General features: G+C 35.4%; 4 protein-coding genes and 1 long non-coding RNA gene across 5 annotated transcripts; 3 read left to right on the top strand and 2 right to left on the bottom strand.

Moving 5' to 3' along the window:
* Positions 1 to 24,362: 24,362 nt before the first annotated feature.
* On the bottom strand, positions 24,363 to 34,424 carry LOC135157118 (uncharacterized). The gene is made up of 3 exons (XR_010296155.1): positions 34,343 to 34,424; positions 28,857 to 28,967; positions 24,363 to 24,403 (listed from the first exon to the last, which is right to left on the bottom strand). It is a non-coding gene; the product is annotated as an uncharacterized LOC135157118 (long non-coding RNA).
* Positions 34,425 to 37,683: 3,259 nt separating this feature from the next.
* LOC129278994 (fibropellin-3-like) lies at positions 37,684 to 65,500 on the bottom strand. The gene is made up of 10 exons (XM_064111575.1): positions 65,420 to 65,500; positions 64,122 to 64,179; positions 62,769 to 62,951; positions 60,225 to 60,335; positions 57,851 to 57,961; positions 51,391 to 51,501; positions 47,153 to 47,263; positions 43,915 to 44,025; positions 38,438 to 38,548; positions 37,684 to 37,712 (listed from the first exon to the last, which is right to left on the bottom strand). Exons 1-10 carry the CDS (start codon positions 65,420 to 65,422, stop codon positions 37,684 to 37,686), a joined length of 939 nt encoding a protein of 312 aa, XP_063967645.1. The 5' UTR covers positions 65,423 to 65,500.
* A 10,685-nt stretch (positions 65,501 to 76,185) lies between these two features.
* LOC135157082 (uncharacterized protein K02A2.6-like) lies at positions 76,186 to 78,258 on the top strand. Its single transcript, XM_064111574.1, has one exon. The coding sequence runs from the start codon at positions 76,186 to 76,188 to the stop codon at positions 78,256 to 78,258; it is 2,073 nt and encodes a 690-aa protein (XP_063967644.1).
* Positions 78,259 to 78,458: 200 nt separating this feature from the next.
* LOC129278995 (uncharacterized) lies at positions 78,459 to 79,136 on the top strand. Its single transcript, XM_054915111.2, has one exon. The coding sequence runs from the start codon at positions 78,459 to 78,461 to the stop codon at positions 79,134 to 79,136; it is 678 nt and encodes a 225-aa protein (XP_054771086.2).
* Positions 79,137 to 83,047: 3,911 nt separating this feature from the next.
* On the top strand, positions 83,048 to 130,349 carry LOC135156988 (ATP-binding cassette sub-family C member 5-like). Its single transcript, XM_064111241.1, has 29 exons — positions 83,048 to 83,438; positions 84,023 to 84,251; positions 86,665 to 86,803; positions 92,024 to 92,240; positions 100,601 to 100,759; positions 101,408 to 101,558; positions 102,724 to 102,957; positions 103,949 to 104,125; positions 105,847 to 105,994; positions 106,875 to 107,023; positions 109,130 to 109,237; positions 109,926 to 110,130; positions 110,510 to 110,664; positions 112,775 to 113,044; positions 113,647 to 113,850; positions 114,658 to 114,866; positions 115,210 to 115,388; positions 116,203 to 116,393; positions 117,726 to 117,860; positions 118,421 to 118,550; positions 119,042 to 119,324; positions 119,941 to 120,127; positions 120,749 to 120,838; positions 121,490 to 121,679; positions 123,229 to 123,391; positions 124,000 to 124,078; positions 124,486 to 124,599; positions 125,087 to 125,251; positions 126,064 to 130,349. Exons 3-29 carry the CDS (start codon positions 86,725 to 86,727, stop codon positions 126,160 to 126,162), a joined length of 4,470 nt encoding a protein of 1,489 aa, XP_063967311.1. The 5' UTR covers positions 83,048 to 83,438; positions 84,023 to 84,251; positions 86,665 to 86,724; the 3' UTR covers positions 126,163 to 130,349.
* Positions 130,350 to 144,179: the final 13,830 nt, after the last annotated feature.

Here is a 144,179-nt window from a genome sequence, read left to right as displayed (position 1 = left end):
TCAGATGAAAGAGGAGATTCTAAGCTTTACGATGGTAGGTCATTTGTCTATTGTATTTGTGATTAAGTTATGATAAATCATCGATAAATCTCGGTTTCTTTTTTTTGTGGGACGCACTGTATATATAAATGTGTGAAGTTATACATGTATACAACAGCTTTGGCAACTCTTTTATTTAAATATTGTGTGAAAGAAATGGATGAAGAGAACAATGGTAGGCGTAGCTTAAATTGTGATAGTATAAAGCAAAATACAAGATGAAAAAAACAACCGTAGAGAGAAAAGTTGATCAAATTTTCGCCCATAGGGCTTCATCAGGAAATGATGAATATATTAGTCTACAGCACCAAGAAACGCAGTGCGCAGAACGCAAAGCGTAAAAATCAACGCGCTAAAAGGTAAAACGCGAAGCGCAACAGTACAAAAGAAAAGAGAGAGAGCAAGAGAGAAAAAAAGAAAGGGGAAGGGGAAAAAAAGAAGAAGAAAGAATAAGAAGAAAAAGCCGGGAAGACAAAAGGAAGAGAGAAGGCGGCCATCAACGCCCTTCGCCACAAGGAGGATTTTGTCATCAAACCAGCCGATAAGGGAGGTGCTATATCGTTCTATGGAAACGTGATTTATACGTCGAAGAAGGACTTAGGCAAATCAGCGACACTACTTTCTATGAAGAGGTAAATCACGATCCAACAGATGACCATCAGCTAGATGTGAAGGAAACTGTTACATCTCTCATTGACAGCCAGAAGCTACCCAAGGAAGCCAGGCATCTCCTTCAGAGGAATCCCAAATCATCCGCCATTTTCATGTGCTTCCTAAAATACATAAGGTGGGAAATCCTGGGCGCCCGATTGTTTCTACGATAAACTGTCCCACTGAGCTCATCAGTGAATATTTGGATAGTATCTTCTCTCCTATTGTGAAGGGTCTTCCGACCTACGTAAGAGACCCGTCAGAGATGATCCGGACTCTTGAGACTATCACACTCCCAGAGCATGGAGAGAAGTTTCTTTTCACTTAAGATGTCAAGTCTCTCTACAGTGCGTATAAAAAAAAAACGGGACAGATTTGAAAAGTCTAAAAAAATTTGTTTCAAATAATGTTGTCTATATTTTGGTGTTAATAGATGCTCTAAGGTCTTATCTTTGAAATGCAATTTAAAAAAATAAATTTTATTCATGCTTGAGCGAACACGGGACGTTTTTGTTGGGGGTTCAAAAAGACGCTTGCGCCAGAATTGCAGAATATGTGTAATACAATGATCAGACTTCTTGCTAATCAGGAGACTTCCTCTTGACCTTTTCATTATCTGTGCCATAATTTTCGAATTATGCTGTCAAATTTCATTTACTAAGTTATTTATTTAATTGAATTCTTTTGTTTTTTCATTTAAACTTCTCTTACCTTTTAATTTTCCTTCATAAGTAGCTGAGAAAAGAAGATTTTTTTTTGTCAACCCAAGCAAGAAGATTTGAATTATTAATTGGGAAAACTTGTGATTATTCAAATCGTTTTTTTATGTGAAACAAATTATGTTATGTACCTTTAAAAGACATGAATCTATTTTTCAATGGGTCATTAATTCCTTGACCAAGTTTAATTGCTTGACAGGAAACACAGGAAGGGATTCATGTCTTTCAATGACAATGGTGTATTGAGTCAATTTTGAAGGAGCTAGATATGGCAGATCGGGTAAAATGTATTAAAAAGTTGTGAGCGAGCGAAGTGAGCACGCAAATATTCCCACTTTTTTTAATTACAATATCAAATTTTGTGATAGATTTTGACATAATATTTAGAAAATAATATCATATTTTACTTTCTATCTTTCCTTTTATTTCCTGTCCACTTTTTTTCTTGGTCATGATTTTTTTTAATTGAGGGGGGGGGGGGGGGGAGCAACCCGAGCGCCCGCCCATCTGTGTGGCTTTGTTCAAAAGGCACCATATCCTTTGTAGCACATAATGAAAGGATTTGAATTAAAAATCCATGCTCTCCCATAATTAGGTTGAAAAAAATAATTTTAGCTGGAAGAAGGAATATTCAAAGCTAACAGAGAGCATATTAAAAAGAAATAACAGAATAATTCAAGCAAATAAATAGATCTGATAATGAATTTTGACCGCATGATTTGAAAATTATGGCAAAGATAATGAAAAGGTTAAGAGGAAGTCTGCAAATTAGCAAGAAGTCTGATCATCATATTACTCATATTCTGCAATTCTGGCGCAAGCCTCTTTTTGAACCCCCAACAAAAACGTCCCGTGTTCGCTCAAGCATGAACAAAACTAAAAAATTTTAATAACATTTGAAAGACAAGACCTTAGAGCACCTATTAACACAAAAATATAGACATAATAACTTGAAACTAAAATTTTATAGACTTTTCAAATCTGTCCCGTTTTTTTTTATACGCACTGTATACCATCATCCCCCGATCAGATGGCCTCAATGCTATTCGTTTCTTTCTACGGAGTCATCAATCAGCTAACAGACCTGACGAGGACACTATAGTGCGCTTGACTGACCTCGTTCTCACACGTTCAGCATTCAGCTTCAATGGTAAATACTACAAACAGAAGAAGGGCGTGAAGATGGGTACTAAGATGGGACCTTCTTATGCTTGCCTGTTCATGGGATACATCGAAAGCAGGTTCTTGTCCAATAACGAAGGGCCCAAACCTCTGCTTCTACGAAGATATATTGATGATTATCTTGGAATCGCAGTGTCATCCAAGGATCAAGTTATGGAATTCATTGACAGACTTGGCAACATGCATCCTTCAGTTCAACTTACCTACGAAGTGTCAGACGCCAGTGTGGCTTTCTTGGACCTCAAAGTCACAATCGAAGGCTCGGGTATCACCACGTCAGTGCATTACAAGCCTACTGATTCCCATGCTTACCTGAACTACGCATCTTCACATCCTCCTGCTTGCAAGAATTCCATTTCCTTCTCCCAACTTTCTCGCATCCGTCGTATTTGTTCAGAGGAAGATGACTACAACCAACGAGCAGATGAAATGCAACATTTCTTCAAGCAACGAGGATACCCGGATGAGATCCTGGCTATGGCAGCTAAGAGGGTTGAGACATCAACACGTGCGGATTTCCTTCTGCCCAAGCAGCAGAAGCACGTTTCAGGAAGAATTCCGTTAGTCGTCACTTACCATCCCACTAGTGAACGTCTTGCCAAGTCCGTGAGGGATAACTTTCACATCTTAACCGAGCATCCTGCCACTACGGAAATTTTATCCGACTTCGTTCCGGAAGGACAAGAACCTACGCCAGCTCCTCGTGTAATCCGAGCTCACTCCGATCAATGCTACATGTTGTATCGGAAGCAAACCATGTAGAACACCTCGATGCAACACGTGTGGGGTCATTTCACCAGTGACAGAGATATCCGGACCAAAGGGTACCTGGCATATCCACGGCTCTTTCACATGTGTCACCAAAGATTGTATATATTGCATCTACTGCTCCAAGTGCAAGGCGATCTACATCGGAGAAACGAAGAGGAGGCTTGCTGACAGAGTGACGGAACATCTTCGCTCCATCAGGATCAAGTCAGCAGGGTTGCCGGTAGCTCATCATTTTACCCAACCGGACCATAACATCGGGTACTTCTGACTGGTTTCCCGTTCAGATGGGGCAAGGAAAGAGAAGGAGGAACGCCTCATCCACTCACTCGGCTCTCTCCAACCTGATGGAATGAATGTGTCTTTTCACTCCTTTCCCGTGGTTTGATTTCTTTTCTCCCCCCTCTCTCTCCCTTGCTTCCCTTTCTTGTTTTCTTCCTTTCTTTCTGTTGTCCTTCCCTTTTTTTTTTTTTTCTCTTACTTCTTTCTCCCCAGCTGTCCTCTATTTCTGCCCCCTTCTCTCCCTCTCTCTTTTTTCTTCTAGTCGTTTTCCTTTTCCCTTTTCTCTCTTCCTTTTGTCTTCCCGGCTTTTTCTTCTTATTCTTTCTTCTTCTTTTTTCCCCTTCCCCTTTCTTTTTTTTCTTTCTTGCTCTCTATCTTTTTTGTACTGTTGCGCTTCGCGTTTTACCTTTAAGCGCGTTGTTTTTTACGCTTTGCGTTCTGCGCACTGCGTTTCTTGGTGCTGTTGACGAATAAATTCATCATTTCCTGATGAAGCCCTATGGGCGAAAATTTGATCAACTTTTCTCTCTACGGTTGTTTTATTCATCTTGTATTTTATTATATATATATATAAATATGTATATATATATCGTGGTAGAAATTTTACTTCAACCAGGCGCTATTCAGATGAGATCTTTACATACATACTCATAGCCGTACGCAGTTTTAGTAGATTAGATCTGTTATATGAAGTAGGGAGTATATTCTAACACCCCCAATACCTCCCTGATCATGATAACCAGTTTCTGTGCATCTCGAACATTTTGAAAGCTTAATCTTTTTTATTTTGCACGTTCGTATTTCAAAATAAATATTGATCAATTTTTGAATCATTTTGTTTAAATTAAAATATGCATATACGGGGGATTAAATTAACATTATCATTTCATTCTTCTATAGCTTATTATTTTTCACACATCTTTACAATTCAATTAATTTCCGAGCAATGTGACTGACAACAAGATTGTTTCGATTTGATCTCGTCACAAAGTTATTTAATATGTAAGGTTTTATTGAAATGACAGAAAATGCCCTGATAAAATATAAGTGGTAAAAGGACAGTTTCTTGGAAGCCTTCACTAAGTGCTGCATGTTATGATATTTGTGTTGTTTATTGCCTTGTATTGATGCGTTTTAGTGCATGACTGTATCAGTGCACGCGCTTGACGCATTCAGGACATAGTTGCGACATGTTTCCGCATTGAATGTGCATGATTATGTTGCACTCAACCAAAGTGAGGTAAATGGCATTTCCGTCCGCCCGGACGTAAAAAAAACGCTTTGCCCTCTGAAAATGTCCGTGTTTTCCGGAGATTACGCCCGCATATTTTTTATCAGCGACTGGAGTACAGGCTACGATTTTTTCGGCGAATTGATCGCAAGCTACAATTTTTTAGGGTGTCTGAATCACAGGCTATCTGACAATGGTGTCCGTGTAGTGCTTGCGAAAAAGCAAGTCAATTATATTATTTTCAGATAATTCGCTACTATGTTTGTAAATTACAATCCACTGTTTCTCGTAAGCGTTCTCTCCATTGTGAAATTTTACATGAGTTTGTTTTTATACTAGATTAATATGCAAGTACCTTGTGTTACTGTAACTTGTTGCGTGTGAATCAACAAAATTAGCAGGCTTTTGGTCCCACTTATACATTTTTATGTGGCTATAGAATCGTTGAATGGGGGGGGGGGACAAATAGTGCATATAGGTATTAAGAACAAAAGATAGATAACCACTTTTGTGCATGTAAATAAACGTTATGAAATTACATAGACAATTTGTGCGTGCAGTGTATATTTTAAAGGGGGAAGTTCACCGTGAAGAAAAATTTGTTGTAAAGATAGCTAATTAAATAATACAAAATACTAATGAAGGTTTGAGGAAAAGCTCTTAAGTTATTGGATATTAAGTTTGGGATTTTGATGTCATAAACGAGCAGCTGGACCATTATGTATTAGAAAATGCACTGAAATTTCACTTTTTTGATGGTTTGTAATGAGCTATTTTTGTTTTCGTTTGTAGGAACGGGTGTAAAATAATTTGTCTATTGGTGTACTGGTGGTACAATAAAAACCGAATTCAATTTTCTGAGAAAATGACATTTCATTGCTTTCTTACCATTCGATTATGTAGGAAAGCTGCTCGCATATGACGTCACAAATCAAATAATAAAAATTCTAATAACTTTTTTCGTTGATGCATTTTTTTCTTAAACCTTTGAAAATATTGACAATATTGTTTTATTATTTTTAATATTGTTTTATTAACTTTTTTCTTTGATAATTTTGTTTCTTAAACCTTTGACAATATTGTTTTATTATATATTTTTTTTATTTTTACAACATTTTTTGCCAGGGTGAACTTCCCCTTCATTTGTGTGTTTACTTGCTATCCCAGATTATTGATGTGATTGACCGATTATGAATACTCCACCCCCCTACTCACAAAAAAAGGGAATTCGTGTCTATTTCGTAGTCTAGGGTATTATTTGCAATTATTATAAATTGACCAGGGAGATGTCTAAAACTCTAATGCCTCGAAAAATTCGGTGCACTCGTGCCCGTGCGTTACGTTGCTGCAGCGTGATAGTATATAACATCCAGCTGAGTTACAATACATTATGACCTTTAATGCAAAGTTTGTTGTGTATCTAGAATGTCCCAAACGACTGAATCATCCTAACACTAGCACCGCATTTATAAAATATACATGACGATCGCCTTCTTGCCTGATAATCAAGCCATCCCTAACCCCCATTAAAGGTCAAGTCCGACCCAAGAAAATGCTGACTTGAAAAAATAGAGAAAAATCAAACTAGCTGAAAATTGTGTTGAAAATTTCATCAAAATCGGATGTAAAATAAGAAAGTTATGACATTTTGAAGTTTCGCTTATTTTTCCTGGTACGCTAATATGCGGCTGACATGATGTGCAAAACATGAAGCCTTATGTGTTATGACGACTGAAAAACAAATACTTCGCACGGAGAAAACGTCCGCCCCTCGGCGGAGAATTTCTCCACTCAACACGGTGTTTTTGCTCGAGGACAAAAAAACCCTCAAATACTCTAGGATTTTTCGTCCGCGCAGACGGATTAAACTGGCCGGACGTTTTCGCTCCGACACCGACAGGAAGTAATACCTCAACAAGCTGAGCGCACCGAAATCGGTAGACTAGCTTAGCCGGGGTAATATAGGAGCGCCTTGAGCACCTAGCAAGGTGCATACGTGCGCTATTCACGCAATATTCAAGCATTGTCCCGACATGATTTCAGCAAAATAATATTCTCGAAGCCCAAATATGTGAAATATCTAGTGCAAATTCAATGTTCTGGTGTTCACGACCTCTGCGTTCGTTGATCAGAACCACTTACACTGATCACGTGGTTTACGCAGGCATCCATTGTGTCTATCATTCGCGAACTTTGCGTGAAGTTACCTCGGGTGATGGTTTTGCGTACTCTCCACTCCACTTTACTACTGCTACATAAACCTACACGTATCATCAGAGTTAATTCATAGTTAATATATAAACGATGCTTCCTTTCATACCCGCTTCTATATGGGAAATTTTCGGTCATCTTGACCTATCAAAAATGAATTCATGATGGAATTATAATATATCATTATTTATGATATTAAAGGGTCGCTGATACTTATGATTCCTTGCATCTTTAAGATTTCATAAGACTTTATGTATACAACTTGGCCTATTTTACAACTCCAAGGCCCGGGTGAGAAAGAAGGAGAAGAGGAAGAAGAAGAAGAGAAAGAAGAAGAGGAGGAGGACATGAAGGAAGAAGAATAAGAAAAAAAGAGGAAGCAGCAAGAGGAGATAATGACTAATAAGGACGAGAGCTAAAACTATGAAATGACGCAAAATGCATCATTGCAATAAACCTACTTAAATTTTCTTCGCAATGTGTCCCACCGTATCCTTGGACACACGAGCAGCTATATCCAACTAGTTCCTCCGTACACGTTCCTCCGTACACGTTCCTCCGTTAAGGCACGGGTTTGAGTTACAAGCTTTAAAAAAAAAAAGAACATGAAGAAAGGAACGTAAAACAGCATTAAGGGGCACGAAATTGTATACCAACGGTGTGTAGTCTCACACTAACTGTGTTAAAAACACATTATTGACATAAACCTTTTGATATAATAAAGAGAATACAATTAGCGTATAATTTCGTTATCAGAGACCAACTAATAATAATTATCAACCAACATCTTTCAGCAACCACCCCTTTTCCAACAAATAGTCTTGAATTAAGGCTGTTTGAAAATAGCCAAAATAGTAATTTGAATTGCCAAAAACGAACGCAAAATGTCAGGTTATTTGAAAGAGTAATTGTCCTTAATTCTGGCAAAGTTTACCGTTGAGTTGACTAGAAAACGTCAAGATAGTTTCTTTGACACAATATATTTTTTTTGCAGATTGCTTGGAAGTTTCATGAGATGTGCACAGTGTGCAAATCTTCTGCCTAAGTAAGCCCTTAACTTAAAACTTAGTTTTCTCCTTTAAGCTCTGGCTCGGCTTCTTTTGCATTTAATCAAGAACTCGTTTATAGGTTATTCTAGGTCTATCAATTAAGTATCGCTGATCTATTTTGACATATGTATATATATATAGTGTGATGATAAGTTTACTTCTACCAATCGCTGTTGAGTTGTGAATATTAAACATAATGAGATGAGATAAAAAGACATACCTTTTCATTTATATCATTATTATTTTAATTTAATTAATTATTTATTATTCATTAATTTATTGATCTGTTCATTCATTAATTTGTCACTATGGATTATATTCAACTTGGTGATAATTCATTGATGTGCAAAACAAACTTGGATGTTGTATCTCCTTATATTTTTCAGACGCTTCTGACGAAGTCTCAATTAAAAGACGAAAGCTAAAGCAAAAAATGGTGTCCTGCGTCATCTGTTGAGTTGGCCTCGCCTCATCTCATTATATATATATATATATATATTACGGCTAAGAATGTGCTTTATTCAAAATCAATTCAAAGAGAACATGAAGATAGAAATGTGAACCAGCCACTCAAAAACCAACAAAAGGTCATCTGGTAAGGTTATTTGAAAATAGCCAACATAGTCATTTAGATTGCCCCACAAATGTATAAAATCATGCTAGTTTATGCAAAAGAGTGATATTGTCCTTCATTTTGTCAAAATTTCACATCAATAAGTTGACAAGAAAACAAGATACGAGACTTTCTTTGACACAATCATTGAGATATGAACATTGTGCAAATCGTATGCCCCAGTTAGCTCCGAACTTCAAACCTAGTTTTAATCTTTAAGCTCTACAGTAGATAAGCTTCTATTACAGACAAGTACTTCATATACTTGTTTAGGTTATTCTTGATCTATCTTTACAATATTACTAATGTATTTTGAAAAGTTATATATTTAAGCGCTTAGAATGTGCTTTTCAAACTCAATGCAAATCTAAAAAATATATATTTTGGGCGTCTTATATTGGTTTCAAATGCCAAAGGCAGACAAACACGTTCAATGGCAACTACACTTTGTGACACTGGAATGTTAAGATGGTACTCGATAATAATTCAATCAAGGTGCTTTTAGATAATTCGTTTTTCTGATTTCCAAAGGAAAAAAAAACCAAAAACTAAATATTGAGTGAAAATTGATTCTATTTTCGAGATCTAAAACAGAAAAACAGTAATTTTTCAATATTTTGATTCAAGAATGAAATATGTAAAAACAGAAAAAACATAAAAACGCGTTCATTTTTCAATTTGACTGTTTTTGCATATTATAATTGAATTGAAAATGTCGTTTTCTTTTTCTGTTTCGCCTGCATGAAACAAAAAATTGAGCGCACCTTCTTCTTTCCCTTTTCGGTTTCGAAATCAGAAACACGATTTTTCTGATCGCACCGCCGTCAAGGTACGATTAGATAATTTCTTTTTCGTTGGCCAAACGGAATATTGAAGACCGAACCTTTTTGCGAAAGAGGCGGAGCCAGAACTCGCATACATTTGTAATTCCGACGCTTCCTCATTCCGAAGTTTCGAATATTCCGAAGGTTTGTTTTTCCAAAGGTTCGTAATTCCAAAGGTTCGCCATTTCGAAGGTTCGTTATTCCGAAAACGAAATAAGGTTCGTTAATCCGAAAATGAAATAAGGTTCGTTTGAAGCACTTATTCTATGCATGTATTCCGTGTAATTCTAAAATATTCCTTTTCAGGTCTGATCATAAAAAAATATAAGCTGGCGCTGCGTGATCGCATTATTTCCATTAGTATGTATAAGCCTACTTTTATATGAATTCGAACAAATTGCTTAAAATCCCTCTTTATGACAGTTTATCAAAAATATCAGCTTGCACTTCGAGCTCAAAGAAATTAGTTAGTTCCATATGCGTCTTGTTCATAACATTGGTCAGAATGTTCAATTGTTAGGACCAAATTCCTAAAATTTCTTTAAAATTTTGCTCGCTTCTCGCGTTCGAATTATTCAATCTTGTTTATAAGAATAAAGCTAAGAGATCACTGTTCGGACTAACCCTTAAAAGAAAAAAAAATCAGCATTGAGCAGCCGATCGGGGAAAATGTGAATGAAATCACCCACCCTCCTTATTGGAGAAAGCTCAATCGACATCAGTATGCATACAAATATGAATTTAATGTAAAATAAGTGCCCCCCATATTCCAAAAAAACTGGCTCGATAGCTGTGGATGGCTTTTTTTTGCCCCGCCCCAGCCATGAAAGGGGGTCTTTATCACCTTTTGTTGGTCCAAACAATTAATCACCCCAGCGCAGATATATATAGTGTGATGATAAGTTTACTTCTACCAATAGCTGTTGAGTTGTGAATATTAAACATAATGTGTTGAGGCGAGGCCAACTCAACAGATGACCACTTTCACTTTTTGACTTTTTTCTAAAGAACGAGATAGGATACGGTCATACTTAACTATCACAATAGTCTGTAATTACATGTATTTCTTTTTCATTTATATCATTATTATTTTAATTGAATCAATTATTTATTATTCATTAATTGATTCATCTGTTCATTCATTAATTTGTCATTATGGAATATATTTAACTTAGTGATAATTCATTGATGTGCAAAACAAACTTGGATGTTGTATCTCCTTATATTTTTCAGACGCTTCTGACGAAGCCTCAATTAAAAGACGAAAGCTAAAGCAAATAACGGTGTCCTGCGTCATCTGTTAAGTTGGCCTCGCCTCATCACATTATATATATATATATATATATATATATTGTTCAGGTTTATAAGTGGTGAACATTTAATCAAGACTATATTTTTTACTAGACATTTAGAACTTTGACAAAACAGTTTCAAAATGCCTCAACACGCCCCTATCGATATTCAATCTGATAACTTATAAGATAACAATTCTGCTCTTATACTGGTTTTCGTTAAAAACGTTAATAGTAGTTCTCTCATTGAATGCATTTATATTTTACTTGCTTGATTTTCAGTAAGTTTTACTTATTGTAAGCATGGTCAGTATGGTCCTTGTACATTTGTATCATGTACATTTATTCATGTTTAAACCGAATAAAAGAATGAATAATAAGATAAATATTTCCAGGTCAAGCAATAACAGAAAATAATAACAATAATAATAATAATAATAATAGGTTTCATAAGACTTTATGTATATAACTTGGCCTTTTTTACAATTCCAAGGCCCAGGGGACAAAGAAGAAGAAGATGAAGAAGAAGAGAAAGAAGAAGAGGAGGAGGACACGGAGGAAGAAGAAGAAAAAAAGAGGAGGCAGCAAGAGGAGATAATGACTAATAAGGACGAGAGCTAAAACTATGAAATGACGCAAAATGCATCATTGCAATAAACCTACGGAAATTTTCTTCGCAATGTGTCCCACCGTATCCTTGGACACACGAGCAGTTATATCCAACTAGTTCCTCCGTACACGTTCCTCCGTTAAGGCACGGGTTTGAGTTACAAGCTTTCAAAAAAAGAACATGAAGAAAGGAACGTAAAACAGCATTAAGGGGCACGAAATTGTATACCAACGGTGTGTAGTCTCACACTGACTGTGTTAAAAAACAGTATTGACATAAACCTTTTGATATAATACAGAGAATACAATTAGCGTCTAATTTCGTTATCAGAGACCAACTAATAATAATTATTAACCAACATCTTTCAGCAACCACCCCTTTTCCAACAAATAGTCTTGAATTAAGGCTGTTTGAAAATAGCCAAAATAGTAATTTGAATCGCCAAAAACGAACGCAAAATGTCAGGTTATTTGAAAGAGTAATTGTCTTTAATTCTGGCAAAGTTTACCGTTGAGTTGACTAGAAAACGTCAAGATAGTTTCTTTGACACAATATATTTTTTTGCAGATTGCTTGGAAGTTTCATGAGATGTGCACAGTGTGCAAATCTTCTGCCTAAGTAAGCCCTTAACTTAAAACTTAGTTTTCTCCTTTAAGCTCTGACTCTGCTTCTTTTGCATTTAATCAAGAACTCGTTTATAGGTTATTCTAGGTCTATCAAATAAGTATCGCTGATCTATTTTGACATATGTATATATATATAGTGTGACGATAAGTTTACTTCTACCAATAGCTGTTGAGTTGTGAATATTAAACATAATGTGTTGAGGCGAGGCCAACTCAACAGATGACCACTTTCACTTTTTTACTTTTTCCTAAAGAACGAGATAGGATACGGTCATACTTAACTATCACAATAGTCTGTAATTACTGGTATGTCTTTTTCATTTATATCATTATTATTTTAATTGAATCAATTATTTATTATTCATTAATTTATTTATCTGTTCATTCATTAATTTGTCATTATGGAATATATTCAACTTGGTGATAATTCATTGATGTGCAAAACAAACTTGGATGTTGTATCTCCTTATATTTTTCAGACGCTTCTGACGAAGTCTCAATTAAAAGACGAAAGCTAAAGCAAATAATGGTGTCCTGCGTCATCTGTTGAGTTGGCCTCACCTCATCACATTATATATATATATTGTTCAGGTTTATAAGTGGTGAACATTTAATCAAGACTATATTTTTTACTAGACATTTAGAACTTTTGACAAAACAGTTTCAAAATGCCTCAACACGCCCCTATCAATATTCAATCCGATAACTTATATGATAACTATTCTGCTCTTATACTGGTTTTCGTTAAAAACGTTAATAGTAGTTCTCTCATTGAATGCATTTATATTTTACTTGCTTGATTTTCAGTAAGTTTTACTTATTGTAAGCATGGTCAGTATGGTCCTTGTACATTTATTCATGTTTAAACCGAATAAAAGAATGAATAATAAGATAAATATTTGCAGGTCAAGCAATAACAGAAAATAATAACAATAATAATAATAATAATGATAGGTTTCATAAGACTTTATGTATATAACTTGGCCTTTTTTACAATTCCAAGGCCCAGGGGACAAAGAAGAAGAAGATGAAGAAGAAGAGAAAGAAGAAGAGGAGGATGACACGGAGGAAGAAGAAGAAAAAAAGAGGAAGCAGCAAGAGGAGATAATGACTAATAAGGACGAGAGCTAAAACTATGAAATGACGCAAAATGCATCATTGCAATAAACCTACGGAAATTTTCTTCGCAATGTGTCCCACCGTATCCTTGGACACACGAGCAGTTATATCCAACTAGTTCCTCCGTACACGTTCCTCCGTTAAGGCACGGGTTTGAGTTACAAGCTTTCAAAAAAAGGACATGAAGAAAGGAACGTAAAACAGCATTAAGGGGCACGAAATTGTATACCAACGGTGTGAAGTCTCACACTGACTGTGTTAAAAAACAGTATTGGCATAAAGAGAATACAATTAGCGTCTAATTTCGTTATCAGAGACCAACTAATAATAATCATTAACCAACATCTTTTAGCAACCACCCCATTCCCAACAAATAGTCTTGAGTTAAGGCTGTTTGAAAATAGCCAAAATAGTAATTTGAATTGCAAAAAACGGACGCAAAATGTCAGGTTATTTGAAAGAGTAACTGTCCTTAATTCTGTCAAAGTTTACCGTTGAGTTGACTAGAACACGTCAAGATAGTTTCTTTGACACAATTTTATTTTGCAGATTGCTTGGAAGTTTCATGAGATGTGCACAATGTGCAAATCTTCTGCCTAAGTAAGCCCTTAACTTAAAACTTAGTTTTCTCCTTTGAGCTCTGGCTCGGCTTCTTTTGCATTTAATCAAGAACTCGTTTATAGGTTATTCTAGGTCTATCTATTAACTATCGCTGATCTATTTTGATATATGTATATATATTTATTACGGCTTAGAATGTGCTTTATTGAAAATCAATTCAAAGAGAACATGAAGATAGAAATGTGAACCAGCCACTCAAAAACCAACAAAAGGTCATCTGGTAAGGTTTTTTGAAAATAGCCAATATAATCATTTAGATTGCCCAAAAAATATATAAAATCATGCTAGGTTATGCAAAAGAGTGATATTGTCCTTCATTCTGTCAAATTTTCACATCAAGAAGTTGACAAGAAAACAAGATACGAGAGTTTCTTTGACACAATCATTGAGATATGAACATTGTGCAAATCTTATGCCCCAGTTAGCTCCGAACTTCAAACCTAGTTTTATTCCTTAAGCTCTACAGTAGATTAGCTTCTATTACAGACAAGTACTTCATGTACTTGTTTAGGTTATTCTTGATCTATCTTTACAATATTATTGATGTATTTTGAAAAGTTATATATTTAAGCGCTTAGAATGTGCTTTTCAAACTCAATGGAAATCTAAAAAAATATATGTTTGGGCGTTTTATATTGGTTTCAAATGCCAAAGGCAGAGAAACACCTCCAATGTCAACTACACTTTGTGACACTAGAATGTTAAGATGGTACTCGATAATAATTCAATCAAGGTACTTTTAGATAATTCGTTTTTCTGATTTCCAAAGAAAAAAAAACCGAAATATTGAATGAAAATTGATTCTATTTTCGAGATCTAAAACAGAAAAACGGCAAAATTTCAATATTTTGATTCAAAAATGAAATATGTAAAAACGGGAAAAACATAAAAACGCGTTCATTATTCCGTTTGACTGTTTTTGCATATTCTAATTGAATTTAAAATGTCGTTTTCTTTTTTTGTTTCGCCTGCATGAAACAGAAAATTGAACGCACCTTCTCCTTTCCCTTTTCGGTTTCGAAATCAGAAACACGATTTTTCTGATCGCACCGCCGTCAAGGTACGATTAGATAATTCCTTTTTCGTTGGCCAAACGGAATATTGAAGACCGAACCTTTTGCGAAAGAGGCGGAGCCAGAACTCGCATACATATGTAATTCCGACGCTTCCTTATTCGGAAGTTTAGAATATTCCGAAGGTTTGTTTTTCAAAGGTTCGTAATTCCAAAGGTTCGCCATTTCGAAGGTTCGTTATTCCGAAAACAAAATAAGGTTCATAATTCCGAAGGTTCGTTAGTCCGAAAACGAAATAAGGTTTGTACTTCCGAAGGTTCGTTAGTCCGAAAACGAAATGAGGTTCGTAATTCTGAAGGTTCGTTAGTCCGAAAACGAAATAAGGGTGGTAATTCCGAAGGTTCCTAAGTCAGAAAACGAAATAAGGTTCGTTAATCTGAAAATGAAATAAGGTTCGTTTGAAGCACTTATTCTATGCATGTATTCCGTGTAATTCTAAAATATTCTTTTTTCAGGTCTGATCATCAAAATTATCAGCTGGCGCTGCGTGCTCGCATTATTTCCATTAGTATGTATAAGCCTACATTTATATGAATTCGAAGAAACTGCTTAAAATCCCTCTTTATGACAGTTTATCAAAAATATCAGCTTGCACTTCGAGCTCAAAGAAATTAGTTAGTTCCATATGCGTCTTGTTCATAACATTGGTCAGAATGTTCAATTTTTAGGACCAAATTCCTGAAATTTCTATAAAAGTTTGCTCGCTTCTCGCGTTCGAATGATTTAATCTTGTTTATAAGAATAAAGCTAAGAGATCACTGTTCGGACTAACCCTTAAAAGAAAAAAAAATCAGCATTGAGCAGCCGATCGGGGAAAATGTGAATAAAAAATCACCCACCCTCCTTATTGAAGAAAGCTCAATCCACATCAGTATGCATACAAATATGAATTTAATGTAAAATAAGTGCCCCCCCGTATTAAAACAAGTTGAATGCCTCTGGCGGTCTCACCTGCATCACGCGATTCAATATAGCAGCAGTGCTGACTTTGAAAACTACTATAACTCGCACAAGATGTTCAGTGATACTTGGTTACTCTTATGTCCACGTTTTATGAACTAGACCAATACACTTACAGAGATATGGTGGTAATTCAACAAATAGTCCCAACATGGCCAAAGTTCATTGACCTTACATGACCTTTGACCTTGATCATGTGACCTGAAACTCGCACAGGATGTTCAGTGATACTTGATCACTCTTATGTCAAAGTTTCATGAATCAGATCAATAAACATTCAAAGTTATGATGGTAATTCAACAGATACCCCCATTCGGCCAATGTTCATTGACCTGTGACCTTGGTCATGTGACCTGAAATGCGCACAGGTCGTTCAGGGATACTTGATTACTCTTATGTCCAAGTTTAATGAACTAGACCAAGATACTTTCAAAGTTATGATGGTAATTCAACAAATACCCCCAATTTTGCCAAAGTTCATTGACCCTAAATGACTTTTGACCTTAATCATGTGACCTGACACTTGCACAGGATGTTCAGTGATACTTGATTACTATTATGTCTAAGTTTCATGAATGAGATCTATAAACTTTCAAAGTTATGATAGTAATTCAACAGATACCCCCATTCGGCCAATGTTCATTGACCTGTGACCTTGGTCATGTGACCTGAAATGCGCACAGGTCGTTCAGTGATACTTGATTACTATTATGTCTAAGTTTCATGAATGAGATCTATAAACTTTCAAAGTTATGATAGTAATTCAACAGATACCCCCAATTCGGCCAAAGTTCAATGACCCTAAATGACCTTTGACCTTGATCAGACGTGAAACTCATGCAGAATGTTCAGTGAAACTTTATTAACCTTATGTTCAAGTTTCATGAACCAGGTTCATATATTTTCTAAGTTATGATGACATTTCAAAAACTTAACCTTAGGTTAAGATTTTGATGTTGATTCCCCCAACATGGTCTAAGTTCATTGACCCCAAATGACCTTTGACCTTGGTCATATGACATGAAACTCAGGCAGAATGTTTAGTAATACTTGATCAACCTTATTGCCAAAGTTTCATGAACTAGGTCCATATACATTTTAAGTTATGCTGTCATTTCAAAAACTTAACCTTCGGTTAAGATTTGGTGTTGACGCCGCCGCCGCCGTCGGAAAAGCAGCGCCTATAGTCTCACACTGCTATGCAGGTGAGACAAAAAAACTGGCTCGATAGCTGCGGATGGCTTTTTTTGCCCTGCCCTAGCCCAAAAGGCGGTCTTTATCACCATTTTTTTGGTCCAAACAATTAACCACCCCACACAGATATATATATACAGTGCGTATCAAAAAAAAGTTTACACTTAGCAAAAATCCTGTAAAATTTCATATTTGTAATATCCTAAAGATTTTTCCACATTTTAACATTGGTACAGATCCATTTAAGCAAATGACGATATAACTGTCGAAAAATATTTCCGCTTGAGTGAGCACCACTTACTTTTGAAAAGTTGGTGAAAAATGATTTGCGCAGAACTTAGAAATAGTTTTGCGAATAAAAGTAGACCTTAATCATGAAGAACACGTCGGATTAGATAGTAGAATTGATTTGATGATATCTTTTACCTTTTTTAACTTGTTTCCTTGCCCAAAACACTTCGAAGAGTGCATTGCGCCCCACCCCACTCCCCCACACACCGAGACCACCGTGACGATATCTGCTTTACGTTGAGCTGTGATTTACATGAAATGGCTTAGGCTTCATTTTCATTTTGTTAATCACTGTCAAGCTTGGAAAAAGTGTAGAGAAAAAAGTATTAAATGAAAAATGAAATGTAAACCCACTTTAAATGATACAAACTTAGTGAAAAATGCTGGAGCTGTCTCAAATAAACTTTTGTTTAGATTCAGTTATGTCATTAGATCCAGCTGGCACAAAAAAGGGTAAAGGCTGTGCTTACTAAGTGTTGAAATTTCAATTTGGGTGGCAAAATTGTTACAAAATGCTTGAATGTATCCGTTTTACTTCAATATACTAAAAGTGCAATGGAAATGTATGAGAAATGTTTTGCAGGGTAAGGTTGATTTCGCCCTTTCCCCTTTACACAGCGTGAAAACGAGCATTTCTGCGCAAACAGATTTCTGCGAGCTTTACAAAAATGGACAGTGCTCACTCAAGTGTAACATTCTGTCAAATCTGTAACTTTCATTGGATAGATGAGACCCAAACCCAAGATTGTATGTCAAAAAATTACCCACATGTTGGATATTTTTTAATTCCCAGGGCTTTTTCAAAGTGTAAACTTTTTATGATGCGCACTGTATATATATATATATTGTTCAGGTTTATAAGTGGTGAGCATTTAATCAAGACTAGATTTTTTACTACACATTTAGAACTTTGACAAAACAGTTTCAAAATGCCTCAACACGCCCCTATCGATATTCAATCTGATAACTTCTATGATAACAATTCTGCTCTTATACTGGTTTTCGTTAAAAACGTTAATAGTACTTCTCTCATTGAATGCATTTATATTTTACTTGCTTGATTTTCAGTAAGTTTTACTTATTGTAAGCATGATCAGTTTGGTCCTTGTACATCTGTATCATGTACATTTATTTATGTTTAAACCGAATAAAAAAATGAATAATAAGATAAATATTTCCAGGTCAAGCAATAACAGAAAATAATAACAATAACAATAATAATAATAATAAAAGGTTTCATAAGACTTTATGTATATAACTTGGCCTTTTTTACAACTCGAAGGCCCAAGGGGAGAAAGAAGGAGACGAGGAAGAAGAAGAGAAAGAAGAAAAGGAGGAGGACATGGAGTAAGAAGAAGAAAAACAAAAGAGGAAGCAGCAAGAGGAGATAATGACTAATAAGTACGAGAGCTAAAACTATGAAATGACGCAAAATGTATCATTGCAATAAACCTACTTAAATTTTTTTCGCAATGTGTCCCACCGTATCCTTGGACACACGAGCAGTTATATCCAACTAGTTCCTCCGTACACGTTCCTCCGTTAAGGCACGGGTTTGAGTTACAAGCTTTCAAAAAAAGAACATGAAGAAAGGAACGTATTAAAAACAGCATTTAGGGGCACGAAATTGTATACCAATGGTGTGTAGTCTCACACTGACTGTGTTAAAAAAACAATATTGACATAAACCTTTTGATATAATACAGAGAATACAATTAGCGTATAATATCATTATCAGAGACCAACTAATAATGATTATTAACCAACATCTTTCAGCAACCACCCCATTTCCAACAAATAGTCTTGAGTTAAGGCTGTTTGAAAATAGCCAAAATAGTAATTTGAATCGCAAAAAACGAACGCAAAATGTCAGGTTATTTGAAAAAGTAATTGTCCTTAATTCTGTCAAAGTTTAGCGTTGACTTGACTAGAACACAAGATAGTTTCTTTGACACAATTTTTTTTGCAGATTGCTTGGAAGTTTCATGAGATGTGCACAATGTGCAAATCTTCTGCCTAAGTAAGCCCTTAACTTAAAACTTAGTTTTCTCCTTTAAGCTCTGGCTTGGCTTCTTTTGCATTTAATCAAGAACTCTTTTATAGGTTATTCTAGGTCTATCTATTAAGTATCGCTGATCTATTTTGACAATTATATATATATATATATATATATATATACAATTTATGTCTCCTTACGGCGTTTTTATTAAGTCTTTTTTGGTTTCTACATTATGACACCGACGCAGAACTCTTTGATTTATATATATATATTACGGCTTAGAATGTGCTTTTTTTCAAAATCAATTCAAAGAGAACATGAAGATAGAAATGCGAACCAGCCACTCAAAAACCAACAAAAGGTCATCTGGTAAGGTTTTTTGAAAATAGCCAATATAGTCATTTAGATTGCCCCAAAAATATATAAAATCATGCTAGCTTATGCAAAAGAGTGATATTGTCCTTTATTCTGTCAAATTTTCACATCAAGAAGTTGACAAGAAAATAAGATACGAGAGTTTCTTTGACACAATTATTGAGATATGAACATTGTGCAAATCTTAAGCCCCAGTTAGCTCCGAACTTCAAACCTAGTTTCATTCCTTAAGCTCTACAGTAGATTAGCTTCTCTTACAGACAAGTACTTCATGTACTTGTTTAGGTTATTCTTGATCTATCTTTACAATATTACTGATGTATTTAGAAAAAATATATATTTAAGCGCTTAGAATGTGCTTTTCAAACTCAATGCAAATCTAAAAAAATATATGTTTGAGCGTCTTATATTGGTTTCAAATGCCAAAGGCAGAGAAACACCTTCAATGGCAACTACACTTTGTGACACTGGAATGTTAAGATGGTACTCGATAATAATTCAATCAAGGTACTTTTAGATAATTCGTTTTTCTGATTTCCAAAGAAAAAAAAACAAAAAACCGAAATATTGAGTGAAAATTGATTCTATTTTCGAGATCTAAAACAGAAAAACGGTAATTTTCAATATTTTGATTCAAGAATGAAATATGTAAAAACGGAAAAAACATTAAAAACGCGTTCATTATTCCGTTTGACTGTTTTTGCATATTCTAATTGAATTGAAAATGTCGTTTTCTTTTTCTGTTTCGCCTGCATGAAACAGAAAATTGAACGCACCTTCTCGTTTCCCTTTTCGGTTTCGAAATCAGAAACACGATTTTTCTGATCGCACCGCCGTCAAGCTACGATTAGATAATTCATTTTTCGTTGACCAAACGGAATATTGAAGACCGAACCTTTTGCGAAAGAGGCGGAGCCAGAACTCGCATACATTTGTAATTCCGACGCTACCTTATTCGGAAGTTTCGAATATTCCGAAGGTTTGTATTTCCAAAGGTTCGTAATTCCAAAGGTTCGCCATTTCGAAGGTTCGTTATTCCGAAAACGAAATAAGGTTCATAATTCCGAAGGTTCGTTAGTCCGAAAACGAAATGAGGTTCGTAATTCTGAAGGTTCGTTTGTCCGAAAACGAAATAAGGGTCGTAATTCCGAAGGTTCCTAAGTCAGAAAACGAAATAAGGTTCGTTGATCCGAAAATGAAATAAGGTCCGTTTGAAGCACTTATTATATGCATGTATTCCGTGTAATTCTAAAATATTCCTTTTCAGGTCTGATCATAAAAAATTATCAGCTGGCGCTGCGTGCTCGCATTATTTCCATTAGTATGTATAAGCCTACTTTTATATGAATTCGAACAAACTGCTTAAAATCCCTCTTTATGACAGTTTATCAAAAATATCAGCTTGCACTTCGAGCTCAAAGAAATTAGTTAGCTCCATATGCGTCTTGTTCATAACATTGGTAAGAATGTTCAATTTTTAGGATCAAATTCCTGAAATTTCTATGAAAGTTTGCTCGCTTCTCGCGTTCGAATTGTTCAATCTTGTTTATTAGAATAAAGCTAAGAGATCACTGTTCGGACTAACCCTTAAAAGAAAAAAAAATCAGCATTGGGCAGCCGATCGGGGAAAATGTGAATAAGAAATCACCCACCCTCCTGATTGGAGAAAGCTCAATCCACATCAGTATGCATACAAATATATATTTAATGTAAAATAAGTGCCCCCCATATTAAAACAAGTGGAATGCCTCTGGCGGTCTCACCTGCATCACGCGATTCAATATAGCAGCAGTGCTGACTTTGAAAACTACTATAACTCGCACAAGATGTTCAGTGATACTTGGTTACTCTTATGTCCACGTTTTATGAACTAGACCAATACACTTACAGAGATATGGTGGTAATTCAACAAATAGTCCCAACATGGCCAAAGTTCATTGACCTTACATGACCTTTGACCTTGATCATGTGACCTGAAACTCGCACAGGATGTTCAGTGATATTTGATCACTCTTATGTCAAAGTTTCATGAATCAGATCAATAAACATTCAAAGTTATGATGGTAATTCAACAGATACCCCCATTCGGCCAATGTTCATTGACCTGTGACCTTGGTCATGTGAACTGAAATGCGCACAGGTCGTTCAGTGATACTTGATCACTCTTATGTCCAAGTTTCATGAATCAGATCCATAAACTTTCAAAGTTATGATAGTAATTCAACAGATACCCCCAATTCGGCCAAAGTTAATTGACCCTAAATGACTTTTGACCTTAATCATGTGACCTGACACTTGCACAGGATGTTCAGTGATACTTGATTACTATTATGTCTAAGTTTCATGAATGAGATCTATAAACTTTCAAAGTTATGATAGTAATTCAACAGATACCCCCAATTCGGCCAAAGTTCATTGACCCTAAATGACCTTTGACCTTGATCAGACGTGAAACTCATGCAGAATGTTCAGTGAAACTTTATTAACCTTATGTTCAAGTTTCATGAACCAGGTCCATATATTTTCTAAGTTATGATGACATTTCAAAAACTTAACCTTAGGTTAAGATTTTGATGTTGATTCCCCCAACATGGTCTAAGTTCATTGACCCCAAATGACCTTTGACCTTGGTCATATGACATGAAACTCAGGCAGAATGTTTAGTAATACTTGATCAACCTTATTGCCAAAGTTTCATGAACTAGGTCCATATACATTTTAAGTTATGCTGTCATTTCAAAAACTTAACCTTCGGTTAAGATTTGGTGTTGACGCCGCCGTCGGAAAAGCAGCGCCTATAGTCTCACACTGCTATGCAGGTGAGACAAAAAAACTGGTTCGATAGCTGCAGATGGCTTTTTTTGCCCCGCCCTAGCCCAAAAGGCGGTCTTAATCACCATTTTTTGGGTCCAAACAATTAACCACCCCACACAGATATATATATATATACAGTGCGTATCAAAAAAAAGTTTACACTTAGCAAAAATCCTGTAAAATTTCATATTTGTAATATCCTAAAGATTTTTCCACATTTTAACATTGGTACAGATCCATTTAAGCAAATGACGATATAACTGTCGAAAAATATTTCCGCTTGAGTGAGCACCACTTACTTTTGAAAAGTTGGTGAAAAATGATTTGCGCAGAACTTAGAAATAGTTTTGCGAATAAAAGTAGACCTTAATCATGAAGAACACGTCGGATTAGATAGTAGAATTGATTTGATGATATCTTTTACCTTTTTTTAACTTGTTTCCTTGCCCAAAACACTTAGAAGAGTGCATTGCGCCCCACCCCACTCCCCCACACACCGAGACCACCGTGACGATATCTGCTTTACGTTGAGCTGTGATTTACATGAAATGGCTTAGGCTTCATTTTCATTTTGTTAATTACTGTCAAGCTTGGAAAAAGTGTAGAGAAAAAAGTATTAAATGAAAAATGAAATGTAAACCCACTTTAAATGATACAAACTTATTGAAAAATGCTGGAGCTGTCTCAAATAAACTTTTGTTCAGATTCAGTTATGTCATTAGATCCAGCTGGCACAAAAAAGGGTAAAGGCTGTGCTTACTATAGTGTTGAAATTTCAATTTGGGTGGCAAAATTGTTACAAAATGCTTGAATGTATCCGTTTTACTTCAATATACTAAAAGTGCAATGGAAATGTATGAGAAATGTTTTGCAGGGTAAGGTTGATTTCGCCCTTTCCCCTTTACACAGCGTGAAAACGAGCATTTCTGCGCAAACAGATTTCTGCGAGCTTTACAAAAATGGACAGTGCTCACTCAAGTGTAACATTCTGTCAAAGCTTTAACTTTCATTGGATAGATGAGACCCAAACCCAAGATTGTATGTCAAAAAATTACCCACATGTTGGATATTTTTTAATTCCCAGGGCTTTTTCAAAGTGTAAACTTTTTTTGATACGCACTGTATATATATATATATTGTTCAGGTTTATAAGTGGTGAACATTTAATCAAGACTAGATTTTTTACTACACATTTAGAACTTTGACAAAACAGTTTCAAAATGCCTCAACACGCCCCTGTCGATATTCAATGTGATAACTTCTATGATAACAATTCTGCTCTTATACTGGTTTTCGTTAAAAACGTTAATAGTACTTCTCTCATTGAATGCATTTATATTTTACTTGCTTGATTTTCAGTAAGTTTTTCTTATTGTAAGCATGATCAGTTTGGTCCTTGTACATCTGTATCATGTACATTTATTTATGTTTAAACCGAATAAAAAAATGAATAATAAGATAAATATTTCCAGGTCAAGCAATAACAGAAAATAATAACAATAACAATAATAATAATAATAAAAGGTTTCATAAGACTTTATGTATATAACTTGGCCTTTTTTACAACTCGAAGGCCCAAGGGGAGAAAGAAGGAGACGAGGAAGAAGAAGAGAAAGAAGAAAAGGAGGAGGACATGGAGTAAGAAGAAGAAGAAAAAAAAAGAGGAAGCAGCAAGAGGAGATAATGACTAATAAGTACGAGAGCTAAAACTATGAAATGACGCAAAATGTATCATTGCAATAAACCTACTTAAATTTTTTTCGCAATGTGTCCCACCGTATCCTTGGACACACGAGCAGTTATATCCAACTAGTTCCTCTGTACACGTTCCTCCGTTAAGGCACGGGTTTGAGTTACAAGCTTTCAAAAAAAGAACATGAAGAAAGGAACGTATTAAAAACAGCATTAAGGGGCACGAAATTGTATACCAACGGTGTGTAGTCTCACACTGACTGTGTTAAAAAAACAATATTGACATAAACCTTTTGATATAATACAGAGAATACAATTAGCGTATTATATCATTATCAGAGACCAACTAATAATGATTATTAACCAACATCTTTCAGCATCCACCCCATTTCCAACAAATAGTCTTGAGTTAAGGCTGTTTGAAAATAGCCAAAATAGTAATTTGAATCGCAAAAAAAACGAACGCAAAATGTCAGGTTATTTGAAAAAGTAATTGTCCTTAATTCTGTCAAAGTTTAGCGTTGACTTGACTAGAACACAAGATAGTTTCTTTGACACAATTTTTTTTGCAGATTGCTTGGAAGTTTCATGAGATGTGCACAATGTGCAAATCTTCTGCCTAAGTAAGCCCTTAACTTAAAACTTAGTTTTCTCCTTTAAGCTCTGGCTCGGCTTCTTTTGCATTTAATCAAGAACTATTTTATAGGTTATTCTAGGTCTATCTATTAAGTATCGCTGATCTATTTTGACAATTATATATATATATATATATATATATATATATATATATATACAATTTATGTCTCCTTACGGCGTTTTTATTAAGTCTTTTTTGGTTTCTACATTATGACGCCGACGCAGAACTCTTTAATTTATATATATATATATATATATATATATATATATATATATATATATATATATATATATATATATATATATATATTTTACGGCTTAGAATTTGCTTTTTTTTCAAAATCAATTCAAAGAGAACATGAAGATAGAAATGCGAACCAGCCACTCAAACACCAACAAAAGGTCATCTGGTAAGTTTTTTTGAAAATAGCCAATATAGTCATTTAGATTGCCCCAAAAATAAATAAAATCATGCTAGCTTATGCAAAGTTTGAAGCACTTATTCTATGCATGTATTCCGTGTAATTATAAAAAATTCCTTTTCAGGTCTGATCATAAAAAATTTTCAGCTGGCGCTGCGTGCTCGCATTATTTCCATTAGTATGTATAAGCCTACTTTTATATGAATTCGAACAAACTGCTTAAAATCCCTCTTTATGACAGTTTATCAAAAATATCAGCTTGCACTTCGAGCTCAAAGAAATTAGTTAGTTCCATATGCGTCTTGTTCATAACATTGGTAAGAATGTTCAATTTTTAGGTTCAAATTCCTGAAATTTCTATGAAAGTTTGCTCGCTTCTCGCGTTCGAATTATTCAATCTTGTTTATTAGAATAAAGCTAAGAGATCACTGTTCGGACTAACCCTTAAAAGAAAAAAAAATCAGCATTGGGCAGCCGATCGGGGAAAATGTGAATAAGAAATCACCCACCCTCCTGATTGGAGAAAGCTCAATCCACATCAGTATGCATACAAATATATATTTAATGTAAAATAAGTGCCCCCCATATTAAAACAAGTGGAATGCCTCTGGCGGTCTCACCTGCATCACGCGATTCAATATAGCAGCAGTGCTGACTTTGAAAACTACTATAACTCGCACAAGATGTTCAGTGATACTTGGTTACTCTTATGTCCACGTTTTATGAACTAGACCAATACACTTACAGAGATATGGTGGTAATTCAACAAATAGTCCCAACATGGCCAAAGTTCATTGACCTTACATGACCTTTGACCTTGATCATGTGACCTGAAACTCGCACAGGATGTTCAGTGATACTTGATCACTCTTATGTCAAAGTTTCATGAATCAGATAATAAACATTCAAAGTTATGATGGTAATTCAACAGATACCCCCATTCGGCCAATGTTCATTGACCTGTGACCTTGGTCATGTGACCTGAAATGCGCACAGGTCGTTCAGTGATACTTGATTACTCTTATGTCCAAGTTTAATGAACTAGACCAAGATACTTTCAAAGTTATGATGGTAATTCAACAAATACCCCCAATTTTGCCAAAGTTCATTGACCCTAAATGACTTTTGACCTTAATCATGTGACCTGACACTTGCACAGGATGTTCAGTGATACTTGATTACTATTATGTCTAAGTTTCATGAATGAGATCTATAAACTTTCAAAGTTATGATAGTAATTCAACAGATACCCCCATTCGGCCAATGTTCATTGACCTGTGACCTTGGTCATGTGACCTGAAATGCGCACAGGTCGTTCAGTGATACTTGATTACTATTATGTCTAAGTTTCATGAATGAGATCTATAAACTTTCAAAGTTATGATAGTAATTCAACAGATACCCCCAATTCGGCCAAAGTTCAATGACCCTAAATGACCTTTGACCTTGATCAGACGTGAAACTCATGCAGAATGTTCAGTGAAACTTTATTAACCTTATGTTCAAGTTTCATGAACCAGGTTCATATATTTTCTAAGTTATGATGACATTTCAAAAACTTAACCTTAGGTTTTTGATGTTGATTCCCCCAACATGGTCTAAGTTCATTGACCCCAAATGACCTTTGACCTTGGTCATATGACATGAAACTCAGGCAGAATGTTTAGTAATACTTGATCAACCTTATTGCCAAAGTTTCATGAACTAGGTCCATATACATTTTAAGTTATGCTGTCATTTCAAAAACTTAACCTTCGGTTAAGATTTGGTGTTGACGCCGCCGCCGCCGTCGGAAAAGCAGCGCCTATAGTCTCACACTGCTATGCAGGTGAGACAAAAAAACTGGCTCGATAGCTGCGGATGGCTTTTTTTGCCCCGCCCTAGCCCAAAAGGCGGTCTTTATCACCATTTTTTTGGTCCAAACAATTAACCACCCCACACAGATATATATATACAGTGCGTATCAAAAAAAGTTTACACTTAGCAAAAATCCTGTAAAATTTCATATTTGTAATATCCTAAAGATTTTTCCACATTTTAACATTGGTACAGATCCATTTAAGCAAATGACGATATAACTGTCGAAAAATATTTCCGCTTGAGTGAGCACCACTTACTTTTGAAAAGTTGGTGAAAAATGATTTGCGCAGAACTTAGAAATAGTTTTGCGAATAAAAGTAGACCTTAATCATGAAGAACACGTCGGATTAGATAGTAGAATTGATTTGATGATATCTTTTACCTTTTTTAACTTGTTTCCTTGCCCAAAACACTTCGAAGAGTGCATTGCGCCCCACCCCACTCCCCCACACACCGAGACCACCGTGACGATATCTGCTTTACGTTGAGCTGTGATTTACATGAAATGGCTTAGGCTTCATTTTCATTTTGTTAATCACTGTCAAGCTTGGAAAAAGTGTAGAGAAAAAAGTATTAAATGAAAAATGAAATGTAAACCCACTTTAAATGATACAAACTTAGTGAAAAATGCTGGAGCTGTCTCAAATAAACTTTTGTTCAGATTCAGTTATGTCATTAGATCCAGCTGGCACAAAAAAGGGTAAAGGCTGTGCTTACTAAGTGTTGAAATTTCAATTTGGGTGGCAAAATTGTTACAAAATGCTTGAATGTATCCGTTTTACTTCAATATACTAAAAGTGCAATGGAAATGTATGAGAAATGTTTTGCAGGGTAAGGTTGATTTCGCCCTTTCCCCTTTACACAGCGTGAAAACGAGCATTTCTGCGCAAACAGATTTCTGCGAGCTTTACAAAAATGGACAGTGCTCACTCAAGTGTAACATTCTGTCAAAACTGTAACTTTCATTGGATAGATGAGACCCAAACCCAAGATTGTATGTCAAAAAATTACCCACATGTTGGATATTTTTTAATTCCCAGGGCTTTTTCAAAGTGTAAACTTTTTATGATACGCACTGTATATATATATATATTGTTCAGGTTTATAAGTGGTGAGCATTTAATCAAGACTAGATTTTTTACTACACATTTAGAACTTTGACAAAACAGTTTCAAAATGCCTCAACACGCCCCTATCGATATTCAATCTGATAACTTCTATGATAACAATTCTGCTCTTATACTGGTTTTCGTTAAAAACGTTAATAGTACTTCTCTCATTGAATGCATTTATATTTTACTTGCTTGATTTTCAGTAAGTTTTACTTATTGTAAGCATGATCAGTTTGGTCCTTGTACATCTGTATCATGTACATTTATTTATGTTTAAACCGAATAAAAAAATGAATAATAAGATAAATATTTCCAGGTCAAGCAATAACAGAAAATAATAACAATAACAATAATAATAATAATAAAAGGTTTCATAAGACTTTATGTATATAACTTGGCCTTTTTTACAACTCGAAGGCCCAAGGGGAGAAAGAAGGAGACGAGGAAGAAGAAGAGAAAGAAGAAAAGGAGGAGGACATGGAGTAAGAAGAAGAAAAACAAAAGAGGAAGCAGCAAGAGGAGATAATGACTAATAAGTACGAGAGCTAAAACTATGAAATGACGCAAAATGTATCATTGCAATAAACCTACTTAAATTTTTTTCGCAATGTGTCCCACCGTATCCTTGGACACACGAGCAGTTATATCCAACTAGTTCCTCCGTACACGTTCCTCCGTTAAGGCACGGGTTTGAGTTACAAGCTTTCAAAAAAAGAACATGAAGAAAGGAACGTATTAAAACAGCATTAAGGGGCACGAAATTGTATACCAATGGTGTGTAGTCTCACACTGACTGTGTTAAAAAAACAATATTGACATAAACCTTTTGATATAATACAGAGAATACAATTAGCGTATAATATCATTATCAGAGACCAACTAATAATGATTATTAACCAACATCTTTCAGCAACCACCCCATTTCCAACAAATAGTCTTGAGTTAAGGCTGTTTGAAAATAGCCAAAATAGTAATTTGAATCGCAAAAAACGAACGCAAAATGTCAGGTTATTTGAAAAAGTAATTGTCCTTAATTCTGTCAAAGTTTAGCGTTGACTTGACTAGAACACAAGATAGTTTCTTTGACACAATTTTTTTTGCAGATTGCTTGGAAGTTTCATGAGATGTGCACAATGTGCAAATCTTCTGCCTAAGTAAGCCCTTAACTTAAAACTTAGTTTTCTCCTTTAAGCTCTGGCTTGGCTTCTTTTGCATTTAATCAAGAACTCTTTTATAGGTTATTCTAGGTCTATCTATTAAGTATCGCTGATCTATTTTGACAATTATATATATATATATATATATATATATATATATACAATTTATGTCTCCTTACGGCGTTTTTATTAAGTCTTTTTTGGTTTCTACATTATGACGCCGACGCAGAACTCTTTGATTTATATATATATATTACGGCTTAGAATGTGCTTTTTTTCAAAATCAATTCAAAGAGAACATGAAGATAGAAATGCGAACCAGCCACTCAAAAACCAACAAAAGGTCATCTGGTAAGGTTTTTTGAAAATAGCCAATATAGTCATTTAGATTGCCCCAAAAATATATAAAATCATGCTAGCTTATGCAAAAGAGTGATATTGTCCTTTATTCTGTCAAATTTTCACATCAAGAAGTTGACAAGAAAATAAGATACGAGAGTTTCTTTGACACAATTATTGAGATATGAACATTGTGCAAATCTTAAGCCCCAGTTAGCTCCGAACTTCAAACCTAGTTTCATTCCTTAAGCTCTACAGTAGATTAGCTTCTCTTACAGACAAGTACTTCATGTACTTGTTTAGGTTATTCTTGATCTATCTTTACAATATTACTGATGTATTTAGAAAAAATATATATTTAAGCGCTTAGAATGTGCTTTTCAAACTCAATGCAAATCTAAAAAAATATATGTTTGAGCGTCTTATATTGGTTTCAAATGCCAAAGGCAGAGAAACACCTTCAATGGCAACTACACTTTGTGACACTGGAATGTTAAGATGGTACTCGATAATAATTCAATCAAGGTACTTTTAGATAATTCGTTTTTCTGATTTCCAAAGAAAAAAAACCAAAAAACCGAAATATTGAGTGAAAATTGATTCTATTTTCGAGATCTAAAACAGAAAAACGGTAATTTTCAATATTTTGATTCAAGAATGAAATATGTAAAAACGGAAAAAACATTAAAAACGCGTTCATTATTCCGTTTGACTGTTTTTGCATATTCTAATTGAATTGAAAATGTCGTTTTCTTTTTCTGTTTCGCCTGCATGAAACAGAAAATTGAACGCACCTTCTCGTTTCATTTTTCGGTTTCGAAATCAGAAACACGATTTTTCTGATCGCACCGCCGTCAAGCTACGATTAGATAATTCATTTTTCGTTGGCCAAACGGAATATTGAAGACCGAACCTTTTGCGAAAGAGGCGGAGCCAGAACTCGCATACATTTGTAATTCCGACGCTACCTTATTCGGAAGTTTCGAATATTCCGAAGGTTTGTATTTCCAAAGGTTCGTAATTCCAAAGGTTCGCCATTTCGAAGGTTCGTTATTCCGAAAACGAAATAAGGTTCATAATTCCGAAGGTTCGTTAGTCCGAAAACGAAATGAGGTTCGTAATTCTGAAGGTTCGTTAGTCCGAAAACGAAATAAGGGTCGTAATTCCGAAGGTTCCTAAGTCAGAAAACGAAATAAGGTTCGTTGATCCGAAAATGAAATAAGGTCCGTTTGAAGCACTTATTATATGCATGTATTCCGTGTAATTCTAAAATATTCCTTTTCAGGTCTGATCATAAAAAATTATCAGCTGGCGCTGCGTGCTCGCATTATTTCCATTAGTATGTATAAGCCTACTTTTATATGAATTCGAACAAACTGCTTAAAATCCCTCTTTATGACAGTTTATCAAAAATATCAGCTTGCACTTCGAGCTCAAAGAAATTAGTTAGCTCCATATGCGTCTTGTTCATAACATTGGTAAGAATGTTCAATTTTTAGGATCAAATTCCTGAAATTTCTATGAAAGTTTGCTCGCTTCTCGCGTTCGAATTGTTCAATCTTGTTTATTAGAATAAAGCTAAGAGATCACTGTTCGGACTAACCCTTAAAAGAAAAAAAAATCAGCATTGGGCAGCCGATCGGGGAAAATGTGAATAAGAAATCACCCACCCTCCTGATTGGAGAAAGCTCAATCCACATCAGTATGCATACAAATATATATTTAATGTAAAATAAGTGCCCCCCATATTAAAACAAGTGGAATGCCTCTGGCGGTCTCACCTGCATCACGCGATTCAATATAGCAGCAGTGCTGACTTTGAAAACTACTATAACTCGCACAAGATGTTCAGTGATACTTGGTTACTCTTATGTCCACGTTTTATGAACTAGACCAATACACTTACAGAGATATGGTGGTAATTCAACAAATAGTCCCAACATGGCCAAAGTTCATTGACCTTACATGACCTTTGACCTTGATCATGTGACCTGAAACTCGCACAGGATGTTCAGTGATATTTGATCACTCTTATGTCAAAGTTTCATGAATCAGATCAATAAACATTCAAAGTTATGATGGTAATTCAACAGATACCCCCATTCGGCCAATGTTCATTGACCTGTGACCTTGGTCATGTGAACTGAAATGCGCACAGGTCGTTCAGTGATACTTGATCACTCTTATGTCCAAGTTTCATGAATCAGATCCATAAACTTTCAAAGTTATGATAGTAATTCAACAGATACCCCCAATTTGGCCAAAGTTAATTGACCCTAAATGACTTTTGACCTTAATCATGTGACCTGACACTTGCACAGGATGTTCAGTGATACTTGATTACTATTATGTCTAAGTTTCATGAATGAGATCTATAAACTTTCAAAGTTATGATAGTAATTCAACAGATACCCCCAATTCGGCCAAAGTTCATTGACCCTAAATGACCTTTGACCTTGATCAGACGTGAAACTCATGCAGAATGTTCAGTGAAACTTTATTAACCTTATGTTCAAGTTTCATGAACCAGGTCCATATATTTTCTAAGTTATGATGACATTTCAAAAACTTAACCTTAGGTTAAGATTTTGATGTTGATTCCCCCAACATGGTCTTAGTTCATTGACCCCAAATGACCTTTGACCTTGGTCATATGACATGAAACTCAGGCAGAGTGTTTAGTAATACTTGATCAACCTTATTGCCAAAGTTTCATGAACTAGGTCCATATACATTTTAAGTTATGCTGTCATTTCAAAAACTTAACCTTCGGTTAAGATTTGGTGTTGACGCCGCCGTCGGAAAAGCAGCGCCTATAGTCTCACACTGCTATGCAGGTGAGACAAAAAAACTGGCTCGATAGCTGCAGATGGCTTTTTTTGCCCCGCCCTAGCCCAAAAGGCGGTCTTAATCACCATTTTTTGGGTCCAAACAATTAACCACCCCACACAGATATATATATATATACAGTGCGTATCAAAAAAAAGTTTACACTTAGCAAAAATCCTGTAAAATTTCATATTTGTAATATCCTAAAGATTTTTCCACATTTTAACATTGGTACAGATCCATTTAAGCAAATGACGATATAACTGTCGAAAAATATTTCCGCTTGAGTGAGCACCACTTACTTTTGAAAAGTTGGTGAAAAATGATTTGCGCAGAACTTAGAAATAGTTTTGCGAATAAAAGTAGACCTTAATCATGAAGAACACGTCGGATTAGATAGTAGAATTGATTTGATGATATCTTTTACCTTTTTTTAACTTGTTTCCTTGCCCAAAACACTTCGAAGAGTGCATTGCGCCCCACCCCACTCCCTCACACACCGAGACCACCGTGACGATATCTGCTTTACGTTGAGCTGTGATTTACATGAAATGGCTTAGGCTTCATTTTCATTTTGTTAATTACTGTCAAGCTTGGAAAAAGTGTAGAGAAAAAAGTATTAAATGAAAAATGAAATGTAAACCCACTTTAAATGATACAAACTTATTGAAAAATGCTGGAGCTGTCTCAAATAAACTTTTGTTCAGATTCAGTTATGTCATTAGATCCAGCTGGCACAAAAAAGGGTAAAGGCTGTGCTTACTATAGTGTTGAAATTTCAATTTGGGTGGCAAAATTGTTACAAAATGCTTGAATGTATCCGTTTTACTTCAATATACTAAAAGTGCAATGGAAATGTATGAGAAATGTTTTGCAGGGTAAGGTTGATTTCGCCCTTTCCCCTTTACACAGCGTGAAAACGAGCATTTCTGCGCAAACAGATTTCTGCGAGCTTTACAAAAATGGACAGTGCTCACTCAAGTGTAACATTCTGTCAAAGCTTTAACTTTCATTGGATAGATGAGACCCAAACCCAAGATTGTATGTCAAAAAATTACCCACATGTTGGATATTTTTTAATTCCCAGGGCTTTTTCAAAGTGTAAACTTTTTTTGATACGCACTGTATATATATATATATTGTTCAGGTTTATAAGTGGTGAACATTTAATCAAGACTAGATTTTTTACTACACATTTAGAACTTTGACAAAACAGTTTCAAAATGCCTCAACACGCCCCTGTCGATATTCAATGTGATAACTTCTATGATAACAATTCTGCTCTTATACTGGTTTTCGTTAAAAACGTTAATAGTACTTCTCTCATTGAATGCATTTATATTTTACTTGCTTGATTTTCAGTAAGTTTTTCTTATTGTAAGCATGATCAGTTTGGTCCTTGTACATCTGTATCATGTACATTTATTTATGTTTAAACCGAATAAAAAAATGAATAATAAGATAAATATTTCCAGGTCAAGCAATAACAGAAAATAATAACAATAACAATAATAATAATAATAAAAGGTTTCATAAGACTTTATGTATATAACTTGGCCTTTTTTACAACTCGAAGGCCCAAGGGGAGAAAGAAGGAGACGAGGAAGAAGAAGAGAAAGAAGAAAAGGAGGAGGACATGGAGTAAGAAGAAGAAGAAAAAAAAAGAGGAAGCAGCAAGAGGAGATAATGACTAATAAGTACGAGAGCTAAAACTATGAAATGACGCAAAATGTATCATTGCAATAAACCTACTTAAATTTTTTTCGCAATGTGTCCCACCGTATCCTTGGACACACGAGCAGTTATATCCAACTAGTTCCTCTGTACACGTTCCTCCGTTAAGGCACGGGTTTGAGTTACAAGCTTTCAAAAAAAGAACATGAAGAAAGGAACGTATTAAAAACAGCATTAAGGGGCACGAAATTGTATACCAACGGTGTGTAGTCTCACACTGACTGTGTTAAAAAAACAATATTGACATAAACCTTTTGATATAATACAGAGAATACAATTAGCGTATAATATCATTATCAGAGACCAACTAATAATGATTATTAACCAACATCTTTCAGCATCCACCCCATTTCCAACAAATAGTCTTGAGTTAAGGCTGTTTGAAAATAGCCAAAATAGTAATTTGAATCGCAAAAAAAACGAACGCAAAATGTCAGGTTATTTGAAAAAGTAATTGTCCTTAATTCTGTCAAAGTTTAGCGTTGACTTGACTAGAACACAAGATAGTTTCTTTGACACAATTTTTTTTGCAGATTGCTTGGAAGTTTCATGAGATGTGCACAATGTGCAAATCTTCTGTCTAAGTAAGCCCTTAACTTAAAACTTAGTTTTCTCCTTTAAGCTCTGGCTCGGCTTCTTTTGCATTTAATCAAGAACTCTTTTATAGGTTGTTCTAGGTCTATCTATTAAGTATCGCTGATCTATTTTGACAATTATATATATATATATATATATATATATATATATATACAATTTATGTCTCCTTACGGCGTTTTTATTAAGTCTTTTTTGGTTTCTACATTATGACGCCGACGCAGAACTCTTTAATTTATATATATATATATATATATATATATATATATATATATATATATATATATATATATTTTACGGCTTAGAATTTGCTTTTTTTTCAAAATCAATTCAAAGAGAACATGAAGATAGAAATGCGAACCAGCCACTCAAACACCAACAAAAGGTCATCTGGTAAGTTTTTTTGAAAATAGCCAATATAGTCATTTAGATTGCCCCAAAAATAAATAAAATCATGCTAGCTTATGCAAAGTTTGAAGCACTTATTCTATGCATGTATTCCGTGTAATTATAAAAAATTCCTTTTCAGGTCTGATCATAAAAAATTTTCAGCTGGCGCTGCGTGCTCGCATTATTTCCATTAGTATGTATAAGCCTACTTTTATATGAATTCGAACAAACTGCTTAAAATCCCTCTTTATGACAGTTTATCAAAAATATCAGCTTGCACTTCGAGCTCAAAGAAATTAGTTAGTTCCATATGCGTCTTGTTCATAACATTGGTAAGAATGTTCAATTTTTAGGTTCAAATTCCTGAAATTTCTATGAAAGTTTGCTCGCTTCTCGCGTTCGAATTATTCAATCTTGTTTATTAGAATAAAGCTAAGAGATCACTGTTCGGACTAACCCTTAAAAGAAAAAAAAATCAGCATTGGGCAGCCGATCGGGGAAAATGTGAATAAGAAATCACCCACCCTCCTGATTGGAGAAAGCTCAATCCACATCAGTATGCATACAAATATATATTTAATGTAAAATAAGTGCCCCCCATATTAAAACAAGTGGAATGCCTCTGGCGGTCTCACCTGCATCACGCGATTCAATATAGCAGCAGTGCTGACTTTGAAAACTACTATAACTCGCACAAGATGTTCAGTGATACTTGGTTACTCTTATGTCCACGTTTTATGAACTAGACCAATACACTTACAGAGATATGGTGGTAATTCAACAAATAGTCCCAACATGGCCAAAGTTCATTGACCTTACATGACCTTTGACCTTGATCATGTGACCTGAAACTCGCACAGGATGTTCAGTGATACTTGATCACTCTTATGTCAAAGTTTCATGAATCAGATCAATAAACATTCAAAGTTATGATGGTAATTCAACAGATACCCCCATTCGGCCAATGTTCATTGACCTGTGACCTTGGTCATGTGACCTGAAATGCGCACAGGTCGTTCAGTGATACTTGATTACTCTTATGTCCAAGTTTAATGAACTAGACCAAGATACTTTCAAAGTTATGATGGTAATTCAACAAATACCCCCAATTTTGCCAAAGTTCATTGACCCTAAATGACTTTTGACCTTAATCATGTGACCTGACACTTGCACAGGATGTTCAGTGATACTTGATTACTATTATGTCTAAGTTTCATGAATGAGATCTATAAACTTTCAAAGTTATGATAGTAATTCAACATATACCCCCAATTCGGCCAAAGTTCATTGACCCTAAATGACCTTTGACCTTGATCAGACGTGAAACTCATGCAGAATGTTCAGTGAAACTTTATTAACCTTATGTTCAAGTTTCATGAACCAGGTTCATATATTTTCTAAGTTATGATGACATTTCAAAAACTTAACCTTAGGTTTTTGATGTTGATTCCCCCAACATGGTCTAAGTTCATTGACCCCAAATGACCTTTGACCTTGGTCATATGACATGAAACTCAGGCAGAATGTTTAGTAATACTTGATCAACCTTATTGCCAAAGTTTCATGAACTAGGTCCATATACATTTTAAGTTATGCTGTCATTTCAAAAACTTAACCTTCGGTTAAGATTTGGTGTTGACGCCGCCGCCGCCGTCGGAAAAGCAGCGCCTATAGTCTCACACTGCTATGCAGGTGAGACAAAAAAACTGGCTCGATAGCTGCGGATGGCTTTTTTTGCCCCGCCCTAGCCCAAAAGTCGGTCTTTATCACCATTTTTTGGGTCCAAACAATTAACCACCCCACACAGATATATATATACAGTGCGTATCAAAAAAAAGTTTACACTTAGCAAAAATCCTGTAAAATTTCATATTTGTAATATCCTAAAGATTTTTCCACATTTTAACATTGGTACAGATCCATTTAAGCAAATGACGATATAACTGTCGAAAAATATTTCCGCTTGAGTGAGCACCACTTACTTTTGAAAAGTTGGTGAAAAATGATTTGCGCAGAACTTAGAAATAGTTTTGCGAATAAAAGTAGACCTTAATCATGAAGAACACGTCGGATAAGATAGTAGAATTGATTTGATGATATCTTTTATGTTCAGTGATACTTGGTTACTCTTATGTCCACGTTTTATGAACTAGACCAATACACTTACAGAGATATGGTGGTAATTCAGCAAATAGTCCCAACATGGCCAAAGTTCATTGACCTTACATGACCTTTGACCTTGATCATGTGACCTGAAACTCGCACAGGATGTTCAGTGATACTTGACCACTCTTATGTCAAAGTTTCATGAATCAGATCAATAAACGTTCAAAGTTATGATGGTAATTCAACAGATACCCCCATTCGGCCAATGTTCATTGACCTGTGACCTTGGTCATGTGACCTGAAATGCGCACAGTAACCGTATGTCAAAAAATTACCCACATGTTGGATATTTTTTAATTCCCAGGGCTTTTTCAAAGTGTAAACTTTTTTTGATACGCACTGTATATATATATATATTGTTCAGGTTTATAAGTGGTGAACATTTAATCAAGACTAGATTTTTTACTACACATTTAGACCTTTGACAAAACAGTTTCAAAATGCCTCAACACGCCCCTATCGATATTCAATCTGATAACTTCTATGATAACAATTCTGCTCTTATACTGGTTTTCGTTAAAAACGTTAATAGTACTTCTCTCATTGAATGCATTTATATTTTACTTGCTTGATTTTCAGTAAGTTTTACTTATTGTAAGCATGATCAGTTTGGTCCTTGTACATCTGTATCATGTATATTTATTTATGTTTAAACCGAATAAAAAAATGAATAATAAGATAAATATTTCCAGGTCAAGCAATAACAGAAAATAATAACAATAACAATAATAATAATAATAAAAGGTTTCATAAGACTTTATGTATATAACTTGGCCTTTTTTACAATTCCAAGGCCCAGGGGACAAAGAAGAAGAAGATGAAGAAGAAGAGAAAGAAGAAGAGGAGGATGACACGGAGGAAGAAGAAGAAAAAAAGAGGAAGCAGCAAGAGGAGATAATGACTAATAAGTACGAGAGCTAAAACTATGAAATGACGCAAAATGTATCATTGCAATAAACCTACTTAGATTTTTTTCGCAATGTGTCCCACCGTATCCTTGGACACACGAGCAGTTATATCCAACTAGTTCCTCCGTACACGTTCCTCCGTTAAGGCACGGGTTTGAGTTACAAGCTTTCAAAAAAAGAACATGAAGAAAGGAACGTATTAAAAACAGCATTAAGGGGCACGAAATTGTATACCAACGGTGTGTAGTCTCACACTGACTGTGTTAAAAAAACAATATTGACATAAACCTTTTGATATAATACAGAGAATACAATTAGCGTATAATATCATTATCAGAGACCAACTAAAAATGATTATTAACCAACATCTTTCAGCAACCACCCCATTTCCAACAAATAGTCTTGAGTTAAGGCTGTTTGAAAATAGCCAAAATAGTAATTTGAATCGCAAAAAACGAACGCAAAATGTCAGGTTATTTGAAAAAGTAATTGTCCTTAATTCTGTCAAAGTTTAGCGTTGACTTGACTAGAACACAAGATAGTTTCTTTGACACAATTTTTTTTGCAGATTGCTTGGAAGTTTCATGAGATGCTCACAATGTGCAAATCTTCTGCCTAAGTAAGCCCTTAACTTAAAACTTAGTTTTCTCCTTTAAGCTCTGGCTTGGCTTCTTTTGCATTTAATCAAGAACTCTTTTATAGGTTATTCTAGGTCTATCTATTAAGTATCGCTGATCTATTTTGACAATTATATATACATATATATACAATTTATGTCTCCTTACGGCGTTTTTATTAAGTCTTTTTTGGTTTCTACATTATGACGCCGACGCAGAACTCTTTGATTTATATATATATATTACGGCTTAGAATGTGCTTTTTTTCAAAATCAATTCAAAGAGAACATGAAGATAGAAATGCGAACCAGCCACTCAAAAACCAACAAAAGGTCATCTGGTAAGGTTTTTTGAAAATAGCCAATATAGTCATTTAGATTGCCCCAAAAATATATAAAATCATGCTAGCTTATGCAAAAGAGTGATATTGTCCTTTATTCTGTCAAATTTTCACATCAAGAAGTTGACAAGAAAATAAGATACGAGAGTTTCTTTGACACAATTATTGAGATATGAATATTGTGCAAATCTTAAGCCCCAGTTAGCTCCGAACTTCAAACCTAGTTTCATTCCTTAAGCTCTACAGTAGATTAGCTTCTCTTACAGACAAGTACTTCATGTACTTGTTTAGGTTATTCTTGATCTATCTTTACAATATTACTGATGTATTTAGAAAAAATATATATTTAAGCGCTTAGAATGTGCTTTTCAAACTCAATGCAAATCTAAAAAAATATATGTTTGAGCGTCTTATATTGGTTTCAAATGCCAAAGGCAGAGAAACACCTTCAATGGCAACTACACTTTGTGACACTGGAATGTTAAGATGGTACTCGATAATAATTCAATCAAGGTACTTTTAGATAATTCGTTTTTCTGATTTCCAAAGAAAAAAAACCAAAAAACCGAAATATTGAGTGAAAATTGATTCTATTTTCGAGATCTAAAACAGAAAAACGGTAATTTTCAATATTTTGATTCAAGAATGAAATATGTAAAAACGGAAAAAACATTAAAAACGCACTCATTATTCCGTTTGACTGTTTTTGCATATTCTAATTGAATTGAAAATGTCGTTTTCTTTTTCTGTTTCGCCTGCATGAAACAGAAAATTGAACGCACCTTCTCGTTTCATTTTTCGGTTTCGAAATCAGAAACACGATTTTTCTGATCGCACCGCCGTCAAGCTACGATTAGATAATTCATTTTTCGTTGGCCAAACGGAATATTGAAGACCGAACCTTTTGCGAAAGAGGCGGAGCCAGAACTCGCATACATTTGTAATTTCGACGCTACCTTATTCGGAAGTTTCGAATACTCCGAAGGTTTGTATTTCCAAAGGTTCGTAATTCCAAAGGTTCGCCATTTCGAAGGTTCGTTATTCCGAAAACGAAATAAGGTTCATAATTCCGAAGGTTCGTTAGTCCGAAAACGAAATGAGGTTCGTAATTCTGAAGGTTCGTTAGTCCGAAAACGAAATAAGGGTCGTAATTCCGAAGGTTCCTAAGTCAGAAAACGAAATAAGGTTCGTTGATCCGAAAATGAAATAAGGTCCGTTTGAAGCACTTATTATATGCATGTATTCCGTGTAATTCTAAAATATTCCTTTTCAGGTCTGATCATAAAAAATTATCAGCTGGCGCTGCGTGCTCGCATTATTTCCATTAGTATGTATAAGCCTACTTTTATATGAATTCGAACAAACTGCTTAAAATCCCTCTTTATGACAGTTTATCAAAAATATCAGCTTGCACTTCGAGCTCAAAGAAATTAGTTAGCTCCATATGCGTCTTGTTCATAACATTGGTAAGAATGTTCAATTTTTAGGATCAAATTCCTGAAATTTCTATGAAAGTTTGCTCGCTTCTCGCGTTCGAATTGTTCAATCTTGTTTATTAGAATAAAGCTAAGAGATCACTGTTCGGACTAACCCTTAAAAGAAAAAAAAATCAGCATTGGGCAGCCGATCGGGGAAAATGTGAATAAGAAATCACCCACCCTCCTGATTGGAGAAAGCTCAATCCACATCAGTATGCATACAAATATATATTTAATGTAAAATAAGTGCCCCCCATATTAAAACAAGTGGAATGCCTCTGGCGGTCTCACCTGCATCACGCGATTCAATATAGCAGCAGTGCTGACTTTGAAAACTACTATAACTCGCACAAGATGTTCAGTGATACTTGGTTACTCTTATGTCCACGTTTTATGAACTAGACCAATACACTTACAGAGATATGGTGGTAATTCAACAAATAGTCCCAACATGGCCAAAGTTCATTGACCTTACATGACCTTTGACCTTGATCATGTGACCTGAAACTCGCACAGGATGTTCAGTGATATTTGATCACTCTTATGTCAAAGTTTCATGAATCAGATCAATAAACATTCAAAGTTATGATGGTAATTCAACAGATACCCCCATTCGGCCAATGTTCATTGACCTGTGACCTTGGTCATGTGAACTGAAATGCGCACAGGTCGTTCAGTGATACTTGATCACTCTTATGTCCAAGTTTCATGAATCAGATCCATAAACTTTCAAAGTTATGATAGTAATTCAACAGATACCCCCAATTCGGCCAAAGTTAATTGACCCTAAATGACTTTTGACCTTAATCATGTGACCTGACACTTGCACAGGATGTTCAGTGATACTTGATTACTATTATGTCTAAGTTTCATGAATGAGATCTATAAACTTTCAAAGTTATGATAGTAATTCAACAGATACCCCCAATTCGGCCAAAGTTCATTGACCCTAAATGACCTTTGACCTTGATCAGACGTGAAACTCATGCAGAATGTTCAGTGAAACTTTATTAACCTTATGTTCAAGTTTCATGAACCAGGTCCATATATTTTCTAAGTTATGATGACATTTCAAAAACTTAACCTTAGGTTAAGATTTTGATGTTGATTCCCCCAACATGGTCTAAGTTCATTGACCCCAAATGACCTTTGACCTTGGTCATATGACATGAAACTCAGGCAGAATGTTTAGTAATACTTGATCAACCTTATTGCCAAAGTTTCATGAACTAGGTCCATATACATTTTAAGTTATGCTGCCATTTCAAAAACTTAACCTTCGGTTAAGATTTGGTGTTGACGCCGCCGCCGCCGTCGGAAAAGCAGCGCCTATAGTCTCACACTGCTATGCAGGTGAGACAAAAAAACTGGCTCGATAGCTGCAGATGGCTTTTTTTGCCCCGCCCTAGCCCAAAAGGCGGTCTTTATCACCATTTTTTGGGTCCAAACAATTAACCACCCCACACAGATATATATATATATACAGTGCGTATCAAAAAAAAGTTTACACTTAGCAAAAATCCTGTAAAATTTCATATTTGTAATATCCTAAAGATTTTTCCACATTTTAACATTGGTACAGATCCATTTAAGCAAATGACGATATAACTGTCGAAAAATATTTCCGCTTGAGTGAGCACCACTTACTTTTGAAAAGTTGGTGAAAAATGATTTGCGCAGAACTTAGAAATAGTTTTGCGAATAAAAGTAGACCTTAATCATGAAGAACACGTCGGATTAGATAGTAGAATTGATTTGATGATATCTTTTACCTTTTTTTAACTTGTTTCCTTGCCCAAAACACTTCGAAGAGTGCATTGCGCCCCACCCCACTCCCCCACACACCGAGACCACCGTGACGATATCTGCTTTACGTTGAGCTGTGATTTACATGAAATGGCTTAGGCTTCATTTTCATTTTGTTAATTACTGTCAAGCTTGGAAAAAGTGTAGAGAAAAAAGTATTAAATGAAAAATGAAATGTAAACCCACTTTAAATGATACAAACTTATTGAAAAATGCTGGAGCTGTCTCAAATAAACTTTTGTTCAGATTCAGTTATGTCATTAGATCCAGCTGGCACCAAAAAGGGTAAAGGCTGTGCTTACTATAGTGTTGAAATTTCAATTTGGGTGGCAAAATTGTTACAAAATGCTTGAATGTATCCGTTTTACTTCAATATACCAAAAGTGCAATGGAAATGTATGAGAAATGTTTTGCAGGGTAAGGTTGATTTCGCCCTTTCCCCTTTACACAGCGTGAAAACGAGCATTTCTGCGCAAACAGATTTCTGCGAGCTTTACAAAAATGGACAGTGCTCACTCAAGTGTAACATTCTGTCAAAGCTTAAACTTTCATTGGATAGATGAGACCCAAACCCAAGATTGTATGTCAAAAAATTACCCACATGTTGGATATTTTTTAATTCCCAGGGCTTTTTCAAAGTGTAAACTTTTTTTGATACGCACTGTATATATATATATATTGTTCAGGTTTATAAGTGGTGAACATTTAATCAAGACTAGATTTTTTACTACACATTTAGAACTTTGACAAAACAGTTTCAAAATGCCTCAACACGCCCCTGTCGATATTCAATGTGATAACTTCTATGATAACAATTCTGCTCTTATACTGGTTTTCGTTAAAAACGTTAATAGTACTTCTCTCATTGAATGCATTTATATTTTACTTGCTTGATTTTCAGTAAGTTTTTCTTATTGTAAGCATGATCAGTTTGGTCCTTGTACATCTGTATCATGTACATTTATTTATGTTTAAACCGAATAAAAAAATGAATAATAAGATAAATATTTCCAGGTCAAGCAATAACAGAAAATAATAACAATAACAATAATAATAATAATAAAAGGTTTCATAAGACTTTATGTATATAACTTGGCCTTTTTTACAACTCGAAGGCCCAAGGGGAGAAAGAAGGAGACGAGGAAGAAGAAGAGATAGAAGAAAAGGAGGAGGACATGGAGTAAGAAGAAGAAGAAAAAAAAAGAGGAAGCAGCAAGAGGAGATAATGACTAATAAGTACGAGAGCTAAAACTATGAAATGACGCAAAATGTATCATTGCAATAAACCTACTTAAATTTTTTTCGCAATGTGTCCCACCGTATCCTTGGACACACGAGCAGTTATATCCAACTAGTTCCTCTGTACACGTTCCTCCGTTAAGGCACGGGTTTGAGTTACAAGCTTTCAAAAAAAGAACATGAAGAAAGGAACGTATTAAAAACAGCATTAAGGGGCACGAAATTGTATACCAACGGTGTGTAGTCTCACACTGACTGTGTTAAAAAAACAATATTGACATAAACCTTTTGATATAATACAGAGAATACAATTAGCGTATAATATCATTATCAGAGACCAACTAATAATGATTATTAACCAACATCTTTCAGCATCCACCCCATTTCCAACAAATAGTCTTGAGTTAAGGCTGTTTGAAAATAGCCAAAATAGTAATTTGAATCGCAAAAAAAACGAACGCAAAATGTCAGGTTATTTGAAAAAGTTATTGTCCTTAATTCTGTCAAAGTTTAGCGTTGACTTGACTAGAACACAAGATAGTTTCTTTGACACAATTTTTTTTGCAGATTGCTTGGAAGTTTCATGAGATGTGCACAATGTGCAAATCTTCTGCCTAAGTAAGCCCTTAACTTAAAACTTAGTTTTCTCCTTTAAGCTCTGGCTCGGCTTCTTTTGCATTTAATCAAGAACTCTTTTATAGGTTGTTCTAGGTCTATCTATTAAGTATCGCTGATCTATTTTGACAATTATATATATATATATATATATATATATACAATTTATGTCTCCTTACGGCGTTTTTATTAAGTCTTTTTTGGTTTCTACATTATGACGCCGACGCAGAACTCTTTAATTTATATATATATATATATATATATATATATATATATATATATATATATATATATATTTTACGGCTTAGAATTTGCTTTTTTTTCAAAATCAATTCAAAGAGAACATGAAGATAGAAATGCGAACCAGCCACTCAAACACCAACAAAAGGTCATCTGGTAAGTTTTTTTGAAAATAGCCAATATAGTCATTTAGATTGCCCCAAAAATAAATAAAATCATGCTAGCTTATGCAAAGTTTGAAGCACTTATTCTATGCATGTATTCCGTGTAATTATAAAAAATTCCTTTTCAGGTCTGATCATAAAAAAATTTTCAGCTGGCGCTGCGTGCTCGCATTATTTCCATTAGTATGTATAAGCCTACTTTTATATGAATTCGAACAAACTGCTTAAAATCCCTCTTTATGACAGTTTATCAAAAATATCAGCTTGCACTTCGAGCTCAAAGAAATTAGTTAGTTCCATATGCGTCTTGTTCATAACATTGGTAAGAATGTTCAATTTTTAGGATCAAATTCCTGAAATTTCTATGAAAGTTTGCTCGCTTCTCGCGTTCGAATTATTCAATCTTGTTTATTAGAATAAAGCTAAGAGATCACTGTTCGGACTAACCCTTAAAAGAAAAAAAAATCAGCATTGGGCAGCCGATCGGGGAAAATGTGAATAAAAAATCACCCACCCTCCTGATTGGAGAAAGCTCAATCCACATCAGTATGCATACAAATATAAATTTAATGTCAAATAAGTGCCCCCCATATTAAAACAAGTGGAATGCCTCTGGCGGTCTCACCTGCATCACGCGATTCAATATAGCAGCAGTGCTGACTTTGAAAACTACTATAACTCGCACAAGATGTTCAGTGATACTTGGTTACTCTTATGTCCACGTTTTATGAACTAGACCAATACACTTACAGAGATATGGTGGTAATTCAACAAATAGTCCCAACATGGCCAAAGTTCATGGACCTTACATGACCTTTGACCTTGATCATGTGACCTGAAACTCGCACAGGATGTTCAGTGATATTTGATCACTCTTATGTCAAAGTTTCATGAATCAGATCAATAAACATTCAAAGTTATGATGGTAATTCAACAGATACCCCCATTCGGCCAATGTTCATTGACCTGTGACCTTGGTCATGTGAACTGAAATGCGCACAGGTCGTTCAGTGATACTTGATCACTCTTATGTCCAAGTTTCATGAATCAGATCCATAAACTTTCAAAGTTATGATTGTAATTCAACAGATACCCCCAATTCGGCCAAAGTTAATTGACCCTAAATGACCTTTGACCTTGGTCATGTGACGTGAAACTCATGCAGAATGTTCAGTGATACTTTATTAACCTTATGTATAAGTTTCATGAACTAGATCGATATATTTTCTAAGTTATGATGACATTTCAAAAACTTAACCTTAGGTTAAGATTTTGATGTTGATTCCCCCAACATGGTCTAAGTTCATTGACCCCAAATGACCTTTGACCTTAGTCATATGACATGAAACTCAAGCAGAATGTTTAGTAATATTTGATTAATCTAATGGCCAAGTTTCATGAACTAGGTCCATATACTTTTTAAGTTATGCTGTCATTTCAAAAACTTAACCTTCGGTCAAAATTTGGTGTTGACGCCGCCGCCGCCGCCGTCGGAAAAGCAGCGCCTTTAGTCTCACACTGCTATGCAGGTGAGACAAAAAACTGGCTCGATAGCTGCGGATGGCTTTTTTTGCTCCGCCTTAGCCCCAAAAGGGGGTCGTTATCACCTTTTTTTTTGTCCAAACAATTAACCACCCCCGCACAGATATATATATATATATATATATATATACATATTGTTCAGGTTTATTAAAGTGGTGAACATTTAATCAAGACTAGATTTTTTACTAGACATTTAGAACTTTGACAAAACAGTTTCAAAATGCCTCAACACGCCCCTATCGATATTCAATCTGATAACTTATATGATAACTATTCTGCTCTTATACTGGTTTTCGTTAAAAACGTTAATAGTAGTTCTCCCATTGAATGCATTTATATTTTACTTGCTTGATTTTCAGTAAGTTTTACTTACTGTAAGCATGGTCAGTTTGGTCCTTGTACATTTGTATCATGTACATTTATTTATGTTCAAACCGAATAAAAAAATGAATAATAAGATAAATATTTGCAGGTCAAGCAATAACAGAAAATAATAATAATAATAATAGGTTTCATAAGACGTTATGTATATAACTTGGCATTTTTTACAACTCCAAGGCCCAAGGGGAGAAAGAAGGAGAAGAGGAAGAAGAGAAAGAAGAAAAAGAGGAGGACATGGAGTAAGAAGAAGAAGAAAAAAAGAGGAAGCAGCAAGACGAGATAATGACTACGAAGTACGAGAGCTAAAACTATGAAATGACGCTAAATGCATCATTGCAATAAACCTACTTAAATTTTCTTCGCAATGTGTCCCACCGTATCCTTGGACACACGAGCAGCTATATCCAACTAGTTCCTCCGTACACGTTCCTCCGTTAAGGCACGGGTTTGAGTTACAAGCTTTCAAAAAAGGACATGAAGAAAGGAACGTATTAAAAACAGCATTAAGGGGCACGAAATTGTATACCAACGGTGTGTAGTCTCACACTGACTGTGTTAAAAAAACAGTATTGACATAAACCTTTTGATATAATACAGAGAATACAATTAGCGTATAATTTCGTTATCAGAGACCAACTAATAATAATTATTAACCAACATCTTTCAGCAACCACCCCAATTCCAACAAATAGTCTTGAGTTAAGGCTGTTTGAAAATAGCCAAAATAGTAATTTGAATTGCAAAAAACGAACGCAAAATGTCAGGTTATTTGAAAGAGTAATTGTCCTTAATTCTGTCAAAGTTTACCGTTGAGTTGACTAAATTACAAGATAGTTTCTTTGACACAATATATTTTTTTTTGCAGATTGCTTGGAAGTTTCATGAGATGTGCACAATGTGCAAATCTTCTGCCTAAGTAAGCCCTTAACTTAAAACTTAGTTTTCTCCTTTAAGCTCTGGCTCGGCTTCTTTTGCATTTAATCAAGAACTCTTTTATAGGTTATTCTAGGTCTATCTATTAAGTATCGCTGATCTATTTTGACATTTGTATATATATATATATATATATATATATATGTATATATATATTACGGCTTAGAATGTGCTTTTTTTTCAAAATCAATTCAAAGAGTACATGAAGATAGAAATGTGAACCAGCCACTCAAAAACCAACAAAAGGTCATCTGGTAAGGTTTTTTGAAAATAGCCAATATAGTAATTTTGATTGCCCCAAAAATGTATAAAATCATGCTAGGTTATGCAAAAGAGTGATATTGTCCTTCATTCTGTCAAAATTTCACATTTAGAAGTTGACAAGAAAACAAGATACGATACTTTCTTTGACATAATCATTGAGATATGAACATTGTGCAAATCTTATGCCCCAGTTAGCTCCGAACTTCAAACATAGTTTTATTCCCTAAGCTCTACAGTAGATTAGCTTTTATTACAGACAAGTACTTCATGTACTTGTTTAGGTTATTCTTGGTCTATCTTTACAATATAACTGATGTATTTTGAAAAGTTATATATTTAAGCGCTTAGAATGTGCTTTTTCAAACTCAATGCAAATCTAAAAAAATATATTTTTGGGCGTCTTATATTGGTTTCAAATGCCAAAGGCAGAGAAACACCTTCAATGGCAACTACACTTTGTGACACTGGAATGTTAAGATGGTACTCGATAATAATTCAATCAAGGTACTTTTAGATAATTCGTTTTTCTGATTTCCAAAGAAAAAAAAACCAAAAACGAAATATTGAGTGAAAATTGATTCTATTTTCGAGATCTAAAACAGAAAAACGGCAATTTTCAATATTTTGATTCAAAAATAAAATATGTAAAAACGGAAAAAACATTAAAAACGCGTTCATTATTCCGTTTGACTGTTTTTGCATATTCTAATTGAATTGAAAATGTCGTTTTCTCTTTCTGTTTCGCCTGCATGAAACAGAAAATTGAACGCACCTTTTCGTTTCCCTTTTCGGTTTCGAAATCAGAAACACGATTTTTCTGATCACACCGCCGTCAAGGTACGATTAGATAATTCCTTTTTCGTTGGCCAAACGGAATATTGAAGACCGAACCTTTTGCGAAAGAGGCGGAGCCAGAACTCGCATACATTTGTAATTCCGACGCTTCCTTATTCGGAAGTTTCGAATATTCCGAAGGTTTGTTTTTCCAAAGGTTCGTAATTCCAAAGGTTCGTTAGTCCCAAAACGAAATAAGGTTTGTACTTCCGAAGGTTCGTTAGTCCAAAAACGAAATGAGGTTTGTAATTCTGAAGGTTCGTTAGTCCGAAAAAAAAATAAGGGTCGTAATTCCGAAGGTTCCTAAGTCAGAAAACGAAATAAGGTTCGTTGATCCGAAAATGAAATAAGGTTCGTTTGAAGCACTTATTCTATGCATGTATTCCGTGTAATTCTAAAACATTCCTTTTCAGGTCTGATCATGAAAAATTATCAGCTGGCGCTGCGTGCTCGCATTATTTCCATTAGTATGTATAAGCCTACTTTTATATGAATTCGAACAAACTGCTTAAAATCCCTCTTTATGACAGTTTATCAAAAATATCAGCTTGCACTTCGAGCTCAAAGAAATTAGTTAGTTCCATATGCGTCTTGTTCATAACATTGGTAAGAATGTTCAATTTTTAGGATCAAATTCCTGAAATTTCTATGAAAGTTTGCTCGCTTCTCGCGTTCGAATTATTCAATCTTGTTTATTAGAATAAAGCTAAGAGATCACTGTTCGGACTAACCCTTAAAAGAAAAAAAAATCAGCATTGGGCAGCCGATCGGGGAAAATGTGAATAAAAAATCACCCACCCTCCTGATTGGAGAAAGCTCAATCCACATCAGTATGCATACAAATATAAATTTAATGTCAAATAAGTGCCCCCCATATTAAAACAAGTGGAATGCCTCTGGCGGTCTCACCTGCATCACGCGATTCAATATAGCAGCAGTGCTGACTTTGAAAACTACTATAACTCGCACAAGATGTTCAGTGATACTTGGTTACTCTTATGTCCACGTTTTATGAACTAGACCAATACACTTACAGAGATATGGTGGTAATTCAACAAATAGTCCCAACATGGCCAAAGTTCATGGACCTTACATGACCTTTGACCTTGATCATGTGACCTGAAACTCGCACAGGATGTTCAGTGATATTTGATCACTCTTATGTCAAAGTTTCATGAATCAGATCAATAAACATTCAAAGTTATGATGGTAATTCAACAGATACCCCCATTCGGCCAATGTTCATTGACCTGTGACCTTGGTCATGTGAACTGAAATGCGCACAGGTCGTTCAGTGATACTTGATCACTCTTATGTCCAAGTTTCATGAATCAGATCCATAAACTTTCAAAGTTATGATTGTAATTCAACAGATACCCCCAATTCGGCCAAAGTTAATTGACCCTAAATGACCTTTGACCTTGGTCATGTGACGTGAAACTCATGCAGAATGTTCAGTGATACTTTATTAACCTTATGTATAAGTTTCATGAACTAGATCGATATATTTTCTAAGTTATGATGACATTTCAAAAACTTAACCTTAGGTTAAGATTTTGATGTTGATTCCCCCAACATGGTCTAAGTTCATTGACCCCAAATGACCTTTGACCTTAGTCATATGACATGAAACTCAAGCAGAATGTTTAGTAATATTTGATTAATCTAATGGCCAAGTTTCATGAACTAGGTCCATATACTTTTTAAGTTATGCTGTCATTTCAAAAACTTAACCTTCGGTCAAAATTTGGTGTTGACGCCGCCGCCGCCGCCGTCGGAAAAGCAGCGCCTTTAGTCTCACACTGCTATGCAGGTGAGACAAAAAACTGGCTCGATAGCTGCGGATGGCTTTTTTTGCTCCGCCTTAGCCCCAAAAGGGGGTCGTTATCACCTTTTTTTTTGTCCAAACAATTAACCACCCCCGCACAGATATATATATATATATATATATATATACATATTGTTCAGGTTTATTAAAGTGGTGAACATTTAATCAAGACTAGATTTTTTACTAGACATTTAGAACTTTGACAAAACAGTTTCAAAATGCCTCAACACGCCCCTATCGATATTCAATCTGATAACTTATATGATAACTATTCTGCTCTTATACTGGTTTTCGTTAAAAACGTTAATAGTAGTTCTCCCATTGAATGCATTTATATTTTACTTGCTTGATTTTCAGTAAGTTTTACTTACTGTAAGCATGGTCAGTTTGGTCCTTGTACATTTGTATCATGTACATTTATTTATGTTCAAACCGAATAAAAAAATGAATAATAAGATAAATATTTGCAGGTCAAGCAATAACAGAAAATAATAATAATAATAATAGGTTTCATAAGACGTTATGTATATAACTTGGCATTTTTTACAACTCCAAGGCCCAAGGGGAGAAAGAAGGAGAAGAGGAAGAAGAGAAAGAAGAAAAAGAGGAGGACATGGAGTAAGAAGAAGAAGAAAAAAAGAGGAAGCAGCAAGACGAGATAATGACTACTAAGTACGAGAGCTAAAACTATGAAATGACGCTAAATGCATCATTGCAATAAACCTACTTAAATTTTCTTCGCAATGTGTCCCACCGTATCCTTGGACACACGAGCAGCTATATCCAACTAGTTCCTCCGTACACGTTCCTCCGTTAAGGCACGGGTTTGAGTTACAAGCTTTCAAAAAAGGACATGAAGAAAGGAACGTATTAAAAACAGCATTAAGGGGCACGAAATTGTATACCAACGGTGTGTAGTCTCACACTGACTGTGTTAAAAAAACAGTATTGACATAAACCTTTTGATATAATACAGAGAATACAATTAGCGTATAATTTCGTTATCAGAGACCAACTAATAATAATTATTAACCAACATCTTTCAGCAACCACCCCAATTCCAACAAATAGTCTTGAGTTAAGGCTGTTTGAAAATAGCCAAAATAGTAATTTGAATTGCAAAAAACGAACGCAAAATGTCAGGTTATTTGAAAGAGTAATTGTCCTTAATTCTGTCAAAGTTTACCGTTGAGTTGACTAAATTACAAGATAGTTTCTTTGACACAATATATTTTTTTTTGCAGATTGCTTGGAAGTTTCATGAGATGTGCACAATTGGCAAATCTTCTGCCTAAGTAAGCCCTTAACTTAAAACTTAGTTTTCTCCTTTAAGCTCTGGCTCGGCTTCTTTTGCATTTAATCAAGAACTCTTTTATAGGTTATTCTAGGTCTATCTATTAAGTATCGCTGATCTATTTTGACATTTGTATATATATATATATATATATATATATATATATATATATATATATATATATATATATATATATATGTATATATATATTACGGCTTAGAATGTGCTTTTTTTTCAAAATCAATTCAAAGAGTACATGAAGATAGAAATGTGAACCAGCCACTCAAAAACCAACAAAAGGTCATCTGGTAAGGTTTTTTGAAAATAGCCAATATAGTAATTTTGATTGCCCCAAAAATGTATAAAATCATGCTAGGTTATGCAAAAGAGTGATATTGTCCTTCATTCTGTCAAAATTTCACATTTAGAAGTTGACAAGAAAACAAGATACGAGACTTTCTTTGACATAATCATTGAGATATGAACATTGTGCAAATCTTATGCCCCAGTTAGCTCCGAACTTCAAACATAGTTTTATTCCCTAAGCTCTACAGTAGATTAGCTTTTATTACAGACAAGTACTTCATGTACTTGTTTAGGTTATTCTTGGTCTATCTTTACAATATAACTGATGTATTTTGAAAAGTTATATATTTAAGCGCTTAGAATGTGCTTTTTCAAACTCAATGCAAATCTAAAAAAATATATTTTTGGGCGTCTTATATTGGTTTCAAATGCCAAAGGCAGAGAAACACCTTCAATGGCAACTACACTTTGTGACACTGGAATGTTAAGATGGTACTCGATAATAATTCAATCAAGGTACTTTTAGATAATTCGTTTTTCTGATTTCCAAAGAAAAAAAAACCAAAAACGAAATATTGAGTGAAAATTGATTCTATTTTCGAGATCTAAAACAGAAAAACGGCAATTTTCAATATTTTGATTCAAAAATAAAATATGTAAAAACGGAAAAAACATTAAAAACGCGTTCATTATTCCGTTTGACTGTTTTTGCATATACTAATTGAATTGAAAATGTCGTTTTCTCTTTCTGTTTCGCCTGCATGAAACAGAAAATTGAACGCACCTTTTCGTTTCCCTTTTCGGTTTCGAAATCAGAAACACGATTTTTCTGATCACACCGCCGTCAAGGTACGATTAGATAATTCCTTTTTCGTTGGCCAAACGGAATATTGAAGACCGAACCTTTTGCGAAAGAGGCGGAGCCAGAACTCGCATACATTTGTAATTCCGACGCTTCCTTATTCGGAAGTTTCGAATATTCCGAAGGTTTGTTTTTCCAAAGGTTCGTAATTCCAAAGGTTCGTTAGTCCCAAAACGAAATAAGGTTTGTACTTCCGAAGGTTCGTTAGTCCAAAAACGAAATGAGGTTTGTAATTCTGAAGGTTCGTTAGTCCGAAAAAAAAATAAGGGTCGTAATTCCGAAGGTTCCTAAGTCAGAAAACGAAATAAGGTTCGTTGATCCGAAAATGAAATAAGGTTCGTTTGAAGCACTTATTCTATGCATGTATTCCGTGTAATTCTAAAACATTCCTTTTCAGGTCTGATCATGAAAAATTATCAGCTGGCGCTGCGTGCTCGCATTATTTCCATTAGTATGTATAAGCCTACTTTTATATGAATTCGAACAAACTGCTTAAAATCCCTCTTTATGACAGTTTATCAAAAATATCAGCTTGCACTTCGAGCTCAAAGAAATTAGTTAGTTCCATATGCGTCTTGTTCATAACGTTGGTCAGAATGTTCAATTTTTAGGACCAAATTCCTGAAATTTCTACAAAAGTTTGCTCGCTTCTCGCGTTCGAATGATTCAATCTTGTTTATAAGAATAAAGCTAAGAGATCACTGTTCGGACTAACCCTTAAAAGAAAAAAAAATCAGCATTGAGCTGCCAATCGGGGAAAATGTGAATAAAAAATCACCCACCCTCCTTATTGGAGAAAGCTCAATCCACATCAGTATGCATAAAAATATGAATTTAATGTCAAATAAGTGCCCCCCATATTAGAACAAGTGGAATGCCTCTGGCGGTCTCACCTGCATCACGCGATTCAATATAGCAGCAGTGCTGACTTTGAAAACTACTAGAACTCGCACAGGATGTTCAGTGATACTTGGTTACTCTTATGTCCACGTTTTATGAACTAGACCAATACACTTACAGAGATATGGTGGTAATTCAACAAATAGCCCCAACATGGCCAAAGTTCATTGACCTTACATGACCTTTGACCTAAATCATGTGACCTGAAACTCGCACAAGATGTTCAGTGATACTTGATCACTCTTATGTCAAAGTTTCATGAATCAGATTCATAAACTTTTAAAGTTATGATGGTAATTCAACAGATACCCCCATTCGGCCAATGTTCATTGACCTTTGACCTTGGTCATGTGACCTGAAATACGCACAGGATGTTCAGTGATACTTGATCACTCTTATGTCAAAGTTTCATGAATCAGATCCATAAACTTTCAAAGTTATGATGGTAATTCAACAGATACCCCCATTCGGCCAATGTTCATTGACCTTTGACCTTGGTCATGTGACCTGAAATGCGCACAGGTTGTTCAGTGATACTTGACTACTATTATGTCCAAGTTTCATGAATCAGATCCATAAACTTTCAAAGTTACGATAGTAATTCAACAGATACCCCCAGTTCGGCCAAAGTTCATTGACCCTATGACCTTCGACCTTGGTCATGTGACGTGAAACTCATGCGGACAGTCTAGTGATACTTTATTAACCTTATGTCCAAGCTTCATGAACTAGGTCCATATATTTTCTAAGTTATGATGACATTTCAAAAACTTAACCTTAGGGTAAGATTTTGATGTTGATTCCCCCAACATGGTCTAAGTTCATTGACCCTAAATGACCTTTGACCTTGGTCATATGACATGAAACTCAAACAGAATGTTTAGTAATACTTATTTAATCTAATGCCTAAGTTTCATGAACTAGGTTCATATACTTTTTAAGTTATGCTGTCATTTCAAAAACTTAACCTTCGGTTAAGATTTGGTGTTGGCGCCGCCGCCGCCGCCGCACAGTGGGCCAGAATGAACCCAAAGTGCGCCAAAACCCATTATTCACACATTTGTATGATTAAATTTAGTAGACAGGGGTAATTTCACCCGTAGAATTCAATAAAAGTATTTTCAAATATTGATGACGTCGTTAAAATACTGTTTTCTGATTGGCTGTTAACATTTGAGCAGAAATTACATGTTTCTAATTCTACAATATGATTCAAATTTTCAGAAACTAGTTTTAGATAAATTTCAGCAATAATTAAGCATATTAGCAAACAGCAAACACACAAACAGGCAACCAAACCAGAAAAGTCTGTGCTCGGGGTACAAATAATTCATTTGGTGACTTGAGTATCGCTTAAAGAGGGCGTCCTACCATGAATCCGGAATTGTAAAATTCAAAGTGAAATTGTACAAAAAAAATGAAAAGGAGTATTTTTATTCCCTGTGTACAATGATTAACCACACCTACATGAATTAAAATGGATTGATACCAGAAGAGGACAGTGAAATCTTTAAAATAATGATTCCAGTGATTAGAGGCCGGGTCCTCTGCATGTTAATCAGTACAAGGCCCTACAACGCCTACCAAGAACGGCGTATACAAAGTTATTCCGAATCAGAGTCTCTCTCTACTATCTCAACAACTATTATGTCTTTGGTGAGAGGATCTTTTAGCATACTTTGAACATCAGGGGGAAGAGGCTGTGATTGTTCTTAAAAACTTGCTACTCACAATGTCACCTGTTACCATTTCTGTGGAATACATATAAAGTCAATGAGAATCATAAACTAAACAATCATTGAAATGATAATAGACACTTCCTTCTTGATCGATTCCAACAATTATAGCAAATTTAGAATGAGCCAAGAGATAAACGAATTCATACGTGTATGTGAAGTTACAAACCCTTTTGGGGGATAAATACTAATAATGATAATGCAATTTATACATGTAATAGAGCCCACGGATATCCCTCTCTGTCCTATACACATTTTCATATTTTGTCAGAAAACTGCGAGAGACCTATCACATCCCTAGTCATGTGTGTTATAGCGATATACAGTAGCCTCTACTTGGTTTATGAACAACAAACCAAATATATAATCTTACCCGGGAATCTTACCTTAAGAATTAATCTTCTCAGTATGACAGCATATCAGATATGGAACACGGGATGGAACAGTTTGGCATCAAAATGAAGTTGCGTTACATGTATTATTATATAGTTAGTGGAATTGGAAATGAAAGCTTGCCTTTACGTATGTTTAACGAAAATATTTTAAAGGCAGACACCAGTCATAAGAGCCACACACTTGAGCCAGACCCCCCCCCCCTCTCTCTCTCTCTCTCTCCCAGAACGCGACGGGGAGTTTGATGTTTAATGTCACCCGCAACGTTCGGCATGCACGCGCATAATGGGACAGTAACTTGGACCGATTTTTGTGATAAATACGGCGAACATGTGGTTGAAAAATTGGTTATATCTCCAGAAAATGCACGTATATGCAGCTAAATTTGGTATCAGTGTAAAGCATGAACTATACCAAAGACCGCAATGGTATTTACAGCGCAGCAATCGGCAGCAATTTGTAAAAGAAATGCTCATGAAAAAAAAAAATGCTAAAACACCCCCATTGTCAAATGGTTTCGTCCAAAATTGCCTCTGAAGGGATTTTCATTTTATCTTGAAAATCTTTGATCACTTGAAACAATTATTCATAAAAAAGCACAGTGAATTAGAAATAAATTAAGCAATCCGTTTTGTTAAAACAGTGAAATATCTAAAACGTGTCATTTACACATGCGGTAGCCGTAAAGAGTCATTTTCCGGTAACATTGAATAAAAATGGGCAACTAATATTCAATTTAATGGAGAAATATTGTACGGAGGCATTCTACAGGTTCTTATCTTTGCTTAGAACATGAAAAAAAAACAAAATTTGTTTCATGACCAAAAACCAGTTTTGGCGCACTTTTGCTCTCTCCTGGCCCACTGTGCGCCGTCGGAAAAGCAGCGCCTTTAGTCTCACACTGCTATGCAGGTGAGACAAAAAACTGGCTCGATAGCTGCGGATGGCTTTTTTTGCCCCGCCCTATCCCCAAAAGGGGGTCTTTATCACCTTTTTTTTTTGTCCAAACAATTAACCACCCCCGCACAGATATATATATATATATATATATATATATATATATATATATATATATATATATATATATATATATATATTGTTCAGGTTTATAAGTGGTGAACATTTAATCAAGACTAGATTTTTTACTAGACATTTAGAACTTTGACAAAACAGTTCCAAAATGCCTCAACACGCCCCTATCGATATTCAATCTGATAACTTCTATGATAACTATTCTGCTCTTATACTGGTTTTCGTTAAAAACGTTAATAGTAGTTCTCTCATTGAATGCATTTATATTTTACTTTCTTGATTTTCAGTAAGTTTTACTTACTGTAAGCATGGTCAGTTTGGGCATTGTACATTTGTATCATGTACATTTATTTATGTTCAAACCGAGTAAAAAATGAATAATAAGATAAATATTTGCAGGTCAAGCAATAACAGAAAATAATAATAAGAAGAATAATAATAATAGGTTTCATAAGACTTTATGTATATAACTTGGCATTTTTTACAACTCCAAGGCACAAGGGGAGAAAGAAGGAGAAGAGGAAGAAGAGAAAGAAGAAAAGGAGGAGGACATGGAGTAAGAAGAAGAAAAAAAAAGAGGAAGCAGCAAGACGAGATAATGACTAATAAGTACGAGAGCTAAAACTATGAAATGACGCTAAATGCATCATTGCAATAAACCTACTTAAATTTTCTTCGCATTGTGTCCCACCGTATCCTTGGACACACGAGCAGCTATATCCAACTAGTTCCTCCGTACACGTTCCTCCGTTAAGGCACGGGTTTGAGTTACAAGCTTTCAAAAAAGAACATGAAGAAAGGAACGTATTAAAAACAGCATTAAGGGGCACGAAATTGTATGCCAACGGTGTGTAGTCTCACACTGACTAAACCTTTGATATAATACAGAGTATACAATTAGCGTATAATTTCGTTATCAGAGACCAACTAATAATAATTATTAACCAACATCTTTCAGCAACCACCCCAATTCCAACAAATAGTCTTGAGTTAAGGCTGTTTGAAAATAGCCAAAATAGTAATTTGAATCGCAAAAAAAGAACGCAAAATGTCAGGTTATTTGAAAGAGTAATTGTCCTTAATTCTGTCAAAGTTTACCCGTTGAGTTGACTAGAACACAACATCGTTCATTAAATATGAATTTAATGTAAAATAAGTGCCCCCCATATTCCAAAAAAACTGGCTCGATAGCTGCGGATGGCTTTTTTTGGCCCGCCCCAGCCCAGAAAGGGGGTCTTTATCATATTTTTTGGTCCAAACAATTAACCACCCTCGCGCATATATATATATAAGGAAAAACTAAAAATCAAAATATTAAAAACAGTAAAACGGAAAAATTAACCGTTTGTCTGTTTTAAATCTTAAAAATACATTCCATTTTCACTCAAATTTTTTTTTTCCGTTCCGAAATCAGAAAAAAAACGAATTATCTGACAATGTTTGATTTGCAGTCCGGTGTTGGCATTAGTGTTGGTGTTAGTGTTGCAATTTAGTTTGCTTCCCCTGGCTCCAAAATCTATTCTGAGTTTGTAAAACTGATCCAGATCTCATTATTGACATATCAGAAAATAGCGAGTGGCCTTTTTAGTTTTATACTCGTGTAAAAATCTACCTCACACCAACACCAATAGATCAACAATGAACTTGAATTCCCCCAGTACATTAATTTAATTTACTTTACTGACCCTGTACCAAAACTTTAGTCTAACTCTGTTCCCCACTGCATAAAAGTTACTGTTATGGTTACTTTGTCATCCAATGGTAACTTTTAGAGGATTTTTGATTTGGCTGTTGACCATAATTACTAGTGTAGTTATCATCTGATGGTAGAGCCACAATAATAATAACTTTCATGCAACGGGGCCCTGTACCTGCTTTATTTGTTTGTTTTATTGGCACCCTTAAAGGTGTTGTAACTGCAATTTTACACCGATCGGGCCAAAAGGAGCACAAAAAATCGCCCTTAAAAGGATGCCATTTAATAATGATATTAATAATATCAAATTTACAGGATATTATTACCCAGGTCATTGGATTCATTTCAATCCCGCACGAAAAGTGCACAATTTCCACTCCCTGGGGAGCATTCCTTGCTCTCATCGCAGCCTCATTATGGCGCTGGCAAATTCAAACATAAATATCTTTCGCATCCTACCGGGTACCCATTTAGCACCTGGGTCGAGAGTGGCAAATTGTTGATTAACGCCTTGCAAACGGACGATAGACCGCGGTGGGATTCGAACACACGACCCTCTGTTTACAAGGCTAGGGTCAGAACGACTACACCACGGCTCTTCCATCATATTTGTCTGATGATGTTACAGAGACTGAGTTGTTCTATTTTTTAAAGGGTAGGTTTAGATGGATTAGCATTGCGTTTCGATAAGTTCAAATTCTCCTTACCGCAATACTCAGTGGTGTAGTGAGAACAAGAAACCCTGACGGAGTCAGACATGTTGTATTTTTAGGAATACGAGTGAACGAAGCGAACAACACAAATATTGACTTTTTGTAAAGCATCTCATTTTGTGAGAGATTTCAGCCTCACTTAATATTTGGGAAAGGATACTACATTTTAACTTTTTCAATTTCATTTGTTTCCTTTCTTTTGTCTTTTCATTTCTTAGTAGTGATTTTTTTCCTATTATCTATTTATGTACTTATTCATTGTTTTGTGGGGGGAGGTATATATAGCTCCAAAACCCATCCATCTTTACGGCAGAGACTTGCATTGTTATCATCACTTGCGGTAATGTACTTTCTTTGTATCATTAGCTTCATCATTATAACTCGCTATCAATTATGATTCAAAATCAATTTATATTGATTCATTCAATGTACATGTATATTTTCAACGAAAAAAGTAATAGCTCCCCAAGGGGAAACAAAGAAGGATAAGTAAAAGAGGAAGAAAAAGAAGCAAAATAACAATAATATTAAGAAGAAGAAGAAGAAGAAAAAACAGCAAAAGAAGATGATGACTTAGGGCGAGAGCTAAAACTACGAATGACGCAAATGCACCACTGCAATAAACCTACCGATATTTTCTTCGCAATGTGTCCCACCGTATCCTCGGACACAAGAGCAGCTATATCCAAATAGTTCCTCCATACACGTTCCTTCGTTAAGGCACGGGTTTGAGTAACAAGCTATTAAACAAGAACATGACGAAAGTAACATAAACCAGCATTAAGGGGCCCGAAATTATATACAAACGCTGTGTGTAGTCTCAAAGTATTGACATAAACCTTTTGATATAATACAGAAAATACAATTAGCGTATAATTTCGTTATCAGAGACCAACTAATAATAATATTAACCAACATCTGTCAGCAACCACCCCATTTCCAACAAATAGTCTTGAGTTAAGGCTATTTGAAAATAGCCAAAGTAGTAATTTGAATTGCAAAAGGTGAACAGAAAATGGCAGGTTAATTGAAAAAGTAATTGTCCTTCATTCTGTCAAAATTTACCGTAGAGTTGACTAAAACACTAGATACCAGAGTTTCTTTGACACAATGTATCTTTTTTTTGCAGATTGCTTGGAAGTTTCATGAGTCTCGTTTATCCGAAGGTTCCTTAGTCCGAAAACGAAATAAGGTTCGTTAATCCAAAAGTTCGTGAGTCCAAAAATGAAAGGTTCGTTTTTCTGAAAATTAAGTTCATTCATTTTTAGCAACAAAACGGTGTTGCAATTTTTCATTTCATTTCGTTTATTTCCATTATCAACAATTACAGTTTGTTTTGTACATCTTGACATATAAAAAAAAAACATATTTCAAGTATCCCTGTACAAAAATTATATTCAAGATTATTACATATCAGGCTGGAAATGGAGGAGGCTGCTAAAAAGCGGAGCTTGTAGAGTGCGCCTCCCAATATTCTTATAGTTACATAGCATATAAAAATCAAAATAACAACTTGAGCATAAACCAGTTAAATTAACAAATTAAAGAACAACAAGACATTTTTCAGCAACAGTTTCAACAGAGGTTGATACATGTGTATGTTGTGGTAAAAATAATTTATTGCATTAAAAATTGGCGCTTGGATCAAAAATCTTATTTTCTCTGAGCAATTGCTGCCTGATAGTGCGATTCGATTAATAATGTTGAGGACTGTGTGTTGGTCCCACAAAAATAACCTCCAGATAAGGGGATTTAGTTAGGGGTGGGGTGCCATTTTTAAAGCTTCTGCTGGTTATGATAAAAAAAAATTCCCCTTAGGAAAAAATGGCTATTTTCAAAAAGGGAAAATGCCCTTTTTTCTAAATGAAATGTGCTATTTTTCGAAAATGAATACTCTTTTTGAGGTACAACATAATATATTTCAGGTTAGAAAATCCCTTTTCTTTTTGTTCACGCTCGCCTCAGTTTTTTTTGTAGCAATGTACTCACTTTTTATTCTTTTATTGTTATAAAAATGTTTAAAATGTCCAGTTTTCAAGTTGGAATATTATTTATTCTAGGTTAGCGCTTTGTGCTCTTTTTCATGATTATGAGAACTTCGCAGAATTTTTAATTTTTATTGTGTCCAAAAGTTTGATCGTGCGATTAGCGCTCGCGACATCTCGCACGGGATGCCATTTAAACAGTATGGCCTATTAGCCTCATTATTGACCGAAAAGCGGGTTTAAGAACTTCAGATTTGAAAGTTTAACCGTGTAAAGGATAGATATCAGAAGTCACTTCAAAAAAAGGTTTTGCTCAACTAAATTATTGCAAAACACACAACGACATAAATGACAATCTTATGGCGAAAATATCACAAAAAGGCCCATTTAGACATAAAAGTGCCTCCAGTTGGCCCCTCAAATTCCCTGCCTTCCCATCCTCATACAAATTGAAAATGAAACGGTGTTTCTACCCCCCCCCCCCCGCTTGATGTTCTGGTTTCCTGTTTAGTCACAGAATATTTCACTTTTCGGATTAACGAACCGTCAAAATAACGAACCTTATTTCATTTTCTGATTAACGGAATACCGTCCCCTATTTTGTTAATAACGAAGACCAAGAAGTTTGTGTGAAAGCAGAACAATCGAAAGAAATCAATGAAAGTTGAACAAAAAATGAACAAATAATACAATTATCAGTATGTGAGTGTTGAGATTGCTAATGATGTAGACATTCTCCCATTGGCAATGCGACCAACATTTGTGGTGTCACACCTATTAAACTCCTCAATTACTTTTAAATTGTCCTTGTACGAGGTCTATCCATTATAGACGACATAGTCTTTTTCCATTGGTCCAGGAGGAAATTTATTTTAGGCTTCATAAAAAGCCATAGACGAAGAGTTTGTATTATCATTAGAATGGACAAAAAAATATGTTTGGGGGTTACATTTTCATGTGTACATAGGGGAAATTTGTAATTATGCGACTTCACAAATCGTTGTGTGATTGCGAATAGGAGGATCTCCATAAAGAATTAGTAATTTAGAAATTAAAATATTCATGACGTTCTGTATTGCTTGTCCAATTGTTCCCGAACTTTTGTTGATCATATTTGTTTGATTTTTTTTCTTCGTACAAGCTGACCTATTCCAAGGGTTTCATACTCAGTCAAAGTAGCAGGCCTACCTGGATGTGCGCAGTATAGGTTGACTTTATCTCTCATCGCCGGTACTGTTCTGACTTCATCTTCAGGCTGATCACGAGTTAGATACTTGGGAACAAGCTGCACCAAGGTCCCGGTGTGTGCGGAAATGCTTTGAGGGCAGGCGATGTCTGGTATTTTTTTACATATTTGGCCACCGAATACACCTGCTTAATGGTAATCATGAGGGAAAAACGAAGGATAAATAAGAAGTTGACTGACACTGGCGTAGCTTCTTCGTTTTCTTCTTCTTGATATTCTTCTTCTGTATGCTTTCTCCTTGATTTTGGAGATTACAGCCTATAAAGTGCTGTAAAATATAATGCGATATTTGACATATGATAAAAAAAAATACTTAGTGCATTTAATGGACTTAGACCGCGGGAGAGAGTTGCATTTTGTGCAAAAATAAAAAAAGTAAGAAAGTCTTTCTCTTTTATCATTTTTTAAAAGTAATAACAACATTACTTGTACAAATAAAATGGTCCCCGCTACCCTCGACTGCTATATAATGGCCTAAAATAGAATACTTAAATAAAGGGGGGGGGGTCAGAAAATGTAGAGCATGGTCAGTTTCTTTTAAATTGCCTTATTCTACGACACAGCTTGAAAACTAGCATTTTCGCGCAAACTAAATTCTGCAATCTTCACAAAATAAAAATAATAGTAATAATAATAATAGCTGGAATTTATAAAGCGCATTTTGACTGAGGATACAAAGCGCTGCTATTATTACCCCGGCTTTAGCTCGAGCTACCATCACCGGCGCTCAGTGCATTCAAGGAAATAATCTTACCAGGTACCCATTCACCTCACCTGGGTCGAGTGCAGCACAGTGTGGAAAAATTTCTTGCTGAAGAAAAAAACGCATTGGTTTGGATTCGAACTCACGACCCTCTGTTTGAAAGGCGAGAGTCAGAACCACAAGACCACGACGCGCATACGTGGGCAATCCTCGCTGAAGCATAATATTTTGCCACTAATCGTACTGACACCTGATAGAAGAGACCGAAGCTCAATAATTTTATGTAATACAAAGTATCCCCATATTTTTTTTCGAATTGTGGAATATTGTCAAAGTTTACATTTTTAAACTATACGCACTCTACCTAAAACTGTTCATAAGGAAATAAAAAATAGAATTAGCCCCACCCGGATTTTTAAGGGGATGAAAGGCGGCATTTTCGGACAGTGTTGGATGCCTGGTTCCACCTCTGAGCATCCAAGATTAATACCGCATCACTGTAAAATTCGTTCCGACTAGTCTGAATGAGAAACCATAACGATTTCTATTTTGGTGTCGAGTAAGTTTGAAAGGTTTGAACTTTATGTCTTACCGTAAAACTCGTGGTTCAGTATGACGAACACAGAGAAGGCCGTCACCCCTAAATAATGCTTAAAGGAGAATGAAACCCTTGAAACCAGCTGAATCCATATCAAAGAGAAAAATCAAAGAAACATTTTGTTGAAAGTTTTAGGAAGATTGAATGAATAATAAGAAAGTTATGAGCATTTGAATATTGAGATAACTAATGCCATGTAGATCCTCCCATTGGCAATGCGACCAAGATCTGTGATGTCACACACGTACAACTCCCTCATTACTTTAGTACTTATTTCACTTATATTCTCACTTTTATAGAGTCTATCACAAGGTGAGGTGTTCTCTTTATGAGAGGACAAGTACTGAGGTTTCACAACATTATATCATTGATGCATCGTTTGTCATATGATTAGAATGAGCAAAAAGAGATGTTTTGGGGTATATTTTCAGTGTCCAAAAGGGGAGAGTTGTTCATATGTGACATCATAGATCTTGGTCGCATTGCCAATAGGAGGATCTCCATAGCATTAGTGATCTCGACATTCAAATGCTCATAACTCTTCTATTGCTAGTCCTATTTTACTCAAACTTTTGTTGATCTTATTCTTTGATTTTTTCTGCTTTCACAAAAGCTAACTTGCTCCAAGAGTTTCATTCTCCTTTAAAGAGGAAGAAAGAGAAACGAAAATTTAACAAACGGTGAAATATTACACATGTACAGTTTACATGTTAAATAAATGTGAGCAATCGTACGTGTACAACAACTTTGTCAACTTTTGTTTTTCGTATGTTGTGAATGTTGCTATCATTAGTATTGATAATTTATAATAATAAAAATGGTGATGATGATAATGATAAATATTAATGATGAAATGAAAGATAATGGTCTTGTTTCGTCTAACAACTATTAGCAAGTAAAATGCATGTATGAGTATCGCTTAAATTTTCCAAAAATATTGCTCAATAATAAAAATGTTATCGCAAGAAAGACAGTAGAATAATTAATCCCTCAATTGTAACAATAACATAATAAAGAGTGTAATACAATGTAACTCAAATAGTTTAAAAAAAAGGAGAAACGTGCATATATCTGAGTACATACATAATTATGGGTGTGAACTAGTCTAGATATGAAAATTAGTTTCCTTGCCAGCATCCAGCGCAAAGGTGCGTTTAAAAAACACACCCTGGTTCACATGAATGACAACGCTTTATGATGTTCTTGAAAATTAAGTCTCCAAATTAACTTAAATGCTTTAAGATGAATAGGACTAAATACATTATAATGGCGAGAAAAGATGTCATACAAACCATTTTTATATACAAGTGAAATCTCCGCTAACATTTGGATAGTTATGTTTGGATATTCAAGCACGACCCCACTCTACCGAATGATCAGTTGAGCCAAAGACGAGATGTTAATACATCGCGTTATTTTCTGGCGTTCTTCTTTTATTGGTTATGAATTGCAAATAACCATAGTCAGCCTAATTAGAACGATTTGATTAGAACAGGTCTTTGGCTTTCCGCATGAGGGAAAGCCGACGGCGCGCACTCGTCCGCGATCGTACGCCAAGATTTTACCAATCGTCATAATTACATTTCCACTTTGTTTGCGTTGAAAAGAAAATGACCAATAGTAGCGAATTACAATGCAAAATACAATTCACAATAATAAAGGCAACTTGACACTTTTTGAAAATGAGTTTAGTAAAGGTGTTAAAGCATGTTTTCAGCTTTAAATCACCCATTGCGTCTATCTCTAATGCTATGGTATGGAGTATGTGAAATACACTGCATGTGTAGATTAGGTCATTATGAGGATAACCATTCATTTCTTTCTTTTATTTTTTTTCAGCATTATTGAATCAGTATCGAAACAAATATTGTGCAGAGCCAATTTGATTCATTAGCATAATTCTTTGGGAAAAAATAATTCAAATCTTTTATCGGATTTGAGATATTGTTTAGCTGTTATTTGGACGATTATATCGTGGAATGGGACGCCTGATCAGTCCCACATGCACTCAGAGTCTTACACACTTGTAAACTATATCATAAAGCTCTATTTACATGAACCTTAAAGGAGAATGAAACCAGCTGAATCCATATCAAAGAGAAAAAATCAAAGAAACATTTTGTTGAAAGTTTTAGGAAGATTGAATGAATAATAAGAAAGTTATGAGCATTTGAATATTGAGATCACTAATGCCATGTAGATCCTCCCATTGGCAATGCGACCAAGATCTGTGATGTCACACACATACAACTCCCTCATTACTTTAGTACTTATTTCACTTATATTCTCACTTTTATAGAGTCTATCACAAGGTGAGGTGTTCTCTTTATGAGAGGACAAGTACAGAGGTTTCACAACATTATATCATTGATGAATCGTTTGTCATATGATTAGAATGAGCAAAAAGAGATGTTTTGGGGTATATTTTCAGTGTCCAAAAGGGGAGAGTTGTTCATCTGCGACATCATAGATCTTGGTCGCATTGCCAATGGGAGGATCTCCATAGCATTAGTGATCTCGACATCCAAATGCTCATAACTCTTCTATTGCTAGTCCTACTTTACTCAAACTTTTGTTGATCTTATTCTTTGATTTTTCTGCTTTCACAAAAGCTCACTAACTTGCTCCAAGAGTTTCATTCTCCTTTAAAGTTTATACGGTTTGTTTTGGCCTAATTGATTACACTGATCAACTTTCTTTTCATGTTCTATTATATCATACTTATTTTCATTGCGTACGTGAAGTATGATGATTTGAATACATTTTCGTGCATGTGGTAGGGTTCAGTTGGTAGATGTGAACAATGATTATCAACCGATACCGAACCTATTGCATTGTAGAAATCACAACGCAATATAATAAATAAACTAATCTGCAATTTGTACTAGGCCTGAAGGTCAATCTTTAATCAACAGCCAATTACAATATTAAAATTTTGCATTAAGTCTTCATAATTACCCATCTGATCAACAGTCTATCCTCATAATAACATTTTCCATTAAGTCTTTATAATCACCCATCTACATTCAACAGTCTATCCTCATAATAACATTTTGCATTAATTCTTCATAAAAACCCATCTACAATCAACAGTCTGTCCTCATAATGACATTTTGCATTAAGTTTTCATAATCACCAAAGTTACTACAAGGGGAAGATCGGACAGTACATAGACCGCGTAATGAAACGCTATGCAGCGTTGAGTAAAGTAACGACCGTTTTTTACCTTCAAGTTTGCGTATCGCGAGATGGTTGTGTACAAAACATATGAGAGAAATTGTGAAGGAATAGACGATTTTTGCATTTCATTTTTTTTCTTCAATTTTTCCCCCTTAAATTTTAGATGAATATATATTAGAGGTTTATTGGTAATAAAACGTGGAATTATTCCCATGCGCCACCAGTGAGCCCTCTCCTAACTCCCCTCTCTCATTTTCCCCATATGTTTCATACACAGTCGCGTGCCGATATGCGAAGGTTTACTTACTCAACGCTGTTTGGCGCCCTTCCCCATAAGCATTTATCGAGCGTTTAAAAAAAATCGTCGAAGTGTCCGATCTTCCCCTTGTAGTATCTTTGTAAGCACCCATCTCCAATCAACAGTCTATCCTCATGACATTTGACATTTAGTCTCCGTAATCATCAGGACAAAACCCCATGATTGCATGGAATAATTTTCTAATCATCCTTAATTACATTTCATCATACTCATGATTTTATTCCATTGCCGAACTTGAACTCTGATAATATGAATACATTTTTTTTGTGTGTGTTCTTTTTGTTGCCGCAACCAATGATTACCTTAAAGGTAGTGAATTCCTCAGTTCCATTAAGTAAACAGTTGTGAAGGATGTTGGAATGGCAATGAACAAAGAAATGTCCAGGTTCGCGCATCAGTTCGAGCTACTAGAAAAGTCGAACAATGATTTCACTGAGCCCTGACCGTTATGATGGGAATGGAATGGTAATAGAGATGGACCTTCGAACTAAGCATAGTCGGCGGAAACGGGGGGGGGGGGGGGGACTCTCTACATCACAAAAGACAAAAAACTTAAAACAAATAAATCAAATGATTAATGTATAAATATAAATACATTAATTAATCAATAAAAATACATTAATTAATCACTTAAAATAGATTGAAATGAGTGAACTTCCACACATATAAATAATTAAAAACGAATGATACCGGCCTCTACTCTCTATATCACAAAAGAAAAAAAAACTGAAAACAAATAATTTATATGATTAATTGATCAATTAAAATAGATTGAAATAAATGATACCCCTGACTCTCTATATCACAAAAGAAAAAAAACTGAAAACAAATAAATTAAATGATGAATAAAATACATTAATTAATCAATAGAAATAGATTGATAAATACGTTGATAACTATAATATATAAGTAAATTGACAAATAAATTTCTGAAGAAGTAAATACATACACATTTGTATTATTCTCTCTCCTTGTTTATTTGGAAAATAAATTGGAGGCCCTCCCCCCCCCCCCCCTCCAGCGCCGCCCATGATAATTCTCACCGGCCGGGGACGCCGCCAATGGAACTAAGGAGAATAAAAGTGATACCTCATTCACATTTACTCTACGGCAGCTGTGCAGCAAGTTGAAAACAGCCGTTTTATACAGTTTTTCTTTCAAACCACCTTTATCTAACTCGTGCAAAAAAAAAAACGACTGTTTTAGACTCGCCGTAAACCCAATGGGTTTAGTGATAGTAAAATAAACATGAGCATGATATTGATACCTGATGCTTACTGTTCTGTACTTGATAATCCGAGTAGATACTGGTTAACTGCTTAATTCCATTCTGTAATGAGTTTCAGTCATTTTTTTTTTAATTCATGTTTTATTGATCCTTTTCATCAAAACAAAACTTTCATGATGTAATGGATCACATATAAAGGTTTAGATGACGTTGGCATATAAAATAACATGTCTAACATACAAAATAGTATAAGATAAGAAAACATATATGTTTGTTTACAAAATAAAAAATCACGCACTTGGCCTATAAAAAAATTAACATAACAAAAACAGCCTTCTGCTTTATCGCCTCTTTAAAGTTCAAATTCAAATTCAAATTCAAATTCAAATTTATTTATTTCACTTCCATCAATTGTACATGCATGAATTGTATACCATATATAAACATAAATATTTGTATACGTTGCAAAAAAAGAAAATAATGGTACATATGTTGTGAAAAAAATAAAAAACACTTAGACAATTTGGGCAACACATTGTAGGTTTTAAATAAGTATACTATTTTTCAATAGAAATTAAATTAAGATGGAAATGGAGGGACCCACTAAAAAGCAATGCTTCTACAATGTGGGCCCCTCAAAAAATAGATAACACAACAAATAACAAAATAGCAAAGTATAAATACAGATAATCAAATGAGAAAAAAATAAATAACTGAGAGGGAAATACTCACAAAATAAATACAAAGTTATCAAAAATATACAGTTAGATAAAGGTCAAAACAACCCGTCCTAAAGATATCCACCCTTCATAAGTCTTTAATTTTCAATATTTAAAAAAAAAAAAATAATGGGTCAGTATGAGACAAATATGCCGTGTGACATATAATACGTAGAGATTTATTTTGTAATAGGAGTAATTTGTCTAAGAGTGTTTGTTGTGTATTACCCCACGCTAAAATTCCATAATTTAAATAAGGCAATATAAGGGATGAATATAATGTCAGCAGAGACGATAATGGTAAACAAAATTTAAGCTTGTTAATTATACCAATGTTGCGTGAAATAGTTTTACATATGTTATCTATGTGAAATTTCCATGAGAGCTTATTATCGACTATTATTCCAAGAAACTTAATATGGGATACATTTTCCAAGGGAGTTCCATAAAAAATAATATCAACAGGAAGTGTATTTATAGAGTTGCTAATCAACATATATTTTGTTTTTTGAAGATTTAGTGACAATTTATTTGCTCTTATCCATTCGGTGACATTTTCTAGTTCATAGTTGATGATATTAGCAAGGTGAAGAGGATTTTTATGTGAAAAAAATAAGTTGGAGTCGTCCGCAAAGTATTCAGAATGATAGCCCACTTGCCATCATGTTTTCCTAATTTGCATTTCCTTTGTGCTATGGTATGTTCAACAGTTTCAACTGATAAAAGAAAGTTACAAAAATGGGGAGAGTAGGTTTTGTTTCGTCACATCGACATCTAAAAATATATTGTTTACCTGACAGGAGCAGAAAGTTCAATATAACTATATTTCTGGGAATTTGGGGCTTACAGATACCAAAAAGAACATATCTTTCTGAGAGGAAATCAGGAAGATCTAGTGAAGCAAAAAGTATACCAACATTATTCCAAATTGGTTAACGACGTGGCAAGAATAAAAAAGATGCACTAGAGTTTCTGGTGATACTTTGACAAAATGTACAAAGTGTATCAGTTACCTTGTTAATACGGAATAACCAAACCTTGGTAGGAATCAAATTATTAAGAATCTTGAATTGAGAAGCACGAAGTCTCGTATCTATAGTAGTACGTAGAGGTAGTTTAAAGAGTTATCTTTAATACTTCTTCTTGTTGAAACCCATAAGTGTCTTTTAAACGTGTAAACATATTCGAAATTGATGGGTTATTTTCCTTTAAAAAAAATTGTAAAAATATACATTGGTACACCTGTTACTTCTCGAGTGATGCCAGCAATAGTTAAAGTTGGAATCAATGAAATGTTGTCGACAATGGGATGAAAGTTTTGAGATAGAAAAAATACTTTCCATTTTGATGGCATAAACTTGTAACAGTCGAAAAGCAAACAGTATTAAAAAATGTTAAGCCTTTATTTTTGGCATCTTTCCATCTTAATGGTCTGCCATACTTATCCAACATATGTGACACTTTAACAAAACCTTTGGTTTTTTTTTCTCTGGCTTATAAAAAGAATTTCCACTTTGTAATATGCATCTTTATTATTCCATATTATTTGGTCACATATTTTTATGTGATGTTAAATAACAATGTTGCTTTGGGAGAAAAATTGCATATTTTTAAGGTTAACTCGTATTAGAAGATGATATAAATATATGTCTCTTTAGAAATGAATTGTTTGATTATGTTGTATAATATCACAGGAGGGATACAACGAATGTTTGAGGTATTGATTGAACATCGCATGCATTAGAGTGACTTGCGATGGGGAGTGGCTCATGATTGCACATCTTTTTCATCCTTGCATTGATTGCAGATCCCAAGAAGAGCCGCGGCATTATAGTCGAGATGACCTCATATCGCGCAAGACAGAAACTTCTAGGAAATCGAAGAAAGTTGAAAGGAAGTGGGATTACAATTCATGAAGATCTGACGGCTTGCAATCATGAACTTCTACTGGCAGCGAAGAAACATGAAAAGGTCCAGTCTACATGGACCATGGATGGTCGTGTGTTCATAGTGAAGCATCCAGCTCCAAGTAATAGGAATCCAATGAAGCAATTGATTAAATGCAAAGATGAACTTGGCAAACTGTAAACTGTTTAACTGAATATATATAAATTGAACTTGAAATCTCCTTGAGCCTGTGGTGTGTTTCATGCTACTTTAATATTTGTATTAAGTCTTCATTTATTCTGTTTTTTTTTTTTTTTTTTTTTTTTTAATAAAGAGTGAGTGTGGTGTGTATGGCTGTGTGTGTGTACTGTTCTTCCTTTTCCATTACTTCATTGTGTTCTAATTGTTTATCTGGGATTTTTCCATTCAATCATTATAATGATGACTGTGAATTTCTTTGGTCAATGTATACTTTTTCAATCTTGACAAAGGTATAGACATTGATAAACTGTTGAAATTAAAAATTAATCCATTTGATATGAACTTACCATTTCAAAACTTTGATGTTGAAAATATCTTATCTGATGAAGATTGTAATGCTTTATATGAAAACAATTGTAAATATACCTTCTTTGATGTTTTCAACAGTCAATATTAGTATACAAAAACAGATATTTCCATGTTACATTTGAATGCCAGAAGCTTGCCTAAGAATTTTAATGAGATTCAAATACTTTTGTCATCTATTGACCATGAGTTTAGTTTTATAGCAATATCTGAGACATGGTTCAAACCTTCTACTCATTTTGATATGTTCAATATAGATGGTTATTCATTAGTGCTAGTGTGCAGACCAACACATACAGGTGGAGGTGTAGCTTTATATGTTAAATGTAATATAGAATATACAGTTCTTGCTTATCTTTCTTCATCCACTGAGTATGCTGATACCTTGTTTATTGAAACTGTTCAAAATAATAAATCAGTTGTTATTGGATGTATTTATCGTCGTCCTGTGACACTAATATCACACCCTTTACTGAGAAAATAAAAACAATGTTTTATACATTTGAATGTGAGAAGAAGGACATATATGTATTGGGTGATTATAATATAAATCTGATCAATCATGGTATTCACAACAAAACAAACTTTTTCCTAGATACTATCTTTTCATATAATATGTATCCATTAATAACAAAACCAACAAGGGTCACACATAGCACACTTTTCTTAATCGACAATATTTATACTAATACTGTGAATGAGGAAAGAAAGCAGCAAATTGGTATTCTTTACAGTGACTGCTCCGATCATTTCCCTATATTTTGCATTTCGCATCATAAATCTGTATATACTCATCATGTTAATAACTTTAAAAAGAATAGATTGTTTAATGATGCAAATATAAATATGTTTAAAGAATAACTAGTTTCAGTGAATTGGTTGGATGGATACAAATGTGAAGATGCAAATGACTGTTATAATGTATTTTTTGAAAAGTTTTATAAAGTCTATGATAAATGTTTTCCCATGAGGTTTAACCATGTAGTTAAGAAACAGAGAAATAAAAAGCCTTGGGTCACAAAAGGAATATTGCAATCAGTTAAACGTAAACATAGGTTATTTCAAACATACTTAAAGAGACCAATTAATCAACATAAGAAAAAATATTTATTGTATAAAAACAACCTAACCAATATAATCAGATTTTCTAGAAGAAAACACTACAGAGATTTGTTTGACAATGTCAAGGGGGATTTGAAAAAAACTTGGAGACAAATAAATTCAATATTGGGTAACAAAAAACAAAAAAATATACCTAAAACAATGTATCATGGAAACAAGAAATTGGATTCTCAGATTGATATTGCTCAATATTTTAATTCATTTTTCGTCAATGTAGGTAAAAAAAATATCAAATTCAATTATATCAACCCATTCATTTAATGATTTTTTTACCAAATAAACAATTCAACTCCTTTTTTGTCAAACCAATCTCTGTAAACGAAATTATAGAAATAACATCATCTCTAAAAATTAATAAAGCATGTGGACCGGATGGTATATCTCCAAAAATCGTGAAACAATGTATTCATCATTTGTTCATCCTGTGTGTGATGTGTTTAATAAATCATTTATTAGAGGAACCGTGCCAGACAGTATAAAACTTGCAAAGATAATACCAATATATAAAAAAAATAATGTGGATAATGTCGAAAATTATAGGCCTGTGGCTTTATTATCTGTATTCAGTAAAATTCTAGAAAAGCTGATGCACAAAAGATTGTATGACTTTCTAAATAGATTCAAAATTCTTATTAACGACCAATTTGGTTTCCGTAAAGATTTTAGCACAGCACTCAGTATATTAAATTTTACAGATTTTATCTTAGAAGAATTGAATAGAGGTAATTTTTGTTGTGGAGTATTTATGGATTTATCCAAGGCTTTTGACACCATCGATCACCACATTCTTTTGAAAAAATGAATTATTATGGGGTTCGTGGTATTCCACTGCAGTGGTTTGCCAGTTATTTATCTAATCGTAAACAGTATGTGGTGATCGATAGTCCAATAATCCAATCACATGAATATTGATGTCGGTATTCCACAAGATTCAGTCTTAGGGCCGCTTTTGTTTATTTTATATGTAAATGATATTCTTTTCTCATCGAAAATATTTAAGTTCTCCTTGTTTGCAGACGACACTGCTGTTTTATGTTCTCATTCTAATTTACCTAAATTGATTTCTACAGTTAATTCTGAGTTATGTAACTTAAATGACTGGTTCAAATGTAATAAACTACAACTTAATCTTGAAAAGCAAAGTATGTTATCTTCTATTCCAAAAAGAAAAAAATTGTAAGTAATACTTGAATATGTTAAAATTGATGGCATTGCTATTGAAATGAAAGATTGTATTGACTTTTTAGGTGTTTCTATCCAAGAAAACTTGGAATGGAAAAAACACATTGATCATGTTTGTAACAAAGTTCTTGTTATATATTGATAATGATGTCATACATGATGTCACCATGACTCACAATTGTAGCTGCGCAGGCGCAATGCGGAATAAACTTGCTTTGGAATCATATACCAAGAGTATCAGACGTGTGCTTATTTATTTGCCTTAATTACTAATTACTGTAGATTAATTAGGAGTACATAACAACAAATCTGGCGACGAGGATTAACTTTTCTGTTTGTTCTTGACTTTGGGAAAGTTCGAGTACCTGAGGATGGCTACTTCGACGCCAATAGCATCATTGATGAGGGGAGGAAAAGATCAATTTTACTAAGTGTTTGTGGAGCCTCAACCTACAAGTTAATGTCAAGTTTGGCGGCACCAAGGAAACCAGGTGAAGTTGAGTTCAAGGAACTTGTGAAATTAATGACTGATCATCGAGATCCAAAGCCGTCGGTGATCGTCCAACGATTCAAGTTTAACAGCAGGTCGAGGAGACCAGATGAATCGCTGTCAACTTTCATTGCTGAACTGCGACGATTGGCTAATGAATGTAAGTTTGAAACTATTTTAGAGGAGATGTTGAGAGATAGGATTGTGTGCGGAGTGGCAGATGATAGCATACAAAGGAGATTATTGGCTGAACCAACTCTAACATTCGAAAAAGCTAAAGATATTGCATTGGCAATGGAATTAGCTGATAAAAATACAGCCGATCTCAGAGATCAGAACAAAGGCGAGATGGTGAACAAAATCGCTCATGGTGTTCGTCATCGTAAGTCGTCACAACGCCCTGTTTCCAAGAAACATTCCTCAGATGGTCGCTGCGGAAAGGGACAGCATCAAGGAGAGGCTTGTCCAGCAAAAGACGGAGAGTGTTTCCACTGCGGTAAAAAGGGAAATTTTGCCGTGGTATGCAGAGCCAAAGGAGAGAGGAAGGACCAGAGAAAAGTTTTCCATCAGCAAGGCAAACAGACCGCCTCCAATAAATCTCGCACTCTGCAGATCGAAACATACGAGGATGATGAAAACGAAAGCTACGGGTTGTATACACACTCGACGAAAGCTTCCAAACCTCCTCCGATTATGACTCAGCTAACAGTGAAAGGGAAACCTATAAACTTCCAAGTGGACACGGGATCGGCAGTAACGCTCATCAATGAGAAAACGTGGCTCTCTCAGTGGAGTGAGAAAGAGAGGCCTAAGCTGAGCGAACCGAAAACGCGGCTTCGTATATGGCGCGCCATCTGTTTCATAAAGGCGATAAACTCAGTTTATCGCCGAAAAACCTAGTTTATCAATCGAAAAACCTAGTTTTTCAATTGAAAAACTAAGTTTTTCGGCGATAAACTTAGTTTTTCGCCGATAAACTAAGTTTATCACTTGAAAAACTAAGTTTATCAAGAAAAACTAAGTTTATCGCCGAAAAACTTAGTTTTTCAATTGAAAAACTAGGTTTTTTTGATAAACCTAGTTTATCAATTGAAAAACTAAGTTTATCGGCGAAAAACTAAGTTTTTCACCGATAAACTAAGTTTTTCAATGAAAAACTAAGTTTTTCAATGAAAAACTAGGTTTTTCAAGTGAAAAGCAGAGTTTCTTGAAAAACTTAGTTTTTCGACTGATAAACTGAGTTTTTTCTAGATAAACTGAGTTTTTCAAGTGATAAACTTAGTTTATCGGCGAAAAACTAGGTTTTTCGATTGATAAACTAGGTTTTTCGGCGATAAACTGAGTTTATCGCCTTTATGAAACAAATGGCGCGCCATATTCGTACATCCACCGAACACTTAGTTGAAATTATCGGAGAATGTGAAGTCGCCGTATCCAAGGGCAACAAGGAGGAACGCTTGCCTTTGATAGTCGCGAGAGGCAGAGGGCCGAATCTCATGGGACGAGATTGGCTGCACGAAATAAAGCTGGACTGGAGGGAGATAAACTTGGTCAGGGTCAATGACGCAGTAGACAGAGTGTTTTCAGACTACGCGGGGCTGTTCACACGAGAACTTGGAAAGCTGAAAGGTGTAGAAGTAGATCTGGATATTGACCCCAATGCATCACCTAAGTTTTTGAAGGCCCGTCCAGTTCCATTTTCGCTTCGAAGTCGTCTGGATCAAGAGCTGGATCGCCTTCTAGCAGATGACATAATTGAACCAGTTCAATATTCGAACTGGGCAGCTCCAGTGGTCCCAGTCGTCAAGGGAGATGGATCCATTCGTATTTGTGGGGATTATAAAACCACGATTAACACAGCAGCTCGATCGGATACCTATCCGATCCCAAGAGTAGAAGAGCTATTTGCAAGGCTTGCAAATGGAAACAAATTTACGAAACTGGATCTTTCTCATGCCTATCAACAGCTAGTCCTGTCTGAGAAATACAGGGAGTTCGTCACAATCAACACTCATAGAGGGTTATTTCGATATAAGAGACTGCCTTTTGGAGTTTCAACCGCACCCTCTGTGTTTCAGCGGACGATGGAGTCATTGCTGGCCGGTATACCAGGTGTGGCTGTCTACCTAGATGATCTTCTCATCACAGGAGAGTCAACAGATGCCCACATGAAGAACCTGAGAGCAGTCCTGGATGTTCTTCTGAAAGCTGGACTACGACTAAAGAAAGAAAAATGTGTGTTTTTCAAGGACGAGGTTGATTACCTCGGACACACTATCACTGCGAAGGGTCTTCGTCCCACGGGGGACAAGGTGCAAGCCATTACAAATGCGCCTGAACCAAAGAGCGTAAAGGAACTCCGGTCGTTCCTGGGCTTGCTAAATTATTATGGTAAATTTCTACCCGACCTTGCATCGAATCTAGAACCTCTGCATCGGTTGTTGAGGAAAGACGCAAGATGGCAATGGGGTAAAGAGCAAAAACAGGCTTTTGAAAGAGCCAAAAAGTTGCTTAATTCAACTCGGGTGCTAGCCCACTACAATCCGGTAGAGCAACTGATACTAGCTTGCGATGCTAGTCCGTACGGTGTCGGAGCCGTACTCGCACATAGATTTTCGGATGGGACCGAAAAACCCATCGGTTTCGCGTCGCGAACACTGAATGTTGCGGAACGCAGATATTCGCAATTAGATAAGGAAGGGTTAGCGATTGTATTTGGTGTGAAACGGTTTCACCAATATCTGTATGGCCGGAAATTCGAAATAATTACGGATCATAAGCCGCTACTTGGTCTCTTTGGAGAGAGGAAAGCCATTCCACAGATGGCTTCTCCACGCGTCCAACGGTGGGCGATTACACTTGCGGCGTACGAATATGAAATAAAGTATAAAGCGGGAGAGAAAAATTCAAATGCTGATGCACTCAGTAGATTGCCGCTAGAATCAACCATTTCGGAACCTCTGATCCCAGGGGATATCATACTTCTCATGGATACGTTAGATAGGACACCGATAACGCCCTCGCGCGTCCGTTCTCTTACCGACAAAGATCCGATCTTGTCGCGGGTCCGTAACTTCATCTTACAAGGATGGCCTACAGCAGATGAATTACAAGATAAGGCATTCGGTCCGTATTTGAATAGAAAAGATGAATTGAGTGTCCATGAGGGTGTAATATTGTGGGGAGCTCGCGCGGTGCTTCCTCCGAAATGTCGAGAAGCAATGATGGAAGAATTGCATGATGCACATCCAGGGATAGTGCGTATGAAGGCAATGGCGAGAAGTTGCGTATGGTGGCCAAAGATTTGGAGCGTAAAGTTAAATCTTGCGAAAAATGTCAATCACACCAGCAACAACCGTCGAAAGCTCCACCCCATCAGTGGGAATATCCAAGTAAACCGTGGTCGCGAATTCATGTCGATTACGCAGGTCCAGTAGAAGGGAAGATGTTACTAGTAATAGTAGATGCGTATTCAAAGTGGATAGATGTTCATATTACGAATAAATCGACTAGCGAAGCGACAATAGACAAATTGAGGGAAATCTTTTCGGCACAAGGCCTTCCTCAAACGCTGGTTTCGGATAATGGGCCCTGTTTCACGAGTGAAGAATTCGCTATCTTCATGAAAATGAACGCAATGAATCACATTCGAGGTGCACCTTATCACCCAGCTACTAATGGTCTCGCGGAAAGAGCAGTGCAAACTGTGAAAGGAGCCCTCAGAAAAATGAGTGGACCCCTTCAGACGAGATTAGCAAGGTTCTTGTTGAGTTACCGCACAACTCCACAAGCGACCACAAATCAGTCACCGGCAGAATTGCTCATGAACCGAAAGTTGCGTACTGGCATATCTTCTGTTCTGCCTGATGTGAACGCAACCGTTGAGAAGAAGCAATTTTCACAGACCGCTCACACTTCTCGCAAACTTCGCGAATTTAAGATAGGAGAAGAAGTCCTTGTGAGAAATTACGGGCGAGGTAACCAATGGCTACCCGGAAAAGTAGTCGAACGTAACGGTCCGGTATCCTATGTCGTAAATGTCAATGCCAATAACTCCACTCTGAAATGGAAACGTCATGTTGACCAACTGCGAAGTCGAATCTCGACTTCATCGACCTCGAACGACGACACCGGCCCGACACACGAAGATGATGACGTTATCATCCGTGATAACGAGAATGATGATCGCGATATCAATGAAGATCAGATAGACATTCGCGATCGTGAAGACGATCCTGAAGTCGAACACGATGACGGTATAAAGCATTATCCTAGACGAGAGCGGAGAAAACCAAACTATTATGGTTTTTCGTAATTTCGGATACAACAATAATTTTAATAGATCTTGTCTTGGATTATTAACTCACATAATTTTGGACCTTGTCAAAATTCCTGATTTAATTGTTTAGTTCAGTGAAACAAAAAGTATCATTGAATTTATTAGTTTTAATTATAACTTCAGTTCCTGACTGTCGTATATCATTTAATGTTTGATAGTTGTCAAAAGTTTCTCTAAGTTAAAATTTAAATCTGGGAACTGATATCAAATGAAATTGTTAAATTTCAATATATAGTTTCATGACCAGTTGAATATTTACTGGCACAGTTATTGAGTTGCAAATTGAATTGGGATATTTAAAAGGTATATGTTTAATATAAGGGGGGAGAGATGTTATATATTGATAATGATGTCATACATGATGTCACCATGACTCACAATTGTAGCTGCGCAGGCGCAATGCGGAATAAACTTGCTTTGGAATCATATACCAAGAGTATCAGACGTGTGCTTATTTATGTGCCTTAATTACTAATTACTGTAGATTAATTAGGAGTACATAACAGTTCTAAAATGTATTTGAGTTTTGTACAGACTTAAGGATTTTTTGCCCCTCAGCATATTACTTAATATTTATTATTCTATATTATTTCCACATCTTAACTATTGTAATATTATTTGGGGTAACACCTTTAAATCAAATTTATCTAAATTGCTTATTTTACAAAAGAAAGCTGTTCGTTTGTTAACAAATTCCCATTATATGAGTCCAAGTGCGCCTCTTTTTTGTTAAACACAAAGTGTTACCTTTATTTGAGTTAATTCGTTCAAATACATGGATTTTTATGTTTAAATTTCACAAAGGCACCCTTCCAGAAAATTTCTCACGAATGTTTCAAACAAATTCTCAAATTCATAATTACTCTACTAGACATCAAAACAACTTACGCAGTCCTTTTTCTAAAATTAATTTCATTCGTAATTCCATCAGATATATCGGGGTGAAATAATGAAATTCTTTCACTTCTGATATCAAAAACAGCACAACACTCTCACGATTTAAGTTACTATCAAAGTCATTATTTAAAGAACTCCAATCCCACCCTTTAATTGTAATAACATTTCATCTTTTCTTTTTTTTATCTTGTCTTATCTTCTGTTCTATTCTATCTCCTGTGTTTTTGCATTGTGTGATGATGTGTGGTAGTGTGTGTGTGTTTGTTTATTTATAACCTTTTTTTTTACCAGTTATGTTATTTGTACCGGCTATAAGCAGTCTTGCTTCTTAGGGGTCCTGACCATTAATTAATTTGTAACCTGTTATATTTTGAATTAGTTTGTTTGTATCATGTTATTTTTGTAAATATTTTGATGTCTTTTTAATGGTCAATAAATTAAATTGAATTGAAACATGCGCGCGCGTGTTTCATATTTAGACCTAGAATTTAGGCATTCTAAATAATCTTTTGTGAAAATCAAAGCGAGCGCGAAGCGCGAGCTTGAACTATTTGATATTCCGATCTGAAAAAAAGTCAATTTCAATTTCAATGTCAATTTCATCTCTATATTTCAAGCACTTTGTAGGAAAATTGTGAGGTGGATATGGATCGCACTTAATAAAGAGCTGATATTTTTAATTATTATTACTTTGAGTTTTAACATAGGGCCGAGACATCCTCAGGACATGCATATGAAAATAATGACTATATTCCTATTCCTCTTGCTAAGTGCGAGATGAAACAAAAGGGACAATTTAATTATGAAATTAATATATTATTCATTAATGCCTAATGAGGGCGCGAAATCGGTTAATACTATGGCCTGATAACTGGAAATTTCCAGCACTTTTGTAATTATAAATAGGACGCATCAAGTAATGTATTTTAACCATTAATGTGAGCGCAAATCGCGAGCCAAATTTTTTGATAAACTGTCATGAAAAGGGGACTTTAAGTAGTTTGTTGTATAATCAATATTGAGACATACATAACTCGCCAATCAAAATGCAAGCGTGCAGTGCTAGCTGATAGTTTTTACAATCAGACCTGGAAAGGGATATTTTGAAAACTTTATGGAATACGCGAAAATAATAGGTATCTGATAAATCAAAATTTGCGAGTGCGCAGCACTAGCAGAAAATGTTAATATTCAGACCATAAAACTGACATTTTTACAGAGCACTTTGTAAAACAATTTGTAAGTCACATAAAATAATGAAAGTTCGATTTCTTAGGTGAAAAATATTTTGTATATTGATTTCTAAACTTGATATTTAAACTCCATATTGAACAAGATATGAAAATTACCTAACAGGCAATGCGAGCGCGAAGTCAGCAACCCCGCTCCCTAGGACCATGGCTAGCCCTAACCCTACATCTTATACGAATGAAAAACCCCGGAGCAACCATCGATGAGCATGCCAAGCTTCTTCTTTTTTTTGAAATATTTCGTACAAATCGATTGGTGGACTGCTATTTCCATCAAGATTGTTACTGGGGGAAACGAAATTATAAATATACATGATTCACGCCCTTTTCTTCATATTTTCCGACAAGCAAAAAAGGAAAAGTTATATAAACATCACCATTTTAGACTTGGCCGTCGAAAAAAAGAGACAAATAAAGAAAAAAGGTTTGATTGATTGATTGAATGTATTCTTCTTCATTTCAAACAATTGACAAAAGTAAGTAGGAACATATCAGAATATGAATAACAGAAATGAAAAGGTTAATCACTCAATTGTACAATGTACATGGGGCTCTGACGTGTGTGTTTTTTTCTGAATTAATAGTTGATAGTTCCAAATTCCTTACATTGATCATAATTATTCTCAGTATACATCAATGAATTTGTAATACTTGCTTTTGGTCATATATTGCAGGGGGGGGGTAATCTCTTGTCTCAATCATAATGTTGGCTTCTCAGCCTACATGTATAGGGTCTAATCAAACTTAATTTATATGCCAATCATTTTGTATACATGCATGCTAAATCAGTTTATTGCACAGCGCCCTCTTCATTCAGATTGTGTCAATCTGGGCACGTGCTCACATTTAATTATTTTTTTTTTGTTCTTGTGAGCTCTACTTCTACCCAGGTTGACACTTCTTCTTTTTGATTCTTTATTTGATTCTAATTCAATTTGTTGTCATCTTCAACAACTATATAGTTGTATTTTACTATTTTGTATTACATGTATGTTATCTTTGTAAAGTCACATGGATTGGAAAGGAAGACCTTCGGGTTATAGTTATTTAGTTAATCTTTTTCCTTTCCCGGCATCCATGTGACTCTCCTTATCCTATTGTTTGTATATGTTGTTTATGTGTTTGATTATGTCGAATAAATAAATAATAATAATAATAATAATAATTACAGATCCCACTTGGTGCTACGGAGGGGGATGGGGGTATATAGACTTTACCGTCAGTTTTCCCGTTAATGAAAAGAGCCTTTCTAACACTCTTTTCAAAACTTATAGGAATTGTGCTTTCAAACTTCGCCCTTCATAGCTAAAGTTATTCGGAGATCCAGTACGAAACAAACGGTAGCTAGGCTTATGCATAATAACACCTTACTGTTCTTACATAGATTCACTTGTGTTATTAGAAAAGTGTTATTAGAAGGTTGCTTTTATCATCGAACATAACAAAAAAATAGCCTTCACACTCCCTCAGACTGCTTAATATTGATTACGAAGTCTGGGACGCCCAATTTAATTGTGATCCCTAATAATTGTTTCGGTTTGTATACCACATAGCGTAAAGCCCCTTTCACAATTGGTGGTGCGACTACTTACAACCGTTGCGACTGTGTACAACACGTGACCAAAATTAATGATCGCAAACGATCGCAGGAGCGATTGTGAAAGCCCTTTTATATTTACACAGTAGACCTGTTATACGTTCCGGCTGATATATATGTGGTCTACAATATGACGGAAATCTGGTTATTCAGTTACGATAAATAGCTGAGTAACGGGGAAAGAAGGGTAGACCTACAAACCTCTCTTTAAACGTTCTATGCATATTACTGTGGGGTTTTTCGATTCCAACGCAGAAAGAATAATGAATATGACATGGGATTCGGATACATGAAAATGATGAATATGACATGGGATTTGGATACATGAGAATAATTATTTTGCATCAGTGATCCGTATAATGTTTCACCAGTCATTGGCACATTTTGTGGTTTCAGCGCACTATATATGACGAAAGTGTTGACAACTGGGCGTTGTGGCGTGCGCCTGTAATCCAAGCTGCGTGGAAGTTACAAATTGACGCAGAGGTTCGAGGTTCGAGCCATGGTCACGTCTTTCGGATGGTGACGTTAAAGGTCGGTCCCAGACGTAAATAATCATACCTGATTGATACACGTCTGACAAAACTAAAATACACACACACACACACCGAATATACCCCCCTCATTATGCCCTCTTTTACAAATTTGCAGATTTTTTATGAATTTCTTTTTATTATTTTACTTTTTGACATGAGAATATTGATAGCTTCTAAAAAGACGTGCATGGCCCCAAGTCTATAGAACTACTTTCCACAACTTTCATACACATTTCTCAACTAAACCTGGAAATAATGTATCTTAACGAAGCAATCAGTCAATTTTGTGAATTAAGTCTAACGCCCTTGATTCCGTCATCTACCTGACTTTCAATTTTCGACCTATTTACCAGGAACCACGGAACGGTTTTTAAGTTGGGACTAACAATGCAAAAAACAAAAACAAAAATCATAATCAGATGGTAAACTTTTTAATAATTCGTTTACTGAAAAGGAGGAGCGGGGGTGAAGCCCCGTTTCCGCCGCCACTGTCGAGCCAGTGATAATTAGAATATAATATGATCTAGGCAACTAAGGCAAGTTTTGGTAAAAATCTATATTTTTACTTCATTTCACCTGCAGAACGTAATTCATTTACTGTTTGGTGCAAACTTGTGCGAAGTTCCGCCACTGACTATTCAACCGACTGATAATTCAATTTTCGAAGGCAACACTAACGCTAAACAACGATCGCCGGTGTCATCTTTTGTACATCCATTTTCTGAATTGCACGGAAGACGACATGTACTGTTTATGGCACGTGTTGGTTTGCAACGGAGGAATACAGTCGTGTTATTTTATTTAAATAAAGGTAAGAAAACACAGTTTTTAACAATTTGATTGTATTCATGTCGCTGTCTGTGAAAAAAAATACAGGGGGGTGGTGATGTTTGTGAACTTCATTTATTTTTAGTATTATTATATATAGAACATATGATATTCACAGCTTTAAATGGCATATAGTCATTATAGCCCTAGATTTCACTTCTACGATGATAAGCGGTATAGTCTATCTAACCTAGATTTTCCCAATTCATAATTACTACGGCGACAGTCATAGATAAATTTAATAAATCTTTAAAAGGCTTTATTGAAAAGTCTGCCATGCCTGTATGGCAACCAAATTACAGTATAGATAAGTGTAAACAGTATATCAAACTAAAATTTAAAAAAAAGGAACATAGTGGACGTATATCTGAGGATAAAATATAAAAGCGTAATAACATATTGAACCGGATTGTCTAAAGCACAATCGTTAATATTATTGAATTTGGATTAAAAAAATAATAAAAATGATCATGATAATCACGATAATTAAATCGTGAAATAACGCCTAACCTTATGAAATTTCAGTAAAAAAAGAAGTCGAAACGTAAGTAAAGATAAAATAACACCCCTCTGCAGGGCCCTGATAACGATTTTTTTTTCACTAGGGTTTCTCTGATTAAAATTTTAAAAGCAAAGCAAAAAAAGAAGAAGAAGGGGGTTTTCACTACAAAATGGAGGTCAAATTGGTCTCGAATTTGAAAAGCCCAAAATATGGCTTCTCACTAAAGAAATTGAGGTCAAATTGGTCCCGAGAAGTTTGAAAAGCAAACAAGAAAAAGAAGAAAAAAAGGGTTTCACTACAAAATGAAAGTAATTTTCGTTACATTTGTCAGTTTTTACACATATTCTAGAATACTGGGGGTGCTGCCTATGGAGAATAATACACGCAGCACCCCCGCTTTCCAGGGCCATGCCCCTCAGGTTCATCGGTTTTTTTTCTTATACATGTATTGATTTAGCTTAGTCTAAATACCAAATTTATACCAATGATCAGTAACAATCAGTGTTCATTATTTTATATCGAAATTCTTGAAATGTGTTTATGTTTTTAATGTGGAGAATTCACAATGGTGGAAGTTATGCCTCCCCTCCCCTCTCTCTCTCTCTCTCCTTCTCCTTTCTTATAAATACTCGTCGGCCACTTCTCTCTCTCTCCCTCTCCCTTCATTTTTCACTCACTCATTCTCTTTCTTTCTCCATGCATTATTCTAGCTATACTGACATGTATTTCTGTTTATTTTGAATAGATCACAACACAAAACTAGTATAGTGCATTGATCATCTAATTTGCTCTTCAACAGAGCTGACTTTTTACCAATCTGCAAAGTTCTATAGGCATGATAGGCCTATATATTAAATCATTGTCAACGAACGAACACTGACTTTATCACTGATCGTTGATATATCACATCGACTAAGAAAATATCATAAAAACAATGAATCAGAGGGGGTTATGTCTCGGGGGAGGGGGGAGGCTGGAGGTTGCAGTGTATTATAATATTTAGATTTAGATTTAGATTTAGATTTAGATTTATTCATTTTCCGTTCACAAAGCACAACAAAATCAAACAATACATAGTCAAATTTGAAGTACAACATCAATCGGAGTAAGGTATAAACAATGAGAACTAATGCGAACTAAAGTAACTTTGACTATAATGACTATATAAAACAGAACGGAGGGGCTTGCCAAGAAAAGCAAAGCTTGTATGAGAGGCAAGCCCCCGTAACTTAGTTTCAGTACGTACATTACAAAACTATAATATAAAGGAGAGACGGGAGACAGTTTAAAAGGAGGCTATACAAAATATCAAAGGTAACAACGAAAGAGTGACACAAATTAGAATAAGTGATAATAGTAATAATAATATAAAAAAAATAATAACAATATGGTTACAATGATTGTGATAATGAGGGAGGAACTGAGAAGCAAATGTAGGGAGAGAGGGGGGGGGGGTAAAGGTACAATTGGAGGTGCAAAGAGGAGCATGGCAGGTTAGCCGCGGTTATATAGGATAACTCTCATCATTGAACATTGGGTCTTATGGCTATGCAGACGAGATTGCAACACTATAGTTATGTTTTGTCTATGAAGGCTCGTTGTGTTCGTCATGTAGATCATTCCATCGTATGTTATCATTATCAAGTTAATTTCAGGGTGTACGGCTTTGTGACGACAAAGTCAGAGTCAATAAACGTCGTCCAGAAGCCAGAACCTCGGGTCAAATTTATAACCTACTTATTTGACACTTCTATCCCTTTGTCCCATTCACATCCGAACAATTATGAGTAAAACAATTATAGGCCTACAATCAATGGTAAATACGCTTTTCATTTGAAATGTCACACATCAGTAACTTTAAGAGACGTAGTCAATTCTTTGTGGTCTATTATAGATTGAAGAGGTCAATGATGCCGGATCGGGTGAGTCATCATAAAGGAGACAAAAGTGTGATATGATGACGTCAGATACAGGTGAAGACGGCCGAGGAATTTCAAATGGAGTGATGACGCCTGACACAGGTGACTCGGCAGGTGAAAAGCTTCATTGATTTTGATAGTCTAATTTATTACGTAACATTCTTAGAGGTCTTCGGAGATTGACTTATACCTCATTTTTACTAATAGAATTCCAGTTATATTTCACACTATTCCTAGAATAAAATTTCTCGATACAAAGGATGAAATGTCAAGATAGACCGACCAAAGCAAGTACGTTATATACCAAGAATAGCGTATCATCGGTCGATTTGGGTTTGGTTTCACTGGGTTGACACGACATTGGCTCCGGCGACAATTGCTCCGGGTTTTTTTTAGGGTCAGGGTTGCAATAGGGTGTTGTGTTAGGTTAAGCGTAAGGTTTAGGAATTAGGATGGGGTATAGTGTTAAATCCAGGGTTTAAGTTGGTCATCCCATTGACATCATGATCAATGTGTGGAATTTGCAGCGGAGCAATTGTCGCCGGAGCAGATGTCTTGGAATCGTAACTGGAGCATGAAGGAAGCATTTCCAAGCGAATTAAGTTAATGTGAACTATAGCAATTTTTAGCAAATTTACAAAAATCTAATTTATGATAGATTGTGATATTATTGTTTCTTGATAAATCCTTTCCTTTTTTGGTATTTTTTCTCGGCCGTTAGCCCGTGAAACTTTTGGGGTTCATAGTTTTTTCCGTTTTATTCCCTCTTTCGAATTAAACTTTATTCAGTATCTTCTACACTTAAACATAAGTAAAGCCTACTAAGCATGCTAAGAAAACGAAGTGGAATTAAAAAGCGTAGTTGCTGGGAGGGGTAATATTCAAAGGACGTGTCATGTATAAAACATAAACATGAATAGTTTATTAAACTTCATTCCGGGATTTTTTTTCTTTTTCCTTCCAAGTGATTTTTACCAGTTTCCGAAAGGAATGGTTTTATCCAATAACAACAAAAATAAGAAACTTAGGAGAAAAGGGAATTGTCATCATGCGTATATGCGATAATCATCACTACCATCATCATGGTCATATTCTACTCCATCCTTATCATCATGATCATACTTGATTATGATTCATCGTGAATATCATAATGTGCTAACATAAATTATTGCGGGGATGACAATGTAAGTCATTTCCCACCTGAAATAGTGGAGGGATACATCCCCCATCCCGCCCCCCCCCCGGCATCGACACCTATTTACATGGCTTAATTTTTTGACGAGTCTATGTCAAACATAATTTTTTATAATGATGAATGAAATCTATGAAGTTCTTGTATAACGCATCCATGTTATCCTTGAACGCATCTATGCGCTTTCAAATGGACTTTGGATATTTTTACCCTGACTTTAGCCCCGCTCTGAAAAATAACAAAAACAAAACGAAACAAAAATGTCATGTTTAGCCCTGGAAGCCTTTCATAGCTCACATTCAAGTATATAAAAACTAGTACATCTATCATTATTCCAAATAATCTGGAATAATATTATGTTCCCAAAAGCATGAATCCTTTCTTTCTTGACTCTTCACTCGTAAGGAAGCCATGATAGCTTACCTCGTGATCCCTCGTATTGACTTTTGCGGATGAGAAACTTTCGACAGTAGAAACTTTGAAAGTAATGTTCAACCATTGAGTTTACTCGTCATCCATAGAATATTTTTGTTTGCAGACGTATCACGTGAATGTTTGATATTTAAAGTGATGCATTTGCTAATAACAATTTGTTGATGGTGTTGTTGTGGTGAGGTGATCGATAATGTTCTTCTCTTGGTATTTTAGCATGAAGGCATGAAATCATGTCCCTTTATTCTTACCTTCCCCCTTTTCTACGTTCAAAGTCAAACTACTCCATGGTATAGAATGGCCGCGATCCAGGGGGGCAAGTGGTTGGATATCACGTGATGCAACTATAAGTGGAAAGGGAAAAAATGAAGAAGCGTGGGGGGGGGGGAGAGTAAACATTAATTATCAAAGAGAGGTCTGACTTGTAATACCTCAATCATAATTATACCCCGACTATTCAATTGATTTCAAAACTATGACGTCACTTTTAGGTTGTCAAAGTCACGATCAGGGACTGGAGGTGGCAAGTGGCGGCAGCCCTATGGTTTTAAAAGTAGGAGCAAAAAAAAAACAGGAAGAACGAGGAGGAAGGAAAAAAAAGAATTAAACTATCAAAACGAGGTCTAATTTGTAATAACCCTATCGCCATGATCAAATACCCATATTTGTTAATGTTACGCTTGAGTTTATGCTGATAAGTTGTCTGCCTTTTCAAACGCCTACTCCTAATATATAAATTTTCAAATCAACTAAACACGTATATGTATATATATATATATATATATATAAAAATTTATTTATATATATATATGTATACTGTATATATATTGTATATGTATATATATATATATATATATATATATATATAAACTATATATATATATATATATATATATATATATATATATATTGTAAAGAAATGGATGAAGAGAACAATGGTAGGCGTGGCTTAAATCAAGGTTCCCCAGAGCTATCTACCCTTTGGAAAAATTGGTGATGCCGAAAAAATGTCTCTGCCGGGAATCGAACCCGGGCCCCCAGCTTTGAACGCCGGTGCCTTAACCACTAGACCACAGAGACGGGTTAGTAGCCAGGGCGACCCCGATCCGATTGACCGTCAGATAGACAGATTTTCGACACTATACCAATTATAATTTCCTTTGTCGGGTGAAGGTGGGTTTCGAACAATGACAAGCCGCCATGCTTTAGCTGGATCAAAGCTATTGCTTTGATACAGTACACGTATGGGAGAAAGTATACAAATGTGTAAAGTTATACATGTACAACAGCTTTGGCAACTCTTTTATTTAAATATTGTAAAGAAATGGATGAAGAGAACAATGGTAGGCATTCTTTACAATATTTAAATAAAAGAGTTGCCAAAGCTGTTGTACATGTATAACTTTACACATTTATATATATATATATATATATATATATATATATAATATATATATATAGACCTACATTCATTGTTTTGCATTTAAAGATGCAATAAATGAAATGAAATACTATTCAGCTGATTTTTAAACTATGACGTCACTTTTTTGGCCTTCCCCCACCCTAGTGAAATACCCGCGGGCGCAGTGCCCGGTCTTAATATTTCTTTGCAACTTAAGTTGATAAATGCAGAATGCTCCAGTATTCAATACGGACATATTCCCTTAGTAATGCTACCTCACAAAGTTTCTTTTTTCTATTTTCTTCTATATAATACAAGTCTTTTTGTGGTCCTACATTTGATATTTCGAGTAAACCCACAACTGAAATGGGCCCAAATTTTGCGAGAATCCTTTAATTTACGTTCAAATTAGCCTACGTTGATTCTTCTGCTAGATATCCTACACACGGAGTTCGTTCGTTTTTAACGAACTCATGAAAGGAACAAATCATGAAAGTTCATTTAATATACAGAATGTGATATTTCGAATAAACAATATAAATTTACTTTAGAAAATGGGTCAAATTTGTGACTTGTACTTGAAATTCGTATACACTGTGTAGTATAGTTTAATTTCGATGTGCCTGTGCTAACCATTCCATCACACATTAATCCTCATATGAATGTAAAATGCATCTCTAGCCTTGACTGACGAGTTCATGGCCATTTTGGTTCACTGGATTTGAATACGGAACAAGAGGCTTCAATGATTACTCAGCCTTTTGTTAGAATTCAAATGAACACATATACTATATTCATTATTATATTTTAGTCATTTCGTTATGAAGGGAATGAAATTTATTTTGCACGTCCCCCTAAAAAAAGGTGTTTATCTGTACCGCATGCTTGTTTCCAACTTGGGGGAAAGGGGAATATTTCACACTCAGAAATATTTTAACCAACCTTCTTGTTGGTTAACATAATTTCAAATTTCCAAATTATGGAATAAACTGCCTGTAACACTAAGATCTGCTGACAAGTTAAAAACTTTTAAATCTCTGCTTGAAACATATTTATTTGCACGTTGAATTTGTTTCTCCTTATATGATTTTTTGTGTAACTATTGGTTTAAATATTCACGTTAGTTCTCTTTCGTAAGTCGGCTTTTTGTTAGGGTTTAGCTTAGGCCTGGTGTTTTTAGAGCCCTTGTGAGTAATGAACCTGCCGGATTGCCTTCTGGGCAAGTTCCTTAAACTGCGGGAGAACAGGGCATTAAGATCAGGCACCAGTCCCCATAGATATATTTTTAAGTGCTGTTTAATGTAATTTCATTATTATTATTATTAGTTATTTATTGTAAAGCGCTTTGATCATGTTTTTGGTAAAGCGCTATATAAGTACCTGTTATGTATGTATGTATGTATAATTTTGAAAGAAAATTCTCCTTTCGTTTTGTATGCAAATTTCTTTTAATTCGTATAACCAACATACATTTTTTTTTCTAAGAGCGTAGAGGCTCAGTGTGTGTGTGTGTGAGTGTGGGGGGGTGTATCCAGAAAATCATTTAAAGGGAGTCTTTGAGCATTGTTTCTCAAAATAAATCTTTACTCAGGGGTAGTTACAGATCTTCCCAGAAGAATCCTGAATCAATTAGAGATTTTTTTTTTATTGTTGCCTTTCCATTCAAATACCTGCATGCAACAAGATTTTGCTGCTTGGCTTTCCTATTGATACAGAAGCCGATGATGGAGGAGGTGGTAACGTTTATGGATTCCCTCTCAGACACTCGTAATACTAATAGGGGGTCAAAAACCTAACGCATTTCTACACACTTAAAATGTTGGGCAACATACTGTCCACTCTGTTTGGTAATGTATGCTGGTAAAAAATATATATTCTGGACAATTATTATCCAATTGAGCAAATTTACTACCCAAGTATTAGTTTTTATTACCCAGTTTGGACAGATTTTAACCAATAGCTGTGTGGACATTATGTTGCCCAGGGTTGGTTAAAAGTACGGCATAGTATAATTCCTTTCTCCATTCCTCTTTCCGTCCTCCTGCCTATCTTTCTCTTCTCCTTCTTAATCTTTTTCTTATTCATCCCCCTAGTATTCCTCCATCTCTTCCTCCCCTTTCTTCTTCTTTTTCTTTCTTTCGTTGAAAACAACCCTTTTTTATTAAGTCCTTATTGTGTACGAGCGTGTCGTCCGTAATAGCAGTGCCCCCCCCCCCCCCACCCGCCCCGCATCTTCAGCTGGTGTAACAGGGCGGAATGAAGAATAAATGTTCCCTTTAATGTCACATTTATCCTTATCTTCCCTTAGATGAAGGCATCATAATATCGGTCCTCAACTTACCACCGATGAGCGAAACAACGCCGCCGAAAATGACAGCGACGATGATGACGACAGATGGCGGGGCAAACAATCAAGAAGAGGACTTCGAAAATAATAAAAAAATTCATCCGGATATTAAAGGAAGAAATGGATTCAAATACACAGGGAGCATGAAGGTGCTCATTCCTGTTAGATTCAAGCCTAAGTAAGCCTTTTCTTTTCTCTCTGTATGAATATTCCAGTCATTTTTTTACTTTAACCTGTTGACTGCCGAGTTCTGTAAAACGCGTAGGCTTTGTAGAGGGAACGTTCAGTTGTGGTAGGTGAAGGGTTAAAACAGACACGGACTGGCAGCTTTAATTACACCACCTCCAGTCCTGATCAACTTCTCATTTACTGACCATGCTTTTAACCCATAATGCAACATTCTGAACATCATAGTCTTGTATTATAGCCCCACTTGAATGATAAGCACTCTAGGTCACTACCCAATACATTCATATCGCAATATTTATGTTACCTAACGGCGAAACGTTCCATTTTCTCCTCCTTCTCTTCTTCTTCTCATTCCTCTTCTTTATCCTCTTCTTCTTCCTCCTCTTTTTCTTCTTTTTTTTTCTTCTTCTTCTATCTTCTTCTTCTTCTTCTTCTACTACTACTACTACTTCTTCTTCTTCTTCTTTTTCTTCTCCTTTCCACCTGAAACCATTCCAGTTTCATATATAATTATAGGTTAGTTAATTCTCTGTATATATCTCAAAAGGGATACTTTAAAGACTATTTTTTATAACACGCAGTCAATGAGAGATCAAATACACTGTTGAACAGTTCGCCCCCCCCCTTCATAATGACTTTTATTTCACTTTACGGATGAGGAGATTTCGCTATAGTTGTAAATTCGGTGTAGGGGACTTATAACAATATTTTGCCATTATTATTCGTCATTTATAAAATATTCATCACCGCAATAATTGATTAACTTTATATCTTTGATGATCTGCAGTGGGGTGATTTATTGTTTTCCCCTCCTCTGTGACTTGTTGACGTGTAACAAATTTTTTTGATTATACCAAGACGCTTTTGTACACCCGGAGGCGCTGTACCTCTGTACCACGCATAAATTTCAATAATTATTTCTTTGAAATTAAAGCTTAGAAATATTGCTTAAGCGAATGTTCACAATTATATGTGATATTCAATCTTGGTGAAATTCATTTCAGAGGAAGAGATCTTTTTTTATCAAATTCCATCATAGACTTGATAAGAGAGAGAGAGAAAAAAAAATCAAAATACGCTTTCATTTACATGATAACTCATTTTTTCAAGTGTGGTTCAAAAAGTGGATGAAGTCTGCCCGGTCGTAGGCGTTTGTCATGCTTGAAAAGATGCAACCCCTGGGGCATTTATAAAGTATCATGTCTATTCATCCTTACAGATATTTATTTGAGGTTACGTATTGCAAAAAGATTTATTGTGAGGTAGAGGCGATGTCCATTCCATTGCAACGCGTGGTGTTTTGCGAGAGATCTTTTATGCCTAAACTTTTGACCTGTAACGCTCAAAACTTTTGTTTGAAAATTGTATGAAGATCGAAGCCATAGAAATCAAGGCTTGTTACGTGTGTCAAGTAACTCGAAGATTATGACGATCGAGGGCCTGCATAATAGTAGACTTGTTAAGAGGTTGAACGCTGCATTTTTGAGTACAAATGTCCCACTTGGCACAAATGTTCCTTGAGTCAAAAGAAAAAGATTCATCCAAAGAGACACGCTGTATCTATGCAAATAAGCAAGTAATTTGCATAAATTTGCATATTATGTCGATATAGTAAAAACAAGTATTTCAGAATATATATTTAACCAGAACTGCCCTAAAATTGGAAATAAAGACTTAGGGTAAGAAAGGGAAGAAAATTGTCATAAAATAATTGGGACATCCTTGTTTATTATTACCTAATTTACATAAATTATGCAAATTATAATTTAAAACAAAGTATTTTTTCATGAATCCTGAACTGTTTTATAAATAACAGCAATTAATACACAATGTCAACATTCTACATGAAAGATAATATATTAGCGAAAACATCGATATGCTTCATGACAGTATTAGTGTCTTAATTTGCTTAGAAAGAGGGCAAATATGTCAAAATGTATGACGTGATATTGCGCTAAAACGAGACCAAAACAACCTCTATTTCACAGTCACACTCACGAATCGGACAATAAAGCGATCAATGGTATGTCATTCGAGATAACACAATCTCAACACAATAGCTTCCATCGGCTTCTCGTATCGCTTTTGTTGGTGTGTCTGCCACACCGTAATCTATGGTATATACGGGCAAAATGCATTTCGGTATCGGTAAAACACTATTAATTTTGTTTTATTTGTTTCTAATTTGTTTCTCTTGGAAAATTTACAGGAGACATTGCTTTGCAGGTTACTGCTTTAATGAAACTCTGGCACATGAATCATGACGAATGTATCCTACCTCAATCCATAGTGTAACTTTATTAAAATATATATCTTTTGGAGACCCCGAAGTGGCAAAACTGCATCCCCCTGCATTCCCGCCACTTTACAAAACCAGTTTGACTTGTATAATCGACTTGGAAAAGACAGATGTATGAGACATCAGTCAACATGTGTCCTGAAGAAAGTTTTTTTTTGTTTATTTAAGCCTACGCCCACGGGAGCCCTCCGAATTTACCCCATCCACTCTCCGTATTTCGACTTTAAATTAAAAAAACCATCGGCAAGGCAAATTGCGTTTTTTGGTATAATAAAGCAACTTTTATATCTATATTTTTATATTTACATTCATCATTATTGATATTATTATAATTATTATTAATATTATTATTATTAGTATTATTATTATTACTGTTATTATTATTATTATTATTATTATTGTTCTGCCATTTGTAATAGTGCTCTAGCACAGTAAAGGCTATAACCCAACATGAGCATGCCTAGGATACCCTCTCCCTTTTTGGTTTTATGTATTAAAAAATAGTTTATTGTCTTTAGAACTCTTAAAAGATTACTTTTGTTTGTATTGATATCTTGGAATAGATTGAGGAGAAAATACTCTACAACTGACATGTAGAGGAGCTGTGTTACATTGAAGAACAGCCACACAGCCCTTTATTGATTCCACTCTATGTTAAATTTAAATATTTTTTTAGCCCAATCGGAAGAAAGATGCATTTCTACTACACAAAGTAAAGCCTCTTTGCATTCTCCTCTTTAAAAAAAAAAAAAAAACATAGAAGGCATTGTTTTATATCTCATAAAATAAGTTCGTGTACGTGACGGTGGCCTGTCGAAGTTGCCCAACCCTTTATTTTGTTTCGACAATATATATTTAGAATATCGTCTAAATGAAACCCTCATCTGGAAAAGGGCACTTATTAAAGGCAGCATCTACATTATATAGAGGCCCTGGCACTGGGAAGAGGAGGCTGAAGCTTGTTAAATTTCTTCGGACCAATATGTTACATTGAAACTTTTTTGCTTTTCAAATTTACATCAAGAAATTTAACAAGCAAATAAACAAAATTGATTGCACTACAAAATGAAGGTTTTTTTTTGGTAACGTTTTTTTTTTTTTCGTTTTGTCACATCTGCCGGAATTCCAGGGGGTGCTGTCTATGGAGAATAACACACGCAGCACAGCCCTTAGAAAAATCTTGTGGGTGCTTCAGCCTCCGCTTCCAAGTACCAGGGCCTCCTCTATATAATGTAGATGCTGCCTTTAATAAGTGCCCTTTTCCAGATGAGGGCTTCATTTAGACGATATTCTAAATATATATTGTCAAAACAAAATAAAGGGTTGGGCAACTTCGACAGGCCACCGTCATGTACACGAACTTATTTTATGCGATATAAAACAATGCCTTCTATGGTTTTTTTTTTCAAGAGGAGAAAGCAAAGAGGCTTTACTGTGTGTAGTAGAAATGTATCTTTCTTCCGAATGGACTCTAAAAATATTTAAATTTAATATAGAGTGGAATCAATAAAGGGGTATTTTAGAACTTACGTGTGGCTTTTCTTCAATGTACCACAGCTCTTTTACATGTCAATTGTAGAGTATTTTCACCTCAATCTATTCCAAGATATGAGTTCTAAAGACAATAAAAAATTTTTGAATACATAAAACTAAAAGGGGAAAGGGTATCCTAGGCATGCTCCTGTTGGGTTATAGCCTTTACTGTGCTAGAGCATTATTACAAACTGCAAAACAACAACAATAATAATAATAATATCAATAATAATAATAATAATAATATTAATGATAATAATAATATTAATATAGATAAATATGAAATATAGATATAAAAGTTGCTTTATTATACCAAAAACGCAATTTGCCTTGCCGGTGGCTTTAAAACACGATATTTTTTTTTATTTAGTGTCGAAATACAGAGAGGGGATGGGGTAAATTCGGAGGGCTCCCATGGACGTAGGCTTAAATTAAAAAAAAAAACTATCTTCTGGAAACATGTTAACTGATGTCTCATACATCTGTCTTTTCCAAGTCGATAATACAAGTCAAACTGGTTTTGTAAAGTAGCGGAAATGCCGCGGGGAATGCAGTTTTGCCACTTCGGGGTCTCCAAAAGATATATATTTTAACAAAGTTAAAATATGGATTGAGGTGGGGTACATTTGTCATGATTCATGTGCCAGAGCTTCAATAAAGCAGTAACCTGCAAAGCAATGTCTCCTGTAAATTTTCCAAGAGAAACAAATTAGAAACAAATAAAACAAAATTAATAGTGTTTTACCGATACCGAAATGCATTTTGCCCGTATATACCATAGATTACGGTGTGGCAGACACACCAACAAAAGCGATACGAGAAGCCGATGGAAGCTATTGTGTTGAGATTGTGTTATCTCGAATGACATACCATTGATCGCTTTATTGTCCGATTCGTGAGTGTGACTGTGACATAGAGGTTGTTTTGGTCTCGTTTTAGCGCAATATCACGTCATACATTTTGACATATTTGCCCTCTTTCTAAGCAAATTAAGACCCTAATACTGTCATGAAGCATATCGATGTTTTCGCTAATATATTATCTTTCATGTAGAATGTTGACATTGTGTATTAATTGCTGTTATTTATAAAACAGTTCAGGATTCATGAAAAAATACTTTGTTTTAAATTATAATTTGCATAATTTATGTAAATTAGGTAATAATAAACAAGGATATCCCAATTATTTTATGACAATTTTCTTCCCTTTCCTACCCGAAGTCTTTATGTCCAATTTTAGGGCAGTTCTGGTTAAAAATATATTCTGAAATACTTGTTTTTACTATATCGACATAATATGCAAATTTATGCAAATTACTTGCTTATTTGCATAGATACAGCGTGTCTCTTTGGATGAATCTTTTTCTTTTGACTCAAGGAACATTTGTGCCAAGTGGGACATTTGTACTAAAAAATGCAGCGTTCACCCCTTTTTTTGCAGTTAACAAGTCTACTATAATGTGGATCCCGGGTCTACCCCCACCTTACCCTCCAACAGCACACTTTTTTCAACATCCGTAAAGTAAATAGGCACACACTGAAAAAAGCACGGAAGTACACTTTTTTTAACATGTTTTTATTAAGGATTTCATTCAATTAAATTCAAGATGAATACAACAAAATTGACAAATCTTCATTTTACATCGACAAGAAAATATAAAAATATTTATCAAAAACCTGATAATAAGGATGGAATGATATACCTTAAAAAATACATTTTTGTACACAAAAAAACTGAGCCTAGCCCCGACCATCTATGTAACATAATAATACTTAGAATTAATATTGAATGATTTGCAGAAAGAAATATAATTATTGTCCCCAAATCCATTTTATATTAAGCTTCCACATATAAAACAAAATGCGTACATTGACATATACACCCATACATACGCATAGAGCCAGAACACACATACATCCATTAACAACATATATACAAATATGTTCATGAACATTTGATTTTGACAAATATAGGGTACATGAAAAAAAAAGAAAATCTGCAAATCAGATTGACACAAGAGAAGGGGAAATTGAAAATAAATAGTACAAAATCAATCGTTAACAGTCACTCCAAAAATTTCACTTGCATCACACTAGACACATCCTACCTGTTCACATTTAAATCTATATTCACCTTCAGTTCATCCCATTTCTGTATATGTAAGCTAGCTAATCTTGCCCGACTTTGATGCCAGGCGGCTTTCTTCCTCTATACAACCTGTGATAAATTTCTGTATTTTGACGAATGAGGGTACCCGGCCTTCAGCTCTAGAATTAAAAATGGCATATTTCATAAACAAAATAACAGAATTAACACATTTCTGTCTATTATAATTTCCAGGTAATCATAAGAATATATCCATCCAATTCATAGTACTTAATTCAACTGTACAAAAATGATCGATACAAAATTGCCACAGAGGTTAACTTTCATACAATCCATGAATATATGAAAGTATGATTCAGTTTCTGTACAACAAAACAGTAATTATTGCCCACAAAACCACATATATATATATATATATATATATATATATATATATATATATATATATATATATATATATCAGAAATGCGAAACAAATGATATTCACGAGTAATGCAAGTTTGCAATGCCAACAAGTTCTTTATATATATATATATATATATATATATATATATATATATACAGCTGACCAAAGTATGAATATGTATATAATATATATATATATCAGAAATGTGAAACAAATGAAAATATTCGGTAGTCATCTTCCGTGAATCACGAATCTTCCCCGAAGATTCCTGGGCGTCGCAGTTTGTCTCAAAGTTGCCCAAGACATCAAAGAAAAAAGATCATGTTGCTATTCAGACTTATCACATGAAATGTTATTTAGGATAAGATTAAGCAATAAAAGAAAAGCATTAGAAAAGGGGGACAACACAGTACTGAAACTCTTACCTATGGCAGCATCGGCCTTCTATCTAATTTTTCCTTTGAACTCTCGAACATCGTTTGGATCCAAGATGTTGTTTGAATATGAATGATAATAAAGGTTACACTTGTACTTTCCCATACGTTATGCATATTTAAAACGTTCTTGGATCAAGAACGTTTCTTGGATTAGTATTGGCTTGTATACCGCTCATTTTCAACCACAAGTTGTTTCTACTTGGGTATAATCAACTTTCATTAAACCTTAAATTGCAGACACATACACGCCCACCCACATATATATACATTCACACTAAAGTAACCGGTACCATTACCGTCACCACCGTGAGTCGAATCCTTCTACACGGTGAGATTCGCATTCCCCCTCTATCTTTTCTGGAGGGACGTGGGTTCAAATCCCAACCATGGCGTGTTTTCCTTCAGCAAGAAATTTACCCACATTGTGTTGTACTCGACCCAGGTGAGGTAAATGGGTACCGGAAGGGAGGAATTCCTCAAAAAACTGCGAGCATCGGAATCGGTAGATTAGCTAAGCCGGGTTAATATAGGTGGATACGTGCGCTATATAAATCCTATGTTATAATTATTATTATTATTATCATCATTATTATTATTATTATTATTATAATTATTATTATTATTCCTCTAAACAGGATCAAGTCCGTATTTTTTTCTTGAATAACTTTGCTCTAACAAAAAGCACCAAGTAATTTCAAGTGCAACTAGGAACTTTACACTACTAATGTCCGAGAGTCTTTCTTATCAATCTGGTTGTACCCAAGATAGCTGCCTTCTGAATGTCGTACATCCGAAGGTGAGGAGATATCTTGGTTATGCAGGCTTCCATTCCCTTCTTCACCATTCCTGAGTGACCAATGATGACTGGTGTGACCTCTGCTTTCACGTTCCACATCCTCTCGATCTCAATCCTTAGGTCTTGATACTTGAGCCGTTTGTCTCTTTCCTTTATAGCAATGTTGATATCATGGGGAACAGAGACCTCAATGATATTTACTACGTTGTTGTCTCTGACGATGATGTCCGGCTTGTTGCAGTTGATGGTTCTATCCGTTAGTATGCCACAGTTCCAATATATGGTGCTGTTATTGATCGTGGTGATCGTTTGTGGCTGATGTTCCCAAGCGTGATCACAAGTCATTTTACCGCGATCCTTCAGTAGTTGCCAATGGATAACTTTGGCAATATTGTCATGTCTTGTGATGTACTCAGTTCCAGCAAGAGTCGAACATGCTGATACCAAATGCATGATTGTTTCGGTCTCTTTTCCACACATCCTGCAAGTGTCGTCTGTGTCTCTTCTGAGGATAGATTTTTCGTAGGCACGGGTCCTCACCACCTGGTCCTGAATAGCATAGACGAACCCTTCAGTTTCACCTCTTAGTCCCGCCGGCTTAAGCCATTGATGTGTGTCTTTCTTATTATTATTATTATTAGTAGTAGTAGTAATATTATTATTATCATTATTATTATTATCATCATTATTATCATTATTATTATTATCATCATTATTATTATTATTATTGATATCATTATTATCATTATTATTATCATAATTATTATTTCAGAAATGAAGTATATTCCCCGATGGATCACTCCGGGCTTCTATCGTACGTATGGATATCGTGGATGTCTTCTCTCTTCTTCAAAGCTTATAAAAAGACGCTGGAATATTCCGATCTGGGACAGATCTCGAAGTATGACAGGGGCGACTATAATGCTGACAGGTAAATTTCAATCAAATAAGAAAATTATTTACTTTTTCGTTTTAATTTATTGTTTTATTTTTTTCATACATTTCTTTATTCATTCATTTATTTATCTATTAATTTTATTATCATTATTACTAATTTATGTATTTTTATTTATTTATTCATTTTTATTTCATTTCATTTTGTTTTCTTTTATTTTATTTATTTATTTATTTGTTTATTTATTTACTTTTTTTGGGGGGGGATTCATGGCCCCAAAGTCCCCAACATACCCGTTAGTGTTTAGAATTACCCTCACAAGGTAACCGTCACATAGTTTTAACGCCTGAAGTGTTTAATTGCCGGGGTTATTTCACTGTTTCAAAGGTGCAAGATCTGTGGATAGGCCAATCACACTGGTAATATTACTAGTACTACTCGACCAAAACAACGTTTAACATATAATTTTTATGAATTGATTGTGTGGGTTCTACGTATTTGACAAATCACTTGATACATTTCAAAACCTTGACCAATTAACGTGGATAAGAGACTCAAGGTTGAAGCGAAACGAATACCTGATCAATGCTTAACCAATCATTTTATCAGAATCCTTAATCGTATACCATGTATGCCCTTAAATAGCTTAATTGAAAAAAAATCATTTGTTTTGAATTTACACAGACTTGAAAGACTCTGGAAGGAAGAGGTTGATTTGAAGGGGAGTGAAGAAAAAGCATCCATCAATAGAGTAGCCCTTCGATTCGTAAGAACAAGACAGATCGTATCAGCTGCCGTGCTAGTCGTCGCTCTTATGGCATCTTTTATCACTTCTGTGAGTAGTCGATCTACTTAAAGCCCATTTAAGCCACAATGTCATCGAATGGACATGACTTTGTTAAAATTTTGTCCCATTAATTTGAATTATCCTTTTTCGACGGTGATTGAAATGTTTTATCTTATTTTGTTGCAAATTTTTGTGAATTGTTCTATATCTTCGTACGTAGGCCAAGATTACTTCCAATCTCGCTGACGCTGGATTTTTTTCGACGTTTATTCGACTCAAAATCGTCATCTTTATCCATAAAGGCTCATATTTGCCGGATGTAAATTACAAACACAAGATATTTTGTCGGCCCTACAACAAATTACATATTCGATAATTTTGTGTTCTTAACGGATAATTTTAGTGATAATAGACGAATAATTTATCTTTAGAAAACGGAAAGATATTGAAACAGTAGCGCCATCGAAATTAAACTGAGATACAGCATATTTCCAAAGCAGAAATGAACTGAAAGTGAAGGAAATTACATCAAGGGAAAGTTGTTTATTTTCCAGCTGAAATGTTTAAACATATCAACCATTTGAGTGTCCTGTAAACCATACCAAATATGACTACAAATCGTCAATGAATTATGGAAGTTATAGAAGCTATTTCTTCTACTAGTTTATATCCTAAAGGTACTCGTCAATCATTACTTGTATCAATTGAAGCTCGTTAATAAAACTAAACATTACTTACATTAATCGCTAGAGGGTATTCATTTGTCTCGCAATCTACTATGGTCAACAAGGAAATTCGTGATCACTCTCGCAAAGACTACGTTATCAGATAATTTTCGTCACTTGATAAAGAGTTGCAGCGGCACTCGAAAGCTCGTGAACTTGTAAGCTAGTGAACACTTTTTGCGAGAGTGATCACGAATTTCCTAGAAAGCTAGTGAACACTTTTTGCGAGAGTGATCACGAATTTCCTTGTTGACCATAGTAGATTGCGAGACAAATGAATACCCTCTAGCGATTATTTCAGTCCGCAATAATGAACCTATTTAGTATTACTTACATTGTACGTTTGTCGGACTGCAAAGAAGGTCGATTACTGGTCAAAGCTACGATCATGATTAGACATGTGGAGTCCTTGGGGGTGTGTACACTTATGAATCAAGTTCCCTTCATTCCTCATATACTCATTTTAAAAATGTCTTCTCCTTATATAGGTAATCCTTGTACAAAGATTACTTGAGTACACCGAAGAAGAGGAGGTAAATCTCGGGCACGGCATCGTTCTCGTTGTCTCCATCTTTCTCCTCCAGATCATCAGGATCACAGGTGATGTCTTTTCAAGAGCGTTCAACTGTAGGACAGCCACACGACTTCGAAGTGGGATGCTGACTATGGCGTTTCGCAAGTTGGCACATCTAAGGAGTCTGAAGCAGCACAGTGTTGGAGAGGTAAAACATGGGGATCGATTGATCAGTCGCTCAATAAATCATACAAGTAATCAGTCAATCCATTCATCAATCTAGCAATCAATATATATATCAATCTATCAATCTATCAATCAATCAATCAATCAAACAATAAATATTTAATCATGCAAGCAAGCGATCAGTCACCCAGTCAATCAATCAATCAACCAACCAATCAATCAAGCAAGCAATCAATCTAGCAATCAATCAATCTATCAACCGATAAATCAACAAATCTATTAATCAAGCAAGCAATAAGCAATCAAATCTCCCAATCAATCAACCAATCAACAACCAATTAAGCACTCAATCAAAATAAGCAAGCAATCAATAAAATATTTAAACAATCAGTCAATCACTTGATTAATCATAAAACCAATCATTCAATTAATCAAACAATCAGACAAAAAAAAAAGCAATCAAATCTATTAGTCAATGTAAAATCAATCAGTCATTTATTCAGTCAATCCGTCAGTCAATAAATCTCTATCAGCAGCAAATAAGTAAATATTTGCTTGGTTAATTAAGAATCATTTAGTCTGCCAATCAGTTAATCAATCAAACAAGCAGTTCGTAAACAAGATATGCGATATCGATCAATTCTTTAATCAACCATTCGTTCATTCAATCAATAAATCCGTCAATCAATTAGTCTGTAACCAATACAATACCTAATCAATCATTCAGTCAGTCACTCAGTCAATCAATCAATGAAGCAAGCAATCAATTTTATCTCTTCATTTTATTAGATGATAATTTATTAATGATCAACATGGCATCGTCACCCTATCTATTATGTTGAATTGATAAAAAAAGTGTACTTAAATTAATTCTGGTGATCACATTTGCAATAAATTTATGAAATATGTGACCATAATCTTCGAAACATTTCAAATATTTTCGACGGATATCAATGACTAACACCATGAACACCGTAGGGTTATAAAGCCCATTGCTTCTTGATTATTACCAGATTGTGAATGTCTGTGCCAATGATAGCCAACGTCTCTTCAACGTCTGTGTGGTGGGGAACTTCTTAATCTCCTCGCCGACTTTACTCCTCGCAACCCTCATCGCAACTCAATTCATTGTCGGAACGGGGGCGTTGATCGGGACACTGGTAACATTCATCTTCTTCGTGCCTCTTCAGGTAAGAAAACGCTTTTGATCCCTGGCGTCAAGATGAGGGGCCGCGGCACGGGGGAGGCTTTGGCTTAGGGCACTGGACTTCCAGAAATGTTTACACCCCCAAACACAAAAAAAAAATTGAAACGAAGGAAAAAGGGATTAGTTTTTTAATATGTCAAAATCTGTTAGAAAATTAAGTGTTCATTTTATAAGAACAAGTTTATTCTCTGCTCTTTTTCGATTCGCTCATTCGCATTTTGTTTTATAGAAATGTTGCCCGATACGCCATATTGCGATTCCTCCAATTTATGACTCGGGCATCACTGCCTGTAATCAATCTTTAATTCTGCATCATTTTTCAAATCCCCCTCCACGTACTTTAGATTGCTGGCGCACAACACACAGTAAATCATGCCTATTCTAAATACTTAACAATGTTGCAACAGTTACATTATAAATGCACTTTGTAAACGTTATTTTGATTATTTTTTCGATGGCAGAAAAAGGCGTAACCAAACAAACAAATAGATATTTGTTATGTCCTAGGGCGTCGTGGTCTAGTGGTTTATACCTAGTGGGTTAACTCTCGTCTTTCAATCTGAGGGACATGGGTTCGATTCCAACGAAACTGACAATAATGGCGTTTTTTCTCCTGCAAAACGTTACTCAGATAGTGCTGCATTAAACCCAGGTGAGGTAAATGGGTACCTGGAAGGAATTTATTCCTTGAAACGCAGCGCGCGTAACAGCTTCTCTGCTATAGGCCAGGGTAATTTGTTATGCTGTATTAAATAAATAATAATAATAATTAACATTTATATAGCGCTTAATACAACAGTTTCTAAGCGCATTGGAAAGAGAGAAAAAAAAAGAAGTAACAAAATACAGTGAGAGAGAACAGGATAAGGAATTAAGAGGACTGCTTAATGAGGTAAGATTTGAGGAGTGTTTTGAAAGATTCGACAGTGGATGCATTACGGATGGAGATGGGGAGATTGTTCCAGAGTTTAGGGGCCAGAGCAGAAAAGGCACGATCGCCGTAACGGGTAAAAGTGCGGGGTCCTAGAGAAAGTCGAAGGTGAGCAGTAGAAGAAGATCGGAGACGTTGAGTTGCAGAGGATGAGGGACAAAGAGAGATAAGATTTTGAAGGTAGGATGGGGCGAGACCATGGATGATTTTATAGACAAGGAGAAGGAGCTTGAAAATAATTCTATTTTGAACCTGAAGCCAATGGAGGGAGTAGAGAATAGGGGTGATATGTTCAAATTTCTTTGTGAGGGTTACCAGTCTAGCTGCAGTATTTTGAATTCTTTGAAGGGGGGATATACTAGATTGAGGTAAACCAGCAAGTAAAGCATTACAATAATCCAAATGGGATGATACAAAGGCATGTACTATACGTTCAGTAGATGATTTATCAAGATACTTTCTTAACTTCCCTATCTTACAAATACCCCATGATGCACAACGACAAACATTTCTGATATGCTGGTTAAGGGTCAAGTTGTTATCAATAATAACTCCAAGGTCCCTCACAGTATCTGAACCACTGATATTTCCAGCGAGAAAATCTAAACAAGGTAATTGACCTGAGCTCCTAAACCTAGGGAAAATGTAGAACGCTTACAGACTTTTGATAAAGTAAGTGTCAAGCACTATATACAGATATAAGCAAGTATAATTATTATCATTATTATCACTGTGCTACTGTCATGTCTGTAAAATATTTCTCCGATTAATAGGCGGTCGCAGGCAAGATCATCTCGAACATCAGGATTAAGTGTATCGAGACCATCGATGTCCGCGTCCAGAAGATGAACGAGCTGGTGACTTACATTAAACTCATCAAAATGTATGCTTGGGAAATACCTTTTACCAAGACAATAAGAGGTACGCTATTCTATTCTATTCTATTCTATTCTAAACACTGACGGGTATGTTGGGGACTTTGGGGCCATGAATCCCCCCCCCCCAAAAAAAAAAAATCAAATCTTCATTGAACATCTTGGCCCTTTCTCATAAAGAGCAATAACTATTGTAACTTTTTCATGATGGCAACTACCATGGTAACATGGCTCTGCAAACAATCAAAATCAATATTTTGATGGTAGTTGTCATATTGGTAAATTAACAATTGTAACTCTTTATTAAACGGGACCCCGGATTCTATGAATTGTTTATTCGCTTGGTCTGGAAGCAGTTGGGTTATTTCTTAGTCTAATCCATTTACCATTGGGTATATTTACCATTAAGTATACATTATACATTCCTTTGAAGAGTGTTTAATTAATATTTTTCGTCTGACAAACTATGAGATGTGACAGCTTTCTTGATATTGCTTGACCGAGAAGCTCTGTTATTATGATAAATATCGGAGGGCTCGAATACTACGGAGAACGTGAAAAATTATTTTACGAAGTGTTTTTTGTTTCTTATTTTACTCCTCCAAAAAAGACATTATTTCAGCTGACTGCACGTTATGACCCTCGAAACCAACTGCACACAGACCGACGACATCTGATGGGAAATATAATGCAACAATTTTTAATCCGTCTTTTAAGACTTAAAAGTCGGTCTTGTCTGCAATAATCTGTAATAATGGTCTCAAAAGCAAGTAACCGATTTACAAATGATTTCCGACAATAACATGATATTGTGTGTTGTTATTTTTAACCATATAGTAAGCATTGTAGTAATAGTTTCATCGATATCAAAATATCATTATCTATCATCTCTTTATCATTGGCCCTCCTATTTTTATTTTTTTTAGATCTACGCCGCCGAGAAAAGTCGCATTTAGAAAAAGCGGGAATGTTACAAAGCTTCAGTCTGTCGAATGTTCCCATCATTCCAAGTCTCGCTTCGGTCTTGTCTATCATCATCCACATCTCTATGGGAAACTCACTCACCGCAGCTGAGGTAAGGCGTATACCCTTTGGTCGCGAACCGGGTGGGGGGTTTACAATTTTGTCTGGAGCCTATGGGAGGGGGTCGTCTCGCCCCCCTCTCCATTCGAAGGACCAAAAATCTCACGATATCGCACCTCTTGGTATCTCCATGATTGATGATGCAGATGATGATGATCCACAGCATTTATATTGCGCCACATTTTTGTTATAATATTCATAAGCGCAGGCTCATCCAAGCTAATTATTAACATCTGCTGAAATAAGTGACTTTTGAGAGACGATCTGAAGAATTTAGTGTTGTCAATTTCACGGAGTGAAGAAGGGAGAGGGTTTCAAAAGCCAGGAGCGATGGATGAAAATACACGATCTCCATATCCCTTTAGGTGTGTGATGGGTACACGAAGAGTAACACCAGTACCAGGCGAGCGTATGCCATGACGTAGACGGCGTTGTACTATTATGGAAGTCTCATATCATGGAGCTAAACTATGGACAGCCTTGAAAGTCAGGAGAAGGAATTCGATCCTGTACTTAACTGGTTCTCTGTAAAAGATAATCTTGATAATTCTTATACATCCAGGCAGGTTTGCGAATTCCTGTCCTATGAAGTTTGAGCAAGATGATTTGGCGGGAATGGTTCGAAATCCAGTTAATATACTGTACGTTCTATGTAAAAGACATGCATTGATGCATGCGTTTGGCGATGATTCTATTAAAAGTAGGAAATATTGTTGGATAAACAAAAAAGTAAAAGCCGAGGAATTTAAATTACTTATAGAGCATCTGCAATAGACACCTGGCTGGAACTATTGTAAAATGGTGCTTAGGAAACTGCTCCCAGGAATATAACGTCTAAAACATCCCTACTGTTCTGAAGATGATGTTAAGTTATTTATACGTACATCGGTTAATAGTAGCATACACGGCATGGTTGAGTCACATGGTTCGGAAGAGATCCTATAGCAATATAAATGAGTCTCGTGTTAGGAGGATAAAATCTTGAAAAACCACTCGTGTTCTGTCTCTGTGGTTTTTTTCCTTGATAAATTGGTGTCATTGGCGTTTATTCCGTAATTTGTAGACTCATCTCTCTGGCGTTCATGTCGTTTATTGATTCAATAAAGTAAATGCTAAAATGTCTCATAGTCTTTCTTTAACTGCTTGGCTTTCTCCGCAGCCACATGCCTTAACCGAGCCGTAAACCCCAATAGGGACACGACGTTTGCTCCGGCGACAATTGCTCCGGGCTTTATTTCGTCTAAGATAGAGGTTAGGGGTAGGGTTGCAACAGGGTATTATGTAAGGGTTGGGGTTAGGTTAAGTAGAAGGTATAATTTGAGTAAAATGGCGCTTGTTTCATCTTTGTCAATATATTGTGCCAAGGATGAATCCATCGTGGGCGACTACAATCTTTTGGAGCAATAACTCATATTTTTCATTATTTCCGATTTCTCTCCCTCCCTCTCCCCTCTTCTGTCTCTCTCTCTCTCCTCATTCCATCTCCATTCCTCTTTCTCGTTCCTTCTTTCTTTTCTATTGCTCTACCTTAGTTCTTTCAAAGTCTATAATTGACATTGATGACATGGTATACAGTTTTTTTATCATCCATAATTTTTATTTTAATGGTAGGACTATCAGATTTAGTATTGTGGTCGGAATTACTCCTGATATTTGTCTATGCTTTGGAGATTGGTCTCAACCTAATATTTGTAAATTTGTATAAATATATATGTATGTGTATGTATATTTCTTTTTCTCTCTTTTTCTAATATTTACCCTTACTTTTGGCTGTTATATATCATTTCACATGCACATTTTAAAGATATTTTATATGTATAAGTTATGTACCTGTTATTTACATCAAATTGTACATTAAGCTTTATACTACTACCCTGCATCGACATTAATGCGTCATGACCTGGGCCTATCTTAATATTTATTATGTTTTGTATTGACTTTGTAAATTTCTTTCCTTTATTGTGATTTCAATAAAGTGATATAAAAAAAATGATAAAATAAATCTAGGGCTGAAGTTGGTCATTCCAGTAGGGTAGTGAAATAACAGCGGAGCAATTGTCATGAAACCAAAATATACTACCTTTTTGTATCTCTACAGGCTTTTACACTGGTGTCACTTCTGAATGTTTGTCGAGCTGTAATTGGTCCTACTCCTTTCGCTGTCCGTATGCTGGCTGAATCTACAGTAGCACTAGATAGACTTAAGGTACGTAGATCCATGTTGATCCATAGCGAGTTTTTGCGATTGTAACGGGGATGGATTCTACAACATAGTAAATCTATTGAAAATGCCTGTCAAAGCACATTGAATAACTCGTAGGTCTTTGTCGATTATGGTGAACCGGCACCCCTACGAAAAACAGCATTTGCTGAAAGGGTGTTCCATCCCACGAGTGGTAAATAAATAAATAAATAAAAAAGATCGTCCTAATATTCAGAGCTGACGAAAAATTGCAAATGTCGTTTGTCTAGAGTCACGGACGGCACTGCTGTTTGATTCACTGATTTTCGACAAAGACTGCTTTTGATAATAAATTCCCTATGTTCCCCTTTCCTTAAAAAGTGTTCCACTGCCGAATAAAGAAACAGAAAGGAAATGAAAGGGAAAGGGGCAATGTCTTGACTTGTTTTTATTTTTGGCCGTTATATCAAAATCGGCCATTAAAAAAAATATCGATTTTCATTTAGAAAAGGGATAATCCTTTGCTGGCTCACTCGTGAACATTCAATAATTTTCCCCGTATGCCATGGCGCAATGTCCTTTGCATTTATTCAATACCATTTAAAATAGGGAAAAAGAAGTCATGTCCATGGTCAACATTATCATTGTTTTTTGTGTGTATTTTTCACTAATTATGCCACTGGTCATCATCTCAAACTTTACTTGGTTGCAGTCAATTATGACCATGGAAAAGGCCAAACCGAATGAGACGCTTGAGGATACGAGTACAAACATGGCGGAAATCAGAGGAGGAGAATTTGGATGGGATTCCTTTTCATGTAAACAAGATGACACGCGAGAGGATACACCGATAGAAACCACTCCCGAAGATAAAAATCAGAATGGAATTATCAACGTGGGCTTTAGCTCTGAACCAGGTAGGCCTATTCGTCTTGATCTGTTGATGGTTGGACGTTAACATGCCATGTCTATGGTGTCAATGTATTATTGACTTTTATCTGTTGATTTGTTTATCAATTTATTAATTTATCTATCAAAATATCTATTCATTCATTGATTCTATTTACATGAATCACAAGAACATAACATCCCACCGCTGCCACCGTAATTACAAAACAGAAATAAAACTAATCTTCGGGAGGAAAATTTAGACAAAAAAAATAATGTTTGAATGTTTATACGCCAGCTTGTATTATTAAATTCTAATATTCTTTATTTTTCAAATTCCTCCCCTTCTCCCTCCCTCTCTTTCCATTTTCCTTCGATTCCCTCTCTGGATTTCTTGCGTTCTGCTAGAAATAATCAAGAATGGACTACACACTGCTGCTGATTCAAATGGGATTCATGGGCAGATATCTGACGTCAAACATCGCGATTGCAATGACATCACCAATAAATCCTCAAGTAAAATTGTACCTGTCCTTTTCGACTTGAACTTTGACCTCAAAAAGGTAATTGACCCCTCACACCACTTATGTACATATGTGTAATTTCACCTGTCTTTTAAAGCTGCATTTTTATACTTTTGGATCAAAACACGATTACGTAACTCTGTAACTTTGTATTTCTCTATCTTTGATATAATTGTCCAAAGATGTTTTACACGGGCGACAAACGGATCACCACACAATTTCTTAAACATTTAGTTTATTTGATAAAAAGGCTTGCTTTGCTACATCGAAAATCACTTTGTTTTAATTTGTCAAGCAAGTATTATCATTTGGCTGCCAAATATATGCAGAACTTTTATGTTATTACATAACATAACTTTATAAGCGATTCCACGGTCAGTCGCATTATACCTTTACGTGTCTTTTCTGATACTTGGTGCTGTCACAGGGGTGAGTCTTTCCCATTCTTTCTGTCAAGTTTATACTGTCATTTTATGTTGGCAACCGAGGCTTAAAAACAATATATACAGAAATACTGTATGCTATGCTTTGTGGACGGTCAGTCGCATTACACAAAGAAGACATGGAAACAAACTGACTAATTACTTTTTATTAGTTCTTTTAAATAAAAACACTTCTTTCAATTTCAATACCTGCAAAATGTTACTTACACATACAAGTCTCAAATAAGACATTTGAATAAGGGAAGCAACTTAGAGTTTCTGTGTTGATAGAAAATCTCCGGCCAGTCGCATTAGACTTTGTCCGACACCTCAAATTTGACATTTTCAACCCTTCCCGCAACTTATACAGTGCGTATCAAAAAGAAGTTTACACTTTGAAAAAACCCTGGGAACTAAAAAATATGCAACATGTGGGTAAATTTTTCACATATATTCTTGGGTATGGATCTCATCTATCCAATGAAAGTAAAAGTTATGACAGAATGTTACACTTGAGTGAGCACTGTCCATTTTTGTAAAGCTCGCTGAAATCTGTTTGGGCAGAAACGCTCGTTTTCACGCGGTGTCAAGGGGAAAGAGCGAAATCAAACTTACCCTGCGAAACATTTCTTATACATTTCCCTTGCACTTTAAGTCAATTGTAATAAAACGGATACTTTCAAGCATTTTGTAACAATTTTGCCACCCAAATTGAAATTTCAACACTTAATAAGCACAACCTTCACCCTTTTAGTGCCAGCTGGATCTGAGGACATAAGTGAATCTGAACAAAAGTTTTTATCAGACATCTCCAGCATTTTTCACTAAGGTTTTACCATTTAAAGAGGGTTTACATTTAATTTCTTATTTAATACTTGTTTATCCACACTTTTTTCAAAGCTTGACAATGATTAATAAAATGACAATCAAGCCTAAGCCATTTCATGTAAATCACAGCTCAGTGTAAAACAAATATCGTCACGATGGCTTTGGTGTGTGGGGGAGTGGGGTGGGGCGCAATTCACTCTTCGAAGTGTTTTGGGCAAGGAAACAAGTTGAAAAGTTAAAAGATATCTTCAAATCAATTTTACTAGCTAAATTCCACGTGTCCTTTATAATTAAGGTCTACTTTTATTTTCACATAACTATTTCAAAGTTCTGCGCAAATCATTTTTCACTAATTTTTCAAAAGTAAGTGGTGCTCACTCAAGCGGAAATATTTTTCGACAGTTATATCGTCATTTGCTTAAATGGATCTGTACCAATGTTAAAATGTGGAAAAATCTTCAGAATATTACAAAAGTATAATTTTACAGGATTTGTTCTAAGTGTAATTTTTTTTTTATACGCACTGTATATGATGATTTTCTTTATAGGTAAAATGACCTTTAGATTATCCAACTGAAAATTTTACAAAACAAACAATAGTTTTCTGTTAAATTTAAATCAAGTTAAATATATATATATATGTGTGCGTGTGTGTGTGTGTCGGCTATACATATTTCTTGATTTTTTGTGGGAGGGGGTGAGGATTGTCCTATAAGGATATGCGTAAGATTTTTTTTTTGGTGGCTTATTATGATCCCCTTTGTATTTATGAACTTCTATATGAGTTTTAATAGAAGATTTTGATCCAGATTTGAAGTAGAGCCACTTTTGTTTGGAATCGCCCTTATACTGAATTAGACTAAATACGACGGAATCAATAATTAATGTTAACTTTTCAGGGGAAGTTGGTTGGTATATGCGGACCCGTCGGTAGCGGCAAGTCCTCATTGATCAACGCCATCTTAGGTCAGATGGAGAAGGTCAAGGGCTCTTGCAAGGTCAGGGGGACATTTGCTTACGCTGCCCAGGAGGCCTGGATCTTCAATGCAACGGTCCAGGAGAACATTCTCTTTGGCTCTCCGATGGATCAGGAACGGTACGCCATGGTCTTGGAGGTCTGTAGCCTCAAACAGGATCTTGCGATCTTGACTAATGGAGACCAAACAGAGGTAATCTCGCAACCTCCTTCCTTATCAACTGTTTCACTTACTTTTGTGTAATACTTGCCGGCCCAGGGAGCGTTTCAAGAAATGTTTTTTGTATGTGTAACTGTAAACCTATGTGTGGGTGCGTGGCGGGCACGTGTGTGTTATGTTGTGTGAATGTATGTGTGCGTGAAATCTAGCTCGATTTATCAGCCATTTTGCAAAAGTAAGCCTATAAAACACAAGATGAAGATTTTTGTTTTGTCTGGAATGTCAAATAATGTGTTTTACAAGTTTCCGGGGAGACTATTAAGGAGTAAATACTAAAAATAAGGAATGATAATGTTATATCAATCTTTATAAATGGCCGGGTTTGAGTGTGCGTGAGGATCTATAATGTGTGTGACATTATATGGAGTGTGTGTGTGTGTGTGTGATTGAGCGTTGCGAATGTGTGACGTAGCGGCTTGAGTGCGGGGTGTGCGTGTAACTGTGTGGGGGTGTATTTGGGTGTGGGTGAGGGTGTGTGTGTGTGTGTGTGTGCGCGTGAATGAGGATGAGTGAGTATCATTTATTCCATTTTACGGAAAATTTATCGCCATGTTGGTTATCGATTTTGCTTGTAGATAGGTGAGCGTGGGATCAATTTGAGTGGCGGTCAGAAGCAGAGGGTCAGTCTTGCTCGGGCTGTGTATGCTGATCATGATGTTTATCTTCTTGATGATCCGCTGAGTGCAGTAGATGCCCATGTCGGAGAACACATCTTCAAGAAATGCATAAAGGGCGCCTTGAGCAACAAAACTATTCTTTTCGTCACACACCAGCTCCAGGTATAAAAAATGAAAAAGTTCGATTTTATTTCTTTTATTCATTGTATGGAATATTATTGTCCCATTTCAATACATTGGGTATTTGGTATCGAATCCTTAAAGTATTTGATAAAGGGGTTGTTTACAATCAGGGTATACCGAACTGTCTCTCATTTGACTAAAAAGTGGCTTTATCTTCCCTCAATTTTAGCGTGTGAGTTGCAAAAAAATATTTATTTATTTCAAATCGTCAGGCATAAGGTCAGTCACGTATTTCTATAATTTTTTAAAGAGGTTCAATCTCTAATACAATCTTGACTGTTCAGCCCATAGCGCCTATTTCTTGTGGTTACATGCTTAACACTTTGTTTCATAAGATGATTATATTGGCCACCCAAAATTAATAAACAAAAAACTCTTGTGGTTCATTACCAACAGAAATTGGCCTTTTAACTGACCCACGGATGTGGCAGTCTTCAAGAGGGTTGGTAGCTTGTTCCACAGCTTAGCAACCACGATAATAGATATGTCACCCGCATCAAGTCACATGATATCCAGTCATGTGAATGACAAATAATAACGATAGTAATTGATGACATTATACGCGAAAGCATTCAAAGGAATGAACCTTATAAGGAGCCCATTTACCTTACCTGGGATGAGTCCAGCACAGTGCTGGCAAATCGTTTGCGGTCGGAATTTAAACGCCATTGGTGTGATTCGAACAAAGGACCCTCCCATTGAAAACAAGAGAGTCGCAACTACTAGACAACGACTTAGCCTATCAATGATACTTCAGATTTCAATTTACGTTTCCCCATGACTCAGTACTTACAAGACTGTGATTCTGTAGCCGTAATGATGGACGGACACATCAGGGAACAGGGGACGCACAGCGAACTGATGACACAGAAAGGAGAGTATGACAGACTTATCACCACTCACTGCAGGAGACTGGAAGACATAGTCGAAGAAACGGAAGACGAGGAAGAAGATGATGATGACGAAGTGTTCCTCTGCCCTCCTCAAGCCAAAAGGTACATGGAACATCCATAAGGATTTTTTTCTGTTTAAATCGCCAAATTGTTTTTTTTTAAGTTAAGGTACGTCCAAATTGTTCATTGAAATTTTAGGGCGCCAACTTGACCTTTTAAGTTTGGGTTCGTCAATTTGTCCATAGACTCCAAATGATCTTAAAATTAGTGGACGACATGTTGATCTTAAATCAATGGGCGCGGTAAGGGGAAGGGGTCTGTGAATGATAATATGATAGTAATGTTTTTATGATTTTCTTGTCGCTTTTTGATCAACATGAACTATTATTAAAATTATGCAGTCTGTATGATAACTACTTCCTATATATTATATGTAAATACGCAGGGAGCACAGACGAATATCGTCTACCACTGTAGCACACAACACTAACCGTAGACGGATATCATCTACCAGCATCAGTAACTTTTTAAAGAAACCAGTGCTCACACGAACCAGATCATCGACATCTAGTATCAGCAGCTTCAGCAGCTTCGATGATGGTAACATCAACATTGACCAGGAAGGTACGATATTGTGTTAATTATTTATAGTAGTAGTAGTATAGTAGTAGTAGTAGTAAAGTAGTAGTAGTAGTAGTAGCAGCAGCAGGAGCAGCGGTAGTCGTAGTAATAGTAGTACAGTAATAGTAGTAGTAGTAGAAGTAGTAGTAGTACTACTACTACTACTAGTACTAGTAGTACTATAGTAGTCGTAGTAGTAGTAGTAGTAGTAGTAGTAGTAGTAGTAGTAGAAGTAGTAGTAGTAGTCATAGTAGCCGTAGTAGTAGTAGTAGAAGAAGTAGTAGTAGTAGTAGTAGTTGTAGTTGTTGTAGTAGTAGTAGTAGTAGAAGTAGTAGTCATAGTAGCCGTAGTAGTAGTAGTAGTAGAAGAAGTAGTAGTAGTAGTAGTAGTTGTAGTTGTTGTAGTAGTAGTAGTAGTAGAAGTAGTAGTAGTAGCATGTGCGTCAGCGCCAGAAGATTATCTTTTATTGCTGGGGGGAGGGCATCTACCCCCAAACACAAAATATAATCCTCTGTGCTGAGGGCCTTGAGCAGTAGTATGGTATGTGATAATATCAGCCAGTATCGATGTTATGATCGTCAACTCATTTAATTATTTAGTCAAGGGACACGTTCCATGAACCAAAGAGCCACTGATGTTCATTCAGTATTATTACAACCTTACTGAGAATTGGACTAATAGTAGGTCAAGCCTAGACGAAACGGCAATTAAACCAAACTGTTCGTAGGCCAAAAGTGTTTTTCAATGTGGTATAGACTCTCTGGGAAATAGACCAACTACTGTTAGACCAATTGAATATAAACAATTAACCTCACAGGACATCTGACCACATCAGAAGAACGATCCCACGGTTCACCTTCGGGAGAAGACTACCTTGGTTACATCAATGCCATGGGAGGCTTCTTCGCTCTTTTCTCAATCCTCTTCACTTACATCGTCGTGATAGGAATGCTGACAGTAAATAACTGGTGGCTAGCTTATTGGATTGAAAAGAGTAACAACCGACCGGTGAGTGCATGACAATTTTAATGATGATAATATGCAACATTTATTAAGCTCTTACTGCAATATTTCTGAGCGCTGTATGTGCCTACTGTTAAACTGGCTGTAACACGGCTACTCTGATCAGGCGCCTGAGCATTCAAATAATTTATTCATACCGGATACCCATTTACTAAACCTGGGTGCAGAGTGGCAAATGTAGATTAACGCCTTGCCAAAGGATGTGAGTGATGTGGTGGCCGGGGTTCGAACCCCGGACGTTGTGGTTCAAAGTCCGGAGACATCCACTGAACCACAACACCTCTACACGATAAACGCCTTATTGCCGAAGGACGATAGTACTGTGGTGGGATTCGAACAATTAATGTCTCACAGTGTGTTCACACTGTGGAACTCAGTGTGCATTAACATTTTAACAGTGTGAATAATATTTTCGCATTGTCCTCTATGTGAGCACTCACACTGCTCGTGTTCACAGTATGAAATTTTCTTTACACTGTTATATTTGAGCATTTTATCAGTGTGAATCACATCTTAACACAGTTCCCACTGTGGAAACACTATGTGACACAGTGTTCTTGAAAAGTGAAAGATGATCCATGTACCTGGACGCGAGCTTTCTTTGTCAATTTTTCTTTCGGCACCACATAATTTATTTATATTTAAAGTCTTTGAATGAGTTAAGATATTTTTCAAAGTCTCGTCTCAATTTCAAACCAACCCCACTGGGAGGAATACAGTGTCACAAAGTGTGATCACAGTTTGTTCACATATTGGGACTATGTGAAAATATTATTCACACTATTAAAATGCTCAAATTAAACAGTGTGAAGATATTTTCACACTTGGACACCTCGACAAATGTGACTGTTCACATCGTATTCACACGGTCGAATAAGTGAATATGTCCTCCACATTGTTGAAATTCTCAGATTTAACAGTGTTAAGATTTTTTCACACTGTTGACACCTCGACAGTGTGACTGTTTGCAGCGTGTTCACATAGTCGACTATGTGAATATGTGATCCACACATGTAAAATGCTTAAATTTAACAGTGTGAAGGTGATTTCACATTGTGTTCCACACTGTGACACACTGTGGGACAGTATGTTCTTTTAGTAGGGAATAAAGGAAAGACAATCTGCCAATTTAATTTTCGCTCTTACTCAGATTCGAACCCGCAGTCGTCGAATTTGATCGGTCATGCTGGCGCTGGGGCGTTAGTCTATAGGCCTACATGTACCAAATGCCAAACAGAGCGCTTGAAAAACTATGATAATCTTGACAACAACATTATTTTCCCCATTTTCTATTACCATATAATAAATTATGCACAGTATAATGAGACGGTAGACGGGGAAGCCCCAACTTTAGTGAACGATCCTAACCTCTGGTTCTACATGCTGGTGTATGGAGGAACCCTGCTTCTAATATTTATCGTAGCCGCCTTTAAGAGTGTTATCTACATGAAGGTAAATTATTTATTGAAATTTTAAAATATTCTAAAATTCAAAGTGCTCTAAATTTAATTGGACGATGTCTACATATCTTTTTTTTTATAATTGATTAAACATATGTGAAACCAACGATATTGTAAAGCGTCAATCTCCCAGTGAATAAGAAAAAGTAACAGTAATTTACCATTTACATATTGTTTAAACATTTAAATAAATCAAAGGTTTAAATCTCCTAACAAAATAAAGATTGGTAGAAATAATAGTAATTTATCCTCAGTCGTTGATAGAACACTTACATTAAAAAAAACGTTTTTGCAATTAGGGACAAGTTTATTGTCATATCTAACCAGCTTTTGAAAATATGATAAAGTTTAAAGAAAGCACTGATATCTCTGACGAGCGGCCGTGCGCCAGCAAGATCTTTTTCTATATATCACATAACTTGATTTTGTTTATAATGTCTCCTCACTTTTTTGAGTTATTGTATCGTTCTGTAGAATTGACGTCATAGAGGTTTCCTTGATTTCAAGTTTTTGATATAATGTCTTTGTTTATCTTCTTTGCTTTCCTCATAGTTTACATTAAACGCGTCATCCTCGTTACATGATAATCTATTTCGATCGGTCATTCGAAGTCCAGTCAGCTTTTTTGATACCACCCCTACCGGACGAATTCTAAATAGATTCTCCAAAGACATAGATGAACGTAAGAAGACTTAACTGTAGACTGATTTCTTGTTGTCCGTACATTCATCCGTCTGTCTCGTTTGTGATAGATCAACTTCATACTTGGTCCATGTATTTATATTTGAAGGGAGGTCATCTGATTAGATTTTCGGGTAACCGGGTCAACATTTAAAGAACTTCTTGAGCTTGACCACGGAATGTGGCAATCCTCAGGAAAGATGGTAGCTTGTTCCACAGATTAGCAACAACATCATTGAAATCAATATCACTAGCACGTTTTTTGTAGAGACGAAGATGTCCTTGTATTCTTTTTTGTAAAGGGATATTTTCTTACGTAATAAGACTGATTAGATGAACATAATTTAGTGAAATCCTGGAGTAAAATAACCATGAAGATTGCGTTTATTATCTTTGCATGGTAGGTTACGGTACAGTCAAAATTCAAGTTAATATAAGAAGTAAATGAATTAATTAAAAATCAATTCTTGAAAAATCATTTTTGATTCGTAGTCGATGTCATGCTCCCAATCAACATGGAGATGAGCCTGAACTATCTCCTTACGATCGTCGCATCGTTGATCACCATCTCCATCGTCTTCCCGTATTTCATCTGCGCCGTCATCCCTGTCGCCCTCGTCTTCGCCCTCATCATGGTCTTCTACCGCAAGGGCGTCAACGACCTCAAGCAGTTGGAGAACCTGAGTCGATCACCTTGGTTTTCCCACATTGGATCTACCGCTATGGGTCTACCCACCATTCACGCCTATGGAAAGACCAATGACGTCATTACGAAGTGAGTCCTGTCTTTGCGTGCTCAAGAACCGTTCGGGGGTTTATTAACAACCTAAAAAGGTTCCAAAGTGGCTGTTTAAAGGTAATTTACAGCATTTTAGGGAACCTTCCAAGTTTCTAATTCGGGAAAGCATAGGACCCCCTAAGAACATTTTTTTTCCTAAGAGTATTCTATAAACTAACCTCTAAGAGCATTTTTTCCTACGAGTGTTCTATAAACTAAGTTCTAGGAGCACCTGATAGTAAACTGTTACTCAGAAACGGATGTTGTCCATCACCTCTAATATTTTCGTGACTAACAGGCCTTGTAAATTTTAGCATATAAGCTCACATGGTAAGTCATCACATTACTTTCTCAGACCGACAATACCCGAGGCAAACCAAATAGTTTCTTTTCCAAGAAAACTTTGTTAGCTGCGCCCAAGAGAACTAACTGTATCATAATATTTCCAGTGCTCTTCACTCTGAGAGCTACTGGCGAAACTGTCTGAGAAACTGAATAGTCTGACTCCTTGATTTGATATCAAACAAATATGAATGTAATAATGAAAATGCTGATGAAACAATGTTAATGACGGCACAAAACTGGAAGAATGTTCGATTCATTTTCATTACAGATTCGTTGATCTTCTGAACACGAATGCTTACCCTCTGATGCTGTTCAGGATGGCAAACCGTTGGGCTGGAGCAAGACTTGAGCTTCTTGTTATTTTTGTAGTCACCATTACGAATCTTCTGGTTGTTCTCTATCACGGAAAGATACCGCCCTCAACGGCTGGTTTTGCTGTCTCCTACGCAATGCAGGTACGTTTTTTTTCTGTCCGTCATCATGCCTTGTTTTCACGAGGCTCAGGAAATGTTTGCGAAGGTTTGCAAGGACGCGGATATAAGAACTTCGCAAAGCATTTATATTTTAGGTCATAAAATTGCCCAAAATGTGCGCTCAAATAGGCCTATTTTTTTTTCACAAAATTACTGGCAAACGAAAAGCAATTACAAAAGTCCTTGCAAATCTTTACAAATTTATTGTGAGTCCCTTGAAAAGCAGCAGCAGGCTTAATACACCCACTTTTTTCGGTTCATTGAAGATGTTAATGGTAATAAACGATACACTGACTGTACCGGGTGACTTTTTATAACACACTTATGCAATAAATCAATTGTAGTTATTGCCACCTTTGCGAAAAATAGATGATAGTGACAAGGATGAAGTTTATAATTATTCCAGGCAGGGGTACTTTACCAAGAGTACCAAATGAGTTTTAAACTAATAAAGGAGATTAATTTCTTAAGGTATTTGCATTTATCATTTCATTTATACGCCATTGATTGCAACATTTCATTATTTTGAATTATTCATTTTTTTAAATCAAGCTAAATCAAAATCAATTTGATTAAATTTAATTATTGTTCTTGTCATCACAGCTTACAGGAATGTTCCAACTTACAATGAATATGCTGACTGATACGGAAGCACGCTTCTTCTCTGCTCAAAGGATAATGCAATACATTAGGGTAGGTTTATGACTGCAAAATCTACAGAAACATATCAAAACGCAAATTTCAAACACACAACATATTCCAATTTCACGACAAGTTACAAAACAAATTACAAAGTGGGTGATCATTCAAAGGGCCACTCTGGAAAGAATATCCTGCAAGTTGAGGATAAAATGCTACTAATTTTCGTTTGAGATCCCTCTTATATTAATCAATTCTAAATTTTAAAATAGTTGTTACCAAATGAAAATAATCGTTAGTATTATTACGATGATGATCTTGATTATCATCGTCATCATCATCATCTTAAATTACTGTAATTATTCATGTTATTATTATCATTATTGATATTGTTATTCTTCTGATCATTATTGTTTAATGTTGTTATTATTATTGTTGTTGTCATGTTAACATTAAAATTAATGTTATTATTGTTATCATAATTATTATCATCATCATGAATATTATTTTCATCATCATCGTAATAATCGTAATCGTTGTTTTTATTATTTTCTATAAGGACAATTAATTGAAACGTTTGCACGCCACCTCACAAAAGTTACGAAATTTCATGCTGATTTGGGCAAAATACACCCATTGGGAATGGATGAAAGAAACATTTTTCTAATGATCAATGCCAATAAATGTTATTGCTTTTGTATAAAGGATCTCAAACCTGAGGCCTCAGAGACCACCCAGACGAGTAGGCCAGAAAAAGAGTGGCCGAGCCAAGGAGAGATTCGATTCCATCACTTCCGGATGAGATACCGGGAGAACCTACCATTGGTCCTCAAGAATGTCACCTGTAGCATCCGAGGAGGAGAGAGGATCGGCATCGTGGGAAGGACTGGATCGGGTAGGTTGTTTACGAGCGACTTTACGGACGACTGCTGACCCTTTTTTAAGAGCTAAATCAACACCTATGGAAATTTTGTGCATATCATTTACCGCAAGAAAGGATCACCAGTCGTTCGTAAAATCATGAAGCTATTAATAGCTTCATGGTAAAATCGTTTGTAACTTACGAGCACCTTTATGAAACACCCACCAGCTTAGAAATCCATAGAAGCCACCACGTAGGGGGGACGTGTCCCCCCCTAGTCCAAACAGTAGGGGGACACAATATCGAATTCCCCCTACTATTTGTGGTCATTTATGATGGTGAGAAATACATCATTCAAAATCGAAATAAAACATGTATTTTAGGACGAGATGGCCTCTCTTTTGGGATGACAACCATTTTATTTTGCTTGCTTGTCAAATTTATTTTCGTCGAAATGACCTTAAATTTTGGGTGATAACCTTTTTTTGTCAAATTTTCCAGCCCCTTGTCCCCCCTACCTTTTGGGAGAGATTTCCGCCCCTGCAAGCCACCAAGTTTCACTATCAAGAAAAGAAGCAGAAAGGGAAAAGGGTGAAATACATTGTTACCTGATGTCCAAATCTATCAAAAAAAAAAAAAAAAAAATTCTATCAAACACGTCAAAATTTTTGCTTCCTTCGTTCACATTTTATTTTAAATAGAAAATTTACCCCATACCTCATGTATGTCAACCTCAAATGTTCCTAATAAACAGGCACTGGCACCCACCCTATTTTTGTGAAGAAAAGATGAGAAAATGATTAAAAAGAAAGATTGAAAGGATCAAAAGAAAAGGTCGTTTAACTCGTTCAATACCTTAAAATATTCAATCGAAGAAGAAACACTGGCGCATACCTTCTGTTTCATCTGCACCACCCCCCTGTCAAAATACTTTTAGTGCCCTAACCCGTGAAAAAGGTGTATCAAAAGTTGGTCTCGTTCCGTCAGATGTGGATCCATGAATTTAGAATTGGGGCAGAGAATATGAAGTTTTTCTTTTCTGGGCTATAAAGAAAAACAATACCATATTGAACCACGTTCTTTTAGCGGTAAATTTCCAATTCGTATATTGCCAACTCGTCCGTTCATCAAGTGGTTTCCCTTTATTTAGTGTGATGCCATTTCGTCCATCAACATTTCGTCTAACAACCATTTGTCTAATAATCACTTTGTCATATCACCGCTTCGTCTATAACAATTTCGTCTCATAACCAGTTCTAATACCCATTTTCTTTTTATTCATTTCGTCCAATTTATATTTAGTCCAATTAGACCAAATGTTATATGAACTAAATGGCTATTGGACCAACTGGATATTAGACGAAATGGTGAGTGGACGAAACGGCAATTAGACCACGTTGATAGTGGAAGAACTGAAGGTAGAACAAATGATAATAGATGAGTTGGTAATTGGACGATTTGGCATAAGACCAATTGGAAATACAGAAATCGAGACAGTGTCAGATTCAGGATGTGATTACATTCATAACAATTATCAAATATAATTTACTAAAACGTGTTTAATTGTTCGTTAATCTCCCAGGGAAGTCGTCTTTAAGCGTCGCCTTGTTTCGTCTGGTTGAAGGATGTGATAAAGGCTCGATATCCATCGACGGGGTGGACATATCAGGACTTGGTTTATTTGATCTTAGGTCTAAGATGTCCATCATTCCCCAAGATCCAGTTCTATTTATTGGTACAGTCAGGTAAGTGTATGGTTGGCTAAACATTTAGTAGGATGGAATTTTCTGAATGCCCGAACACCCAAAGGCAATTCCGTAAAATAATCAACCTTTTTGTACATCCAACCCCCATTTGTCTCAGATTTTACATCACTTCATAAACTGCATGACCAAGTCATGGTCCATTACAGACTGTCAAAAGAACAAGAAATCAGAGACAGAAAATTTCATGAAGGTCCCCCTTGGGGTCGGACGTACATATCTTATGGAATTGCCCCCGATCAGGATAGCCGTACTAAAACCTGGGATAGAGTGTGTAGTGCTTCGAACGAAGCACTATACATACAATATATCATATTTCTTTTATTGCTAATACTATTTTGATTATCATTATCATCATTATTTCATACTACTGTTAATATTATTTTTATTACTATTACTATTATTAATATCATCATTATATCTACTACTTTTATTATTATCATCATCATTGTTATTTATTATAATGAGAAATAACGTTGTCTCTCGTATTTGACTTATTTTTGTTACACGATTTTGTTTATTTAGGTTTCCCTTTCCTTCATGTGACATCAACCGGAAATTTATTCATTTTCTGTTATTATCACATTTAGATACAATTTGGACCCTTTCGGTGAAAAGAGCGACAGTGATCTATGGCAAGCACTTGAAAAGGCCTACTTGAAAGAGAAGGTGTGTATAGTTTAGTGTCATGTGACAAGACAGTCATGTGACAGATCACCTGTGGCACGTGATACCGCGAACTACATTCTGACCCAAGAATCAGACCACTGTATGTTCGGTGAACATACAAGACAATATGCGGTTAAGTCTAAAATTTGATACAGAATAATAGTAATAAACATTTATTGTATAATCTGACTTGATTGTAACATGCCATATATAGATGATATTTTATTTACGGTCGTATTTCAAAGCAAAAATAAATGCTTGTTGGCTTACACCGCAATCATCACTCTGTCGTGAAAATAAAAAAACATGCTCAAAATCGGCCATGATTAAGTTTGGGTACGTTTCGTGTCATTTAATGCATTTCAACAATTTTTAGTGATTACAAAAGTTTTTTTTCTACTGTTCAGATTAGCTCGCTGGAGGGTAGTCTTGAGGCACCCGTCACTGAAGGAGGAGACAATTTCTCGGTTGGTGAGAGGCAGCTGATGTGTATGGCGAGGGCGTTGCTTCGGAATAGCAAGGTAGGACATTGTATGTATATGGAAAGCCTAGTGTGTGCTGAATACATATCCCAGATTTCAGAGATTTTCTTTGTATTTATGATTTCAATATAAGACGTAATTAATCCTACACCTTTATTGAAAAAAGTGTAAATCTATTTCATTTTCCTCGATTGGTGTTAATGCAAATAAATACCATTTTATCATGAGTATTTTGATCTCATGTTCATTTTCATTGATAAAATAATAATTTTGTGTTCTGTTCCATTTATACACCAAAAAACCTTACGTTCTTTTTCATTTACATATTAAACAGCAAGACTTTTTTCTCTCTTACGTGTGTTTTTACGCTGTCTGGAGGTCACATACTTTCTTAAAACTTTATTGGTGAATTTATGGTCCTTTCTCTGTCTTCTGTGCAAGAAGTTCTCACCTTGGTGTTTTTATTAACTCTTTTATTATCTCTCACAAGACACTGAACAAAATTTATTTTCCTTAAAAATGTCAGATATTGTTCTTGGACGAGGCAACAGCAGCAATCGACACAGAAACGGATAGCTTGATCCAACAAACAATAAGAACAGCGTTTAGTGACTGCACCACCCTTACTATAGCCCATCGGCTGAATACAGTACTAGACTCAGATAAGATTCTAGTTATGAAAGATGGAATGGTAATTAGCCTTTTCTCTCTAATTTGTATGTGTTTGTCTTTGTAGTTTATGATGTTTCCTTACTCTGTATTTTCATGGTGAATGCAGTTTGTTTAACTGCAAAGCGCCTTTGTAAAGCTGTTTGCTATATTGTTTATTTATTCATTTATTCATTTTTTCATTCATTCATTCATAATATTTATACAGGATGAAAAAGAAAATCGATTTCAGCAAGTGTGTCAAAACTAAACAGTACCGTACAGTATTAAATCACTAAAACACAAATAATAAATAGTGTGTGTGGGGGAGGGGTGTATATGGACCTGGAAGTGGGGACATTTCTTGTGTTTTTAACCCATCAACCGGGGACATCAGACAAAGGGACGTCCCCTTTCCAGATAGCCATGCCGATTTTCTTTTATCTTACTTCAATTACACTCATATAGAAAATGCAATTTTTTTCATCCCCTAGATCGGTCAAACTCATGTTCTGTGTGTAGAAGTAGGACGCATCCCCAATTGAAAATCGTGCTGTTTGGTACCTATTTTATCCAAATATGTGTCTGTTAGTGCAGGGATGATATTGACATTTGTGTGTGGGTGGGTGTGTGTGTTACAGCGCACACACACGCCCCCACTTTCCAGGGTGTTTTTCCTCTGATACTTTTGAAAGTGGGTGTGTGTGGGTGTGTGTGTAATACAGAAACATTAGAAACTGAATAAATATAATAAAAAGTGGAGAATATTTGGCTGTAATGAACAATTTGAGGATTAAATGAGGAAAAATGAAATAAGTGAAATAATTATGTCTATTTTTTTATCGCCCTATACAGGTTGCAGAGTTCGATTCTCCGGGAGCTCTCCGTGCAAACCCCAAATCCCTCTTCAGCGGAATGTTATCCGCAATAGCAGCTGAAACTCAGGACACCTAGTGCAAAATAACTTCTCAGGACAAATGACGTCACAATGCAGTGTTACCGTTCTAGAACATTTATACTGCATATTATTTTCATTCAACACAGACTGTTTGCTGCACGATTTGCCAAAGTTTATTACATGATAAACAAAGAATGTGATATTACTCATGCCTTTAGACAATTTGTAGAGTGCACAGACTCACATAGCCATGTCGCGTTGATAATTTTAGTCTCGATTTGATTGCAATAGTGTTGAAAGAAATCCGGATTATCATTTGTCTTCCTGTCGCCTGGAAGCGCGGGAATCAAACTAATGGGGCGTTGCTAGGAACATGCAATTAATCGCAAGTCAATTTTAGGTTCCTAAGATCAATTGAAAGTCATGCATTTCATTGCAAATTTGCAGTTGATTGACGGTCTACCTATTGCATCAACTAGTATAAATTAATTTGCTTTACTTGAAATTGATCATTCACTTGTAAATTTGCAACTGGAATTTGCAATTGATTGCATGTCTCTTGCATCACCCAAGCCATCTTTAGATGTTGTATATTTTACTCGTAAATAGATGGAGCTAGCGCCGGATCTATTTATAATGTGTTACAAGGAGAATTAATTAATATGACGTGGGGTACTTTGTTCGACGATGATATTTACAAATCAATTCACTTACATCAGGTTTAGAATGCGTTCATCACCAATGTACAGTGCGTCCCAGTGAAAAGGAAACTGGGATTCGGACATCTTTTTTTTTCTTCAACGGTAAATTAATCATATTTCATTTCATTGTACAATTTAATTATTCCTCTAACATTTTGATTTCTAATATGCGACGAACACATCAAAATCTGATTGCGCAGAAAAATTGGAAAAGATTGGTTCGTGATATTACAATCGTTCTTATTCGACGAATGGCTCATTAGCATTTATTTTGTATTCTTTGTTAAGATTCTCTCACTGATCCCTGAAATGAGAGGGATTCAGCTTAACACGTGATATTCTGCGCAAATCGTTTCTGATAGGCCTCAATATTTATTGTTTGTAGTCTGCCATGCGTGAATTATTTCTTAAGCTGTTGGGCTTAAATTAAAGATGACATTCCAATCTTACTATATTCATATTAAATACATGTTTGATAATTGTGAAATATATCTCTGAAAAGGTTTTTTTTTGGTGGGACGCACTGTATGGTATCTTTTCAAAGGTACGTCTTGTTTAACTATCGTACGTCTCTGAAATATGGGGAAAATGAAGACCCAGACATATCATATCATAACTTTATGTTTGCCTTGTTTGCCTGCAAGCCATCTATACATTTTGCATGAAGAACGGTTTGTTGTGCGGACACCACATCTCAGGGGAACGTTTCATAAAGCTGTTCGTAAGTTAAGAGTGAGTTTAAGAACGACTGGTGATCATTGTGGTAAGTGATATTTCACCATTGATTATTAAGCGCGTAAGATGGATAACCCGTCGTTCTTAAAGTCGCACTTACGAACAGCTTAATGAATGACCCACATGCAGTCCAAGAAAAAAATTTCTCAGGTATAATTATACCTGTCTGGAAGCTTTGCTCAGACATTACCACTACCTCTTAAAGTTCTACTTTTAGTACTTTTATCAGCTGCATGCTTGACATTTGAAAATTATATTATCATGTGACCTCAAAGTATAGCGACAATCACTGTATCAATGTGTTTCCTATGTAAGCAGCTTGGCGTTATACCAGCAAAAAGCTGTCCTGTCGAGTTCCTACTTGGGTTACCATAACAGAAACAGAATTAGAAACAGTATTGTCAAAAAATAATTTTACATTTAACGTCAATCCTGATCATTTTGTTTTACATGGCTGTCACTTTGATAATTTTCACAACAGCGTATGTTTGCGATGAGTATACCGCAGTACGAACTTGTATGCGACTTGACAAATAAAACATGCACCAATCTTTTTAAAAGTTTTCATGCGTCATTAATGGTGAAATAATGACGCGAACTGCGGGAGGATCCGTCAAATAAGAGATGTGTGAAATGCAGCTAAAGTATGGAATTACAATTCTCCAGATACTAACTGATATTCTTTTAATGACAATGAAATTAAAGTAAAGATATTGACGTGTATATTTTTGTAATAGTAATTCTTTGGCAATATAATATTACAATAACATAGGTATATTTACCAAGGGAAGCCACTTCAGTTCTGAATACTGTTCTCCCGATGGGCCCTGCTATTATTATTACCCGGCTTTAGCTGGGCTGCCTAGGTGCTCAAGCATTCAAGGAACATCTTCCTACAATTTCTTAGCCACTCCCCACAAATATACCTACCATCAGTACAAAACCTTTGTGCTAAAAAACCAAATCATCTTCCATTAGTTATTCGGTGTTATATTAGACAGTGGATCTGGATATTCAATAGATTACTTGGATTAAGCTGATAATTATGACGTGTTGAATTATTGTTTAAGTGGCCCAAATATTGAATAGTTTGTATTTGTGTGCAGCACTTTGTAACCGAAAGGAAAAGACGCTATATGAAGTGTCTTGGATTGGATTTGATAGTTTTGTGTATTCTTTGTGATGTTTCTGTCCCCTTTGTAGTAACTGTATATTGCCAAACTTTGATTGTTTAGTATTCTGAATGCAAATGTAAATGTAAAACCTTTATAACTTACATTATACCTTGATCCCACTGGAATGTGATCCGTAACGATTGCCCTTTCATGGCTGATCGGATTTTGTGGGAGCCAATCAAAATTTCTTTTACAATAAAAAAGATTGCCACGACTGACCTCAAGATCTTATCAACCCTGACACGATCATTACGATTACATCACGATTTAGATACGATTTCAATCGTGACCCCGAACCATGACAGTTGGAAACAGGTATTACGTATCTCTGCAATTCATTGCAAACTTCATTTTCCAACTAGAAATTGCCAAACTTCAACTCGATCATTTTGTAAGTTTTGAACAAATATAAATTGAGGTTTTTTTCTCCATTTTTTTTATTTTGGTTGTACCGTCTTTCAATGAAAAATGTATTGTACTGACATGAATTAATTGGAAGATATATCTTTCATACCCTTTCCTTGTTTTCAAGCATTTAATGTACAAAATGTAAATAAACTTTGTTTAGCTTTCATAATTTGACAATGCTGCTTTTTTATATACCTATCTGGTCTTTCAGTGACTAAAGGATATTGCCAAAATTCAGCTGATTTTCTTGTTGCATATATTTTTTTAAACTGCCATTCAATGCAAACTTTCGTCTTTCATGTATTTATTGAAAATGTTAAAACTTCTGTATTCTAATCATTGTACAAACTTGTTTTACAGTAATGTTATGATGTTGTGTAAAATGCTAAATTTGTCAAAAATTTTTGAAAAACTTTTTCATTCGGTCATTTATATTTAACCGTCATTTTAAGCAAACCTTTATCTCGAATTTAATTATTGAAAATAATTGGATCTATTGTATTCTTATTGTACAAATATGTTATTTCTGAATTACCAAGCCTCCGATGTGTCGTACCTTAATGTGTAAATCGAGGATCTCTTAATTTTTACTTGTGTTTTTGAAACATTTCGATTGTGACTGTGCCATGGACGAGTGATGATCTATAGTGGCAAAGTCGCTGATCGGCAATCAGTAGATGGGAGGTTCAAATCCAGCTGATTCCTAGATTTTTTCTGACGTCTTTTTAGATCTATTTTACAGTAATATGCTATCATGTCATTTCATGCAAGATTTGTATTTTGGTGAATAACTGAATTATTTGTACTTTTCTATGAATCTTCTATGAATACATATTTTTATATAAGCTCAACGGGTGCAAAAATTCTTTCAAACAATTACTAAAAAAGTCAAATTACATTGATTCACATGTGCAATTGTAAAAGAAACTTTTTTCAACATTTTTATTTTTGTGCACATTTCGTCATTTGAAAGTAGCTGGATATCATATACGTGTTACCCATGCTAATTATTTCTTATTTTTACATCGAATAATTAATATACATTAATGTTGTTAGATATTGGTTTTGTAAGACTCAATGCATTATCAAATGTCACTCCATTATGTGATAACTTGCATAACGCAAGAATTAATATCTCAGGTCGAAAATGGAAGTCGTCAAATTCTATTGGTTTCTATTTTATCAGCAAATGTCATTAAAGATGTTTGTAATGGCAAAACATTAAATTATGTCTGCTTGATTTATTCAGAGTTATTTTCTTTATAAGATTTGCTTTCCATGTATCATATTGTCATAGTATATTCAGGTAAGAAAGATTTTCTTTATTTACCTATATTTTCCCCAAAATACATTGAATTAGAGGGGTAATATAGGGTAACATAACGAATGACTTTGGTTTGCCCTTTTCTTCGTCGGCTTCCAATTATTCTTTTCTCCTCTTTATCTATTCAATTTTTTCACTCCATGAAAAGTCATTTTGCCCCTGCCCCAATTTTGTAACACCATCATAACTTAGTTCCATGTCCTACTGGTTAATTAGTGTTGATTAACAGCAGAAATTCCACACATATTTATCACTGGAAATATGACAGCCCTACCTTTGAGCCCTGTTTCATTTATAATTATTTATTTCCCAGCCAGTGGCCTTATAATGAGATATTATATTAGAATATTCTATTAGAATGTTAGAAAAGACATGATTTACATTTTGGGGAAATATAAACAGTACTTTTGTCATTATGTTAATTTGTATAAGAAAGCTATCAATCTTGATATCCCTGATATTTACAAAAATGGGATATTTTGAAGTAATATAGCTAATGGTTCATTGTTAGATGAATATACAAGGATTGGTGGACATGTTGTTGGTATACCCAAAACCGTTGTCAATAGAAGAATATACTTATACAAATTTCTGGAATTGTCTTTGAGCTAATACGAAATGGATTTTACGTAAGAAAGTGAACGCACATAAAATTGCAGTATTTATGCAACAAAAGCTTTTATCTCAGTATTTCTGCAATAATGCTATTTGTCGAAGGCTATTGGCCGCGATTGCTTGGCGGTTATTAACGGCTAATGAGTATTCCTTCTTTCTGCCTTTCACTCCCTTCTATTGTTTTTTTTTTTACTATGGAGCGCTTATCGTCACTATGGTTTCGGGATGCAACTGGTAAGTGCGTTCACATTGCCGCATAAATCACCCGCTCAAATTGAGTGGAAATGTGTAAACGGCCCGCGGAGTAGATTGTGTTTGTGTGCTTTTGTGTGGTGCGCGTGTTTGTGTCTGTGGGTGTCATGTCACACATGTGTGTATCATAATAGAGAGAGGGGGAGGGAGAAAGATAGAAATAAGAATAATCCACATAGCCTACGTGTGTATGACATTGCTTCTTTATTTTTCTTAGAAATTAGGGATGTCTTTACGAACGAATGCTAGCGAGTACTGGTGCGTGTTTTTGTTTTTTGGTTAGGCCCCTTTTATGTGTCTAGAAGACAGTTATTTGAATGCGATCTGAATTTTTGACATGGTCCTCTGGTTTAGTTGGCCTAATCATTTTGTGAAATGTTTTCAAATCAAGTAGAGGAGATGAGTGTGTGTGGACATTGGTAATGTGGGTGAGCGGGTTTATTCATTTTTTTTTGTAATACTCTAAATATCTTTGGGAAAATTTAGGCCAATGTTTGTGTCTGCGTTTGGGTTCCGTACACAGAATAATAAATATGTTTTATAGGCCTACTATTCAATTGGTAGAATTAAGCATAACATGTGAACGCCATAGTCAGTTTACCAGTTGTGTTTATCATGCATCAACCCAATGGCGTCAAAACATTCAAAATTGGCGTCTCGTGGGGCCCCACTACCAGAGTGCAGCGTACACTTAATTCAATCACGTGTTGCGTTTTGTCTCACCATTGTCTTTATTACCATATACCTGTGCACTGAATGGATGTATGATTGGTCAGGGGAGGCGGGCTACAAGTCACTCGCATCGCCCGGTTTATAAAGAACGACTGCAACGAATTGCCATGAATCAACACTGATGTGCCTTCACTGCAAGCACGCACGGTTGCTATAACCCGCCATTTTTAAAGTGATTGGTGGAGACTCGAAACTTCAAGTTCTCTTCATCTGAATTTTGCGGGCTCTCGAAGGCAGTCCGAAGCAAAAGAAACGACTTTCCTGTAAGAGAGTTCCCCTTCATCCACAAACAGGTAAGGTAACTATTGATTTAAGTTGTCTTCCACGTGACCTTGCATATCGGGGAATGGGTTTGAAAGATAGCATCAAAACATGTCAAGCCATGGGCTTGCTCCCGCCCTTTAAGTCTCAATTTCATATAAAATTACTAAAATACCGTGCTAAATACCACAGACAAGCTTACTTTACTAAGCTGAATAATTGTCTTGATATTAATAATCATCTAAAATTTTACATTCTTTTGTCAATGGATGTTGTAAAGAGAGCAAGGGAGAAATAATTGATATGCCACTAGCTAGTCTCAAATGGCCTTAGTTGAAACAACGATACAAACATTTTAGATGATTGCGGAAGGATGAATTCTAATTTTAATGCGTAAATCGCTTTCAAAATAATCTCAATTCTTTGGTCACTTTGAAGTCAGTATGTATCCGTATAAATCAACGAATATGTATTGCTGACAAGCGAGCGTTCCTAGCCACTGCCTCAAGAGCAGGGAAATTATCTCCCCAACTGTATAAAGAACGCAGTTACACTCGATGTATTCAAGAAACATCACAAAACACATCTTTTCCGTAATCCCCCTTGCTACGTTGGTCTTTCATTGTTCTCTAATTTTCATTTGCATTTTTAATGATCATGTTTTGTTTCATTGTAAATACCTAATTGTATATAATGCGCTTTGCATACCTTTCCTGCTTCGTTATTTTCTTCATCTGTTTTTTGTTTGTTTTGTCTCTGATGGTTTTAAGGGAACTGATTGAACAATTCCCTTAGGCTTAGTGTATTATTCCAATTTATTTTTACACTGCGTTTTATAGCGTATATGACTCGTGGATGAAATTAAAGTATATTGTCTCGATACACTTAGTAATGCATGAATACAATCGTACACGTTGAAATTGATAGAAGTAAACAAACGGATAGGCACATTTGAAGTACGTGAGAGGGTGTATGCTATTAGAGACGGAAAATGCCTGGAAATGAAATATCATATTTGTAAACCAGTCGAGTGAATGAGCTTTCAGAGGATGCTCTCAGCCTGCATGTTTTCAAGAAGGGTAATTAAATGGACAGTACGAAAATCGGGGGGGGGGGGGCTGGCCAGGGATCCTTTAACGCTTTAAAAAGGAAAGAAAATGTGTCGTGTCAATATGATGCAAATGAGGACGAAACATTCCATATATTTCATCTAATGATTCACTCTTCCAAGGCAAGCAAATAATGGGGAAAAAATTATAGGGAATGTTTTTATCAAGAATAGATTTGCCTTTGATAAGTATGGTGAACTATGTACTATATGCATAAAATATCACAACTTCACTTTCCAAAAGCTAGAAGCGGCACAATTATAACGACAGGTTTAACGAATCTAGCGCCACAGGAAGAAATGAATAAGAGGTAGGGGTGCAATATTTTTTTTATCTGAAAAAGATCCTATATAAATGTGGGAAGGGGATTCAAAGCAACCCTTTGCTTCGATAGATGTAAATAAGATATTTTCAGAAATTAGACTTTGATTAATTATACTAAAATATAAGGAGGCGAAACTTGCCCCGGGTCGGATTTGTTTCGAATGTTGCATCGCCTCAGGCGATGCAACATTCGAAACAAATCCGCCCCGGGGCAAGTCCGCCCACCACGTGATTTTCCAATTTGCTGTGACTGTATGGAGGTTTTGTTGATGATGTAATGTTAACCTGCCCAAAGGTAGCAACATACCTTGGCGAGAGGTCATCTGCTCGGAATTCTAGAAAATTACGGCGACTCGTCCATTTTGTAAAAAAATAAATTTTTCAAATTTCTTGTATTTTTATAGACACTCTTGAATGCCAGTTATAATATCTTTTGTTAGAAAGGTGTGATATTTGCTTATTGAAATATGCCTTTGATACTTCAAAATATGCTGTACATTTTGCGAAAAACAAGATAAAAGAAAATGGCTGCCCGGTGGGCTAGTACACTCCTTTTGCGACGGGACAGGTCCTCCCCACTTTTATCTACGTATAGACCAATAGCCCTATATAAAAAATATCCTTATAAACATGACATGACATGCAAGTATCCTGTATATTGGCCAAATCATGATAAATTTTAATAGATTATCGAACTAGAAGTCGTTGTTGTTCCAATATGAAGAAAAAAATGTTTGGTGTCTATGAACACATCATTTTGTTTCATAATTATATCACTGCTTTCCCCTATTGGCGAACTCAACCCGCCTATCCGACGATTTCATATGTAAAAATCATTGGTGAGGAGGTAGTAAGGTCTGTACAAATAAATCAGACGTACTTCAAAGTAAAGTATTATAGTGTGTTAAGCATGATGTTTATAATAATGACGTCTATCAAATTTCAAAACGCTGAAATATTTAGAGGAAACTTAAAGAGTTTGTTTTATTCATTTCATCCAAGATTATAAAGCAAACATTAGCATGACAATTTCACGCTCTTCTAGAATCGTCATTTCTTTAGCAGGAAGGTCGTGCTTTAGGATGTATAAAGGTCTAGGTAATATCTACCTAATACCTTATTTTCGGCGAGGACATGCATACGGTTTTGGTAAAAAATCGCCGGAAAGAAAATTTTATCCTGTGTCTGTATGTATCTGTATGGGGATCTCATATTTCCTCGCCGAAAATAAGGTATTGGGTTAGATATTACCTGGACCTTTAACAGTTTTACGACAAACGGAGATTTCTGTGTTAAACAAAATGCGTTCAAAATGCTGTAGAAAATGAAAGCGGCAACGAATCAGTTGAGCGACAAGCCAAGAGCTTTAGAAAAGGCAAATCGAACAAATTCAGACATTTCATTGGCATTCAAAAGTGGAATTCGCACGGCCTGAAAAAATGATTTTGTTATATATAGAAATTATTAATTCTCTTTGAAATGCTGAGGCGTGTACATGCTGTACCTATCACTAGAATAATGGCTGGGTTACATTATTCGCATAAGAAATACAAAGTGTGTTCTATAGAGATACGTCATGAGGCCGTCATCGCTCGTAAAAAATATCAGAATTTTGGTTCATATGTATTACAGAATGAGCAACAGCATCGAATGCTATTTTACTTCGAGCTTGTCGCGTTTTCTTATTCCGACGAGTACCAAAGATTCCAGTGGATCGAATGAATTTAATGCGATGATGTGTTTTACTCTCCTGTCAGATTCTCGAATCTTATTGATAAATTTATCATTCAAACCCTTCATGCAGCGATAAATGATTTCGACAGTCACGTACTTAAGCTGAATCATTTCAATTATTTAAAACACCGAAGTATCCTTGGATTTTCTAGGAGCTCCATTTGCGATATAAGCGTACTAGTATTAGAACTGTCATTTATATTTTGTCATCAAACTATATGCATTTTTTTTTACATAAGATCAAATTCTTTATTTAAAATCCATTCAAACATATTACAAAGTAATATGAATCAGATACAAATTTAAGGATTAAATTTTTAAGAAAAGCATGCAGTATAGAATAAAGGCGTATGGAAATGAAAATTACCAACTAATCAAAATCAAAGAATTTGCTCTTTTCTAGTCCAAATTCTTGGTTCTATTTTCTAAGAAAGGTTATTACGAGGTTGCTGTAATTCCCATTTCTCTGGATATAGAAAATATGATTTTTTTTTTATTTTTGAGTTACATGTATGTACATCGGAAAAGTTCAATTTCTCCGTAAACACTATGTACATCGGGAAAGGTATGTTTTTCCTGTAAGCATGTAAGAAATTGACTATTAGGTTTACTCTGTCTTAATTCTAGAAAATATGATGATGAAAATCATAATAGTCAAGAGTGTTCAACAGTAGGTGTCGGTCACATGAAAGTTACTGTCAATGTAGGCTTAACATCAGGTGGTAACTTCCATAGAATCCGTAAGTTTGATTGGGTGTTGAGCCTTGTAAACATAGTTTATCATTAAATGACAGAGTTATCATAATACTAATCTAACGGGACCCGGGCCACGGAAGCGCCGTGGTGTAGCGGTTCTGACTCTCGACTTGCAATCAGAGGGTCGTGTGTTCGAATCCCACCATTGCCTAGCGTCCTTTGGCGAGGCGTCAATCCACATTATTTGCCACTCTCCACCAAAATGTTAAACGGGTACCCGGTAGGATGCGAAAGCCTATGTAGTATGCCTAGCAATTGAGTCTTGGAACTCTTGTTGGAATGCTCCCCAGGGAGTGGAGAAGGTGTATACATTGTATGCGAGCACGCAAGGGTCCGATGACCAGGGTAATAATTTATCTGTAAAGCGCTTAGAGACGTCGTTCCGATGTGTTAAGCGCTATCTAAATGCGGAAAATTATTATTATTATTATTATAATTCTCCAGCACTTCAAAGTATTATAAGGCCAGTCGTCACATTCTGTTTTCTTGTAAACAAGTTTTAGGCCTGTATTCACTATACCCCTGTAATTTTTTATTTTACTGTTCGCTTCCCTTCAGTATTGACTTTGTATAATATGTACCCAAGTACAACAAAAAGAAAAAAGTGAAACGTGATACCGCTGCTATGGGTATAAAAAGAACGCGGGAATGACCTATATCTCGGGATTATGGAGATTTTGAAGGATTTTACGAGTATTAAGAAAGAGTCGAAGAAAATGAACGATTGTTAATGGGATTTTATTGACCATACTTACACGCGACCGCTAACGAATCCGGAATGGGGGGAGGGGGCTCAAGACAGCCTCATAACGAAGAAGTTTCATAAAAACCCACTACCTACTGTACCCAGGGGCGGATCCAGCTCCCGCCAATAGGGGGGGGGGCGAAAAAAAAATGTCACCCATATTTTCCCCGATCGGCCGCTCAGAGTTGATTTTTGTTTGTTTCTTTGAAAGGGTTTTCAAGATAAAAAAAAATCATTTCTTAACAATCCTCATTTGTTGAAATGATCATGAAACATGAAATTTATTGTCATGATTGTGGGGAATGCACATAACGCAGCACAATTGAAATTATATTTCGGTTTCCTCTAAGAGAGGACTTTTCAAGGATATTCTGGGATTTCGCAGCGTAGTCACTTCTCGCCTTGTTTCTATTCTAACAAGGGTAAATAATAATACTGACAATTATTATTATGATTCATGAAAAAATAAAAACGATGATAATATTGATAATACTGCTTATAATATGATATAATAATTAAACTATTAACAATACACTGTAATGATAATTATTATTATGATCTTCATGAAAAAATAAAGACAATGATAATATTAATGATATTGCTAATGATTATGATATAATGATATTAATGAAACTACTATTGATATCAATAAAAATCGAAATTGCAATCACGATAATGATGATGATGATTATGATGATGATGATGATGATGATGATGAATTGATGATGGTGATGATGATGATGATGATGAATTGATGATGACGATGATGATGATGATGATGATGAATTGATGATGGTGATGATGATGATGATGATGATGATGATGACGATAACGACGATGATGACGATGATGATGGTGATGATGATGGTGATGATGGTGATGATGGTGATGGTGATGATGATGATGATGATATCAAAATGCAAATGATAATAACATTGGGTCTATACAAAGAACCTATGTATGTCAGGAGATGCATCTTTCATGTTTAACGCCCTAATGTGATGGTTATCATCTTATACCGAAAGAGATTTTCTTGATGCCTAAATTTCCCCGCTGAAAAGAAATCAGTGTCATACCGTGTTGCTCACATAGTGGACTTTTTGGAAATATTATTCACACTGTTAAAATGCTCAAACTCAGCAGTGTGAAGACATTTTCACACTGTGGACACCTTGACAGCGTCATCCAACGGTGGACTATGTAAATATGTGATTCCGACTGTTGAAATGCTCAAATCTACCTACAGTGTGGATGTGATTTCACATTGTGCTCCAAACTGTGGGACTCTTTTCAGTAGGGTTTGGTGTTGGGGCATTTCGAGATCATGAAAGTATTGCTAGGAAGTGTATTGTAGAACTAGTATATGCAGGGATTATGTATATTATTCACTAAAATTGTTTTCGTTGCCTCCAAAGGGCATATTTTCTTTTTCACTTCGAAAGGGGGCAAAAACAGGGGAGGCACCTTCCAGCAGCTTAAAAACAGAGTGGCCCAGTTTATTTTTTATACATGTGTAAATATATAGGCCTACATGTACTCGTAATGGCATTGTGGATAAACTTATGCAAACATCTAGATAAAGAGTATTTACAAAAGTCAAATTGAATATTTTGAAAATGAATTATTTTCTCTCGTTTTTTCTCGGATGTATCAATTCAATATTTATACCCATTGTATTTTCTCCAACAGTAAAATCGAGAAGTGTTTTTTTTAGGGAGTCACTAGAAAAAGAAACGTAATTTAAAATCGTGCGCACTTTTGATGCTTCTTCAGTCCTCACATTCGGTTTTTATTCTTTTTATTATTTCGTTGTGCCATTTTCCCGATCTATAACTTGCGATGTAAACTTTAATCAGATCAATACCATTTCAGAACATGTGATATTTCTTTTCTTTACATCTCTACATTTTTGTGTCACAATGAAAAAAAAAAACCTTGTTACGTTGAAAGAAACTAACATGCACTCTTCACACTGTTCAGTCCAAAAATAAAATCTATGAATTAATTTTGAAAATATCAATTTAGCATTATATGGTTGGCTTCATCATAGTGAAACATGAATCCACTCCTAAAAAAAATACATCGTTGCTATTTAAAATTTTATTGTGAAGTGAATTTCAACTGCATCGAAGTGGTTATTGTCCGCACTCAAATACATAAGTGCAATAGAAGCATGTATTATGTTTCTTTTATAACTTGTGTGAATCCAACTATATTTCAGACAATGTTAAGACTATAAAATATATGCATTGCCTTAGTACATGATGTATCTGACTGTGTGTGTGTGAGTGTGTGTTGGTCGAGGATTCGTGCTCGTTCAATTCCGAGCACGGAAAGGCCCTTGAGCTAGGTAATTTTTTATAAATTGCTTATATCTTCCATCAAATCAATAAAATCCATTATTTCATACTAACGTGTGCACGTGTTAAAAAGGAATTTCTTTGATTTGATATCGAAAATAATAAAAATCGAATTTCAAGATGTTCTGAAACATCATAAGACTAGCATGTTTATAACAAAATTGATGTTGACATCTTAAGTGTTAATTTGATGTCATTTGAAATCAGATATACCATCTCTATTTCGCCTGAAGAATCATTTGAACAAATTTATAAGGACAAAATGCATTCTCTTCACTTATGAATTAATTTCTGAATATATCAAAACCAAAAAATATCTACACCAAAGGGTGTGGCGTGTTTATTTAGATTCGAATTCGATAAAACAAATTTATGCAGAAACTACCGTGCACGCAAGCACTGTTGAGCGGTAAATTGATATCAACGGGAAAAATGCAACAGATAATATCAGACGATACAACTGCCAGCGTCCTTCAGCATCTCCCATTAGTATAATTGCATGAAAATAATTTTCAAGCCTGTTGTCTGAAAGATGAAGAAAAAATACAATGAACGTTATAGACTCGTAATCAGGTCGTAAGTCAGGTGTGGCGATGAAATTTTTTCATCAAACTAATCGATTTTATCATTTCATTGAAATTCACGCGAGTTGTGCGTCGATCCAAACATTGAATTATTTTTGACCTTGGATATATATTTTTAAAAATTGATAGGGATGTGATGGCAATGAAAAGAAAACATAATGGTATTGTCTGTAAAAATGAACCGTTTTGGCTTTTCCTATAGGAAAGCGTTCAATCACATTTGTTAGTTTGTTTTTTGCCTATGTATTGAAGCGAATGTGCTTTTCAATGCAATTGTGTAATATTCAACTGTATGAGTGCATTAGAAGTGTTGAAATAATGATGAAATGATTGTAAAAAAAAAGCAACGTTGGTTATGTAACAGTTAACGGTAGTTGAATAGTGATGATAGTAAAAGTTGATAATAGGTGATGAAGATAATAATAACAAAATATTAACAATGAAAATGAAACTACTACCACTATTGCTACTACTACTAATGATAATTATAATACTTAATAATTATAATAATAGTGAACATACCAACAACAATATTAATGATAATATTGTTAATAGTATGATAATAATAATCAAAATGATGATGTAAGCAAATTATTATACCACGGCTTTACCTTAATCTGGTTTAAGCCCACTGCAATATACATCAAATTGTTGCTTGCTGAAAGAATTCAACGCACCAATGATTTTCTCCGAACCTATGACCCTCTGTTTTGAAGTCTGGAGTCAAGAGTCATGAGAGCTCGATGTTTCCATTAGCATGCAAATAACGCACATCATAAGTAAGGGTACTGCCAAGAAATGGTTACACTTCGTAATTCCGAAGGTTCTTTATTCCGAAGGTACGTAATTCCGAAACACGTAAATTACCTATACCTCGATGTTCGTTAATCCGAAAACGTAAAAGGGTTCGTTAATCCGAACATTTGTGGCGTTATTCCGAAGGTTCGATAATCCGAAAACGAAATAAGGTTCGTTTTTCCTAAGGTTCGTTAATCCGAAAACAAAATAAGGTTCGTTGTTCCGAAGGTTCGTTAGTCCGAAAACGAAATAAGGTTCGTTAATCATTTCGATTTCGGACTAACGAACCTTCGGAATTTCAAACCTCATTTCGTTTTCGGATTAACGAACCTTCGGAATTACGAACCTCACATCGTTTTCGGACTAACGAACCTTCGGAATTACGAACCTTCGGAAATACGAACCTTCGGAATAACGAACCTTCGGAATATCCGAACCTTCGGAATTACGAAGCTTCGGAATTACGGTTGTATGCGCCAAGAAATATCCGTAAAAACAGAATTTGAGAGACAGACAGACAGATGGATAGAGAGAATTCGAGAGATAGATAGACGGATAGAGAGAAACAGAGAGAGCGAAAAAGACAGACAGATGGATAGATAGAGAGAATTTGAGATATATATATATATATATATATATATATATATATATATATATATATTGGATTTTATTGCAATAAAAACTATCAGAATACAATCACAAGCAGTCAAATACTGAAATAAGTGAATGTTTACATACAAATAGAATCATAACAAAATATAAAGTAAACATTATGAATAAATATCAAATACAATACAAATTCATACATATAAAAAAGAAATGTATCATAAATAAATACAAAAGGCCAAAAGTAAAGTGTCACCAAAGAAGAAAAAAGCGGAATGAAAGATTAAGAAGAAATTGGGATAAGACCAAGAGAAGGGAAAGCAAGCTAGAGGTGGAATTTGAAAGAGAATAGGAGGCAACCTTCAGAAAAAAAAACTCATTATGCAATACAAGACATTTAACAATGGTAACAAGTAAATAAAGTAGTAATTGAATCGAATCGAGCACAAAAAAGGGAAAAGTAGAGCTGAGGAAATAGACTCCCGAAGGAAGTCGAAGCAGTGTTGATATTGCACATGAGGCAGATGGATAGAGAGAAATAAAAGAGAGACAGATGGATAGATAGAGAATTTGAGAGATAGATGTTAGATGGATAGATAGATAGGTAGATAGAGAATGAGAGAGACAGAGTAGATAGACAAATTAACAGATAGATATATCATGTAGTACCATAGATTGATTTATAACATAGATAGTGGATAGACAGATATGATAGATATAATGGATATAATGATAGATAAATATGAAAAAAAAGTAATTATGTGTTTTATTTTTCAATATTTTAGCTATTATTCGTTTTCATTCATATAAACGATCATGTGCGATAAAGTAAAAAAAATCATGAAGCCAACGTGTATAGTTCAGCGGAACAACAAAAATACAGAGACTGAAGCTTTTGGTCTATAAGCTCAGCTGCATTTGCACGTATGTTCTGCGGATATCTTCGGTGCAGACTTTTGGATCGCGCGCCCAGCTGATTATGTAAACAAACGTAGACGTAGACTCTTCACTAGTCGCTTTGTGGCTATTTTTCCGGAAAATGCCTTCGCCAGGGTGTAAAACGGAAACGCGCGTCCAGGATTACCAATATTTTCATAAACTGTCTTAGAGGTATACTGTGTTTAGAGGTAAATGTTATTGTATTTAATAATACCAAAGCAAAATAATATTCAGAGAGGTGTTTTAATAATAGTGATTTAAATCCTTATTTTGAATTACCCTTGCATCAAATTATATACAATATTTTATCCGACAGTTACCATAGTAACAGTACCTCTCAGCCAATCAACATCAGAGAAAGATGTCAGATCTGACAACTTGTCGGATGAAAATGTTGATGAAACACTCCCCGGTCACGTACCAGCACATACCAATCAGCAATTAGCATTCAATACACCAACTCGCAATACATTATGACGTCACAATGGCATAACGAGCGAGGCCTTGTTGAGCTCATTATTAGTCTCAATGTCACATTACTGAGTACTTCATGTTACATTTTTTAACAATTTAGTTAGACAAGGCAATGATCCTTGTCGTCTCTAGTACTCATTTTATATAAACTTTAGGTTAAATCACCAAAGCTTTCAAAACCTTGTTGATTATGAAGAGGTGATGTGGCTCAGCGGATAAGTGTCCGGACTTTTAATCACAAGGATCTGGGTTCGAATCTTACCGCAGCACTCGCGTCCTTCCACAAGACGTCTATTACATTTGCCACTCTCCACCCAGGTGTAGTAAATGGGTAATGGTATGCATCGCTGAGAAAAATTGTATTAAAATTGTATATTATTATTATCATTAAATCACTAAAGCCATCAATCCAATCGAATCCAATCCAAAGTTCATTTGATATAGTGCCTTTTCCTTTTTCTTTCGGTTACAAAGCGCTGCGCACACACTGCTCCATGTTTGGGCCACTAAAACAATAATTAAACACCTCAGAACCTATGTTCCTTATTTAAAAATTATTTTTGCGGTCTCTTAAAACAAGCTGTCGAAATGTTATTTTGTTTTTCGTATACATTCTTTATTTACTGAAAACCTTGTTAAATTCTAAAGAAAGTCGAATCATGTTCGCGTAATTACAAACTCATGAAACGTCTCTTACACCAACCGTGTTATTTGTATTTTTGATCGGTACGTTGAGTAATTATTGAATGCCTTTTGGTGAATTTTAAAGCTGTTCGAATCATTGCTTCTTTGTCTCAAAGTCTCCTTTTAAATCCCTAAAACCATTGATTGAATTTGACTTTTGTTGTGGTCTACATTATTAATGAATATTGGAACCTAGTTCATTGGGCCATCCTTAAAATTTTCTGAACAGTCACTTGAATCATACACTGAATCTGACTTTTGGTTTTGGTTTGTAGCGCACATTGATATTTATCTTTAAATACATTTTCAAAGCCGTTCAAACCCTTATCACTAACTTAAAACTTCTTTATTAATTGCTTTTACACTGACCGTCATTTTTAAAACTCTTTTTTTTTTAATACATTTTTATTCTATTTTGGAGACCGTCTTGCATTTACATAAATCAAAACCTCAGTTTGAATGATGATATCTTCATGATCCTGGTTGTTACTTACTTATGAATCCTTAACCATCTCTTGAAACAACCATTGAATCGAACATTCGTGGGTCAGCAGTTCGCATGTATGAGTTTTCAGAAAACTTATAGAAGTAATGAGAAAAGTGGTCCGATTCCTGGGTGTTTTGACCCGACTTAAAGATTCATTAGCGGTCACTGAAATAGACAATCGCATCTGTCTGTTGTCTTTGGTCTGCAGTTCTGAATATAATAGTTTTTCTTGTATTATCAAACTGGCAACTATTTGATTTTTTAAGAGAG

Source organism: Lytechinus pictus, chromosome 16 (genome assembly GCF_037042905.1).
Source record: "Lytechinus pictus isolate F3 Inbred chromosome 16, Lp3.0, whole genome shotgun sequence".
Classification (NCBI taxonomy): domain Eukaryota; kingdom Metazoa; phylum Echinodermata; class Echinoidea; order Temnopleuroida; family Toxopneustidae; genus Lytechinus; species Lytechinus pictus.
The sequence above is the reverse complement of the archived record's forward strand: the minus strand, read 5'-3'. Positions and strand labels throughout refer to the sequence as shown.

What these genes read in the sequence shown, in the direction of transcription:
- LOC129278994 (XM_064111575.1), bottom strand. An exon ending in CCTATACTGCGCACATCCAG is followed by an intron (nt 60,336 to 62,768) that starts GTAGGCCTGCTA and finishes CTTGTTTAATAG; the next exon opens with CTTGTTACTCAAACCCGTGC. An exon ending in ACATTGCGAAAAAAATTTAA is followed by an intron (nt 38,549 to 43,914) that starts GTAGGTTTATTG and finishes TTTTTTTGAAAG; the next exon opens with CTTGTAACTCAAACCCGTGC.
- LOC135157082 (XM_064111574.1), top strand. Translation starts at nt 76,186, where the DNA reads ATGGCGCGCCATATTCGTACATCCACCGAACACTTAGTTGAAATTATC.
- LOC129278995 (XM_054915111.2), top strand. Translation starts at nt 78,459, where the DNA reads ATGAATCACATTCGAGGTGCACCTTATCACCCAGCTACTAATGGTCTC.
- LOC135156988 (XM_064111241.1), top strand. Translation starts at nt 86,725, where the DNA reads ATGATGACGTCAGATACAGGTGAAGACGGCCGAGGAATTTCAAATGGA. An exon ending in TCTTCTTCGTGCCTCTTCAG is followed by an intron (nt 104,126 to 105,846) that starts GTAAGAAAACGC and finishes TCCGATTAATAG; the next exon opens with GCGGTCGCAGGCAAGATCAT. An exon ending in GGATAATGCAATACATTAGG is followed by an intron (nt 120,839 to 121,489) that starts GTAGGTTTATGA and finishes TTTTGTATAAAG; the next exon opens with GATCTCAAACCTGAGGCCTC.